Source organism: Sebastes umbrosus, chromosome 5, assembly GCF_015220745.1.
Source record: "Sebastes umbrosus isolate fSebUmb1 chromosome 5, fSebUmb1.pri, whole genome shotgun sequence".
In the NCBI taxonomy this organism is placed as follows: domain Eukaryota; kingdom Metazoa; phylum Chordata; class Actinopteri; order Perciformes; family Sebastidae; genus Sebastes; species Sebastes umbrosus.
Window position 1 is genome coordinate 30,320,408 of NC_051273.1, and position 144,179 is coordinate 30,464,586.

A 144,179-nucleotide genomic window follows, 5' to 3' on the forward strand; every position below is an offset into this window, starting at 1 on the left:
ATGACAGAGATGCAGAGAGTTCAGGTATGTTGTTCTTTCACTTTCCGAGTTATTCATCTCAATTTCATTTAAACATTTAAATATGTTGGCTCACATGAGTTGTTTCCCCCCCCCAGCAATACGACAGAGCAAACCGTCTTTCAACCCCGCCGACACTAACGCATTGGTTGGAGCCGTTGCATTTGGAAAGGGGCTTTCCAAATGTAGGCCTCCAGGTCCAGTGGCCCCTGGGCATCCAGGACAAGGGCCCATGATGAGTGGAGGTCCAACCTTACAGCAGGTCACCATTGGCGGTGGTTCAAGCCAGCAAGCAGGTATGGGAGGACCCGGGGCTCCACAGCAGCAAGGGCAGCCAGGTAGGAGACCTGGAGAGCTGGGTTAGTATTTCACCTCCACTACTTTGTGTTGCGTGTTTATTGTTGGTGTTAGATTCTTAAAATACATTTATACTGATGTTAAGCCCTTGCTGCTCTTCAATCTCCATGTGCATGTGTATATTTGATGGTATAATTGATGCTTTATATTTTTCTATTTTAGGATGTTAATGAGTATGAGGTGGACAGGGTATTTACATTACATTTCTATGTAAAATAATTTGATAAATACAGTGTGAAGGTTGAATGATACATTCTTTAAAGGTGCTAAATTCAATATCCAGAGCATTAATATAGCATCAAACAACTATTTGCTGTGTAAAGATATAGAGGAGTAATGTCTACCTGAGCAGAGTGTGTGTGTGTTGTAATCCGAGCTTCTCCGTGCTTTGTTGAGATAGCCGGCCGGCCATGCGTGCTTTAGTGCATGTGAGCGTGATAGGCTTGCCGCGGAAGTCGGTGTTACACGGTGTTTACACATACATAAGTAATTACATTACTTGCCCACCGCTCCAACCTTTTTTTAAAAATAGAAATAAAACCCATTTAGTTTATTTTTGCGCATCAGCGCCGTGTTGTCAATACATAGTCAGACAATGGATGCTACAAAGGGAAAGTGTCAGAAGTCAGATTTCACACACACACACACACACACATGGACCGAGAGAGAGTTAACAGACATGATGATGACGGAGGATTTGGTGTCAAAGCGAAAAGCAAAAACGCCCATTTGGCAATATTTCAGATTTAAACCCAATGCTTTAAGGGAACCTTAACGTTAGTGAGGCAATCGCCGTGCGGAGGACGGAGCGGTCACAGTCGGTGTGTGTGCGCGGCGCCGGGTGGAAACCTGCGGCCTCACAGCGAAAGCTCAACCAGAGACCAGACACAGCCATCCACGTTAAAGATCAAAGCAAGTGCTCTACATATATTGACCATTTCTTCTAAAATGTCCGGTGTATCGGCAACACCGTCACAAGTTTATTAACCGGTGGGAAAATTTCCTCACCGTGACATCCCCTGAGTGCACCCCACTGGCTAGCTCACGGCCGCCGTTCTGTACTGATCTCATACGGCGGTTACAGCTGATAACGCCGTCCCGACCGACAGCGTCGTAGCAGAAACGTAGCACCCAACCTCCAGTTCCTCCTCAGGTAAACACGCTTAGCTCTGTCAGCACCTTCGCCGTTGTTTGCACTGTTGTGGCTGTTATCACCATTAGCTGTCTCCATGTTGAGAGCTGTTGAGAGGCAATAGAAAATGCTCCCAATCCTGTATTTAGCACCTTTAATGATTACACCATATTTTGATACCCTTTCACACACATCAACAGTTATTGGAGAGTAAAAGCTGAATAGATTGTTCTAACAGATCATATGTTATTCAATCAGGGTTAATGTTTATGTGACTTCCTGTATAAAGTGGTGATGCTGCTGGACTACTGTCTGACTTGACCTCAGCTTTTTTGTCACTCTCGTCCACTTCCAAACGAGATAGAAACTCATCTCTAATAGTTCAGGAACTATTTACCAATTTAATCCAATTCACAAAGTATACAAAAATACCCTTGGATATGTGCTAAACTGTAGATTTCCGAGTACACATGTAGAACATTGTCACCAAGCATTAATCCTCTCCCTATTTTTTTTTCTTTCGCAGGAAAAATGCCAAGCAGCATCAAGACAAACATCAAATCTGCGTCTGGTTCAATGCATCCTTATAACCGATGAGCCCTCTCTTTCTTATTTGTTCACAATTATTTGTTACATTTCAGAGATTCACCTACAATGACAAGATTTGTAATACTCACCTTTGTAATATTATATATGCCCATTATTTTCGTGGAACGGACCAACTTCTACGAAGTTATTACTCTGTTCTCTCTAAAGCTGTTTCACTGACATTCTTAGTGTTCAATTATCTCAAACATAAAATGTTAATATTTGCGACCTTTTAGGGTATATTTTTCATTTTTGATACATCACCTGAGTCTCAGTGTGTGAGCCACTAGATGGCAGTATGTCACCATTTGTGGGAGTAGAATAGCTTGGATTTAGAACTGTACTATTGACTCTTTTTCAATAAAAGATGTGTTAAAAGAACTACTTGTTTGTGTTATGAATGCATATAAATCAGCACTTTATTTTTTATTCTCTTTGTGTACTTGAAGGAAATAATAATTCTGCAAATTTTTGAATTAATTCTGGCCTTTTTTAAAAAATCCAAAACAAGTGTTACAGTGCTTTGCCCGTAGTTTATTTTTTACAATCAGGTGGTGTTTACACAGCTCTGCATTGTCAAAAACTGTAACCTTGTTGTAATTGAACATCACTACTGTTTACGTGTCCTGACATGAACGGCACATCCACCCATCAAATGACCATCCCAACATTTCAGACATGCACCATGATCTGATTCAGTATTTCCGCCGGTTTCTTCTTCTTCTTCTCTTGCTCCTCTTTGCCCATTTTTGCTGCAGTTCCAAAGGTGAGAATAATGAGGGTGGACGTTGCTCTGTGTGGCCTGATAATGTCAAAGTGTTTAAGGGGGCAAATGAGGAAGTATCTGTGCTGACGTGCGAGGGGGGCCTCTCTCCACGCCGGCTCTCTCTGTCCACTCCAATCCCTGTCCTGCTGCACAGCACAGTGACCGCGCTGCTGTCACAGCATGCGGGCCCATGGCTGACCTACATACACCCTCTGTCCCCAAACAGGCAGACGTCTCGCTGTGTCAGCCCGCCGTGGTCGGACGCTCTGCTGAGACAGCTCAAAGCTGCACAAGGTCACACTTGCGTCCACAGATGAGGTCTAAATTATAAACAAAGAGCTAACGGGCAACATCCTGCGCAGCTCAGAAAACAGAAAGGTTGAACTGCCAAACTATCACCCAAAGTTAAAGGATTATGCAGTGTTTGCGTGTTTTTACCATTTGCTACCAACCACACACTATGGTTCACACTAAAGCTGGACATTTACAAAGCACACTAGAGTTAGATTCTTTGATTTCTGATGTGTTTTTCCTGCTTTACAGGCAGCCAATGGTTTCCATTCCAAAATGTATTTACAGAGACTCAAAACTAGGTAATCCATCAGAGCAATTATGCTGCATTCCCTTAGAATAATACAATAATAATGAGACTAAGCAGATATGATGCTCACTTTGTACAATTACCTATTTCCAGCTGGTTTCAAGTCCCTACAAGTTTCACAATGTATTAAAATGACTGGGGGAACTAGTTGTCAAATTAATATAAAGAAAAAACTATTGTATACACGATCAGCAGAAAATGGCCTAAAACATTGCAAAAGAATGCTATGTTGTTAGTGATTTTTCCCCTAATTAAGTGATAACCCTCTGAGGCTGTTAACCTAATTTTATTACACCTCTTTAACGATATTGGTCCATTGACATTTTTCAAATGAATTACAATGATCTGCGAGGGATTCATGATTTTTAATGAAAATGTATCCTCTCAAAACAATTAAGGCACAATGTTGTTCTTGCATTTTTGTTTATAAAAAGCAGAGCAGAGTTGAGTTGTTGCTGAGGCTGTAACCTATATAGGTGTTGCCTCATAGGCCCCAAAGTGCATCTTGGGAAAGGAATTACACTTATAGGCTCCTGGTGCCTTCAAATGAAACTTGTGAGCTAGTGTTTACAACATGGGAAGATATGTACACCATGTGCTTGTGAGAACTGCGCTGCTAAGCAACGGCAATATTAACGTTACTGTTACTGGTGACTAGAAGCCACAGAGGCTGACAATTTAGCAAGCTGGCAAGTGGGTAACATAATGCAGTAAGTAGACGGAGGAAAAAGATGTGGCCGTTGGGAATATCAACATTTTTCTCAGACATATGAAATTCCGAAGAAAAACAATATACGACTAAAATTACAATATATATATAAATGTATTATGTGCCAAAAAATGAACTTCCATGACCTCCGCCATTTCTGACAACGTCAACAAACACGTCACAACTCGCCATTTGAAGGCGCCATACGTTATAAATCGCATACTTTTTACTTTTAGTACATACTGCAGCTGCCCTTACAAAATACATACTAATGCATGCAGTATGCATACTACTTCATTATAAAACTGAGCCTTGAACTTTGACCTTCTTGCTCATATATCTGTTGTGCAGAGGATTGTGGGTCAGAATAGCCAGAAAAGCATGCTGGCTTGCATACTGCAAAATGGGACCGGAGGTAGTAGGACATCCTGGTATTTTTGGCATATTGCATTTGACATATATGTAAGGGGACATACTAGATATTTTTCTGGCATACTAAATAGTATGGTAGTATGGGTACTGGAACGCACAGTTGCTGCTACGAGGCTATAACTGATCATGGGATGGTACATTTTGTGAACAAAGCACTCTCAAAAATGAGTACAAAATAGGCTGCCATTATCAAACAACCTCTAAAATATTATAAGAAAATATCTAAGACTGATCTGAATGTCCACATGGGTTTAAAGCCATAATGACACAATGTTTGATATAAAGGTGTAAATGATCAAATGAATGAATGATGATGGTTGAATTCCATTTAGCTGCTTCAGTTTCAGGGTCCATGGCTCACTGTCACACTGTCATGACTCACTAGGGCACTTGAATAGAGCGAAGCCGTCATTAATGTTATTAGTAACACCTGTGCTTTTCTTGCTGTGACAAGTCAGAATGCCTGCTGAGGAACATTTGGTCGATCAGCGTTGAGTGAAAAATCTCAAGACAGGATGGAATTATACAAATTATACAGTGTGAGTAGTATATATATATATATTTTGTAGAGTTTATTATGTATGTTCGAGCATGTTGTTTGACAGTGATTATGTAAAAAATATTGAAGTAGGGGTGATGTGATGTCCAGTGGTGTGGTAGCTGTAGCATTTCACTGTAATTTATAAAAAGAAAAATGAACTCAAGGTGCACTCACTAGTTTTTCTTCAGCTTTCAACTGCAATTGCTGATGAAGAATTTACTATTTACAAGGACTAAAATGAACTTTCATGCTAAACAAATATTGTTAAATGAATATTATGTTATCATATTTGATACTGACTGTGTTAAATACATTGTCATCTTACACTTCTTAAGAGTTCCTACTTTACGGTCAATTTATGATTGAGAATTAAGAAGAAGAAATGAAATGTATTCTGTTTCCTACGTCTTAAAATAAATAAATATGAATGATGTCCAATAAAGAAAACATTAATTTTCTGATCATCTTTTAAGAGCTGTAAGAGCTATGGATGCAGGCGATGATTTAGATTGCACTCCCTGGAGAGTCACATAATGTTCCACTATCACCGCCCTGACATTGCTGTCACAGCCATACGTGAGCCTCATGACAGTTATGTCTCTTCTGTGTTATTCAATTAGAATATTAATTTACTCCCTGTCATAAAACTAGCATCTGGATCTGAATACCATCCATTCATGCTGCCCTACGAAGTCTAAATGCAGTTAATTGTTCAAAATTGAGTTAAACTCAGAATGTGACTTTTTAACCTCTTAGCTTATCATAGAAATGATTTTACCATAGAATGTAATATGTAGTAAAACCAAACCAGTGATTAGGCTACACTCCTGCTAGCTAAGGCTAGCTGGTGCGATAGCCTTAGCTTAAGCTAATTCACCCACTTTTTCCTGTTTTCCCTAAATTGAAAAAAATATTTGGATGCTTCAACATCTTAAAGGTCCCCTATCGTGCTCATTTTCAGGTTCATACTTGTATTTTGTGTTTCTACTGGAACATGTTTACATGCTGTAATGTTAAAAAAAAACTTTATTTTCCTCATACTGTCGGCCTGAATATACCTGTATTTACCCTCTATCTGAAACGCTCCGTTTTAGAGCATTGCGTCGGAATGCGACGGAATTGCAACAGAATTGCGTTGCTAGGGAACAGCTTCGGTCCACGTTTACTTCCTGTCAGCTGATGACATTCACATACACTGCAACCAGGAATAAACTGGGACACATTTAGAATGTTTTAGTTTAAATCTGTGTAAAAGGCCTAAATATTGTATATTTGTGACATCACAAATGGACAGAAATCCTGACAGCTTGTTTCAAATGCAGAGTTTCTGAATACGGGCTGTGTGTATTTCCCTGTGGATTGAGCATTTCGATACTTTCACAGTATTTATATAGAACTTAAGCCTGCTTTATAATAAAAAAACGTGAAAATCTAATTTTTTTATAATATGGGACCTTTAATGATTCAGTTTGTCATACCACATAAATAAAACCGTGGCTAAATCATAAATCATAATGTAGTAACACCACATAAACTAGGCCAGCTAAAAGCTAATGCATCTAGCTTAACAGTAGGCCCAACTGCTGTCTCTACAGCCTCTCTAGTGGAATTCCCATTTCACATGGTTAAGCTATACCTCTGAAGGACCAGTGTGTAGGAGTTAGTGACACCTAGTGGCTGTAGGAGAACTACGGTGGCCTTCAGGTAACGTAAAAACGTCAAAGTCTCTCTCTAGAGCCAGTGATTGGTTTGTCCGTTCTGGGCTACTGTAGAATGTGGTGGAGCAACATGGTGGACTCCGTGAAGACGACCCGCTCCCTATGTAGATATGAAGGGTTCATTCTAAGGTAACAAAAACACAACGATTCTTAGTTTCAGGTGATAATACACCAATGAAAACACAGTTATGAATATTATATTCCATTTCTGCCAATAGATCCCCCTAAATCCTGCACACTGGACCTTTAAATTACATAATTATATGTACTTAATTAAAGACTAATTAATTAAAGTAATTATTTCATGATTCATTTAATAATTTGTTTAGTAATGGGTCTTTTCTGCGCCCTTTAAATTGTTCATAGAGTGCAGTAAATGTTTTTTGTTTTGTTTTTATGTAAGGTTTGTGACAATGATTAATAAACTGCTCAACCCTCGTGCCTCACTTTAAAAGAAGTTGGTCTAATGTCCTTAGAGGACAAAAATGTCTGTGTCAAAAAACTGCCATAAAAATACTATATATAGCCTGTATTAATATTGCTTTCTACTTTCACTGAGTTAAATCCTTTAACCAATTTAAATTCTCATTTTGATACAATTTAATGTTTTGTGCAGTGTCAGATTAAAATAAACAACAAAAACAACAACAACAACACTCGTTTTATAGGACAGATATGTCCCCTTTCTAAAACTGCTATAAAAATACTAAACATTAATACAATTTTATACAATATTATCGTTTAATATATTTAATTATATTATTATTTATTTAATTAAACAATTAATTAATTTTCAGAATTGTAACCCTTTAAATGACAATTTGTTTACATAATGCCACTGTTGTTTTTTATTAAAAAAAAATCTGGGATATGTCACTGATTAGAAGCAACACTGATTTCGATGCCTTTTTTTCTCTGTGCTGGAAACCTGGAAAACAGCATGTGTTTGCCCCATAGCAACATGACAAAATGGCTCAATCTGGTGGAAAATACTAAAAACTACTATTGTGAAGCCAGGGCTCTTGATTGAAAGTCTGATATAATAGAATGCATGATTTTATGCTGTAATGGTCGTGGTGTCAAGCATTTCTAATGGTTTCAATGGAGACATTTTTGTCCATAAGTATCTGAGTGTCTGTATTTTGGCTACACGGTTTATTATAGACTTATTATAAGAGCTGAGGTTGAACTTCCAAATTTGCATCCTTGCCAAAATTTCTGAAAAAATAAATAAATATTCAAATGTATTTAAAAAGCCCAAATGTCCCTGGTGAGGCACAAGGGTCATAAAGGCTCAACATGAAGCTTCTATATCTGTTATACAGTTTGACTAAAAGCGTTTCCCTGTCCCTGTTCCTGTTCTCAGTTCTCTCTGCCTTTGAAAGACACCGTCACACAGACCATGAGGGGTCAGCAGTGTTTCACCGTTGGGAGACACCGACCCGCCACAGGCTCATTCTGTAAAAACAGATTTCTTAAACCGCCTTCTGTTTTGACTATTGATTTAAATATTAATTTGAATCCATAAATCAAGATTGTGTTTGTGTGAGATAGAGAGATATGGTATAGTCACACCCAACACATTCAGTCTGAGTCTGAGCCACGCTGTACATAACTGGATAATGGGAAAACTCAATATGACAGCTGCCTCCTGAATTACAATATACAGTATATAGCAGGGTGCACAGAGCAGGGGGGAACGGGGCAGTTTTTTTTTTCACCGGACATAAATCCATCCTGACAACATAATCAGCATTGCTATCTTACGAAAAGACAGGATTTCCCTCTAAAGCGACACACTGCGGTGACCAAATGTGTCAGATGACTTCATGTCCAGAAATGCAGGGAAAAACATTTAAGAAGATGAAAACACAGACGCAAACTCAAAACAAATTAGCTCTAACAGCGGCACGAGAAGCGACATGAATGGTCCTACTTTTTGTTGTCGGATGTGAGCGCCATAATTATTGCAACAGCAGTGTATCTGAATGTCCTTGATCATCAGCGCAAAAATATGTTTGTTTCATTTTTGATTCATGTTTCGGAGAGATAACTTTCTCATTTCTTTAATAAGAGCATCTCCTGGCACAGTTTTAAAGGTTTTTGTCCCCCCCCCCCGCCACCATATAATTGAAGAACACGATAAGGTCCACATCTTGCTCATTATGGAAGCTTTAGGCAAATATAAAGAACCAGTTAAACTCCCACACCCCAAAATGCTCAAATTTACTGCAGATTCTAATTCAAATGTTCCACGGTTGAAATAACTTGAAAGGCGACGATGACACACACTGATCTGTGAAATCTTTTTCAAATGTCTTCTTTATGAAAGTTGGGATCAGAGGAATTCATTAGAGATCTGTGGGTGGCATAGGCAATAAGAGACTGAGGCTTTCCACTGGCAAGTCTGTGCCAAACTGAACCGTTTCCAAATCTGAAATCTGCAACACACCCACAGTCACTAATTACTTGACCCTATTCCTGCAGAACCCATTTTCTTTGGAGTTATTTTTTGATTCATATGAGATCTATCAGTGGAAAAGAAGACTTGTTTCATCATATTAATGCAGGATTTCCTTGAGACAAAGCCTCGTGCCCTCAGACCTTGCATCGTCTGCTTCAGTAGCCCTTCCCTCAGGCACGTGTGTGTAGCCTCCTCGGTGGGTGAGTGTGTGTGTGTGTGTCATGCCGGCAGGCGTTGACATAACTGATGCGCATTATGCGTCGTGGATAAGGCCTCATGAGCCTTGTTATTGTCATTGATATAATGTGAGCCCGCCGTATGTGCCACATGCATTGTGGTCCGGTTGAGGATGATTGATATGAACCTCCAGTGATGAGAAGGCTCAGATCAGATGGACGAAACCAGCAAGGAGGAGGTCAAAGGAGACAGACAGGCTTTTTTTTTCTTTCTTACCAAAACAGTGTTGCAGTCCACTGTTTGGATTTCTTCCTTCGCATCAGAGTGAGACGTCTGATGTTTGCTTTTGCAAAGTTTTCCAAAACTGGATTTTTGTCTTTTTGCAAATTAGCAATAAAGTTTTAAAATTTAAAATCCAGACAAAACTCTACATTCTTTGTGCGTAGCCTATTTGAGGCAGTTTTTTTATTTTTAGTTTTGAAATAGAAATGATGAGGTTGCTCTCTCTCGGGATTTAACAGGTCAGAAAGAGCTATATTTCAGTTGATATAGATCCATCAGAAAGTACCAATACAGCCTCTTGTGTGGGTTCTGAGTGACAACCAAGGCCGGATTAGTCCACCAGAGGGGCCCTGTGAGCCACCATCACTCTCCTTTTAGCTCAGTTTTAGTCTCAACCAACTCCTCAGAAAGCCATCTGGCAAAGTTGTAAAACCAGAACAATTTAATGATTCTAAAACGCTCCGTAGAGCTGTGGGCAAATACAGATGATAATCATCTGTGGAGTCATCGCTACGAGCGACCCCTCTCACATTATTACATATCAGCCATTGTTAATATAAAAAATAGGGCTGTCAAAGTTAACACCATAATAACGCGTTAAGGCAAATTAGTTTTAACGCCACTAATTTCTTTAACGTATTAACGCGACTTGCGATTTTTAGGTTGTAGCGGACTCAGTTTTAAAGCTAGAGTGAAAATACTGGTAAAATATAAAACTAGATAAACCAGTTGGTACCAACCATGTCATGCTAGCTTGTCGCGAAGGAGACTAAATAACACTCTAAACTTATGCTAAATTTTGGCGAGAAAAAACTGGCATGGCCATTTTCAAAGGTGTCCCTTGACCTCTGACCTCCAGATATGTGAATAAAAATGGGTTCTATGTTTACCCACGAGTCTCTCCTTTACAGACATGCCCACTTTATGATAATCACATGCAGTTTGGGGCAAGTCATAGTCAAGTCAGCACACTGACACACTGACAGCTGTTGTTGTCTGTTGGACTTGAGGTTTTGAGCCATGTTATGATTTGAGCATATTTTTTATGCTGAATGCAGTACCTGTGAGGGTTTTTTCGACAATATTTGTCATTGTTTTGTGTTGTTAATTGATTTCCAATAATAAATATATACATACATTTACATAAAGCAGCATATTTGCTCACTTCAGCCAAATTCATCCCAGTTCAAGGAGAGATCAAGGCATCTTTTGACTTGCAAATCATCAAATCTGTCATTTCTGGGAACGGCTTGCACTTCTTGTAGTAGATCAAAAATAATAACACCTGCCATCAGATTCTTATTCCTTTTAAAATGGATATAAGCCATTTTAATTTTAGCGTGAGAGACCTTTAACAAAATGTCAGGAAAAGATAATATTGTGCTGTTTTTATAGGATACATCTCATTTATTACTCTTCACCTATATTCATATGGCAGCACATCACTGCCACACCAGAAAAAGAGGATTAGTATCATGTTATAACTTGAAATATTTATTATTATAACAAGATATTTTCGTGTTATTAAAACATATCAACTTTTCACGTAATAACAAGAAACTGTCCTTGTTATAACAATATACTATTTACCTTGTTATAACAATATACTATTTACCTTGTTATAACGTGAAACCTTTCACGTTATAACAATAAGTTATGTTTATAAGTTTATATGTCGTAATAACATGAAAATATCTTGTTATAACAATTACATTTTCACGTGATAACCTGATACCGTTTTTTTGTCTTTCTAATTACGTCAGCAATACGCTGACGTAATTTCAACCAATGTGTTTGTTAATAGACTCCAGATAGTCCTGATTCTGTTTTGCACCCTTTCACCGTGTAAAATGGATAATGATCGGTGTAGTCTTCTTAAAAACCTACGTAGCGTTTGTCACGGTGTTGCATGTTATTTGTTAAAGGAATCAGAAATTCAAAAGAACGTACAGTGATTTTACTCAGAATGGGATTTACACCTTTTCACCGTGTAATGACTGAATCAGCCTCACAATGCCTTTTGGTTTGTAGCAGCGCATGAATAAATTAAACACGTCCAGCACTTCTTGCCTTTCATGCCTCAAACAGTGGCCCTTTGATAGAAACAAGGAGGCTCCTCCATGTAATTACACTTGATCATGTTTGCATATGTCACTCCCACAGTCTCTGTCACGCTCTCTGATTTTGGATGCTCCTGGGAAACCTCTTTTCCTAATCCACAAGTTAATGTTTCAACCCCTTTTTTTTCCCAGAGAGGGATGAATCGGAAGAGCAGAATCAGACATCCTGTCTGGTTTATCTGGAGGAGAGAGATAAGTGTGGATTCCGCCTCTTTCAGGGAACGCACATTAACCATGCCTCGGAGGGAGAGCTGGGTGTGGGGACGAGAGGAGAGGGGGGGTGGCGTCTGTCTGCTGGGAGCACACAGCTTTCACTCACTTCGAAAACTGTGAAAACGTCCCCTTCACACCCTCGGCAGCTCGGCGGAGCTCCGGTGCTATGTTTGTGGTGATAAAATGCCTGCGTGCAGTAGCATAGTTGGAAGTGAGACGTGCAATGTTATCCAGAGGTGTTGGACTGACAAGTCTACAACGTGTAAACTTGTATCCTACAGTGACTCCTGACCCTGACCCTGTTAGAAAAAGTCTGGAGGAGAAGCAACAACACAAGTTTGAGAGGAAATTCAGCCGTGCATTTGTGGAAAAAGCACATAAAAAAAATGACAAAACTGCAATTTATGCAACAAAAGAAACTATTTATTTGGGATACGCATTGCCAGTACAAATTAAGAGACCATAAAACCTACACCTTTCAGCTTTTTTTTCTCCACAGAAAAAAAACAGGTTTTTGAATCGTAATTAAAAAGACAATAGTTTTTCCATTTGATAACCTTTTTACATACGCAGAGATCTTAAAAGTTAAAACCTGTCAAGAAAAAGGCGCCACGATTTCACTCTGAAATCCTTATAAAAAAGAAGTTAACATTCAAAAACACTGCAGTACGTTATTTTTTTTTTATTGAAGAACAAAAGGACATGCAACAAATAAAACATTTCATGTTTTACAAATTTTTCTTTTCATGTCTCTTTTCCTTTTATATTCAAAAACTAAAAAGCATCATTACATGAAGCTTCGATAATATTTGACAGGCAATGTGAAAAGTAGAGTTAAGCCTTTTTTTTTTTCTTTTCTTTTTTTTTTTCGAGGGGTGCAAAAAACAATCCTTGTGTGTTTTGCCTTGCATGGCCGGCCGGTGCTGTCAGTTCACTCCAATGACTTCAGAAGACACGACTGAGGCAGGTTCTGTGTATCACTTCAACGGTGCTCGGCCCCTCGACTGTAATACTGAGCAGGTGGGTCGAGGAGGAGCCGCTCCAAATGATCCGAATGAGTTTGGTTTGGTGCAATCGTGCCGTGGTTTGACCTCCGGACAGCAGCTCTGAAACGTCCGATGATTCCGTACATGTGTAATAAATACAAACACACTGACAACTGTTAAAAAATACTTGTGGTTTTCAGGCTGTGTGACTGGTTGGGATCTCGGGGTTGAATTCTGTTTTCCGCAAGGGGGTTCATTTAAGATAAAAACAATTCCAGAGGGCGATGTTAACGCTGACTTTTCACGTCACCTTCATTTGGACGGTAGCCATCTCGGAGACGGGCTTGTTTCGGTGGTCTGGGCACAAAATAATAATAAGGATTTCACCTTAAAGGGATAGTACGGATGTTTTGAAGTGGGGTTTAATGAGGTACTTATCCATAGTGGGTGCGTTACTTACAGTAGATGACGGTCGGCGTACCGCCAGCTTGGAGAAACAGACTGGAGCACGGACACCGGAGCAAAGCAATACAGTGATTTGGACGGGTACCAGTGTTCATTTTGGCAGCTATTTTAGATTTAGTCTTAGTCTAAAGACGAAAATGCTTATTAGGTTTAGTCACATTTTAGCCATTTTTATCCTTCACAGTTTTAGTCACCAAAAAGTCATTTGATTTTAGTCAAAATGTTTTCTCTCATAATTTTGTTTATTGAACATTTCTGTCATTTTAGTCAAACTTATTTCACATAAAATTCTATCTTATCATTATTTGATGAAAAACACAGGTTGAATGGTTAAGTAGTTAAGCTTTGTAGTTAGTTTGAGTCCTCCTGACTGCGTTCATTAATGATGCACGGTTTAGTCACACCCACCGGTCCGTTATGAGAGCCAATCCGCCCACCCAACATGTAAAAATGCGTTAAAGAGTAACCATCCCGACCCGACCCGCAAACCGCCAACTTTATGCATTATAGTAGCATTATATGTGTTTTTAAACTACATTTGAATCTTTTTTCATCAACAATACTGCATGTTTGATATCGACACCGTTAGTGTTTAATGACGTCGGTGCCGTCTCGTCATCGTCTCGTCTCAGTCATGGAAAAAAAGGTCGCTGACGAACATATTTTGTCAGAAGAAAACGTATTTTAGCCACCTAAAAAAACTGATATCCGTTTATGTGTACACTAGATTTAGAATACTTTTAGCACTTTATCTTGCCGTCAGACAGCTCTTTCCTTCTCCTTTCTGACAGGGAACTGAACTTAAAGTGAAACTTATCTATGCTCTCTCCAAATCCAGCAGGCTCAGAGGACATTATTGGAAAATATTCTAAATATAGCGTACAGTTAAACAGAGTTTTAGTCTTTCTTTTAGGGGGCTAAAATACTTTTTTTCTGTCCCAGTCTACAGCACTGTATTGCTTTGCTCCGGTGCCGGTGCTCCAGTCTGTTTCTCGATGCTGGAGGCACCGACTGTCATCTACTGTAGTTTATACACCTACCATGGATAAGTACCTCATACAACCGCACTTCAAAACACCCGAACTATCTCTTTAAATCCAACAGGAACTCCAACTAGGCTGCGTTAAAATGGCTACTGTCCAAATTCAAAGATGCAAAAAAAAAAAATTAAAGGTGCATATCTACATACTGTATATAGAGCATTCTTGGGCTAATTCACATATAATGGTAGCTTAAAAAAAGAAAACAGTCCTGTAGCAAAGCAAAAAATAACATCAAATGAAAAAAAGGGTTATTCACAAAATGGAGACATAAAAATATATCCAAACATTATCTGGATTTGTGTGCCATCAGGGTATTTGTTTCCGTTTTTAATTCATATAAACACTTCTGTATTCCAACTGCATTTTTTGGCTTTGAATACAGAGTACTGTAGAGCCCTATGAGACGCTCGCTAGTACCGTAGATAATAAAATCCTACGAAAAGAGGAAAAAGAAAACGTCAATAAAGCTGATCCCAATGTAGAGGATACAAATTCTGCCTTTTTTTTTTGGTATCAAAGTATGTAAATGCTGATATCTCGTATACATGTTAGACCACATACTATACTGTACATACAACAAAGGTCACAAATTTAATTTTCACATTTTGGATTGGTTTGATGGATGTGGTGGTTTTAGTGTCATTTTAAAACAAAGCAAAAAATGAAGGGACTCTGGAATATGGAAAATACAAACACTGCAGTTCGCTTTCAAATAATATTCTGCTCAATGTTATCAAAGAACAGGGGTTAAGCTCAAGTTTTTTTTACTGTGTATGGAGTTATATTAGTGCCACAATCCTGAGCGCTGTGCAATGGGATATTCGCACACAGTAACAAAATTCTTATCGTGTAAAGAATAATTTAATTTAACACAAAAATCTGCTCAAAATGTCTCATTGCGCACTCAGGATTATCACACAAATATAATAATTCCACAAATGAAAAGTGAATTCAGAAAAAAAGGACATGCGATGTGTTCAATCCCCACAACATTTGCACCTTAAAATCTGAATTACAATTTTTAGTTTTGGATTTGGTTCCCAGCAGTATTTGGCTATGTTGATCTCACTGACGATGTCTGACCGTGTACTGTATGTGCACTCTTTTTCTTCCATATATGACTCCTATAGTTAAATCTTAAAACTCCCTCTGTATTGTTTTCTCTTCGACATTTATAAATGTTACCCTTTGATTTGAACCATTAGGTGTTATTGTGCTTTGTTACATATCAACGTGCCGTAATTGCCGCTGATGTTGTCGTGGATTTAGTGTTTCGTCAATTCTTCTTTAGATATTGTGGCCGACAAGCAAGGCAGAACCTCAACTGCCTTTGTGAGCCGCGCTCCATTTGTTGATTACTTACGTTAAAAATGATTTGCATTATTGTACTGCATGTGAGCAGAAAACCTGCTTCTCTGGCGGTAAAATATAAAATGTCTTATACGTCCTTGTCTGCTGTAGAAGTTCTGAATAGAAATCGAGGCTTGATACTTGGATATTACCTGGCTAATATGACTGGACTAACATAATAACACTTCACAAAGTATGACGTGGAAAATGGAAGGACATAAAAACGTAATCAAAATTCACCTCCAGGGTTGAACTTTGGCACTATAGATAATGAACATGGTAATAAAGACAGATTTGTTATGACAGGGCATGGCGTGGCGTACAGTAAAACTCCAATAATTATAAAAATTTGTAAAACCGAAGCATTTTTGAAATTTTCTCTGTTGTTATTTTCGAATAGAGGTAGTGTGGAAGCATTTCAATTTACAAGACGCGGGGGCGTTATATGCTGCTAACGGTGTGAATATATAATGTAAGAGAAATACAAAGAGGCAACATGGACATCGAGTGGAAACTGTACAAACTGTGAAGTGTGGATATGAGTCCCCTACGCAGGCTGCTAACGGTGCTGCGGTAATCCAGATAGGAAAAGTGAAGTATTCGTCCGTTAATGTCGTCCCAGACTCCCAAATGTGTCCTGACTACATACAGTACGTCACGTCCAGTCCCGATGGGGTTTGAGCTTTGGGAGATGTGGCTGGGGGGGTTGCAGCGGTGGAGGATGTTGGGAAGCAGGAGGACAGAAGAGTGATGAGGGGGGGAGGATCAGTTGGAGGTGTCAGAGTGAACGCTTCCGGGTCCTTCTGTGGGTGAAGTCACTGATGAGGGGGTCGGAGCGTCTTGCCAGCCACCGTTTGCCTGAGAGGAAAAAAAAAGGAGAGAAACATTACTTTCATATTCATTACTCCAGTGATTCTCAAAGTGGGGTCCGAGGACCCCCAGGGGTCCATTGCACACTGCCAGGAGGTCCGTGAAAAGTTTTCAGATTCATTAATTTAAGTTATCATGATATAATTTTCTTTTACAAATGGCGTCATAGTTCAACAAATAATATTTTAATTTTTAAATCTGCACTATAATCAGTCATGTTGGCATTGTACGTTTGCAAACCACTGATACGTTGAATGTGGACATTTTTTGCATAAGGTCAGAGCACGTGATGCAGTATATCGATTACGCATATTATACAACATCACGTAAGAAAGTCCGCTAAGGGCTTTGTTGTTTATTTAAGGTAGTTACATCATTATAGTTGTTACTTTATGTTGGTATATTATTATTTTAACACAAACCATGATGCGTCGTCGCCTAATCCTAACAAATCGTTTCACAACGTTAACCACGTGGCATTGTGCGTTTCTGCAAACGGGATACAAGGCCAGGTTGGAAACATATGTACAAACTTTTTTTTGGTTCAGAAACATCAACGTATCCCGTGGTTTGCAGAAACATACAACGCCAACATTTTTTCTGACTGGGTTGGTATAATAGTTCATAGATTACACTTTAATCTAACAAATCTATAACTCTTGGAATCTGCAAATATGTTTATTTTATACATTTAATCTCTTCCTAATTCATTTCTCTTGTGTTGTTCTTTCACATAACTAAGACAATAGAGTTGTAAAAACAGGCTAGGTCAATTATTCCAAGGGACGTACATGAGGGGGGGGGCGGGGTATATTCTCTATCTCGTAAGGGATCCTTGGCTGAATTAAGATTGAGAACATCCGCATTACTCAATGCGGCTGGGTCAAACACAGCGAGGTACAATGAATGGAAGTCCTGAGGGCGAGGTAGTGGATGAGCGCTGGGATACTTTGAGCTATCCGCCACACAGTCGCACACAGCCTTAAGCCAAATTGCCTCCTGGATTGGAGGAAGCTAGCTCATATTACAGCTAATATTTCAGAATAAGACTGACATAAAAAATATATTTCATCCAAGCAGAAATGGAGTGAATTACAGTCTGTACCCCATCATACACTGCACACTCAAATTCATATAATGAAGAAAATACACAATCTCGTACAGCTTCTCTTCTGTCACTTTCATTTGAAATAATATGAATAATATATTTGAATTGTCTGAAAAGACTCCGAAACAAAACAAGTACAATCAACGTCACATGCGCTAATTATGACGCTGACAGCAGGAATTAACATACAATAAGAGAAACGGAGGGCCTTTCCTCTAGCAGAGACAGCACTGCTAAAGAGCATTTAGGATATTAATAGTAAGTTTAAAGCCATCAGAAAAACTGGAAATGGTCCTCGACAGCCTTTCATTTCCAAGCCTGTTATTTAAGACGGCAGGCAGCAGTGTGTAATCAAAAGTGGAGGGGTCAGATCGCAGAATGTCTGACTTTGGTGGCGCTCGGGCCTGTTTCAAAATCGTAATTACGGCTGTAATCATCCACAGCATGCATTATGTATCCGCTCAGTCATTATCCAGTTTTTTTTTTTATATTTCAGATAAGAAATTTCCTTTAACTCTCTCATCGTTTGTTCCACTCTTCACTCGTAAAATCTGTCTTCAGATGTCTGCAAATTTTCCTGGATACAGGGTGCACACAGGGCCGGCTCTAGCCCTTTTGGGGCCCTAGGCGAAATTCGGATTTGAAGCCCCCCCCCCCAGATTTTTATTTTCATAAATAACTGTATTTATTATCATATAAATAAACTAAATAAACAACTGGTCAGTTAGTTTCATTACAATTTACAATTAACAAATAAGTGTGGCCAGGCAGATGAAAAAGTGTCTGAAAGAGTTACAGGGGTGAAAAGTGTATTTATTTATTTATTTGATTATTTGTTACCTCAATACAGAAAATGAGGAAGGGTGTCCACTGGTATTTTTTTAAAAAATTATTATTGTTATTTTTTGTTTTTTAGAGGGTGACCAGCGCCCCGCAGAAGGTGGCACCCTAGGCGACCGCCTATATGGCCTATGCCTTAAGCCGGCCCTATATAAATGTAACTAATTAACAACATACATTAAACATAGGATTGAGAAAGTGTTGGGGGTTGTAGGAGACTTCTAAGGCTGATGTATTGGCTTATATATATATATATATATATACATATATATATATATATACATATATTGTTAATTTAATAAAAAAGTAGCATCTCTATAATATAATCCATTTGAAGCTCCTCTGTGCTCTGAATTTTAGGACCTAAACATTTCGCGTACACCTACAAGATTAACAACTTTGACAGAAAATACCACTACTTGGAAAAGTATCATTACCAAACAAAAGTGCAGAGCACATATTGTCCTAAAAGGGCGAGTGAAGAAGCCAAAATTCATAACTTACTAGCCTTAGCTCCATAAATCACAGGCAAACAGCCTGGCAGACAGATCTCCCGCTCTTACATTATGCATCGCAGGGCTTCTTTACAGGGTATAAAAGTGAATAACACAGCATATTGTGGCAGTGTAAGATGTGGTAGAGCAAGCAGGCGTCCAAGGAGAACCGTATCTGTGAGGTCAAAGGACTGAGAGAGAACAGGGCCTGAATACGTTAGCGGCCTCTCAGGGCTGCGGCACAGCTGGCTGTGGGGATGCGCTCGGAGCAGCCGGGAAGCCTATTTGAATACACATACATGTTTTTATGCGGGAGACATTTCATCTGATTATCATATGGCCACTGAGGCACGACGACGACGACAGCGGAGGAACCCAGCCGCGGCTGTGACCGTCCTCGTCCTCTCAGCGCGGCTCGCTGTCAGGGCCATTAGTGTGGCAGGAACATGATCTGAGCAATGCGCTTGGATTGCTGTCCCAAGTCCACACTCTGCTCTCCTTGTGTCTGTCTTATCGATTTTCCCCTTTACGACACGGCTTGTCGCTGTGAATTTCCCTACTGTTTGCAGCCGCCAGCGAGCAAACCCCCAACCCCCACCAACCCCTTCACAACCCCCACTTCTACCCCTGCTGCAAAATAAGACAAACACGAGGGGGAACACACCCCTATGGCACATGAGGAGTTGTTTCCGGTGGCGTGAGGTTTTATTTTTAGCGGGCGTTGTCTTGGGAGGCTTTAATGGGAGCTTCTGGTCCCCGGGGCGGCTAATCACGGGTCAGGTGGTCAGAGGGATTTGAAGTCCAGTGCAGGAGGTGTCACCTGTTTGTGCAGTTCGCTCACGGCTGACTGTACGTGGCTGCAGGTGCTACGCCGGACCTGATCCGACATGACAGGCTCAGGCGGCGGCTCTGCGTGTGTGTGGCCCGGCCACATGCCTGCGTACGCCGGGCAGCATGCTGCCCGTGGCGCGAGCTGTACAGAGGCAATCAACTAGGTGACCATGGAGCGGAGACAAGTCCTACTAAGTGGCATTCGGAGCCCTATGGCTTTGAAATAATTGGTAGGGAGAGAGAGAAGAAGAAAAAAAGAATCCTTACATTGATGCCCTGCGGACTGTACATCTGGTTGGCTGTGAGTCCTTCACTGTACCCGCCTGTCTGACTGATAACATGGCGAAGGGTATCCACCTGAAACATTCGGAAACAACAAACAAAGCAAGGTCAGAGTCAACACAAGAGCAAAGAGAGAGGGATGACGAGACGACAAGAGACAACAACAGCACACTGCTGCAAGTATATCCTTGGAGAAGTCCAATCAAACAAAAAAGGAAATTTAAGATAAAAACTTTTTCTGCTTGTTAAAATAAAAACTATTCACATGGTGAACACATGGTGAGAAATATTTGGCCCTTGAGACTGTGAAGAAGCGCTATAGTGGAGCCTTGTAAAAGCATGTATAGTCCTTTTTCCCCGACAGACATTTTAACTTGCCACAGCAGGAAAACCAACACATATGATTAATAACATTAATGATGGCTCTGTTCCATTTAGGTCCAAGTCAACTGTTGGACCTTAATGGAACTAGGATGGACCTAAGGGGACGTAGAAGTATCGCAATGGGGGCGTGCATGACTGGGGTAAAACATATGTAGTGGAAATGAAGTTCAATCTGTTTCATGTGGGAGCAATAAACAAACAAGAGTGCTTTCATGCCAGCAGGAATTGCAATAATTAGGTTAGCAAGATATTTTCAGACGGCAAAATGAAATGTTAAAAAGTAAAATGCACTCATCAAGCAAGTATATCAGTTAAAGACAAAATCAAGAAAACAGGATTGTTCTGCAATGTTGGAATGGGAAAAACAAAAAAAACCCTGCCGTTATTCCAACTTGGGAGCGTTCACACACTGTTCCAAGATGGTTACCACCATTTCTAGCCTTGCAGTCACACCATATTCAGCTAATAGGCTAAATTAGCTTGATTAAAGGGAAACTACGCCCATTTTCGAAATTCATACATGTTATTCCTATGGTCTAAGACAGTCCAAAAAATATTAGTAAGCATCAACAACTCTCTCCAAAATCCAAAAACTAGAGTGCTAAAACGCAAACTTGTGATATCATAAGGTATAACGTGTGGAACTGCCCCATAGACAATGAATGGGGAAAGATGTTATAGATGACACTGAGAGCACCCAGGGGAATGTTCTGAGTATATGGAAACATTTTCTGTTTCACAACTGACAACACTACAATAGAATAAAGCTCATTTGAGTATAAAAACAGAAAACAAACATTCTGTGGGTCCACAAAATCAGTCTATGGGGCAACTCCAGACTTGATACCCTATGACATCACAAGTTTGAGACATACTTCTCTGGTTTCCGGCTTTGAGAGAGAGGAGCTCATGTTCATAAATACTGATTGAACTTTCCTAGGCCATGGAAATAACATATTGGAATTTTTTAATTTAGGTGGTGTTCCCCTTTTAATATTTGTAGCAGTTTGTAAACAAGTAAAACCAAATGCTAACAAATGGTGTATAGTGCCTTTATAACCATCTAATTTGACTGAATTGGGGTTATGATATTACTTGAATACGACATTGGTCTAATAATTGATAATAGTTACACCTGTGCGTGACAAGTCAAAATGTCTACTGGGAAGTGAGGTGGGATCTGCCCCTGCTGTGCAGCTCGCGGCCCTACCTGTGACTGCACGTTGGCTCCCACCTGAGCCCCCTGGTACGAGTCCCCATTGAGAGACTGCACGTTCATGAACAAGTCCCCGGAGTTTGACATGTTAAAAGAGCCACCAGAACCTGAAAGGAGAGAGGGAGCAGTCGCATCACAGAGAGACAGAGAGCAAGCAGAGCTAAAGCAAGTCGGCCGGTCCAGGCAGCAGCCTGGAGGAGCACCATGCAGATGTTAGCTAGCTAGCAGCCAGACGGGCTTTGTTAGATGAGAGGAATGGAGCCGTATATAGAGGAAACCAATAGGCCTTTATTCACGGAAGACATTCTGACATGTCACAGTAGGAAAAGCACAGGTGTAAATAATGAAAATAATGATTGCTGAATTTGATTTAGCTGCTTTGATTTCATGATCCAGGTATTGTGATGATATGCTGATTTACTGTCCCTCTCACTGGGACACTTGAATATAGAGCAGAGCCATCGTTAGTGTTACAACAGTAACATCTGCACTTTTCCCACTATGACAAGTCAAAATGTCTGCTTTGAAACAGGCCTATGGACACATAAGGACAGAAGAGATAGCTGTAACCCGACACAAGAGGCGTTTGTGTCAAGTATACGTTTTTTTCCTCCAAACATAGAAATAAGCAAGTAATTTGTATATTAGTGCTGTTGGGAGGTTATTCATGGCTAAGCTACAACGAAGAAAAAATAATTAAAAAAGCCAAGTCCAAATGCCCTTTCTTGCTGTTTAACCCAAGGTCAAAGTATCAATAGAAATTCGTTTCAGAGTTAAATGTGCTAAATTTGAAATTCAGAGCATTAATATAGCAGCAAACAACAATTTGCTATATAAAAATATAAAGAAGTAATGTCATCCTGAGCAGAGGATGAAGTCACTCTCTCACTGGCTAGCTAATCGCTGCCGCTCTGCGCTCATATGACGCTCATACGGTGCTCATACGGTGCTCATACGGTGCTCATACGGCGCTAACAGCTGATAACACCGTCCCGATTCACGGCGTCATCGCGGAAGCATAGCGCCCGCCCTCCAGGTTAACACTGTTAGCTCGGTCAACGCTGTTCGTGCTGCTAGCACCGTTAGCTGCTTGCCGCCGGCTCAGCCGTTGCCATGTTGAGATCCGTGTGGAGGCAACCCCTCAATCATAGATTTGCTCTGAATTTTTAATTTAGCACCTTTAAGTACAGAAGTGTAAGCTCAGGATGTGTTTAGCCTAGCTTAGTACAACACTATAGGGAAACTGCTAGCCTAGCTCTGTCAAATGTGACAAGACGCACCTTCCAACAAAACTTTTGTGGGACTTTTGAATTGATTTGGTGACTACATGGTTCAACAGGATGCAACATGTAAACGAATCAGCTTTGGTGTGGTATAAGAGCATTTTTTTTTTCTCACTTTTTACAGATGTAAGCTAGTTTTTCGCATCTGCTTCCCATACTTGTTCCTTGCTAGGCTAAACATGTTTCCTGTTCTGACTCCTGGTGAGATGGCAAATACACAAATTTCTGAAATTCATGGATTATAGCTTTAAAAGATAAGGCTAGTAATATTCCATTTTCTTTGTCAACAATTCTTATAAAAAGACCTAAATTAATACGTTATTATATCTTTCAGTACTTTCCGACTTCGCTTCCCTATCAGCAGTAGGCTACTCAGTCCCAAGCTACGGAAGCCCTGAGATACAAGTGAGAAAAATAAATTCTTGTAATCCATTTCCTAAGTCTAATTTAAATTGTTTTTTTCCTCTTGTGTTTATGACTTAAGCACAAGTGAAAAAAAAGTTTTTTCCAGGATAATCTGTGAAATCTGTGAAACAAGTGAAAAGAAAGTTGTTGCAGCCACTGGCACCCTCTCTTATGTATAACCCTTTTAGTGTTTTTCTTTGCATATGCAAAGTAGGAAAACATTTTTTTGCCAGGATGATTTTTCAAAGTTACTTTTTTGTGTGAAGCAGGTGAAAAAAATGTCTCACAGGTTACATTTATTTTGTAAGGATCATTTTTGTAAGTGTTTGTTGTTGTAATACATATTTCGGCCACAAGAGGCTGAAGTGCGCCACTACCCCATGTTCTTAATATAATTAAAAGCATTTTAATTACAATACAATATTACAACAACAAACACAACAAATCTTTTCTCCTGCCAACGTTTTTTGGATAGTTTTGTGTTTTTCACAGATGAAAAAAAAAGTAACTTAGAAAAATGATCCTGGCAAAACCTATTTTTTTCACCTGTTTTTAAGTCATACACACAGGAGAGAAAACAGTTCAGTTCCAAGTTTAGAATAGAAAATGGATCACCAGAATCTTTTTTCCTCACTTGCATCTCAGGTCTTCCGTACCAATCCCATTTGTACTGAAGACAAAAATCTTGGGTCATGGATTAAGTAATTTCCTAGTGGGGGGCTGTAGTTAAGTTTTCAGTTACCCAAACCGAAGAAAATTGTGTCAATAAAAACTACTACAGTTTGGCTCAACTGATGTGTTTTCACTGGTTTGGAGTTCTAAAGCACAGAGGAATAAGATATATCAGGCAGTACTTGTTAGTAGAGTCAATTCATTGTTGGTTTTGTCTTTTTATGAGATTAGTTGACAGTAACAAAAGAAGTATAGAATATCACCAGACCTATCCTTTGCATGTCAGTACAGCAGAACATGATGAACACAGAGTTAAATAGTCATACATGAAGAATATGATTAATTGAGATGAAGACAAAAGGACAGTAAGCATAGGGAGACTTGGCATGGGGCTCAGGTTGGCTAACCTCTGACACAGCTTTGCTCTAGAGGGGTAGTTATTCTTGTTAAGGTCAGTATAATAATGGTGCATTACCAGGTGATAGGCATAGTTCCTTGTGCAAGAACTGCCTTTTTTGTTAGTCCTAATTCTTTCATTCCTTACAAATCACCAGCACCTGCATTGAAATAGCCTCAGACTGATATACTGCAATAGTTGTTTAGTCGTAGTGATGCACAGAGAGGAGGTACATGTCTAATAGCTGAGCGGAGCCAGGGACTTCCTGTCTCACCTGCAGAGTTTGGAGTTGAGGGTGAATTTGCTTGGCTTCCATGTGAGGATGCATTAGCCGCATTCACGGCAGTTCTCGCAGCGTACATGTTGGCTTCTTCTTGGAACTTACCAATGTTTTTCTTGTATCTGATTCTTTTATTCCCAAACCAGTTGGAAACCTGAGCAGACAAACAAGAGAATGTAGTTTAATGCTCACGAAATCTTATCACACAGAGCCTCTCCACATTTGGGGGGGGGGGGGGGGGGGGGGGGGGGGGGGGGAGCATTCAGACATATCAGGGTAGGTTTTAGCTTGCATGGCTTTAATGGCATGTGTAACACTGCAGAGAGCGGTTGTCAGAGGTAGGGGCTACATAGACTGGTGCTGTGAATCCGCATTAGTGCCAGAATGGAATGATTGCCAATAACAGTCTCATTATGTCACCATGACTGCAGCTATCATCAGAACTCACGCACGCACCAATCAGTCAACATCCGCTAACACCCATTACTGCTAATGGACTCCCAGATGAAGCCAGGGGGGTAATCCCAGCGCTAATGATAAACAACATTAAAATGAAAACCAAATCAATCCTGCAAAGTTTCCAATACACAGCGTAGGTAAACATTCTCCTTTATTATGGCCAAGAAACGGAAAGTCTACAAATCATTCAGCCGCTGAGCAGCTTCCACAATCAGGCCCAGATGCATCCTCAAATCATTTGGTATAAATTAATGAAACCAATTGAGAAAACAATCCATTCCCAAATGATGGATTCAAAACACAAACTGCTGTTTACCTTGGCGTTGCTTTCCTTATTATCAATTCTCACAGGATTGAAACAACTTGAGCGCTAGAATGCAAAGATGAAAAAACAAGGTGCCTAAATATTTTTACTCTTTTTGCTTGTCAGCAGCATTGGCACAAACATCTCAAGTGTCTTTAGATGAAGTTACTGTTAGATTTATAGTGAACCATCATCGCACTGCACATGCCTCAAATGGTTGCAGTGCTAATTTTCAGAGGCTAATGGTGTTGCTAATTACTTCCGTATACTGTAGGGCTGAAACTATTATTTTCACAATTGATTAAACCTATTGATCTTTTTTTTATTAGTCAATTAATAGTTTTGTCAAATGTTTTGATGAGTATCCAAAAAAATAAGAAATTATAATCATATGAAACAAAGAAAAGTAAAGAAACATTTTTTATTTATTTTTTTAAGGTGCAGTGTGTAGGATCTGGCGGCATCTAGCGGTGAGGTTGCAGATTGCAACCAACTGAGACCTTATTGAACTTCTCCCGCGTGCCAAGCGTGTAGGAGAACTACGGTGGCTGACACGAAAATGTGAAAACGCGAATGGCCCTCTCTAGAGCCAGTAGGGCTGGGACGATACACCCATCTCCCGATTCGATACTATCATGATACTTGGGTGCCGATTCGATATGTATTGCGATTTTTATGTATTATGATTCTACAAGTACTGAGATTTGATATTATGATTTATTGAGATTTTTGTTAACTTTTTTACCACTAGACCATGGGAAAAAATTGAAACATACACTTCTGGGGACTTTGACTTTGGAAAATATCTAAATTGATACAGTGAAAATTTTGATTTTCAGCATGTATGTAGTCAGAGATGTCCTGAAGTCAAATGAATCAGTCATTGTCATGGTCAGCTCCATCGGGGCTGTTTGAATGCATTTACCATAAATGTCAGTATATGGGTGCTCTACAGTCATAGGGTCGGACAATTTGACCACAGAGATGAGAGTGACGGCTGGCTTGACCGCACGTGACCACAATACGATAACGTTTCCTGTCCATGACAGAGTTAGCATGCAGCTTTGGCCGTGATGTCTAGCTCTGCTTTTCCTGTCAATGTGTGAAACCCAAAGTGTTTCCATAATTTACTGTATGTGTTTACAATTTTGGATTTAAAATATAAGGGTGCAGGTCATATCCCCGTAGAGCAGACTCTCCGATATTTCTGCATTGTTGTTTCGGCTCGTTGTGGTTTGTTTTGGTGACTGATACAGAACGGGTATGACAATAAACAATAAAAACTTCCTTCTACCTCCGCACAGACTCAAATGAAGCAAATATAATGATTCCGGCATTATAAGATCTATTTCAAAATTGTTAAAAAAAAAAAAATCGCAATATTTAGGGGATTCAATTTTTTTCCCGCCCCTAAGAGCCGGTGTTTGGTTTGTCTGTTCTGGGCTACTGTAGAAACATGGTGGCCGGCTTCGTGAAGAGGACTTGTTATGTAGATATAAACGGCTAAATCTAAATGATCAAAAACCCAACTATTCTTCGTTTCATGAGATTATACACTAAAGAAAACATTAATATTATATTCCATTTCTGCCAATAGATCCCCCTAAATGCTACACACTGTTCCTTTAAATATCAATTATCAAAAGAAGTGATTCAATCTATATCCATTGTGTCACAGCTCACAGAAGTACTTTTACCGACTTTGGATTTTGAATATTTTGTGTGTTATAAGAAAACTTGTTCCCCTGTATGATTAGATAAGAACTATGACAGCAGTGTTGTCTTTAGCTTGCGTTACATCAGTAGAAACAAAGAGTCATTGGTCAAAAATAGCTTTGTCTGGTTTGAATTACAAGACGACAAACTCATGACATGGCATATTTATACTTTGAGTCCTTTGTTGTCTCAATGAAAGGTACCGCTAAAAGATCAGAGGAGCTGTCTGTAGACATGACAGTCAGAAAACGTATTATTAGGTTACTTGCCAAGACGCTCGCAGCTGCTTCTGATTTGAAATTGCGTTTGTCTCGCTCTTCCGTGTACAGTACGGCAGTTTTCCTACAGGTGGTGTGGTGTGGGGTGCACTGATCTGTGGTGTACCTGGGCAACTGTGATGGCACACTTCTTTGCCAGCTCCTCTTTAGCCTCCTCGCTGGGGTAGGGGTTACTGAGGTGTGAGTAGAAATACTCGTTCAGGATCTCTGTCGCCTGCTTGTTGAAGTTTCGTCTTTTCCGTCTGCAAAAAGAGCATCGGAAGTTAAAACAGGAATAGAATACAGTTTAATCACAACAGCACAGAATGGATAGCAATGTTGTGCATTGCTGCACATTTTTGATCATACCCGCTAGGAGTCACTAAAGTCTCTAAACTTTAAAACCAGAAGTGATAAAAATGCCATTACATGATAAGAGTGTCATCTAAACTCGAGCCTGGCGTTCAAGATGTTAGCTTGATAGTATACCGGCCTTCAAATAATGTGGTGTCTTTGGGTCCCCCCGGTCTTGCTTTGGATGAACTTTACTTGCTTTGTGAAAACGTCTGCCACACTAGAAACTTTCAATTTAGCTGCAGTTTTGCTCTGAGACACTTTGTCAGGACTCAAGAGAACAATTTGGCCCAGAACTGCTTCATTACAGCTCTGTTTATGAGCAACTGCAAAAAGAATTGGCAGTAGAAATAACAGCACATAGAGGGCCATTATAATCTACTCAAAATCTACTAGTAGTAGCTGAAAAAGCAAAACAATTCATAGTCTCAACAACTTTAATAGCAATATGGGACAATTATATCATCAGATGTATAAAAACTAAGTTTGGGAATACAATGCAATGCAAAGAATGAACTGAGTAAAGATTTGATAAATGATGAAAACAGCCACTGGTGGGTATCAAACCATAATACTGAACCAAATGTATTCAGATCACAAAGTACTGAAAAGTCAAGTGCATTAGGTTGGTATCAAATGTCTGGTCAGATTTTTTTTTTAATCTTTTTGATTTACTCTTTTATCAGATAGTTCCTAATTTAATAATAATTAACAATTTTGCTAATTAGATAAGAGATTTTTGAGAGGTTTGGGCATTTTAAGTTCTTGTACCTTGTGGTTTGTGGTTACACAACAAAGACTGGCTTCTTTAGTTAAACAAAAAAAACGGGTTTGTATAAAATTAAGAATAGCAACTCTTTTTTGGTCACTTGGGGGCAGCGCAACAAGCTGTAAACACAACATTGACATATGAAGTTGTTGTGGTTGTTGTGGTTGTTCTCACACGGTTGTTTCTTTACACATCCGGCAGACATATCAGCTAAGTTGCTAACTGTGTCTAGTTGTTTGGTGCTGGGCAGGTAGTGTACAGTGGGTTTATCAGAGTTTTTTTGTTGCTGAAAACAGTTGCCTGCTGTGTCCGGAAACAAGGTTGATGAGAGCTGTGAGACTCAACCAAAACAGTAAAGTTACGGCCCGTACAACCAAAACAATGAGCTGAAAGATGCTAAAATGTCCCTTACAGCTGAGGGAGCTTCAGAGCTGGTTGATAAATCTCTGTGGGCTCATCACTTCAAGTGACCTCTTTCACATTATACAGAAGTAATTTCATCCATTGTTAATATAAACATATTAATTAGAGCAGCTTTAAAGCAAGTATCAAAACAGTATTGTTTTTCACTTCAAAGCTAAAGAAACGCCTCGTTTCCACATAGCTCTGTGTACGTATGCGGGTCAACCTCGAAGTTCATTCATTCCTATGGGAACCTTCGTGATCTCCGATGTGTTTGCCAAACTCCTCCCTCCGTTTTCTTTCGGTCCGTAATTTGCCTAAAGCACGTTAAAAAAATTAAACTTTTGCGGCAGATGACGGACAGACTGTATGCACAGTGTGCAACAGGAAGTTAGCATGTTATATAGATAAGTTATGCTAACTTCCTGTGGAATTAGTGAATTAATAAACAGATTGGTGAATGTAATACAGCTCTATTTATATATATTTTTCTAAGTAAAAACTTTGACGGCAAATTTAGCAGTTTTGTGAACTATTTTGTTAGAAGACGTATGAACACTTATGTACACAGCTAGCATGCTACCAATGTTTGCTAAATATGCCGTTTCAACTTTTCACTTAGAAAAAATGTAACGTTATAAATGTGACTCGTTAGACTGGATGTCAAAAAACAGACAGTAAATCATAGATATAAAAACATATTTATGCAGTAACTTCTCTCCCACATCCATCCGTAAAGAGATGCATGTCCTTGTGTTGAACACTAGGGGGCGTAATCGGTATACCATACGGATTTACGGACACAAAAAACCAAACCCTGTGGAACTGAGGCGAAAGAATAACTGTCTAATTGTAAACATACAGATAATCCATGTAATATCTTGCATGGCAGCACACAGTAACAAGGCTGCATTGATCAAACATGAAATACTATTAACACATTTTTTCAAAGCTTCCATATGAAAATGAACCCAGTGAAAGCCCCCCCCCCCCTCCGTACACACACACAACACCTTAAAGCAGACAGATATCATATGCTGATGCCCATGAGTTGACTGACCCTCTATCTCCTGCACCTATCAGGTCATGTCTGCATGTGCCACATCTAAAGAGGGCTTTACATAAGCTGCAGGGGAACCCTGTAAAATCTCTATGCATGCATCCACCGGTGAGGAGATTTGTGCTAAAATCTCTGTCCCGCACTCCAAAGCCTGCTCGAGAATATGTAAATGTGCACAGCGTGAGCTCCAGCAGCCAGTAGATTAATCAGCGGCGCCGAGCGTGGCAGTGCCTCTCAACCAGTGAAAGCTCTCCTCTTCCTCTCCCCTTCCCCTTCCCCTCTGCGCCGCCACAATCATTTGCAAGAGAATAGATAGGGAGCTTTGTGAGGCAGCGCATGCCTCATTTAAATGTTATGCCTCCAACTCAGACTTTGAGTGACATTTATCCTTGGAGAAATGTATGCAAATCCAAAGCGCGCATCAAAAGGAACAAGCGATTACATTAAAAAAGGGAAATAGTTAGCGTTATGGAGCATGCGGGGAACTCTTATTGGCCGGTGTCGCTGGGTATGCTGGTTCCAAATGGCATCCGTAGATGCAAACCACCCCAGTGTGTGTGTGCTGAGCAGCAAAACAGCATGTGTTACAGCATGTTTATGGCACGATAGGCCTCCTACATTAGCCATTCATATGGATATCAGGCTGAGAGGGGAGCACATGATGATTTGCGGTGTTGTTAAACTGGGAGGTTATTTGCAGCACGAAGCGTGGCGTGTATGGAAATGTGCACACAAAGAGACACACACCTGGCATCGAGGAAGCGGGAGCGCAGGATCATGACGGCCTCGCAGGTGCTCTGCTTGAGCTGCATCTGGATGGAGCTGAACTTGCGGTGGATGATGTTCACCATACGCTCGATCTCTTTGGGCGAAATTGGCCGCGTGCGCGACTGCTCCCGCAACAGGTTCATCACGTGGGTGGTGAACTCGTTACATGCCTGTAAAGAGGAAACACAGGAATAAATAAAAAAAAACATGCAAAAACTAGGGCTGTCAATCGATTCAAATATTTAGTCGCTGTTAATCGCATGATTGTCCATAGTTAATAGTGATTGATCACTGATCTGTGGTGTACCTGGGCAACTGTGATGGCACACTTCACAAAGTAATCGCACATTTTTTATCTGTTCAAAATGTACCTTAAAGGAAGATTTGTCAAGTATTTAATACTCTTATCAACATGGGAGTGGACAAATATGCTTTCTTTATGCAAATGTATGTATATATTTATTATTGGAAATCAATTACCAACACAAATAAATGACTAATATTGTCCAGAAACCCTCACAGGTACTGCATTTAGCATAAAAAAATATGCCCAAATCATAACATGGTAAACTGCAGCCCAACAGGCAACAACAGCTGTCAGTGTCAGTGTGCTGACTTGACTATGACTTGCCCCAAAACTGCATGTGATGATCATAAAATGGGCATGTCTGTAAAGGGGGAATCGTGGGTACCCATAGAACCCATTTTCATTTACATATCTTGAGGTCAGAGGTCAAGGGACCCCTTTGAATATGGCCATGCCAGTTTTTCCTCGCCAAAATTTAGTGCAAGTTTGCAGCGTTATTTAGCCTCCTTCGCAAAAAGCTAGTATGACATGGTTGGTACCAATGGATTCCTTAGATTTTCTAGTTTCATATGATGCCAGTGTTTCCACTCTGGCACAAGTTGTGTTAATGCATTAAAGAAATTAGTGGCGGTGGTGGTGGTTAAAATGAATTTGCGTTAACACGTTATTATTGTGTTAACTTTGACAGCCCTAACAAAAACACTTTCCCAGAGGTCAATAAAACTGTGAATAAGACTTTAATTTGTCAACTTGGCCATATCGAATTCACCACTGCAGAAACACACATCTGCACACACACACACACACACACACACACACACACACAATGCCATACAGTATTTAAAAGTCACAGATGAAAATGTAGTTCTGGGGCGAGCGTTCTCACAGAGCCAAGGGGGAATATAAGCGCTGATATATTTCATATTTAACACAAGTGGTGATGGCAGTGTGTTGAGAGGAACCAATGACAGCTGTTCCCTTCCCAGACGCACACTTTCACAGCGTAGCCACCCTGAGAGACGAACATGCCACGACGTTTCATTCATCCCCCCCCCGCCCCTCCCCTGTGTGACACCAGGCGTGAATCTGCCACGATATTACACTCCGACTCTGCGTCTCTTACTGTCTCCTCTTCTTTATTTCTTCTCTTCCTGTCGATCTCTCTCTGGATTTAGCCGTGTCAGGCTTTGTCTGTGTCTTGTCTATCTGCGTGTTCATCTGTCTTACTCGCGTTCATCTGAAAGGGACGCTATTGTCATGAATGCATCGGTTATCAAGGCAATGAGAGGAAATCATCCCCCCCCCCAACTCCAACAGACGTTACTTGGAATACACACAGCACAGAGACGCACAACGTACTGCATATGCAGGACTATTCTGGGCTGAGAATGCAATATAAAGTGAATTCTAACTGAGAGTGATATATATATATTGAGGAAACATTTGAATCTCCAAGGTTTTCCACCTGATGTTAGGCTTCAGTGAGGAATAAAGGCCTGTATTAAAAAGACCAGCTCAGCAATGATATAAACAGTCTGTGAAATGCATGTTAACACAGCCATTAACTGACTTGTTATCTTTTGGTTGTGCGTGTATAGAGCAGAAAGTATTAGTAGAACATTTGCCAAAATGTCAGTGAAAGTTGTGAAAAATGACCATCACAATTCCCAAAAGTGACATCATCAAATGTCTTGCTTTGTTCAGTTAGTAGGCTTTAAAATATTCACTTTACAATCAAATAAAACAAAGAACAGCAGCAAATCCTCGCTGGAACTTGGGAACTTTCTGTATTTCTACTTGGAAAGTTACTTAAACGATTTGATCAACGGATCGAAAACATTGTTTAATTGTATCAACTGTTAATGCATGGCTCTCATTGCCAAGAGAATGCACACTTGTGCCCTAATAGTTAACCATATACCCAAGAACCATTAAGTGATGCAGTAAAATCCACTGATGTATTAAAGTGGAAGTCCACAGATTTTAAACATCAAGATGAGTTTTTATTTAATTTTTTCTTCCTCACACTCGTATCAACTGATGTTTATAGGTGAAGAGCACCCCATGTTCACTTGTTTGTTGTTTTTAGGGCTTCAACCAATGATTATTTTCATTTTCGCTTAATCTGTAGATTATTTTCTCGATTAATTGATTAGTTGTTTGGTCAAGAATATGCCAGAAAGTGGTGAAAAATATCGATCAGTGTTTCCCAAAGTCCGAGATGACGTCCTCAAATGTCTTGTTTTGTCCACAACTCAAGGATATTCAAGTTACTGTCATAGAGGAGTAAAGAAACCAGAAAATATTCACATTTAAGAAGCTGCAATCAGGGAAATTTTGACTTTCTTTTCTTAAAAATTACTCAAACCGATTAATCGTTTCAGCTTTAGTTGTTTTATATTTTTCTCTATCTTAATATTGTATTCTATAAGACAAATGTCGTCTTCAACTGACAATAGAGTTACATTGTTTGTATTGTAATTAGGAGGAGAACTGTTGTAGTTTGCCTTTTGTGGCTCCGGCGGAGCTTTGTCGAGAATGAGAAAGTAACCCTAGTAGTGCTGAAACAATTAGTTGATTAATCAACAATTGAAGCAAAAATGTCAAACATTTGCTGCTTTTCTCTGTTTTATATCATTATACATCTAACATCTTTGGGTTGTGGATGGACGGACAAAAGGAGCAGTTTAAAGATGTCACCTGTCATCCTTAAGGAGGTTACGATGTCACACAGGGGTTATCTCAGTTTAAGCTTGGAGGGTGCACATTTTTCAGCTTGCATAAAAAACTAGGGTGTGGAGTTTGAACGGCATTTAATTAGCAAGGAGTGTCTAACAAAAAGTTTTGGAAGATGTAGGCTCCATCGTTGATGTTGTGACATAAAGAGTCAGGATGTCTTTGCTGCAACAATTCTGACCATTTCGTTTTTTAATGTAGTCCCTCAACTTCATTAAGTTCAAATTGTTGGAGTACTTTTGTTGTTGTTATTATACTGTATATTGTGAGGAGGGCAATTTTTTTTGTTTTAATTGCCGAAAAAAGTCTCAACTGGTGAATTAAAATATAGTGAGACAAACAAACAGCTTTCTCAAGCACTTTTAACTACTTGATATTAATCCAGTTGTAAGATCGGAGCCAGTCACAAGGAACCTGATGAAGAGTCTGCTGTTGATATGCTGTTTCTCACCTGTTCGTACTTCTCCAGCTCCGTGTGGTAGATCTGTCTGATCTGGGTCAGCTTGGCCCTGTAGTCGGAGTGCTCCGCCGAGTTATCTGGCCCCGCTCCTCCCGAGGCCGCCGCTGCAGCTGCCGCCGCCGCCGATCCTCCGCCTTTCTCCGGCCCGGACACGCCCTCTGCCAGCAGCATGTTGTCCAGGCGCATGAGCTGGGGATCCGGGGGCTCCTCCTCCTGGGCGCCGCGGATACTCAGCACTGCAGTGACAGGAGAAGGTCAGAGGTCAGTCATAAAGGTCACACCTACGGTGGCGTGATGCACCGTAACAAGCTGTCAGCTGGAAAGGCCTGACAGCGCCGCTGAGCTGCACCCACACACATCCACCAGCTCAGTATGAGTGATGCAGCGTGTTGTAGCAAAGAGAGACGCACAAGCAGAGACTGTTAGTGTAAATGTGTGGACAGTAAAAAAGGTGGCTAAACACGTAAACAACACTATAGAGACTAAAACGTATCCCTTGTTAGATGACAATATACTGACATTAAACGGGGATTAGGGAAAGAAATTCCAAACTTCCTCCAGCAGCTCGACAGCATCTTAGCAATGAATGTTAACAACAAAGGAACTCTGTGTGTGTTTTGTACCGCTGGACTCTCTTCCTCTCCAGTCTGATGATGATGATGACTGGGAAGAAGTTTTAGTCATTCAGTTTTTGCCCAGCTTTGTTTTCTTTATGGAAATATGTCTTTAAGTCCCTATCCATATAGCACTGGGCTCATTAATTAACCTTCGTCCACTCCACATAAAAACACAAAGCTCTCCAGTCTCCATGACGATGCTATGGCCTCCTCTACTTTATAAAGCCAGACGCTTGATTTTGTTAAGTTGGAAATTCAGTCATTCACCCTCCCATATTTACCAGATGGCTGATTTAATAAGAGCTGGAAACAATTAATCAATTATTTGATCCACAGCAAAATAATCGGCAGCTATTTTGACACTTGAAAAAGTCAGTTTGAAGTCATTTCAAACATTTCAAATTTCCCAATTGTGAAGATTTGCTGCTTTTCTCTTGTGTATATATCATTGTAAAATCAATATCTTTGTGTTTTGTACAAAAGAAGTCATTTAAAGATGTCATCTTGGGCTTAAGATAATTTTATAAACCAAGCGATTCATAAATTAACCACAAAAATAATTGGCAGATTCATGTATAATGAAAATAATCTTTAGTTGCAGCCTTGTATTTAGTTATTAGTCAGATAATGTATTATTATGTTCAGGAACCTCTTTCTCTCCTCCCCTCCTTCCTCAGTGCTGCTGGATGACTCCCATAATGCATTTTTCTTTGTCTTCTCATTTTCTCCTTATTTCCATTTCCTTTATTATTATTATTACTATTATCATTACGGTTATTATCTATTGTTTAAGGTGCTCCTCTAGCTGCCGGAGTTGTCCTTGTTTGTTTGGATATAGTATATATGTGATTCTTGTGCATCTTTTGTGGTCAATTTGAAAAGTAAATGTGAAAATAAAGTTCTCTAAAGTTTCATTTTATTAGTGAAGTGGACACAATGTACAATGTAGTATAGTTGTTACTTTGTGTATATTAAATATCAGGGGTGGAAGAAATGAATTACATGTGCTCTCGTTACTGTAACAAAGTCGTTTCTACTTTTCTTAGTATTCTTTAATTATTTTTTAAATTTTTTTCTTCCTACTATTTATCACAAGTGTCGTAATTTGCTACATTTCAAGTGGCATCCTGATAAACTGTGAGATAATGGAACAGAAGAAAGGAGATGAATCATCAGAGAAGGAGCTGCAGGTGTGTCTGGGGCCGCAAGAGGGCAGACACACCGGAAATGATACGTTACGTTATAGCTAGTTAAACGGCCGCGTTCACGGGCCGCCGCCTCGTTCACGGCCCGGGGCTAACTAGCACTTCAAGCACAGTGACATTAAGGATACATATTGGTAGTGGTCATAATTAGCATTCTTGTACCTTAGCATAATACAAAAAATGTTGTGTCTATCTTAATTAATGACTCATTTGATGTTTCAGCCGACACTAGCACGCTGAGTGACACACATGGCCGTTATGTTGGTGACCTGTAGCTCCAGCAGGCTGGGGGAGCTGGGGCTGGCTAACATGCTAACATGCTGGCTACATGCTAACATGCTCGTGGTGACCTCTGCGTCCACTGAGGAGCTCTGAACCTTCACTGAGGACTTTCTGCTGTTTGAGACTATTTATCTCAAACAAGTGAGGGAGAACGAACGAGTGGAAACATGTAACCAGGAGCAGACTGTGGAGGACTTCCGGTTCCGGTCAGACAGGTGAGGACAGCATGTTGTTCACATGATGTTTTATTCTACTGTTGATTCTACAGAAGGTTCAGGCGCAGTTGTGTCCATATAGCCTGATGTATTTATTGTTGATCATTTTTGTTTAATTGTCTGAAGTTTGTCTCTTTTTTTCCTTGTTAGTTATTGTGAGGCTACAATGAGGATTATATTTGTTATATAATTGTTATATAATATAACAGTTGCAGAGTGCCTGTCTGTTGGTTTGGACAGAAGGGGTCTTGTTGCTGAAGTTGTTCCACTTTGGTATAATTTAACATTCAATGCAATCTATTTTGTAGCCTAAAATGTTATTTAATTTAACAGTAGTATCATATATCATTACCCCCCCACCCCCAACCCCCTCCTATGATTGTAACTCAGTAACGTTTATTTAGTACATACATTTTAACTGACCTACTTTTTACTTATACATTTTTTTGCACAAGTACTTTTACTTGAGTAAAATGTATTTAAAGTAACAGTACTTTTACTTGAGTAAAATTACAATTTATTTAAAGTCACAGTACCTATACTTAAGTAAAATCTATTTAAAGTAATAGTACTCTTTCCAGATTTTATTGGCTGGCAAATCATGGAAAGAGACTATATGGACACCTAAAGCAGCGCAGTATGCAGTGTGATTACTATGAAGCGACCTGATGTGATCTGATGAAACAAAATGTTCCTCATCCTTACAACACAGCCCAATAATCCTGAGATTCATCAACAACAATAGTGTGGATGGGTACCTCTCCCTTCCACTAGAGGTCTCCCTTGCCATTCTTTAAAAGATTCAAGTCCCACCTTCCATTTTCTGAGGTGAAAACACTCCCAGCCTCTGACTCTTCCTCCTCCATCTGACAACCATCCATTTCAATATAAAACACCTCCTCCTTGCGTGGAGCGCGGTGCTGCTCGGATTCCAAATTGATCCCAGAGTGGACATCGAAAGCGTATCGCCGGCGTCAACGTTTACGGGGCCTCGGCACACGGTGCCAACGCGAGCTGTGACTTTACGCCCCGGCGTGTGTCGATAGCCATTTAAAACGCTCCCGTTTGTCATTTGTCTCGTTGTCATTGAATGAGAACGGACAGGCAGGGAGCACTTCATTAATTCAGAGACAATGGGAGTGCTTGGTGCATTAACCCCAGACTGCTGTCCGGGTTGGTAGGCCTGGGCAGGGGGTCACTGGGATGAGAATGGGGCCTGCTGTACTTGCAGAGGAAGAGGAGGGGGATCCCTCGGTCACCCCCCGTTTGGCTTTAAGTGGACTGGAAATGCAAATATGGCAACTGTTGGCGAGTGGAAGAGGTCAGGGGTTCAGGCCACAGGCTCAGCGGGAGGCAGATTGAGTGTGGGAGGAGTGCTGGAGGAGGAGGGTGGATATGAGGGGGGTCTCTCGGGATGGCAGGACTGTACAAACATCCTGTCTCATTACCCAGACTCCTTCATCACTCCTGTAATGTATGGACGGGCTCGGAGGGGAAAATCTCGGATGGCTTCACACCCGCCTTACCTACGCACCGCCGCGGTGGCAAGCCGCGCCGTGACCCGATCAAACCTGCTCCATCAGAAACTCTAAACCCGCCTGTCCGCTTTAGTTAGCGTACATCAGCGGAGGCCCCCGCCGCTCCCCCGGCTCCTGAACACTCACCAGGACGGAGAGGCAGTTTTTCTCTATAGTTACCACCTCATAAATACCAGACTAAAGTGGGTGTTAAAATGAGAGCGCACCACAATATCCCATGGAGGGAAATGAGCTGCACTTTCTGGAAGTCATTTTCAGAGGGAAAACAACTCATAGCAGTAAAGAAGAAGTAAAAAAAACTGTCAATTTTGACGAAAGCGCACAATAAGAAGCTGCATTTAGTATTCCAGGGTGGATTGAAGAGTTATGAGATTCAGAAGACTCACAGGATACTTCCTTCCAAATTGTGATCTCTAAATTTGGCCTTATTCTTTGGACAACTCACTTGCAACTTGAATATACGGGTAAAAAAAACATGTTACAAAGTAAAAGCACACATATGTAAGGGAGGAAGCTCTTGTCAGACGTTCCTACCGAAAAACCGAGGCCAGATTTCTCCCCCAACTCATAAAACGTCTAGACTGTCAAATGAAAATGGAACACAAAAATTCCCTGTGTCCAAAAAAAAAAAAATTCGATTCACGTCTGCCAAGTTCCAACTTAACATTCATGAAGTGTTTATTTTACTTGGCTGGAAGTACCTCCGACATCAGTCTTATAAGAGCGGCTGTTGCAGAAGAAGGTCGTTTCTTAGGAGATCTCTCGGAAGGCGAAGAGGAAAAAAAACACTGGTAGACTGACTTTTATTTGAGAAAGACGAAATAAGAAAGGTCACGGAAAGCAAACGACTACATTCAGCGAGGCTGGGGTATTCGACGCCAATAAATTAATAGGTATCTTAAACTGACAATTAACACAAACCCTCGACTCGATCCCCAGGCCTCGCTTGTTGACACGTGTATACTCTCGCTAATCAGCCGCATACCGCATCCCCTCTCCTCGTATGCAGCCCAGATCCCAGCTCCATTTCTTGCTGCTGCTGATCCAGCTGTCTTGGAGAGCATCTGTCAGGAGGGACCCGGGAAGGAACAATGCATTACGCCATGTTGGGCTGTGTACTGTCATCCCTCATTGACAGCACATTGTCACACTTACACAGTGTCCTCTGAGCTGGGAACAAGCTAAGTAGCTGCTGCCTATAATACCATACTCTTCCCGGCGTCCTCTTATCGTACGATCTGATGGGAACCGAGTGGGGTTAATGTGGATTCGGCGGGAAAGGATGCGACGGTATTCATTTTTAATTTAATCACTTTGATCCTTGGTGACAGATATAATGGTAACAATCTCTTGCCTTTGCGATGGGAAGTTCCCCTACATGGAGAAAACCTACAGTGATGGAAGCGAATGATTTATTTATCCCACCCTGAACCTAAAGCACATAATTAAAACCATGCAGGGATTATCTCAAACAAATAAAATTAATAAAGAAAAGAAAAGGGATAATGTGCTTCCATAAAATTGGCTTTTGCTGTGGGTCATAATTACACGACTCAGTGAGGGCCACTTTATTGGCTAATGGCAGCGTAATTGATTCATCCTAATGTTTTTCGAGCCTTGGGTCTGCTGGGCACTCCCTGTCCAATAGTGCTGGTGAACTTACTTAGCCACCCGCAGACAAACAGTGAAGGTTCTCCCAGGGATAAACAATTATCCGCGTGTGTCTGTGCGATTTGGAGCCCCCCCCCCCCCTCCCCCCCCCTCCCCCTCAGTGAACACACATTTTCTGTATGTCTCTAATGGATGCCATTTCCCTCTTGGAGGCGTTTCAAAGATGGCTTGTTGTCAGACGATGCCTTATTCCTCCCTCCCGTTGTTGACAAGCAATTCTCACAAGGAGGCATGCACCGGGCTTTATTGCTTCACTTTATTCTTTGCGCGAATAAAAACATTCCTGCATTGGCTCTGGTTGCTGATGAATTTACTAATAACATACAGGATTGCGGTGTAGTGTTGGAAGAAAACCAACATCTGTGCAAGAATGAATTGGCAGGATGGGTGTGCACTAGGGCTGTCAATCGATTAAAATACTTGATCGCGGTTAATCGCAAATTAATCACACATTTTTTATCTGTTTAAAATGTACCTTATAGGGAGATTTGTCAAGTATTTATTACTCTTATCAACATGGGAGTGGGCACTTGCTTTATGCAAATGTATGTATATACTGTATTTATTGGTAGAAATCAATTAACAACACAAAACAAGATAATGTACAGTGAGTCGGTCATTGTTATGAAATAAACCAGACAGTCTTGCATCGCCCTGAAGGGACACAACAATGACCCGCTAGCTGTACATTATCCCACTTATTACATGGCTACTTACTTAAGAAATCAATAATTTGACACAAAAATGGTCCGCCAGAGTCCGACATCAGATCAGCACCCATAGCAAGAAAGAACGCTTGACCAATCAGAATTGAGTATTCAACAAAGCCGTTTAATAATGACAAATATAGTCCAGAAACCCTCACAGGTACTGCATTTAGTATTAAAAAATATGCTCAAATCATAACATGGCAAACTGCAGCTCAACAGACAACAACAGCTGTCAGTGTGTCAGTGTGCTGACTTGACTATGACTTGCCCAGAACTGCATGTGATGTGGGCATGTCTGTAAAGGGGAGACTTGTGATACTCATAACCCATTTTCATTCACATATCTTGAGGTCAGAGGTCAAGGGAACCCTTTGAAAATGGCCATGCCGGTTTTTCCTCGCCAAAATTTAGCGTAAGTTTGGAGCGTTATTTAGTGACAAGCTAGTATGACATGGTTGGTACCAATGGATTCCTTAGGTTTTCTAGTTACATATGATAGCAGTATCAACCTCTGAAAGATCGATTGCGTTAAAGAAGTTAGTGGCGTTAAAACCAATTTGCGTTAACATGTTATTATCGCGTTAACTTTGACAGCCCTAGTTTACAGTGAAAATGCATCCATGCAAGGACGGATCGGGTCAGGATTGGTGTGCACCGGTCGGTGGTTTTTACTGCTCCGTGTACACACGGCAAGACAAAATGTCACCGACCGAGAAGACAAGAAAAGTAAACTAGAATGGCAGAACATGACATTTATTTTTTAACCCTACAACATCTGCCCTTTTGCAAATCAAATCGATATTAAATAGAAGCCCTGCAGGGCAATTGGCTTTTGGAGAGGTGGATGTCTGGTTGTTTATCTGGGAATATTTATTTCATTTCCACACTGAGGGGGGGCTCTTGGTCTTTGAGGATAAGCTCGGAATATCATGCTCGGAGATGATTTACGTCCCTATTTGGGGGGAAGCAGCTTGCCTAAACCCCCTTCTTCTCCCCCCTCGTTGCTTGTTGTCAGCACATGTGTAACATTCTGTGTTCCCCATATATTAGTCATTTGAGAAGATTGGCTCACGGCCTCATATGAGGACGGGTGTGGGTATTAAAATATTAATTGAGCTACTAGCAACAGAGATGCATCATTTCAGAGCAGCTCTTGAGTTTGGGGTGAGTCTTAATTGAACAAAGACCAGAGAATAAACTCTGTCTTCTCTCTGAAGGGGAATGAACCGTGGCAAAATAAAAGTGGGTTGGCAGCCTGGGGCTATAGCATCATAACTAGACTCTGTGGAAAAAATGTTACCACCGGGGAAGGACACAGGTCTGTTACAGATTGTCACATCACCTCGCCATACACCACTGAAGTTCGTAAATATGAGAAATATTAAAATTGACAGCAAATACAAGCAAGATCCAGGTCTAAAAATACACTTTTGAGTCAGTGACAATATTTGGGATCGTATCAAAAGCTTGTCAGGGGATTAAGATTTCTTCCAGGACACTGCTTGCATCTTCAAAACGATTCCGTTTTTTTCACGGCATAACAATATCAGACTCAAAGAGTTACAGCACACCATGCTCTGCAGTCCAGATATCTTATCCTATCAGATTAACGGAGGCAAATGGCAGGCTGTCAAAAACCATTACCATATGTAAGCCCTTTCTAGATTTCGAAGGCATGTCGACAGGGACTGTTGGCATGGCAGCCTGTCGTGGCGATCGGGCGATTGGGGGAAAGCCGGATGTTTAATTAATGATGTTGGGCTGTTCTGTCACAGTTAGCGAGACGGACGGTCAAACATAAAGGCCTCTGACAGAGATTGGGTGCCTCAGTTCAAACCAGCAGACACCTTTTGGAGGCCCTGCGTTCTGCACCCAGACGCTGAAATGTGATCCGCGGTGTTACATCACAGGTAGCAGCAAGGGGAGAGTCGGCCAAAAGTGACACGCGATGCCGGTCAAGTGACAGCGTGTCCAGGCAGATCAACAACGCCTGGCTTGACATTTCTAAGAGCACTTTGAGTAGAAAGGCAAAGGGCACGAGACTTTTAAAGTGACAACCTATGATGTTTTCATATCAGCTTTTCTGTTCTGTTGCTGAGCAATCAGCCAATAGTAACTCAGCTCATATAGCCTACATCTTATTAAAACTTTTGCTGTGTCAGGTCGGTCTTTCCAGATGAAAGAAAATCTTCCAGCGCACAGGAAGTGATGCTTCCTGTGTTTGTAGCAGCGGAATATGTGTTTTGTTTGAGGGGGGGAAAGGAGAAGTAACAGGTTGGTAGCATTAGCAGCAACCACCATCACGGCTAAACAAAACAGACTGTTTATAAGAAGTGGATGTAGTTACTGTGACGTTCACCCATTGGTTTTGTGGACTACGGTTTTGTAGCCACGAGTTCGACATTTTGGCTGCCGTCATCTTGGTTTTTGGCCGTCACCATCTTGTTTTTTTGGAACCAGAAGTGACATGAGAGGATGGAGCTAAATACAACCGAACACTGAATGAGACAGTTTAGCTGACAAAAATGAACTGTAAACACACTGCGAAAGGATTAAAGTTCTAAGATGAAAACACGGACAACTCCCAGACTGGACAACAACGTGGTAGCAACCTGTCAATTACAAGTTAGCCACGCCCTAAAGCATACCCTGCATATCATGCTGTATTGAAGAAGACTTGAAACTAGAGATTGAGACCATAAACTCATGTTTACAATGTTTACTGAGGTAATAAATCAAGTGAGAAGTAGGCTCATATTCTCATAGACTTCTATACAATCAGACTTCTTTTTGCAACCAGAGGAGTCGCCCCCTGCTGGCTGTTAGAAAGAATGCAAGTTTAAGGCACTTCTGCACTGGCTTCACTTTTCAGAACTGGAGGATGCCGCCTGCTAAAAACAAAGAAATTACTAGTACCCAACAGGACTGTCACACACAATTTATAACTCAAACTACTCTTCATGGGGAAATGTAATATTCCTGCCTGTTTGAGTGTTAGTTTACAGGCTAGGCTATTGTTGTTTTTGCTAACACACAATGGTGAACACTAGCGAGCCGTGTTGAACAGATAATCATGACACCACAAAAGTAATGTGACGAAGCATTACGGATTTTAAGCATAGATTTTAAAAAAGTGGCTAATGGCGAGGCTGTTTGCTGACTTTGTGAAGTGCAACTGCTAATAGTAATGTTAGCTTGTCACTCAGTGAGGCAAAGCAAATGAATGCAACCACACCAATGCTACAACATTGTTTAGGATGTGGGTTCATTGTTGTTGTTGTTAGTTGGAATTTGTGCAAACTTGATTTCTGTTTTAATTGAACACTCTTTTCCCACGAGACTCAATCTTCATTAAAGGAAAAGAGAAGAAAAATGTCAGGAAAGTGTAGTGCAAAAAGACATCAGCATTAATTGGGCAATAGCCTCGTTGGCTAATAATAGGGACAAGGATCTTTTTATTTTAATTCTATAGATATGTAACTAGCTTTACATAAGCTTTGGAATATGCAAAAATAAAATGGTAAAATATGCAGTGCTAACACTTAAAATTCAAGTGCACATAGCTGTGTTAAATCTTGTGTCAGCGGTTTTAAATAATTTTTGAATGCTTTTATGGCATCCTGTGTATTAAAAACATTGTATAAGATATTTAAATATTTGCGGCTTAATATATTTTGGCTTTATCAAATAAAATCAGGGTAGGATTAAATGAATATGTCTGATCTCAAATGTTTACAGTGATAGTCAGCATGTAGTCATACCCTTTACCAAACCAGAGTCATGATGTAATCTTGCCTCGAATAATCAGTCCATCCTTAAAAACAGCCCAGTGGGTCTGATGAAAGCCAAAATGCTTTTGCATAATTAACCCTTTCTGGTCCGGCCTGTCTGCTTGAATTTACAGTGACAGCCCTGGCCCTATTTGTTTGCATTGGTGCGTTCAGTGGGCACACTTCATTGTGGCTTCAACAGTTAATAAATCACAGTGGAAGCCCCCCTCTCTCGACGCCAGCCTGTGCTACGGTGGTCCTGTCACAAGGCAGGCACCAGCGCCGAAGCGACAGCTACATGCTAATTCAACATCGGCATAATTCATTATACAGTCGCAAGTGTACTGGAATGGAAAGAGAACCAACATACACCAGGAGGAAGACGACAGGCATCAAACTGTTAAATCCTGCTCCCCTTAAGTCCCCTCTGTTTGCCTTTGTAAAGACTCAAGTCTTTAAACTCCTGCCAGCAATATAAAAATTATACATTACTTATTAGATATGCACAAAAAGAGCTTTGGGATGTGTGAGGAATAAAATGATTTTTACTGCATTTACTTTCAAAGCGTAGACACAAAGTCATGTAATTCATTTTAAGGGAAAAAGGTTAACAGACAATATCAAAGAGGTTAATGGACAATGAAGACAATTAAGAAGCAACTGAGCTCCTTAACACTGTAAAAAGAAATCTGCCTTTTTTTTTTATGAAATATGGTAATCTATACAGCCACTTCCTGTAAGTCCTGCAAAAGCCAATGTAAAATGACATATCAAAAGGTAGAGCGGGAGCTATTGCACTAAAGGGGAAATTAACAAAAAGATAAAGAGTCAATTAAACCGATAAGGCCTTGTGCTCTTCAGAGGGTGAAAACCAAGGGGAGTGGAGCTGACAGCCTTCACATTAAAGCACTGCGTTGCTTTCTCATCCTCTACGTGGCCCCTCCGCTTTGGAACCACCAGCTCAGAAGAGAAGTCTTTGTTAAGAAAAACTAATCACACATACACTGTCATCTGCAGATACCACTAATGAAGGTAATTAGAATTAGGTCCACCAAGGCCTCAGGGCCACTAGTAACGACATAGACTTTGGTACAGTGGACGTACACTTCCTATTGAAACTTACATGAAAAATGCTTTTTATTTGTTTTCATTCACTTCTTTTTTTTCTTTTTTCTATAGAAGAATGGTATGGTTGACCTAATCTCACTGCGTTCAGGATGAAGTTAGACCGTGACACCATCAGCCTCAGGCTTTCATCTATGCCTTGTTCTGTTAATGTCGACAAAGCCAAACATTTTTTTTCAAAAAGAATGTTTCAATATTTTTGATTGCACTAGACTTAAAGCTGGAGTAGGCAGATTGGAGCAAATATGATTAAAAAAAGTTATTTTTATAAAACGCTATAACTATATCTTGACAGTAGTGCATGAGACAGGTCATCTGAAAAAAACTCATGTGCCTCTGTTTCCTCCGGTGCTCCTAATGGCATCTGCAAGATTTCACAGACCGGAGGAAAACAACCAATCAGAGCCGAGCTGGAGCCTTGTCGTCTCTGAGCAGCTGTCAATCACTCGCAAACTCCGATCAAACAGTCAAACTAGGCAGCGCTGATCAAATATGAATCAATATTCTGTTACTGTAATGCCTATTTATTGCATAAAATGTTTTCAGAATCATCTTGTAGTGTACTGTTTAGATGTAAAATGAGAAAGTTTGTGACCCGGCCGCCGTGTTGACATCAGTTGAGAGAATACCAAGCACCGCCCATCAGCCGGAGCAAACTCATTTTACAGCTAAACAGTACACTACAATATGTTTCTGAAAACATTTTACATGAGAAATAGGCATTACAGTAACAGAATATTAATTCATATTTGATCAGTACTGCACTGAGTTTGCGAGTGATTGTCAGCTGCCTCCGTTGAATGACAGCCAATAGGAACGCTCTCTCTCTGAAATGACCTGTGATTGGCCAAAGTCTCCTGTCACAGGCTAGATTTTTTAAAGCCTGAAAACAGAGCCATGAGAAGGGGCAGAAGTCTAGTTTTCTTCGGAACACTTGAATCACAATACACTGAAAGTTTATTATGGAATTTTTGCCCAATGACGCCAAAAATATTCTGCTTACTGCTGCTTTAACCAACATTTTTGGCAAGTGACCCTTTAAAATCACTACCTACTTTCCACTATGAAATTATCCACTATCTCACAAGAGAAACTAAGATTGTAAAAAAGTACCTAAAAATATGTAATTTTGTGTAGCATAAATATTTTTTCTTGAGCATGAAAGTTCATTCATGATCTGATCAAATAATGTTAGCTCAAGTTCTACTTACTAGCTTTTTCTAAAGCTTTAAACTGCATCTCTGGGTTATTCCCAGACTCCATCCACTGCAACTCTATCTCCTAAAAATGACATTCCCATACAACTAAACTGCATTCTCAGTTATGATTTATTTTCTCCCAGATTAGGGTTCAGTTGTAAACGCGTAGTTAACATTGTGAATTGAAACAAAACCAAAATGCAACAAAACTACTCGGTAATGTTTAAAACATAATTTGTTACGTAACTTAAGTTACCTACATAACATTAAACATTACGTTACAATTAGTCAATGTAGACTTTTGTTCCACTTGGGACACAAACAGCGGCCTCCTGGGTGAAGGTCCTGTCCCATCCACCCTAACCTCCTATCTATGCGGACTTCCACGGACTTAACATATTTGTGATACGTCAAAAACACTCACTCCAAATATAACTGACAATACAGTTTTGTTGTATGGGAACACATTTTTTGGAGTCCAGCCTGTCCACCGATAAAGCGCGTAAGATGTGGACAAAGCTATCCTGTTAATCATCTTGTGGCCCCTCAGATTTTTCTTTGGGTCCTGAAGCCAAGGTTGGGAACCACCATCAACAACATATACGACCCCTTCAAGCTGATTAAGGATATAAACAGTGTAAAACTTAAAATAATACAACTCAACATTGAATAAATGTCATGCAGTCAGACTGACATTTGGAATCCAACTAAATTATGGATGAATCTGCCATGTTGTGGAGTGGACATGTCTGTTGCCGGACCAAGTAGCATCTGTCAAATTGTCTTTCCGACTTTATTGGCTATCATGATACGATGCAGTACCGACAGCAAAAGTTTGACTGGTCTTAACTTTTTCTGGTAAACTGCTCTGCTATGTGACAGGCCGTCTGCTCTGGCTGCAGACAAGGCTCATTGGAATATAAAGGAGAAGGTCTGTTGTTTTCTGCATAGTTATTGTACATGTTATTGCCCTCCTACAATCTGTTTTACAGTATTCTAACATATTCTATCACAAATACTGTATATTCTTCTGTACCACTGGTGGTGGGGGTTTACTGGATCCAGCATAGTATCGCGGTATTTTGCGTGGCAATATTGTATCAATACACGGACGTCAAGTATCGAACATTTATTAAATCATCTATAAACCTCTTAACAATTCAACGGCATCATATGAACCTAGAAAATCTAAGGAATCCATTGGTACCAACCATGTCATGTTGGGTTGTAGGGAAGAACGCTAAATAACGCTCCAAAGTTACGCTAAATTCTGGCGAGGAAAAACTGGCAAGGCCATTTTAAAAGGGGTCCCTTGACCTCTGACCTCAAGATATGTGAATGAAAACTCTGGGATGAACAGAGTGAAAACTGTTTCTTATTAGATAAAACAGATGTTGACAAACTGTATAACTGGCAGTTGAAAAAAGGTAATAAATCGCAATATATCGCATCGCAATAATATCGTATCGTGATTTAAGTACCGTGATAATATCGTATCATGGGGCCTCTGGTGATTCTCACTCTTACAACCAACCCTCTATTCATGGAATCTTAAAGAATTTAGTTTATTGTTCATATAAAGCAGAAATTAGCTCTCTTTTGGAAACATATATTTCATACCTGTGGTCAGTCTCCACTCTTTGATTCTGAATTCTTGAACGCAATGTTGTCACCTTGTAGGTGTTGTTAACAAAATTAGCAATTTTGACAATGCCCAATATCAAAACCCAAACTCAAGGTTATTCAAAGAGATTTCTCTTATTCTGCTTGTGCAAAAATGGTATAATGAAGTAAAACCAGCTCATCGCTCAGAGAAGCCAGGTTGGGTTCCTTCCACTGTGCAACTCCTCAGCCCACATAAAGGATGGGTAGCAGTTAAAGAGCATCCACACGAGTGTCCTGTGTGTCCCACATGAGATAGCGAGCGTCCAGCAGCATGCACCAGACTGGGGCCATCCATGGCCTCGGGCACTGTGTTGACTGGGCCTGCCATGTCATTAACAGTCGCCTTGATCTGCTCTACCTTATTAAAGCCATTCCTTCAGGAGAGCAGACGAGCATGTCACAGTGTGAAACCAGGCCAAGGAGGGAAGGTGACCACACTGCCACCCTCAGCTTGTGCAAGGGGACAAGGGAGGGAGGGGTGGTGGGGGGGTGATGCGAGCACACAGTGCAGTGGCTTTGTTGTCAGCCTCATCCCGGACCCCCTGATGTCCCTGTGATTCCCTTGTCAGTCTGTGTTAATGGAACTCACAGTGGCTATGCTCCTTCACATTCTTATCTCCTGTAGCAGGACAGTCGCACAGCCCAGCAGTGTCTGTTTAGCCTCGGCTGACCAGGAGACAACTGCTGTGTTGAATATTGACAGTGTCTCTCCCGTCAGCAAGAAATATGTTCAGGACGACTCCTGTTTAGGAATGCTGAAACTCAACCAAACCTTCAGTACAAACTGGCCCCGTACTATCTGACCAATATTAAGTGATGCAGAGAATTATCAGAGGTTAACTTCATTTGACTGGTGTGCTCATGAGTAAAAAAACTACAGCATAAACCCAGAGAAACACCCGATCGGGAAGCCTGGCGGCTTCCAGCTCTGTCCCATTCCATCTATCTGACTACACACACTTGTGTGGCATTTTTCACAGAGCACAGCTCTCCTACTGCCAACCAGTTTATGTAAAAGTGATTAACAGTAATTAATCCTTAATCACCATGATTAGCCAAGTCGCAGTAAATTAAGCCACATCTGGAGCAGCTGAGGGCTCGAGAGTGGCAGCAGGCATGCTGAGTGTGAATGCCACTGTTGACTGAGGTCTACCTGAGACATCTGAAGGCAAACAGCACAAGGCTCGTCTCAACCGCTTTGTTTGGACTTTGTGCTGTTAAGTGGCGTGTTAATTCAGATGGGACCCGTCTGAAGAGCAGAAACCCTTTTATGGTTATGTAACAAATGTCCATAAATAGAAAATAAGATCATTCATAAATGTTTGTGCAGTTGTTCTTGATAGTTCTTTATGCAACTACTCATACTGTGCAAAGTTAAGCTGTGTTATTACACCTACTGGCCAATACAAAGAGTCCCTGCTAATAAACAGAGAGAACTCTCAACACAATGAAGTCCAAACAATACTGGATTTTCTCGGCTGATCACCCGCTTTGAATGATATCAGCAGACTAAATAGGCATTTATCAGCCTTATAGATATGGGTTAGAGGAGGGCTGCTACACCTACTAGAAGGCTCAGCAGGCCGTTATCATCTATTCACATGATTGATCACCATTACAAATAGTAGTAGTTATGACAGGAGTAAAGGAGGACGTCAGGTGACGTAGTATGAGGAGTGACAATGTCTGCATACAAACAAACGCAGGACTTTCACCCAGGAGTCCACTGTTCGTGTCCCAAAAGTCAACATATTTTATCGTACTTTTGTTACTTTCAACTTAAGTACTTACAGCTAATGCTATGTATGTAAGTTAGGTAACAAATGTACTTATTTTAACCCAAACCAGGATCTTTTCCTAAACCTAACCAAGTAGCGTTGTTGCCTAAAGCTAAAGTTGTTTTGTTTCACTTTCACAACGTGGTAGGTGCAGTTTGGCCAGTCTGAAGCATTAGAATGGTAGTGATAACCACAGATAATGCCCATTTAATCGGTTGATTGCATTCGAAATGGGTGGGCTGATACCAATATTTGACAGTTTGAAAAATCTGATAGGTCATTGATATTCATTTTATGAAACACGTAGCATTAACAAACATTTTTTATATGGATCCTTTCAATTAGAGTTTTTAAGATTTGACCCATATATGTCAAAAATAGTCACTCTGGTAGACAAACTACTGTTTCTAAATGACCTCAAACTTATCTTTAGTATTTCTGTACTGTATTTCTGTTTTGTCACTTATTGGACTGCGATACCAATATATCTTTGATAAGCTAATATCGGACAATATATCGTCCTCGACAATTTATCAGTCGGCTCTAAATGTTATTAGATATCAAAATGTGACCCCAAATAGGAGCAAATTTGACAACCTGAAAATAACATCTTTATATGATGATAAGCATAGTGGTTTCTTTCCTCTTATCTTTTATGCTGCAGCCAACAAAATGTCAACATGACCTTGTTTACCTGAAAAGTGTTTATTTTATACAAATTATAACCTCTTAAAACCTGCTGTGTGTCGTGGATCACTGAATATAAAACTAATGTAAACAACATATTTTATACAAGACATTCAGGATTTCTTTGCTGTTGTGTGTATATATACTGTAGATAGTGTGTGTATATATATATGTATATACTTTATATACAGTTTATATATATATATGTATGTATATACAGTGTATATATATATATATTGTTGATTTAAACCATGTCTATTCAATTCACTATTCACTATTCACTAGATATATCTTGGTAAAATAGGAAATCGTTGATGTATAACAATTTCACAATAGAAACAAATGTAGTTGTAATACCTTGAACAAGGCTGACAATATAATATATTAATAATGATCTCATCATTATATATTATATAGATATATGAATGAGTGATTTCTGAACACTTACATTTTCATATATACATTTTAAGGAAATCTGTGGTGACTAAAACAGCCTTGCCTTACAAGAAACCAAGAAACTGACCTTCAATATCTACAGTAAACAGACACCAGAGCGCATTCCTCACAAGGACACACACGCACACACACACACACACACGTACACACACACACACACACACGCACACACACTCAGTCCCAGCGCCCTGTGTGTACCCGCGCTGCATTGTTGATTGGCTGAGTTGCCTGAAGACGTCTCGTGTGTAGCAGCGGCGGTGGCGACGGCGCCTCTCTGTAGCTTTTTCGTGCCAGATAAATGATGCAGGAGAACTGGTTGTGTGCCGGGGAACTGGTTCCATCACAGCGGGTGTGCTGCTTCTCTTAGCCCAATGTTTCTCTTGCGCCCCCCTGGAGAGTTTTCTCCCTGCGCCCCAGTCTCTCCCTGTTACACAGCTCCAGATTAATTACACACTTTAATGAGCTGAATTATTAATGGGGCTCTTACTTGGCAGTTTAAGGAAATGCAGAAGAGAAGACAGCGTCGAGCATCGGGAATCGGGGGGCTCTCATTAAAACATCACACAACACCTTTGGGACCGGTGTTATTTAGCCGGAGAAATAATAGGATTTGGTATTTTATATATCATGAACAGTGGAGCTGCATGAGTACGAGACAGAGAGAAGAGCCCTGCAGAGGCTCGTGCACAACATTATGTCATTATGATTGCAGGCCCGAGGAAAATGAAAGGCCATCTAATGCAGCCGCTAGAAAAGCTTTCCTTTCTGATTGTTCAGCACAGATGGGAGCAATATTATCTGAAATGAGGTGGACTAAAGCAGGAGCGAAATGAATGAAAAGAAAGGCCATTTCTAGGTGAATATGTCTCATTCCCCTTCTCCCTCAAAAGGGGACGGTTTTTATCTCGCACAACTGTAACACTTACGGCGGCGAGGGTGTTCATCAAAATCAGGAATATGGGAAATTGTCATTATGAAAGCTGCAAAAAGCTGCAGGGAAATGAGATTATTCACATAATATCACACTTGCTGATAAGAGAAAATCGCACGGTGAAGAGACGGGAAATGAAACCAGGAAACAAGTTCCAGAGTTGTTCCTGCGAGTCTAAATTTATATTTCTGCCGGAGAGAAATTCAATCACCTCACCACGTATGATGTGTGTATATGCACGTGCGTGATGTATTCAATAAAAACGCAACATTGGGATCATGTCCAACACTGTGAAGCAGTGTGAAAGCTCACATATATGATATGACAGTGTTGTAAAAGAACAGAAAAAGGCCGTAAATGCACTTTAATGTGTCGGAGAACAGATCTCTATTTATTTTTTTTTGACAAAGCATCTTTATCAAGAAGCTGCTCCTCATATTTCCACCGTGATGATTGCGGTTATCAGACAGGTTTCGCTGTGATGGCTGCCGCGCTAACACAAGCTACATGTCTTGAGAGCACCAAACGGCTTTCACGCTCGCTTGTGGAATCCACAGTGGGATCCCTGGGGATCTCTCTCTCTCTCGCTCTCTCTCTATTTGTGTACAAGCTGCTGCCAGTGCCGACTGTTCCTAGTGTTTGGGAGGAAACAATAACAGCCTCATTGCACAGTCAGATTACATTATAGCCTGACGCTCTGCATGGCTATAGGACTCTGAATGAATTTTGGCTTTATTGGCCATAGAGAAACGAAGTCCCTCCCCTTCCGGTGGACCACCATGGGATCTTATTTCGAAAAAAATATGTACGGTAGTCATTAGGGCTGACCCGAACGCTTCGAAGCTTCGACGGTTGCCATGATATTCAACCTCCAAATCATTATAATTCTTTTTTAATTTGTTTTATTTTCTTGTATGTAAGTAGTTGTGGGGCAGCATCACTGTCCCTAGCCTGCCGCGCCACGCTGCTCCGCAAAGCTTCGAAGCTCCGAAGCCCAAAATTTGGTATTCGGGAGAGCCCTAGTTGTCAACAGCGAGAGACAAATATTTTTTGGAATCGTGCCATGAATCCCACCTTACACATCATATCACATCATATGATGTCTGTCAATTTAAATATATAATTTTGCACGTCTAGAAAGTCTCAGTTTGTCGTAGGTTTGTCGTAGTATCATTTAGTTTTGTGTGAAACCGCTCAGTGAACTACATCTCTCGTCTCGCACGATAGACGTCACCAACACTAGCTTGCTAGCTAACTTAGCTATGACCACCCACAAATGTAACGTTATTGTACCTGATGTGTTTTATCCAGAGATTCCTAGTCTTTTTATCAGCCGGGAAGAGAAAGAACGAGTGATACCTGTTGCTCAAGTGAGTACATCGCGGTGGGCTTGCCGCGGTAGTCGGTGTTACCGGTGTTACCGGTGTTACCGGTGTTAGACGGTGGTCGGGCATACACCGACTACATTACCTGCCCACCGCCCCCATCGTCGTTTTGCTTGTTTTATAGAAATAAAACCCATTCAGTTAATTTTCTCGTACCAGCACGGTGTTATACATAGTCGGACGACGGATGCTACAAACTGAAACTGAAAGTGTCTGCTCCGTACGGAGTCTCAGCACAGAGTAGCAGGAGTCAGATTTCACACACACGAGAGAGACACACACGATGGCGGAGGATTTGGTGTCAAAGCGAAAAGCAAAAGGGCGTATCTGGCAATATTTCAGATTTAAACCCAATGCTATAAATGGAACCATAACGTTAATGAGGTAATCGCCGTGAGGAGGACGGACATGGCGCAGCGGCGCAGGGTGGAAGCCTGCGGCCCCGCAGCGAAAGCTGGACCGGAGAGGCCAGACAAACAGTCATCAAACGATAAAAATCAAAGTAAGCGATCTATATATATTAAGCGCCGTCTTTTCTTGTAAAATGTCCACTGTAATCGGTAACACCGGTGTTGTCACGAGTTTATTAACCAGTGTTTAAATCTCCTCACCGTGACATTCCTTCATCCGAGTATGAAACACACAGGAATCATCGCTTCAGCGAGAGAGACGTCACTATGCGACTTTCGTGTGTGTAGTCTTTCTGATTACGTATTTTCACAGTCTGATACTTCAACAATTTGACCACAAACTGCGACTTTATTGACTTGCAAAATTATGTTTTAAATTGACAAACATCATATGTGTGATTCATGGCGCAATTCGAAGGGATAAAAAAAATATTCGTCTCTCGCCGTTGACGTACTATATTTTTTCAGAAATAATGTCCCATGGTGGTCCACCGGAAGGGGCGGGACTTAGCCTCTATATTTGGTAAGACACTTCAGGAGAACTGATGACATGGCACCTGACAAATAAGATTGAAATCTGGCTGATGATTTCGCCCTCTGTGCCTCGGTGATACAGCACATTAGCACAAGTCGCTGATTAGTAATCACCGTGAAGAGGAATCAGATGACCTAGAAGGGCCTGGGTGGCCGTGCAGGCAGCCATAGGCGTCTGGATGGGATGGTGTCTTTGTGCAGCCCCTGCAGCTCCAGACACAAAGCCCCGGGGACACTACACAGCTAAACACCCCCCCTGTAAGCCAGGATGATAACCACACTCAAGTTCCGGCTCAAAAAAAATAGCCAAGCGGTTCATTACGTGGGTCCTATATGGGTCAGGGAGCAGATGCAAATGTAGGTCAGAAGGAACCCCTGTTGTCAATCAAGAAAGAAGCGAGAAAGGGTGGCGTAATGGAGGAGGATGTGTGTCTCCCACGGTGCTGCTATCCACCAGCCCATCCCTTAGGACGGAGGGTATCAAATCATATGCAGAAGATGGGAGTGGAGCGGTGCTAAGCTTCAATGAGGAAACTTAATTAGACTCATGCTTAGTTGTGAGGGTTAATTTGAGCTAACCGACGCGAGTGAAAAAGCATTAAAATGTTCCTGTAGCAGATCCAACATCAAGCCCTGTTTTCAGTCTGGTGTCACCGGACCATATATCACCGGCGCACCAATAAAGCCGTTTCCCATCTCGCCTATCCTGCATGTCTAGCAGTCGGATGATGAGGTCGGTCTGACCTACATGCTGCGGACCTCCAGAGAGTCCAGGATCTAACTCCTCCACGAGCCTAAAAGGGAGTGCATGTTAAGGCAACTCGAAGCAGGATGCTACTGTCACATTTCCATGCTTGAATTCCTTTTTTTTTTTCTTTTCTCAAGTGCAGATATGTTGTCATCTTTTCTTACTCTTGCACTTTTGGCCAATTCCAGCTCCTCTCTTGAAAATCTCAGCAGTAGTAGCGACGGCGGCAGCGTCAGCTCCTCCAACTCTGTAGCACTTCATTTCACCTCACACTGAGCTCAGATGCAGCGCTAACTGCCGAGAGGTTGACACTTGTCTGAATAATGTTATGCTAATGCTCTAGTCTACCTGTATTTACCCCTAAGTGCGGCAAGCAATCTGTTGATTGCGAGAAAGCAATTTTCCCGAAAGAGAAGGGGGAGAGAGCGGGCGGCGAGAAGAGAAGACTGAATGAGAGGGTAACAAGAGATCTTCTTTAAGCTGCGGCAAAAGCAATTTACGGAGGACGACAATTTTCTCTGGCTGTGAAAGGAGCGCTCTCTCTAATTGTGCCTACGCAGAGCCATCAAGATGGGGATGCAGAAAATAGCAGAGCGGGCTGACGCGGATCCCAGAGCAACTTAGAGGTATAAGCAGGAAAAACAGCTTCCTTTTATTTAGTCAGGGATATTTTTTCTTTTTTGGGAAGATAAATTGAGATGCCCGTTCATTCCGAGTATAAAAAAAGACACAAACATGGGAACAGCTTGGGGTACATTGTGTTTTCCAGCTCAGGCTAATTACCTTTACATTATATGTTACAAACAACAAGCAAACATAATGACATGTATAAGAGAGAATGGCCTCCATCTCCCTGCTGTTGTTTCTTCTCTCGTGCACAGACACACTCCAAAATGCTCTAATGATGAATGAGGACATTGTCCTTTTTAATTTGTTTGTTGGTCCTCGTGTTGCCCGAGAAGGCAGATGTAGAAATTAATTGCTGTTTCTGACAAGGCTGGTGTTTGTGTAAATGTGTGTGTGTGTGTGTGATGGGGTGACAAGGCTTCTAAAAATAAAGCAGCAGAACCGTGTGTGTGGTGCCAGATTGGGCTCAGTGCTGTGCTCGTCTCGCTCTGGCTCGACTTCTATCTGCCCGTGTGATAAAGCTGCTAACAGGCCTTTATCGGGGAGCAAGGGGAAATATGCTCCTGCCAGATTAGGCCCCAGACTCTGCCAAGGTTATAAACAGCCTGTTATCTGTGTCCCAAACAGAGTAATCCACGCTCTATCAGCACCCAAACATATGGGCCACACAGAGCAGAGATAGCCTCTGATGGACACTTGGTTTTAATTGCAATGAGAGCCAGCGGAGCATCTCTGGGAAAAGGAAAAAGGGACATAAAAAAAAAGGGTCCGTTATTGTGGACAAGCCCCGGTGTAGCCGGCCAACATTCACAACCTCGACCTTTCTGCGGCGCTGCACCTGCTCCTTCCTGTGCGCTCAGGCGATAGCGTGAATGAGCCGGGCATCGTCACCGTTACATTTTCCAGGAATCTATTAAAGCCCTGCTGGATATTTGTTTCCCACTCAAATTAATATTTTCCCTTTTCATCCGATGTCATTTGGTGTCTTTGTGCATTCCGCCAGCATGCTTAATTAGATCTTGGCAGCAGTAAGTATGCATTAATTTGATTAGGCGCTGATGGGCTATTTTCAGTTCTCAACACAACGCGGCTATTCTTCAGCTTGATGCTTCACGAAACATCAGTTCTCAGATGCACTCTGTCTGCCTAATCAATAACAAACTTAAACTTCCCCAGACGTTCTTCTGAGTAAACAAGAGCCACTCTGTGAAAGTCTGAGTGAAGTGAGGACAGCAGACAGAGATGATGAAGGGTAAACTGGGTCGTTCAGCCCTTAGTGTGTAGTGCCTGTGTTGAAAAGACTACCGTGAATAGGAAACATTTAGGGCTGTCAATTGATTAAAATATTTAATCGTGATTAATTGCAAATTAATCCCACATTTTTATCTGTTCAAAATGTACCTTAAAGGGAGATTTGTCAATTATTTAATATTCTTATCAACATGGGAGTGGACAAATATGCTTGCTTTATGCAAATGTATGTATATATTTATTATTGGAAATCAATTAACAACACAAAACAAAGACAAATATTGTCCAGAATCCCTCACAGGTACTGCATTTAGCATAAAAAATATGCTCAAATCATAACATGACAAACTGCAGCCCAACAGGCAACAACAGCTGTCAGTGTGTCAGTGTGCTGACTTCATTATGACTTGCCCCAAAACTGCATGTGGTTATCATAAAGTGGGCATGTCTGTAAAGGGGAGACTCGTGGGTACCCATAGAACCCATTTTCACTCACACATCTGGAGGTCAGAGGTCAAGGGACCCCTTTGTAAATGGCAATGCCAGTTTTTAATCGCCAAAATGTAGCGTAACTTCGGAGCGTATATTTAACCTACTTTGCGAAAAGCTATAAACGAACTACACCACGGTTGCATGACTTCACGTCGCCACCACTAAGCTAAAGGCGGACTAGTGTTCAGCGTGATGATGTTTGGTAGTGTCATTTAGCTACTTGTTAGCAACCGCATTTTTAAAGACACATAAAAGCTTCAAATTTCAGTAGTGGGATATCTTCTGCCGTATTTTACATCGTAAAATAAAACGTTAAAATCTCTTCAGCTTGTGTTAACCACAGACCTTATTTCAGCCAAAAAAACATTCAAAAAACCCATTGACTTCCAGACGAGGGAACCGGAACTCATTTCTCGTTTTGGGACTCATTCCTGCAGCACTCTATGGTGCATTTTGTCAAATTTATGTGCAAGAATATTAAGTGCTCTCTTTATGAGTTTCAATCAATTTAATTCTAGTAAAAGATATTCCCGTTTTTTTTAATAATGTAGATATTCATTTCCATAGATCTGGCCATTATTCTCACCAGTAATAATAACCTTGTACTCACCAAGTTAGATGCTGTGATGTGGGAATGTGGTGACATTGCTAAAAAGGAGTCCGACTGGGCAGGAGGAACAAGTCAAGTTAGATAGTCAGACAACTTTTAAACAAAGCTCAAGGTTAGCCAAACTCATTTGGAAAAGAAAATGACATAGTGTTTTAACTTTGACCCGCTGTTACCATAGTTGTAGCAGTTTTTTGTGCAAGGAGAGATTACTGCAGATATATTGGGTGTGCTAACTCCCAGTTTTGCCTCAAAGTTAAGTGGTTTATATAATCTGGGTAAAGTGTTGGCTTGTTTATCACAAGTTAGACAAGACCCCTCTTGTTTTTGGCCCCATCTGACTTTGTTGTATTGATGTCACCGTGTTCCCACATCTCAGCAATTAATTGTGAGTACAGTGTTATCTGGAGCTGCAACGATTAGTTGATTGACAGAAAATTAATCGGCAAGTATTTTCATAATGGATTAATTCTTTGAGTCATTTTTCAAACAAAAATACCTAACACAAGTGTTATCATAACCAATAGAAATGTACATTAAATGCAAAATTACGTAAGTACGAACCAAGTTGTAATAAAACTAGGGCTGTCAATCGATCAAAACAATAAATCTCGATTAATCGCATGATTTTCTAGAGTTAACCGTGATTAATCTCAAATTCATCACATTATTTATCTGTTCAAAATGTACCTTAAAGGGAGATTTGTCAAGTATTTAATACTCTTATCAACATGGGAGTGGGCAAATATGCTTGCTTTATGCAAATGTATGTATATATTTATTATTGGAAATCAATTAACAACACAAAACAATGACAGATATTGTCCAGAAACCCTCACAGGTACTGCATTCAGCATAACAAAATATATGCTCAAATCATAACATGGCAAACTGCAACCCAACAGACAACAACAGCTGTCAGTGTGTCAGTGTGCTGACTTGACTATGACTTGCCCCCAAACTGCATGTGATTATCATAAAGTGGGCATGTATGTAAAGGGGAGACTCGTGGGTACCCATAGAACCCATTTTCATTGACATATCTTGAGGTCAGAGGTCAAGAGACCCCTTTGAAAATGGCCATGCCAGTTTTCCTTGCCAAAATTTAGCATAACTTTGGAGCGTCATTTAGCCTCCTTCGTGACAAGCTAGTATGACATGGTTGGTACCAATGGATTCCTTAGGTTTTCTAGTTTCATATGATAAAACTGAGCCCGCTACAACCAAAAAATTGCAAGTTGCGTTAAAGAAATTAGTGGCGTTAAAACAAATTTGCGTTATCATCGCGTTATACAGCCCTGAATAAAACATAATTATCCTTTAAATCGTGTTTGTTCATGACATCTAACTCGCCAAAATATACAAGAGAAAAATACACTCAGAGCTTATTATTATGACACTACTTCTTGTATTCCATCACAGTGTGCGACTGTACATTCACAACATTCCCCTCTTCCTCTGCGAGGCACGAGCCGTAACGAGCAGCCGCTCCTGCATTAATGAGGATTGAGGTAAATCAGGGAGAGATTTAGACCCTCTACTACTCTCTGTCTCCTCATATAAGCAGCAGGCTGCTCTTTCTGTCGACAGAGCTGTGATCTGAATACCTCTGCCTTCATAAAAGATTCAGGCCTTATTGACTTCCTACTTTGGTTTCCCCGCAGAGCCTACCTCCCCGGCTCCTTTTAAATTCTGCTCTCGTGGCTGAGGATGCGCACCTGCCTCGGGAAAAAAAAAAAAAAAGTCTCTGGCTTAACGCGGGGCTTTTATAGCCTTCCCTGAACCGCATCTCGAAACATATCACTCTCTGAGCAGGAAATGCACACCTCATCTCAGTGCATTATCAGGAGATGACCCTGGAAATAAAAATAAAACCCTTAGTATCCGACAAACTGGAATAATAAACATAAAAGAGCCCGTTGTGTTGTTACATTTACTAATCACTCAGCTGTTACTGACGTACAGGGTCAGTTGGGGATTATTGGCATTATAAAAAGCCACATCACATCTGTTATGCTAAATATTGATATATCATGTTCTTTTTACTTCGGCATCTGTTACCTGCTCTTTACTGCACATCATTACCAACTGGCTGCAGCATTAAAACCACACAGGCTGAGCTCATCTGTCATCTCTATACAATATTTCAAACACAACCTACACAAAAGGCCACAAAGTCTCATAAATTCCTCATTTTATATACTGCCCCCAGATTTCCGAGTCCTGTCCAATAAAGTTTTAAATGTCATGAAGGGCCCATAATATAGATAGTATAAACCAGAGCCAAGAAAACCATACAGAGCTCTGTCCCTTATCTTTTTTATCCGATAAAGTTTTATATCTTTGAATCAACTATAAAATGGTTTGGAAACTGTCAACAAGGGGATAATTGGCCAACTTTATTGTTATGGTGATATGTCCCAACAGGCTCATTTCTCTTTTCTGACAGTAAATGAGAAAACTGTACACTATACAGCACAATGTAGTCTTTCAGTAAGCCTGTGCAGTCTGGATGGATCGTATTAATATATATGTGGGATGTGTTTAAACAGAGAATTTAAAGGAGCATAGTGTAGGATTTAGTGGCATCGAGATGTGGTTGCAGATTGCAACCAACTGAGTACCCCTCCGCTCACTCCTCCCTTTCCAAGACTGCGGTAACGTGAGCCGCCGAGTTCAAAACCGGGGTAAGACTCTCACGACCTTTCAGGATCTTACTGTATATACTGCTCCTATTTTTATATTTCCTTCTATTTAAATGGTTCATATTTTTTTACACTTTTTTTTAGCTCTTTTTTTACTGTGTTAGCTGATGCTTCTTGTTTTTTGCACTATCCCCTTTGCTGCTGTACACTGCGGGACTAATAAAGGAATATCTAATCTTATCTTATCTAATCTTATCTTATCTTATCTTATCTTATCTTTCGTCGACTTTAGGAGCAACGAAATTCAGACGACGGCTGGTGGTACCATGGTTTTGCACTGGGTGGCTCACATTACTGCAGTTTCACAAATGTGTCGGAGAACCATGGTGGCCTTCAGGTGACGTAAAAATACAAAAGGCTCTCTCTAGAGTCAGTGTTTGGTTTGCCCAAAACTAGGGATGTCATGATACTAGAAATTTAGTAATTGATACCAATACCAGTGAAATTCCATGATTCTCAATACCAATTCAATACCACGGTAAAAAACAAAAGTAAAAAAATAAATCCCATGTACTTCAATATACACTCCTTTTGATACTGTTTGCATACTGGTTTTGTTAGGAAGTCAAACAGCTCATAATTCCCTCTCAATTATCTATTTTATATTGCTGTGAAAACATCTCCTTCAAACAACTGCATTTATTTTCTCGCCAAAAACTACATTTGACAAGATTACATTTGAACACATCGTGATAACGTTAGATTTACCTTCACCCAATACTATTTTTTTCTGAATAGTAATATGCGTTAATGAACGCATCATAATGTAAATCAATGTCACCTCCCGTGTTGAAATTGGCCGAACAAGAGCTAGTTAACGTTAGCTGTTAGCTCCATGCAGGACTGTGCTGCTAACCGGCTGCTAACAGCTAACATTAACAAGCTCTTGTCCTGCCGATTTGTTTTTCTATTGTCCCCGGGACAACGGGACGCCGTGAGTCTCGAGCTCTGACAGTACCTGTGGTACCTACGGTACTGTAGAAAAGCGATTACCATCACGTTTTCAGAATTTTGGCATTGACTTGGTACTGAAGTATCGTTTTTTTTTGTGACATCCTTAGTAGAAACATGGCGGAGCAACATGGCGGACTCCGTGAAGAGGACCTGTTCCCTATGTAGATATGAAGGGCTCATTCTAAGCTAACGAAAACACAACGATTCCTAGTTCCAGGCGATTTTACACATACATGCATATACTATATTCCTGCTAGTAGATCCCCCTTAATCCTAGACACTGGACCTTTTTGTGAAAATATGTGATATATGCATGATATATAATAAGGATTATACTCTCAGGTTGTCAGTCGTGCAAAAGAAGTAAAAAATAGCCAAAAGAAATCAAACAGCGCGGCTTGTTCTTGACCTCTAAAAGCAGCACTGACCTTCTGTCCAAGATTTGTGGCGACAAACCGGTCGAACAAACAAAAGGCAGACCAGCATCTCCAAGGCGCAGCATTTCACACTCGGGTAGAGGCAGAGGACGGGCCTTTAATGACACACAGTCCCCCCAGTCACCTAGAATGAACATGCAGCGCTGGAAATAGACCGGAAACTCAGCCTCCACGCAGGCCAGAAACCTGGTGATGCCTGCCCGCCTGCCTGCCAAACAAAGCCCTACCACTGCAGAGAGAGACAAACCCCCAACCATGTCTCAATCACACAAACCAAACATGACCCAAGCATGTTATTCACTGAGTTATAATGCTGACACCGTCGTTGAGTGAAGTGTGCAGATACTGCAGCACACTTCAGTCAGCTGATGTGCTGTCCAGTGATGTGTGATGATAACACTGGAGATGGCACAAAGCCCATCCTCGGATTTTCTGTCCGTGTTGTGTGCAGCTACCAACAAAACACTACACTCGCTGTACAACAGAGTCCTCATCAAAATCCAGTAATATTTATGTTGTGGGTGAATGGGATCTGAGGTTTACAGTTACAGTGAATCAAAGGACCCAGTAAACATCACAATTTTGCGATGCGAGTACCAATATGTACTTTTTTTATAAACCAAATGACATGAAAATATTTGTTAGTTGCAAACCTAAAAAAATATAGCACATACCACAGAATAATAGTGAAATCAGCTGATGGCACACAGCTGTGAATGAGCCAGTGATTATGAGGCATGAATGAAACAGCTGATACCAATCAGCTAATAAAAGTGCTCAGTGTTCAGTGCTCTTCCTGAAATGACACTATGGCTGCGGTCTAAAAGTCTTTTTTGCTTAGGAAGCTCCCTAACTGAGTGAAATGACCCGGAAGTATTACAGTAAGTGGCGTCCATGATAAGAGCTGGTTGAATTCTCTAAATGCGAAGGAATGGTGCTTCAATGCTTCCTTTATTATACACTGGACCATCCTTTACCAAAAGAAAAGTAATGCCATCCCACAACTCCTTGCGGCAGCAACATTTAAAGCAACGCACCATTCGGCCGTCAATAATAGTGATATCACGATACCAGGAATTTAGTAGTCGATACCAATACCAGTGAAATTACACGATTTTCGATAACAACAATAAATCCCATGTGCTTCAACATCCACTCCTTCGTTACTGTTTGTATTTTGATTTTTGTTAGGAAGTTAAACAGCTCGTAATTCCTTCTCTATTATCTATTTTATATTGCTGTGAAAATATTTCCTTCAAACAACAGGATTTATTCAAGTTTCTTGTCAAAAACTACATTTTAAAAGATTACATTTGAACACATCATGATAATTTCAGAATTTACCTTCAACCAATACTCATTTTTACTACATAATGTAAATCAATGGCACCTCCCGTTAATGTTAGCTGTTAGCTCCGTGCAGGACTGTGCTGCTTACCGGCTGCTATAGCTAACGTTAAATAAGAAAACGTGCTGATTTCAACACGGATTTGTTGTTCACAATGTAGCATTATCCAGAAAAAAATAGGGCGCGTTCCCTGGACTAATCGAAAGTGAGTTTACTGTGTCCCAAACACATTTTCTATCGTCGACGACGGGACGCTCTTAGTCTCAAGCCCTGACAGTACCTACGGTAACTGCGGTACTGTAGAAAAGCCAGCACTGTCATGTTTTCAGAATTTTGCCATCAACTTGGTACCGAAGTATCGGTTCTCGTGACATCCCGAGTCAATTACATCCGCCGTTGCTGTTTAATTGCACACTATGGATCAATTAAACTTCTTAAGATGTGTGATTTTGTTTTGGACATGGATCCTTACTTGAGCATTGAGTTTGTCACTGTACTCATTTTCTAGCCTATGTGTTAAGAATAAAATTGCTTTAAAATAAACATCCGTAGCCTAGTGTAAGTGCAGTCACAATCTCTCAGCAAAGTCCTCATGAATTCTCCTTCACATCTTGACCTCAAGACGTTTTCCATCAATGTCAAGGAAAAGTGTTTAGGAAAAGACGTAGGACGTAATTTTTTGGACTATTGGACCGCAGTTTCTCAAAGGTTTAACTTCTAAATACAAGCATTTGTATAATAACTATAGCAACAGCAAAAAATCTCTGGAACTATTTGTATTACAGGCCAGCTGTTGTTACCCGGCTCTATGGACATATTTGGGTTGGTACCAAGCACTCATAAGCACTTGTTTTTAGGATTTACTTTTGAATCACTCCTGCCTTTGACTTTTGTATATATTTAGCATGACATATAGGTCACTTACATAGTATTAATACTGAGTGCGCTCCTATTGATTGTGCTTCCTTGCCAGTTGGAAGCAACATGGCTGGTTTGCTGCTCGGAGACAGGCCATTTCATACATAAAGCAACTCACCTGTGCCTCCGTGCAAAGACTCCCAGTATTGAATTCCACCTCCCAAAATGGATCCCCACCCACCCCCCCTCCAGCACTAAATTCCCCGGCTTCCACCAGTCTGCTATGACAAAGGGAGTAAAGGCAAGCAGCGCTGGGGTTAAGGCTCCAGTCTCCTAACGAGCTTCTCTGTTCCAGTATGTTGCATAAACCCATTACCTCCCAGCACATTACCTCATTCATTTCTTATATGTGGATGGCTTCCCTCTCCCAAGAGCATGGCATTTCAGACACGGCTCGTGGTATACTGTACGCGCATACACACTTATGCAGTCTCACAGTACGAGTCTATAATGTTTCTATTTCACATAGCCATTGAGTTGACCCTGAGATATCAGGCAAACACTGAGGAGGGGGAAAAAAAGAAACTCCACTGGCAGGAGATCTATTATTCACAGGAAAAGACAAAGAGAGAAAAACAGATAGAGAGAAGGGAAGAAAATGTCTCCCCTCGCAGTAGTATTATCTCGGTATGTGGCAACTATTGCAGCGTAGGATGAAAGACGCAGGTGGTAGTGAGCTCCGCTGCGCCTCAAGCTAATCTGCGGATGCAATCCAGGATGATCGTGTCCCCAGATTCTCTCTCTCAATTTGCCTGATGGTTGAGTACAGTACATTCTCAAATCACTGTGGGGATTCAAATAATGACTGAAATTATAGCATGGTAAAAAATGGTAAAAAAAAAAAAATTTAAAAACATTGGGGTTTGTGGGGGATGGAATTACCACATGTTAAAAATTCGGAATAATGTCCCATTTCCACAGCACTCATTTCATCAGTATTCTTCGTCCACTAATTATTTCTACTTTGCGTTTCTCAGTGAAAGACTTCCTGCAGATGTTTCACATTAAACGCCACCAAGAAAAAAAGGGAAGGATTGTGCTCTTTGAGCTGCTGAAGGTCTTTTAATGTGAAGGGGTTGTTTCATTGACATTAGCTTAACTGTGATCGAAAAAACGGCAAAGTAGAAGCGACTTGATTTTCTCTTTTGAGCACAAAAGCTCATAACAATAAGTTCAAATTGCTTCTACTTTGCCATTTTCCCCCATCGCTATTACACTACTGTCAAAAGTAGTCGAGCCGCTGGAAGTCTTTTAATTGTGAAGCATCTGAGCAGGAAGAGTTGTGTTTCATTGGCGGTAGCTTAACAGCAATAACAAAAAACCCCAGTACATAAGTGGCGACTACAATTCCTCTTTTCAACAGAAGTACGGCTGTCAATCAGAAATTATTTTACAATTCTTTCTTTTCTTAAAGATTTCTTCAGTCTACTAGTCGTTTTTATGCTATTTTCATGCTGAATGACTTATTGCCAAGATATTTATGAGCACATCTCTGGTAAACACATGATTTAAAGTGCTGCTTTTGTGTTGTTCTTATACTGAATCGTAACCGCTGTATCATGATACGTATCGTATCGCCAGATTCTTGCTAACACACAACCCTTAATATATCTATATAAAGGTTAGGACACAATATACTTGTAAAACTGAAAAAATTGTGAATAATGCCTGCTACAGTATCTCTAATATAAGCATGTTAGTTCTCTCTGCACTTGATAATAATTGTAAATAATTGACTGTACTACTGCACACCAACAGAACACATATTTACCTTTGAGCTGCCTGTAAGTTAAAGGAACACAGATGAATGTACACACATCCTTCCATATCTCCCCCTCACAAGCATGTGCAGCACACTCCGGCCCGCACTTGTGCAAATCAAATAATCCGAGATACGACTGGCTTTCATGTAACAAACCACTTCACAGAGTGTTGCTGCTTTGATTGATTGCGGACGCTGAATAAATCTTGTCAATTATCAATTAGGCTGTACTAATCCTCTGCCTTTTCCCAAGCAGAGGATATTTATGCCCGTGGAAGACAATATTAAATTACTGCGACAGCCGCCGCTATTCGCAGCCGCTTCACGTGTGTCGCAAACCGAGGACATGCGTGTTGGCTCGGGCTTGCAGGAGGATTTATTCAAATTCACGACACCTTAGTCGGGAATTGGTCGGGCCTTAATTTCAGCTCGGTGTCAGAACACTTTACTTTGTCACTGTAAATCAACGGCGAGCCCAGAAACAATGGGCCTATTTCTCAAACGGAACAGCAGCTCGTTCCACGCGGCGGAGGGAGACTGTGACTCTGAATAAAGTACTCAATATGGCACGAGTGTTTACATGGGCATCAATATTTAATCAGACTTAAAGGCAGCTGCAATTCACACAGACAATGGATAGAGTTTATATGGAGCGCCGTTGCCATCAGCCAAGCAATTTATGGAGTTTGCATGACTTCCTTGGCGCTCGAATGAAAAAAAATAAACAATGACATCAAATCAAGTGGGATTCCGAGCCCGTACGCAATCACTAAATCTCCTTACATTACAAGCGACGACGAGAAAACAACGTGAGATCTTGTCTCGTGTTCGCTTGATTCATCACTCATTTCTTCCCACTTCTATGGCAACCGGCGCCGAGCACACCGACGTCTGTTGTTGATGTTATTGTTTGTCAGGCCGAGTCAATAAGTGACGTTTCAATCCTCGCCATTTGGACTTCGTTAGAGCTCCGACCGCAGCCCTCACACATCAATCAAAGGAAACATTGTGAGCAAATGTGTCCCCCGTTATAATTGGATGCAGCCCCCTTTTTTTTTCTTTTTCTATCACACAGTGACAGTGTGTATGCAGCGCTGGGAAAGCTGTAATGCAACCCGCAGTGAATCATTCTGTTTGAAGAGGGAATGTCTGCAATATGAAATCCATATGAATGTTTCAAAACCTCCAAGTTTCCATAAAAAAAAAAAGAGAATCTTCTAATAAATTGCCATAGAAAATTGTCACCATCCTTCTCTTCCTCCAGGGTAAGGATGTGAGGCTTGGCGAGGGCTACTGTCCTCTGCATGTGTCTCCCTCCTCTCCTCCTCTCCTCCTCTCCTCTGCTCTTCCTCCTCCAAGGCTAAGTTAAAACAGAGCATCAAAATCCCGGCTTTAATAATTGAGGGAGAGACTGCAGGGTACTCTGCTCAGGCCTTCTTGATGTGGAGAGTCCTTTAAAAGATGCATGGATGCCTCCCCAGAGGGAGATGGAAGGGCTTCATGGAGCCCAGGCTCTGTACACTTAAAGATTATGTGTGCATCCGCTAAAGCAAGATGACCAGAAAAATGCTCAGAGGACCATTATTCTCCGCCGAGCGGTTTGAGGGATGGGCACCGAGCTGATAAGATACTATCAATATTCATGCCTCTAAATCAATTATATCCCCATGTACTTCAAATGCAAATCGTTTGGCAAAGCGAGACGTTTTCCAGAGTGACTCTGCAGACTGCAATAATTGAATGCGGGATACACAAAGCTAGGTAAACAAGCACTTAGACACAGACTTAGCTTTAGAGGAAGAGCGATAAGGATTCCAGTAAACATAAATGTGTCAGCTGTTTACACATTCGGGGGTTTCTAGTTAACTCCGGCAGCCCGGCTGGAGCTGCGCCTTTAAAATGTAATCTCTGACTCAGATGTATCGCTTTCTCTCCTCGCTCCACCATTAAGGCTAGAGCCTAAATTATTGATCCCCCCATCCGCCCCCCCCCAGTCTTCATCAGCATAGCAGTCACGTCCGAGCGCAGGGGGGATCTAACTCCGGCTGTGTCCCCCCGCGCTCCAGCCACTGAAATAATTAGGAGGAGTTCTCATTAAGGGAGAATGAAAGGTTGAGAAAGAGAGGAGAGGGGGGAGAGCAGCCTGAGGGGCATTCTGGGTGTTTAATGTCTTCCCGTGGGCCTCGAGATCATTCCGATCAAATCCTGAGGCTGTGTCTAAAGACGACAGGCCGGCGCGCTGCAGGAAAATACGCACGCTGTGTGGACACACAAATAATACATCAAGACATCAGGACGGAGCATAAAACAAAGATGCTGCACTGCAAACAAATTAATAATAAATTGTTAGGATTGGGATCAATAGCGTAACCTCCACTGTATAAATAAGGCACAAAAAAAAGGAGGCTACCGCAGGAGCAGTATGTTTAGCAAGTGGAGCAATCCCTGCTCAGCTTGTTTTATTTTAGCTGCTGAGGGAATCCACAGGGCTTTGGTGCCCCAAGGTAGTTTCCCTCTTAACGCTTAGTGAATCATACAGACACAAACTCAGTGTGTGTGCGTGTGTGTGTGTGTGTTTGTGCTGTACATGGAATGCAAAATGTAGACTTTGAACAGAAAGGTTGAAAGTAGGGCTGTTAAAGTTAACACAATAATAACTGAATTCAATTTAACTCCACTAATTTCTTTCACACATTATCGTAATCGATCTTTCGGAGGTTGTAGCGAGCTCAGTTTTAAAGCTAGAGTGACGATACTGGTATCATGAAACTATAAAAAGCTAAGGAATCCATTGGTACCAACCATGTCATACTAGCTTGTCGCTAAGGAGGCTAAATAACGCTCCAATTACGCAAAATTTTGGTGAGGAAAAACTGGCATGACCATTTTCAAAGGGGTCTGTTGACCTCTGACCTCAAGATATGTGAATGTAAATGGGTTCTATGGGTACCCACGAGTCTCCCCTTTACAGACATGGCCACTTTATGATAATCACATGCAGTTTGGGGCAAGTCATAGTCAAGTCAGCACACTGACACACTGACAGCTGTTGTTGCCTGTTGGGCTGCAGTTTGCCATGTTATGATTTGAGCATATATTTTTATGCTAAATGCAGTACCTGTGAGGGTTTCTGGACAATAATTGTCATTGTTTTGTGTTTTTAATTGATTTCCAATAATAAATATATACATACATTTGCATAAAGCAAATATTAAGTATTAAATACTTGACAAATCTCCTTTAAGGTACATTTTGAACAGTGAATTATGGACAATCATGCGATTAATTGCAATTAACTATTTTAATCGATTGACAGCCCTAATCGCTATATATATCAATATATTGAATTGTTACCCAGTATCATGATACGTCTCGTCTCGCCAGATTCTTACCAATACACAGCCCTTATTAAAACATGTATAGACAGCATGCTTTTGTTAAACTACTTTATGATTATACAGGGTGCATATTGAGGTTGAGCAAAGCCAGTGCTGTTATACAGTATATGTCCATATGCTAAATGCAGTACCTGTGAGGGTTTCTGGACAATATTTATTATTGTTTTGTGTTGTTAATTGGTTTCCAATAATAAATATATACATAAAGCAGCATATTTGTCCACTCCCATGTTGATAAGAGTATCACATACTTGATAAATCTCCCTTTAAGGTACATTTTGAACAGATAAAAAATGTGCGATTCATTTGTGATTAATCATGATTAACTTTGAACAATCATGCGATTAATCAAGATCTTATCGAGATTTTATCGATTGACAGCCCTAGTTGAAAGTTCACAATGAATAAATTGACAACGACAGCATAATGAATATTTGATTTGTGACTAATTATGGAAGCCGAAGACATTTTAGAGTGTATCTGGCAGAAACGAAAAAGTGCTTTATGTGGCGCTGCACTACACAGGAGCAACAAAACACCTTTGATTTTACTCAGCCCAAGACCCGTCGTGACTAAATTAGTCCACAGAGCCAGCCAATATGGAGATCTCCTCATTCATTTTTCAAGATAAGAGCGCACTACAAAGAAATTGCATTGTCATGTCTCTCTGGTAGAAGGGAACGCCGAGCCGAGCCTGTAAACTGCAGTTTGCAAAAGACACCGACTGAGGAATTTGCATGCTACAGTTACACTCGTGCCAAAATGGCTTTTCGAAGTCCATGAATCTTCCCTGTCACATTGTGCTTTCAGTGTCGGCTTCGCCTCACGCTGCGACTCCTGAGCTCCCTAAGTAGCTCAGTGTCGAGGCCACACCCCTCGTTAGTGGGGAGGGTTCATTATGCAAATGATCCTGCTGGAGCGGTATCAACGAGGCGCACGCTCCGTTATCATTTTCTGCCGCCGGGGCTCTTCTTCTCCCCGATCGCTCATACGGAATCATGGCCTAATAGCATCCCATTAACATAATTGCCAGCACAACTAGTGTTCCGTGTCTCAGAGCCACTCTGCTGCTCTGCCAGCCGAAAAAGAGAGGAGAGGATGGGTGAGGGTGAAGATGAGAGAGAGGGGGGTGGAAAAAATTTAATTAAGCCAACGCGTTAGCCACTCCCTCCCACAGTAAATGTCTGTTTTCTTTCTTTTTTTTTTCTCTCAAAGAGGAGAGGGCAAAGCTTTTGTTTTCATGAGACCTTGAGAGTCTCCCTGCGCTCTGCTGAGAAGATGCTCAATATTCCACTGACGAGCTCACAGCAGACGCCAGAATCATGTCCAAATCCAGTCTGCCAGGCAAAATAAAACCCCCATTATTTTTTAATTAATCCTTAATTAAAATATATTACAGAGACGATTCCGCAAATGTGAGGATGCGGCCCATTCGAGCATATTTACACATCTTTAATTAACGCGTGAAGCACATTCTTTCAGTCTAACAAGCCGTGGACACTGAGTGCCAACGGTGGTCCAAAACAACTGCGGAGGAGCATATAGGGATGCTGGGAAAGGAGGCCCTTCAGACACCAAAACAACAGATTGCCATTGTGGTCGCTAAGGACGCTCCGCAGGAATCTTTTGTATAGCTGTGGACCGACTGGTTGTACAGTCCATTAAGGCACTGCAGCATCAGCTACAGCGGTGAGGGGAAATAGTTGCAGCAGGGAGCCATAATCATGTGCTGCGCTCCTCCTGCACGCTGCCATTACCACGCCCCCAGCTCTCCTCTCGCCGCACAGCCACCCGTGTTGCTCTGATGAATTGATTGACACCATTTTCCATCTTCCGGTGCTGTCAGAGAAAGAGAGAGAGAGGGAGAGAGAGAGAGAGCCACACAGGGAGGCCTGCTCCTCTGACAGCAGCAGCACTGTGGTCACTATACTGAAGGGTCTCCGCCGGCAAATGGACATATACTGTAGAACAGCAGTGGCCTCGCTTAACCTCAATATGCACCCTGTATAATCATAAAGTAGTTTAACAAAAGCATGCTTTCTATGCATGTTTTAATTAGGGCTGTGTATTGGCAAGAACCTGGCGATACAATATGTATCATGATACTGTGTAACGATTCAATATATTGCAATATGTTGCGATTAAGGCTGTCAATCGATTAAAATATTTAATCGTGATTAATCACAAATTAATTGCAAATTTTGTATCCATTCAGAATGTACCTGAAAAAGAGATTTGTCAAGTATTTAATACTCTTATCAACATGGGAGTGGGCAAATATGCTGCTTTATGCAAATGTATGTATATATTTATTATTTGAAATCAATCAACAACACAAAACAATGACAGATATTGTCCAGAAACCCTCACAGGTACTGCATTTAGCATAAAAAATATGCTCAAATCATAACATGATAAACTGCAGCCCAACAGGCAACAACAGCTGTCAGTGTGTCAGTGTGCTGACTTGACTATGACTTGCCCCAAACTGCATGTGATTATCATAAAGTGTTCATGTCTGTAAAGGGGAGACTCGTGGGTACCCATAGAACCCATTTTCATTCACATATCTTGAGGTCAGAGGTCAAGGAACCCCTTTGAAAATGGCCTTGCCAGTTTTTCCTCGCCAAAATTAAGCGTAACTTTGGAGCCTTATTTAAGCTCCTTCTCGACAAGCTAGTAGGATAGTATGTATGTTAGCTAGCTAGTATGCTAGTATGTGTGTATGAGTATACTCCCGCTCATGCAACCGTGGTATAGTTCTTTTATAGCCTAACGTTAGCTTTTTTCTCCTGGTGATTGCGTTCACACTTTGAAAGTCATAAAAGTGGTGTTCATTTGTGAAGATTATCTTGCCAAACAAAACGTGCACGTCTCATAAACGTATGTTTTTGCCACAGAGTTTATTTTCTGCAATAATCTAAAACCCAATGGAAAAATTCCATTTGGCTTTTTGTCGAGGGAACCAGGGCGATGCTAACTTCCTGGTTTGCCTAAAAAAAATATGTCATGCCTGTAGCACTCTATATCGCGATACTCATCATGTGTATCGACATTTTCTCACACCCCTCATTTTATTGTCAAAAATGATCTGATTCAGATCGATGAGAATGTTATTCACACTGCACGTTTCCCAGAAAGACATCACAAAGGCTCCATCAACGTGGGGTAAATGTAAGAAATCTGCTTCCTCCGCTGCAGCCTCACAGCTCAATAACACGTCTGGCCTCGTTACGCCTATCACAATGACGACTAAATAAGCACAATTAGCAGTCACCCAGGCGTCCTCCACCGCCGTTGATTTCATTCCCCAAATTATCGCAGAGATCCCAAATGTTAAAAGCTGCAATTCTTCATCAAGTAGCGCGTGATAATGATCAACCAAAAGGAAGGTTAAAGCGGCATGTTGACATCAGAGACGGCTCTGGATCAAACTCATTTCTGCAGCTTCTGTCTGCTGTTGTTGTTGTTGACTTATTTTTCTAATTGAAAGATTTGATTTTGATCATTTGTTCTGGGGCAAAAAAAAGCTCTCTCAATCCTAACCGCTTACAACAAATTGCCGCCCTAAACAAACTAAATAATGCAACAGAGGGACATACATGCAGCGAGACAAACACACACAACAAGAGCGGGCTCCTCTCTCTCTCTCTCTCTCTCTCTCTCTCTCTCTCTCTTTCTCTCTCTCTCTCTTTTCCCAGGCTGTTTTAATTTGACACCTTGAGCTGGGGTAACTAGGTGGGGAGTGAGGAGCCGCAGAGGAATTCATTAGGCGCGCCACTGCAGGGTCCTGGCTCCGAGCGTTAATGACATTGGAGGGTAGGGAAACGAGACAGCCCAGACGCAAAATGAAATAAACATGAGGACTGTCAGTTCTGACAGCACCAGCAAAGGGGACAGAGTCATTCGGGCCGGAGACCTTCAGCCCGGAAGATCAGACCAGACGGCTTATGGACCAAAACAATATTAGTGTGGGAGCATCCTCGCTAGGCCCATATATTCACATTGACAGACACCGTGTGTGTGTGGTTGTGTGTGTGGCTGTGTGTGTGGTTGTGTTAGTGTGTGTGTGTGTGTGAGCCGGCATTGATCTTTCTGGGCTTCACTCTTCATATCATTAAAAATATCCATCACTTGGCGCTCCTGCAGCATTCAGATACACGACTGCAATTAAATTATTAATGTCACAGCACACACACCCCCCCCCCCCCCCAACCCCTCCAACCCCCCCCCCCCTCCCCTACAAACTGCACTCTTAATGTGGCTGCTGAAAGACATTAAATATACAGCAATCTTTGTCTGGCTTCACCGTGGATCAATTTAGATGACTACAAAAATAACACGCAGGGAGGAAATGGGGATGCAAGTAGCCACAGAGTATGAACACACAGGGACGAGAGAGGGAGAGAGAGAGAGAGAGAGGAAAGGGTACATTAGTCATTTAGCTTTCACTATTTCGTGTTATTTCTTTGAATAAAAAATGTCATGCACTTGGCAGGTAGAGCAGCGGCGAAATATGGACAAATTTGCTTCTAAAATGACGGCACTTTAGCATCCGTCTCTAAGCTGTAAAGCGAAGTTGTAGAAAAAAAAGAAGGGAATTAGTAACATGAATTTGAACACAGCATAAATATGGTGTTACACATGTGCTGGCTACTAGGGATGGGAATCACCAGAGGCCCCACGATACAATATTATCATGATACGACGATATTATCACGATATTTAAGTTGCAATATAATCTTATTGCAAATTTAAACATTTTCTGATATGCTGTATGAGTATTGCGATAAGATATATTGCGTTTATTTGTTTTACCTTTATTCAACTGTACATTATGCAGTTTGTCAACATCTGTTTTATCTAATAGGATACCGTTTTCACTCCGTTCATTTCAGAGTTTTCATTCACATATCTTGAGGTCAGAGGTCAAGGGACCCCTTTGAAAATGGCCATGCTAGTTTTTCCTCACCAAAATTTAGCGTAATTTTGGAGCGCTATTTAGTGTTCTTTCCGGCAAGCTAACGTGACACTTCAGACAGAATAGTGGATTGTTAATAGTTGAGGTTAATAGTTTATACAATAAAAGATCGATACTTGACGTCTGTGTATCTATCATGGATGTATAAAGAGAACTGAATACAGCGTTGGAGGCGGGGCCCCGTTCATTCCTATGAAAGTTGCTCAGTGGCGCATGAAGCCTAAATGGCTCGACTTCCGTCTGGAAAAGTACCCGGATCTTGGGCACATGGAACATGCGCGGTAGCGTCCGCTCGGTCACATGACTCGGTCACCGGGTCCCAATGTCACGCAGTCGTCACGTCTTGCGTTCCAGCCTCGGTCTGGGTCTCATTCACATGAACGGAGGAAGGGAAATAACTCTGGATTCGGCTTTTAGTTCATTTTACAACTTTAAAAACTTAATTTTTTAAATAAGATCTATTTAGGTGTTCGTACTGGGAAGTTGATTAACCTCAAAAAAAAAAAATTACCCACTGAGTTACAGACGTCTCTTTCCCAATGTAAATCTATGGGAAAAAGTCTTTTTGGACCCAATATCATCACGTGACAGACACGGAAGTTGCAGTAGCGCCGTTTGGCTGCTACGAAACCCGTCAAAATCTCAAGATGGCAGCTCATGCATCAGGGATATTTTGCCTTCACTTTTGTACAGTGGGGGGAAGTGGAGATGCGTCGTCCATCTTTATGTACAGCCTATGGCCTGATATGACCAGTAGCTTACGGATGCTAATGTTGGTTGTATATGCTTTGTAACTGGCATTACTGCTCGGGTTACTTATAACTTATGGACTCTTTTTCTACCTGTGTTAATGTTACACTACCTGTGTGTTTACACATTGATCCTGTAGTTGCCACTTGTGGCCGATGTTCAACAAAAGTTACAAAGGCTCGTTTTCTAATGTTTCCATGAAACAGCTTTAGGAAATGCAGTGTATTTGACACTGAGATTAGCAGTACAATTACTCAAAAAAATAGGTCGACACAACAAGATACATTTGGTGCTATTTTCTCAGTGGATCTGTTTTACATGTGGTTGCAAGAACCGCAGCTTGGCTCGGCGCTAGTGTCCCCACACATGGGGAAAAAAAATCAACTGTACTATCATTACGCTGCTTTTATCTGGAATAAGATAAGCTAATAAAAATTCCTCGTGAAATTCCTGATTCTCCGAGTCCTTGGGGCTGAAGCTTTGTAGTCAGAATATAACATGTCAGATTCCTCCGTGGCTGCTTTTGTACAATTAGAAAAAGAGTGTTGTCAGCTAAAAGACGTGGACTCTATACAAAGAAACAACAATGCATACAAAGGAACAAGTAATTCTCCCCGAGCACGGCTGAGTATGGTCTGTGTTTGTAAGGCCTCTTCGTGAGAGCCTTTCATCCCCGTTCCTCAAAGGACACAATAAAGCTGTCAGTCAGTGTGTCAGTCAGTCAGGAGGCAGCCCCAGTCTGTAATGCTCTCGGACTGGGGACAGTCTCCTCTGGTGGATGCTCCATATCTGACATGAGCGCTCTCACACGCTGATGGAGCTCGGGTCTCCTGCGATACGGCGACTGTGAATGGGTGGCGGAGATGACCCTTCTTTCTAAGTTGCTCAGCTTCAAATATGTGGCTCCGTCGCAGCAGGCATCTGCCCGGACGAGCGCGAGGAGGAGGAGGAGGAGGAGGAGGAGGAGGAGAGGGGGGGGGAGGGAGGTTGGGAGGCGGGTTGCTGACACCTGTCTCTCCCAGGACGAGCCCGCCTTTGTGACGCGGGAGTCCGGGTTGGCTGTCGGGACGGGCCCGAGACAGATATGACAGGGCCGCTGACAAGGGCCAGGCTGCACGCTGGGAGCAACACTGCAGTCCAACACAAACACGACTTCTGCTCTCTCTCTTCACTGGGCCTGCAGCGAGACCCACAGCTGGCAGCTGAGAAGCCTCAGGCAGTGTGCGCTGAAAGCAGCGCCGTGAGCCGCTGGCTTCTCAACAATGCTAATCACTGTTGCATGGTTGGACCGCCAAACACAGAAACAAAAAAATCAAATGCAGCTTTAACTGTAGGTTAGTGGCAAAAAGATCCGCACTTCTCTGCGACTTGAAACTCAGCAGACACCAGAGCGCTGTATCTGTTCATTATGTCAACCTCGCTCGGCACGCTCATATTTTCTGAGCCCCATTCCAAAGCAGACGGCGCCTAATTGTTATCAGGTCTGTGTTGAGGCAGCAGAGGGACGCAGATAAAAACTCCCCCGGAGCTGATGAGACTTCTCACAAATAGCTGCAGAACCCAACGCGTTATGGATGTCTAGGTACGGTGGAGGCGTCGGCGGTGCAACTCGCCTTGCTCGCTGACCACCGTTAGAACAATATGACTAATTGGCCTAGTTTCCCTTTTAATTAATCATGCCTCGCTGACAGCTACCTGTGCCACACATCATCATTAGTCAAGAGGAGAGCAAGTCCCGGCTACGTATGATAAGAGAGGAGGATACACCTCATCAACTCATTTTCCTCCATTTATGTTTTTCACCGCTATACAAAACAATCAGAGGAGAGATTTTACACCTGCATCTTTGCCTAGTCTTACAGAACTGAGATCACAATATATACTGGGAGACAATATCATTTTGTCACATATTTTGCGATGTACCCTTTATGCCGATGTAGACATACCTTATTATCTCTGGATTTGACCACTGCTTCTCCACCTGTTTTGGTTTGTGGCCCTTTACAGCCTAGCCATGCCTACTGGTGACCCCTCGTCAAAGGTTGTCAAAGATTGATGTTCCCGTCTCAGAACCAGTATGATTGTCTGACTGGTTGTGTTTCTTGCCCCGTCAGCATATAGACTGAGGAAGTGGGTTGGCCAGGGGGGCCAAGGTAGGGCTGGGCGATATGGAGAAAATCAAGAATCACAATAAATTTTGACCAAGTACGTCAATATTGATATTGCGAGGATATTGTAGTGTTGACTATTGGTGCTTTCGCAAAATATTTAGACAATCAGATTTTTGATAAATAATCACCAATAATGTGGACCTAATGAAGTGGGTAAAGGCAAATAATAGAAAAATGACAGAAAATGACTTTACTTTAATGCAGCCTTTAAAACCAGGAAAAGACAACACTTATGCCATATTACGATATCCTAACATCTAAGACAATATCTAGTCTCATATCGCGATATACTGTAAATATAATATCGATATATTGCCCATCTCTAGGTTCTCCCCCCCCAGGGTAACTTTTGGAGTGTAGAGCTGGAGTGAAGATACTGGCATCATATGACACTAGAAAACCTAAAGAATCCATTGGAACCAACCATGTCATACTAGCTCGTCGCAAAGGAGGTTAAATAATGCTCCAAACTTACACTACATTTTGGCGAGTATATGTATATACTGTATGTATGTATGTATGTATATATATATATATAGAGAGAGAGAGAGAGAGAGAGAGAGAGTGAGAGATGCAAGCTGCAAACTGGTTTCTACGCCCCCCGCCTGCTGATTTTGACAGAGAATCGTTCATACGTTAAAAAAATATTTAACGCTCTGCTAATGTTACGTTCTTATGTGTGTGTATTCTTGATTTTGAAACAGTAGCCTGATGTTGTTTTGTTGTTATTGAGCCTATCTGAGGCTATTACATGGTTAAATCAATGAATTCTATTTTATGAAAAACATTGCCCACCAGCCCCCTCAGTCACTTCATCCTGGTGCCTGGTCTGGGTGTCGGACTAAAAAACTATAACTAGTCAATACTCATACATCAATATAGGCCCACTATGTCTGTTTCAATGCATATGCCCCCCCATCACCCCCCCCCCCCACCCCCTCCCCCCCATATCCCCCACCCCCCTTGTTCAGATGCCCGTCAGACTTTGTGGTAGCAATGCAGCCGTGTGCCCAGATCTCAGCAGTTACTTTAGTAAGTATAATATTACCATAACAGACAGTAAATTAACTGCAGAAGCATGGAAATGGAACCCAAGTTGTAATAAACGGAAATTATCCTTTTTAAATAAGCATTCAACCCAAATCATAGGATCTAAATGCCCTCTCTCTGCATCGCTATATTCAATCATTTCAGTTATTTGGACAACCATCTGCGCGCCTCCCTTCAGCTTCATTCAGAACGAAGGGATGGATTTAATTAAAGGGTAACACACTGTCCACAGAACGCTCAACAGAAATGCACATGTGTCACAACAAAAGTCATTGTTCCAGTCCCTCGCTGAGAACCGATGCCGCCTGCAGATGATTGACAGCTCCGTCTTTTAAAGGGGCCATCCGAGAAAAAGGCAGAATGAGAGAGAGGCCATCCCCGCCCACGGAGCTGAATGTGTTCGGAGACCAGCGGTTAAAAGAGATTTAAAAAAAAAAAAAGAAGCAAAACAAACCATCTTAAAGACAAATGAGAAAAACAATGATGCCTCTCAGACACACATTTATGTTGAGGATTACTGATCCTAGACAACTTCTAATTGTTTATCACAGCCAGTTCAGGTTTCGCCTTCCATGCAAGGCATTTTAACAACCATCCATATGTTGTTTAATGGAACATATTTGGTCTTAACTTAACTCATAAAGGGATAACTACCACTTTCATAAGGCAGTAAACACCTTGTTACATTCGGCATCCAGAGATCATGTATACCAGGATGTGGTAGGTACAAACAAACACACTGGAATATTGTCTCGCTTCCATTTGCAGAGGCAGGATATTTGAGGTGAGACATGCATGTGGAAAGAGGGGTTGATGGATATCATCTGAAACATGAAAAAAAAAAAAAAAAAGAAGCGGGTAGGGTAATAGCCTGCCTGAACTCACACAAATAAATGTTCCACAGCCTGTGCTGACATAGTTAAAAATGAAGAGAAATGTAGCAATGTAAAATTCTCTACAAGCTGTTAATATTTTATGAGTAGCCACTCTGACACTGTCAGTATGCCTAATTTGTATAGCATGCAAGGAGAGGGGAGGGGGAGTAAAAAAAAAAGGGGAAGAGAAGTGGAATAAATGGAAGAAGATGCGGGATAAAGGTGGAAGAGCGTCTCCAGAAAGACCTCAGCGTGAGCCGAGCCGGCTGACAGTGAATTTTTTGGAAGTCAGCATAGTACAAAGAACATTTGAAATGGCCCATTTAACAGCACTGTACTCCACTCCCAGCCGATGCCACCATTTGCATACTTCATATCAGACGAAGATGGATGGTGAGAATCAATGTCACTGAGATGAGCGTTTTATCAAGGTTACGCTATCCTCCAAACTCCTAAAACCTCTTTATCTCATCTCTGTTGTCGGAATATTAACTTATCAACACAATCTCTTTACAGCGGAGGCAGGAGCAGTGTGCATTCATCAGCAGGGAGAGCGGTGACAGGGCGGCCAGCTGGCTCTCAGAACGGCAACTAATGACTATCAATTAATCTCCCAATTATTATTTGTTGATTGATTCATAATCGTTTAGTGTGTAAAATGGCAGAAAATGGTAGAAAGTGCCCGTCACAATGGAGATGCTTTTGAAATTGCTTGTCTTGTGCGACCAAAAACACAAACACGTTCAATTTATAATTATATAAAACAGAGAAAAGTCCTCACATTTGAGAAGTTGGAACCAGTGAGTGAGTATTTTTTCCTGACAATGCCAAACAATAAATCTTAAGGGTTTGATGCGGAGCGCACCATTGGGACAATGACCCCCTTAAAACATGAAATGTCCCATCACTACAACCTCCCTGTGTCCGATTTCCCCCATAAAATCAATGGCAGGACCAATGCTGTTAGCAGATCTCCATTTTTTGATGATATAAACTGTATAAAGGTTTTTTTTGTGAGTTATGTTGCATTCACGCAATTACAGCAGAATGGGAAAAACAGGAAAAACATTTTGACTTGAGTGTCCACACATTATTCCAGCCTCGCCGCTAACATTGTAGCCACACCATATCAGCAGCTTCTTTTGTTGTGTTAGGCATTAGTAGCGGTTCATTGCGGTTCACTAAAAGTGAAACAAGTTACAAATAAACAGTGTACAGCTTCTTTAAATTAGCCGAATCTATTGTTTTAGTGTTAATATTGGATTTAATTTTAATTGAACGGCCACTGGTGATGCATTTGTCGTCATTCTGCCAACAGTTTGTCGACACACCTGTAGTTCTTTTCACCGAGTGGGAGATATTGCCAGAGTACGTAGACTGTATGTAAGAAGTGGACGTAGTTACCATGATGTCACCCATTGGTTTATGGACTGCCGTTTTGAAGCCACGAGTTCGTGTTTTTGGCCGTCGCCATCTTGGTTTCTTTAGCTTTTGAGCTATGTACAACCGAACGCTGAATACGATTTTTAGGCGACCAACTTGTTACGATTAACTTCCATTTCCTCATAGACTTCTATACAATCAGACTTCTGTTTGCAACCAGAGGAGTCGCCCCCTGCTGGCTGTTAGAAAGAATGCAAGTTTAAGGCACTTCCACATCGGCTTCACTTTTCAGAACCGGAGGTTGCCGTCTGACTGTGTCAGATATTCCCAATATCTTTGACTACAGGCTGTAGTTATGGTTGAAGCGATATGATGTGAACACAGAATTAGCCAAACTGCAAAATGTTGGCCATTATCTAGTCAGCATGCATTGCATTGGTTTTGTTAGAGAGAGAAACGTCACTATTAGCATGTTGTCTGTTTGCCTTTCTCATTTGTTTAGTGAAATCAAAAAAGGAAACTAGTTGTATATGTAATATATTATGTTTAATGTCAGTTCTCGTGGCATTTTAGTATGATTTCGAAACAGTCAGTGGGTTTTAACAGTATTGCTTATTTTCCCGCTCGGATGGAGCCGTGACCCCGTAGAAAATGGGCCCATTCCACCCCCTCCCAGACAATCCAGGCTCAAACGCTGTTCAAATCACAACCTACCCAGCTCTGCACAGCCCGTGTTTAGTGAAACATCATTATACCTCTCTCGCTGTCAGGCTACAGAATCCTTCCCTGTCTGCATGATTACCTACTGGTTCCTCATTATGGAGGTGAGGACTGAACTTCCATTTCAAGCCTTCGTGACTCCCACCTTTACTTCAGTCCACTAGTCATAAAAATGTCATGGCAGCTCTAGAGCACACAGGCCACGCTGAGATCTAACAGGAATCACACGCTCAGGGCCAAATCCAACGGGGCAGATACGGCCAGTGGTTACAGTTTGGAGGTCGCTGCGGCGTCTCGGCATGTGACTTTCCACATGCCCGCCCTCTCCAACCTCCTGACATCAGCCTGAAAGTGACTTCAACCAAGTGCACATCCTCCGTTACCTCTCCTGGTGTAATGTTGCACCGCAGAGAGAAAATGACAGACCATTTATAAAACAGGAAGGGGAGCTAACTACAGTGAGCATAAGCTATTTCTGGAGGAGGATGTCTGCGAATAACAAAGAGCTGTCAAAATGTAACAGGTCCACAGTGAAATAAAGTCACTTAAAAAATAAATAAAAGGCCTCGTCAATGCAGAGAAACTCCAAGTTTTGTGATCCCGCCCGCTGTGACCCCCGCTGATGCCGCAGACGATCACGCTCCACGCTTTAAGTTCCCCACCATGTCGCTGGTGTCGGCGCCGGGAAGGCGTCCAAAACCACAATGCATTTCTGCTATGGAACATTTGTTTCCTTTCAGGGGGGTGCAGGGCCCCAACATGCTCCTACATTTCTCTGTCCTGCCACATTGCATGACAGTTTATTTTGGGAAGCGCAGGTTGGCACCTGAGACACAAAGCTGACAAAGCACTCGGTGTCACTTCAATGAGGCCAGTTGGTGCCATGACAACGCCTCTGGCCATGCAACGCTACAAGATGGACAACACTGCGCTGGGATATCTTGGCAAAGTAGGAGAAGAGGCATCAGCTGTTTGTACAATTTCATCTTCGGAGGGGAGTAACACACAATCTCTAAATCTGAGACTGCTGCAGGAGGGGATCCACCTCAGATTACTGAACGTTAATAAAATCTGAACTGCTGCGATGGACCCGGTTCAGGGTGTTTCCTTGGCTTCAGCCCAATGCGGGCTAGGAATAGATCCAGCACGTCTAGCTCCCGGAATAAGAACAAGTGGATGAATGAAAATCGGAATTCACGATGCTCACTCAGAAAAGAAGGGATGAATATCAAATCGTGCTTTTTCAAAAATATGATTTTGAACAAATACAAATTCAACACATTATTCATTTAAATTCATTTGAATAATATAGAATTAACTTCATCCGTGGTGCCTCCACTGCGTCACTTCAGTGACAAGCTAGTGTTACTGTAAGGATGTTGCATTTTACAAAGTCTGCAAACAGCCTCACGTTTGTGTACAGTATTTCTTCTACGGTGTAGAGATGCAACGATTAATCGATTAGGTTGAAAACTATTAAATTAATCGCCAACAAAAAGTGAAAATTCTCTGATTCCAGCTTCTTAAATGTGAATATTTTCTGGTTTCTTTACTCCTCTATGACAGTAAACTGAATATCTTTGGAGTTGTGGACAAAACAAGACATTTGAGGACAGCGTCTTGGGCTTTGGGAAACACTGATCGACATTTTTCACCATTTTCTGACATTTTATACCAAACAACTAATCGATTAATCAAGAAAAATAATCAACTGATTAATAGACAATGAAAATAATTGTTAGTTGCAGCCCCATTGTGGTGTTCAATCCAAAATGCGTCCTGGCATTACTTGTCAGATGGTTTAGTGTTATAATTATCAAGCACGGCTCTCTGATTTCTTCCTTTTTTTGCATCAGCATTTGAAGAACACCCCATCATTGGATCACCAGGCATCACCTGTTGCATTCATACACTGTGAATTTTTCACAAATTATTACAGATTGAATATTACATTTTCCCCCACATCTGGACAGTAGTTAAAATTTCAAATAAAAGTGACGGGATCAGATGAATTATTATTATCATATTATATGCAGGATATGATGAGCTACTGTGCTTAACATGATAAAACATTAGTTATTTCTCCATTTAATGAACTCTTTGTATGTCAGCTAGGGGTGTAAGAAAATATTGAAAATATCGAATATTGGATATTATGTTTTGGGATACTGTATCAATTCTCAAAAACACTGTAGTGATTTTTTAATTAATTGTTTACACCGAAAGATGAACCCCGTCAATATGTTATTTCATTACAGTTACAGGGACTGTGATAAATGTAAACACAGATCCCACTGTTCTGATTGCATAGAAAATTTTACTTTTTTTACTCATATTTGATGCATATGGTGGTGTGTTCTGTATATCATGACAATTTTCCTAAAATAAGATTAAAAAAATCGCAATATACCACCTTGTTTACAGTATCGCAATATATCGCGATATATTAAATCGTAGCTCCTGTATCATGATACGTATCGTATCGCCAGATTCTTGCAAATACACAATACGCCCTAATGTCAGCACTAAAATGTAAATTAGGAGATATGACAAACTCCTGTTTGTGCTTTGGGAAACCAACTAGAGTTTAAAGCTCAATAATACAGTTGTTCTTTAGCTATAGGTATAGTGTAGACTGTTTATTTACAGTTAGGATATAGACACTTAAATGTGTCTTAATAATGGTCGCTCTGAGTGTGTTTTTATCGCAGTCGGAGGAATGACCTCGAGATGAGTAGCAGCAGTTGCTTTAACACGGCCAATTATGAGCCTTGGCGGGATGCTTAATGTTGCTCTGTGAGGAGCAGATCTGTGGATGCCTCTACTGCCAGAAATCACAGAAATCAAAATAATATTTATGACACACAGCACTGATTTAGACTGGGAGTGAACATTGTAAACTTTTAGGATAAAAACATGTGATAACTTTGTCTTGTAGCATGACCTTCAGTTTCCCAGTAGTGGGTATTTTAAAATGCTACTTTCCAGAAAATGAAGTGTTGTATAAATACACTACCTGACACACAAGTGAAGAGTGAATGCATATCCTGTTTCTCATAATGCAGTGGCGACTGAGTGCAGATAAGATTACTGGCTGAAATGACAAAAAGCTTGCGTGCACACACTCATACAAACCCACACACACACACTCATACACACACACACACACACGTACTTGTACTGTAAAGTGACAGAGCAACTGCTTTGCTGTGTTAAATATCAGATGCAAATGAAAAGAGAAAATCTATCATGACTCTAATGTGGCCTGATAGGAGGGGGCGCGCTCTCCTCTGAGGAGCCGAGCGGTGTGAGGAGGGTGATGTATGGAGGAGCTGGATGAGAGGTGAAAAGCGTAGCGAGACGGACGAAGGGAGGGGTGGATTGCTGGGAGGGAAGGGGGGGGGAGGCACGCAGTCCTGCCAGACTCCTGAGAGCCCAGGGCAAAAGTGGAATAAATGTTGATTAGTGTTGATTTTGTCCAACGAGCACCCGGCAACTGACAGTGGGACTAAGCTGCAGCGAAAGGGAACCATTAATCTTGGTCTGGTTTAAGTAGTGTATATTAATTTGTGTCATTTCCACTACGTGGAGAGAGGCCTCTCTCTTTTCTTTCCTCCCTCCCCTCCGGTGTTTGAACGCCGTGGCAGCCGAGCCTTCTATCGTATAGTATAGTGAACATTCAGTGGGAGCCTGGAGGTGGCGTCTGCAAGCGGCGACGGCGGCGGCGGTGGCGGTGGCGGGGGGGAAAGTGTAGGAAATGAGATTCCGAACACTACATTATGGAAAATGAACTCCTGGGGGGGTTGGTATGGCAACCACATCCAAATGTGCCATTGCATGTTCAATTTAACGTGCATAACAAATTTGCAGACTTGATTAAATTCGTAACATATTAAGAAGGCCTGTTTAAAAAGAAAAAAAAACAAACCTGCAGGGACTGAGATTGCAAAGGGAGCCTTGAACAAACGGCAGAACGGCGATATTTAAGCAACGCGTTGAGCACAGGAGTCGACATCCAGGTAAAAGATTGAGGCTCTTTTTACGAGTCCACTTGGATCACGCCTTCGTTCTGTAATCTCCGCACTGGCAGGGCTGCTCGGAGCTAAATGTAATTTTTCTACAAACTGCATTCCAGTGGCCTTCAGCCAAGAGGGAAAAAAACATTCATCAGTTCAGGAAATCTATCAGTTAAAAATATAAAAACAATACAGTGCTGGAGCGTGAGAGGAGTCTATATCACCGTGGAGAGAAACTTCTCCTGGAAAGAAATAGACCCGCTTTCTTTGTGCATGTGATGTCAGTGTTAATTAACAAATGGCAGCACAGTAAGATTCCTATAATTAAGCTCCTTAATATGATTAACATGTATCAATTAGGCGACTGACAATTTGCATAATGTATAATGTAAGCACATTGTTCTATACTGTAATGGTATTAACACGCCATTTACGACGCTGTCACTCACTGATGATTCTGTGATTAGGATTCTGCATCAAATACGGTAAAAAAAGTCCGTACGCCGGTTAATCAGAACACATTTCTCCCCCAGTTGTCTACATCCTCGGAGCAGAATTAGACTCCTCTCTCTCGGTGGATGATTAAGCAGAGAGATTGGGGAAACAGCTGTGGCGGCGAGCTTGATGTTTCTCTCTCTCTCTCTCTCTCTCTCTCTCTCTCCCCCCCTGAATGCTGCTGTATCAGCATCGGAGGAGGAAGGATGAGAGGGAGACAAAAAGCTGCACGCGTCAGAGTCGTCTCTGTGTCCGCCGAGAGACGGGAGGCACAGCCCCGTGACACAATGCACGCCATCGGAGCAGACATCTACATACAGTACAAGCTAACATACACTTTTACTATGATGAGTCGCAACAAGCCCAGAAAACCTCAATACAGACCGATTTTTGACTGTAACGTCAGTTCGAGACGCTCAAAATAAATTCCCTTTGTCATCACATTAAACAGTAATTGACAGATTAATGGGTAATGACAATAATGTGTAATTGCCTGAATCTGGCGATATGATTCGTATCATGATACAGGGGTCACCATTCAATATATCGCAATGTATTGCGGTACTGTAGCGAGGCAATATTTTGTGTTATTTTAGGAAACTTTCATAGTATACAGAACACACCACCATATGCAACAAATCTGAGTTAAAAAAAGTTGACTTTTTTTATGCAAGCAGAACAGTGAGATCTGCATCTGCATTTATCACAGTCCCTGTAACATCCAACATCACAGCACTACTTTGAGAGGACACACACACTGAGAGGACGCATCGCTCTGCAAATGTGATAAAGTATTGACTGAGTCCATCTTTGCATGTGAAGTATTAGTTAAAAATCAAAACAGTGTTTTTTAGGAATCAATATAGTATCACCAAACATAATATCACGATATTCGATATTTTCGATATTTTCGATATTTTCTTACACCCCTTATTTTATGCTTATTAATTAAGTTGTTATTTTTTTGGTTGATCGATCACTTGGCCTATAAAACGTCCTTCAAATGTCTTGTCTTGTCTAGAGCTGCAACGATTAGTTAATTCATTCATTAATCGATAGACAGAAAATTAATCTGCATCTATTTTGAACACTAACTAATCCTTTATGTAATCTTAAAAGCAAAAATGGCAAAACATTATGATGGTTCCCGGTTCTCAAATGTGAGAATGTGATGTTTTTCTTTGTCTTACCAATGTAATGGGCATACATTGGATTATTATTATTGGCTTTTTAGACTGTTGGTTGAACAAACAATTCACATATTTGATGAAGTTACCTTGGTAATGTGCTTTTCACAGTTCTCTAATGTTTTATAGACCAACCTATGAATTGGATAATAACTGGCAGATTCATCAAAAATCATTTTTAGTCGCAGCCCTGCTTTTGTCTGACTAACAGTCCAAACCAAGCAAAATATCAAGCAAAGAAAAGTGAGAGAATGTTTGGCATGTTCATTTAATCATGACTTAGATGATTAATTACTTATCAAAATAAATTTTCCATCAATAGATTAATCAATTAATGGACTAATTGTTTCAGTGCGACGCCAGATTGTACTACTTTTGAAGTCGTACCTGATCCCCATGAAGGCTGCCTGGCAGTGTTTACCCAGTGACGTGCAGGGCTGAGCTGCGTTCAGCCTCTGTAATACAAATAGGCAGATGCCAAGCATGTGAACGGACTGACAAGTCAATGTAGTGTAGGCTTCCATGCACCTTCCATAATCAGACCTCTGGCTCATTTCATCCTGTCAAACACCGCTCGGCTCGCCCTGCGTAAAACACCCCATTCTCACCCTTCAAGAAATAACATTACATCACTCGGCTAGTCATTTTTATAAATGGAGGATCCCCTAGGCTTGAAACCTTACACTACACAAACACGAGCCACGAGAAAGCCGGCCTTTTGTTGAGGTCGAGGGGGAAAAAATTAAACAGCGAGTCAGAGCGGCCACATTTACTGAGCAGCTCAGTCAAGGAGTGGTTTTGTTTGACACCGCCAGAGATTTATGATGTTGGTGAAGTGTTTACAGAGGTCAAGGCGGCTCATTTTCCAAATCAGTTTGTCAAGCATTTGCTTATCTAGAGAGGCCTTTTCATCAATCATAAAAAACTGATGGTGAAGAGAAAACAGTCCACCTTAAAGATTTCTGTATACCTACGTAGATTACATGTATAGAAAGTGAAAACTTAGATGAAGTTGTTTTTAGAGCTATCAAAGTTAACGCGATAATAACGGGTTAACGCAAATTAGTTTTAACGCTAGTAATTTCTTTAACGTTTTAACGCAACTTGCGATATTTAATTAATCTCTTAAAAATCCGACGGGGCCGCAGATGTTTCAGAGGGCTCAGTTTTAAAGAGTAGATAAAGTGAAGATACTGGCATCAAATGAAAACTAGAAAACTTAATCCATTGGTACCAACCATGTCACTAGCTTGCCGTGAAGCAGGCTAAATAACGCTCCAAACTCACGCTAAATTTTTTCGAGGAAAAACACGATAACGCAAATACGTTTTAACGCCTCTAATTTCTTTAACGAAATTAACGCAACTTGCGATTTTTAGGCAGCAGCGGGCTCAGTTTTAAAGCTAGATTGAAGATACTATAAGGTATCATATGAAACTAGAAAACCTAAGGAATCCATCAGTACCAACGATGTTATACTGGCTTGTCGTGAAGGAGAATAAATAACGCTCCAAACTTAGGCTAAATTTTCAAAAAGGGGTCCCTTGACCTCTGACCTCAAGGTATGTGAATGAAAATGGGTTCTATGGGTACCCACGAGTCTCCCCTTTACAGACATGCCCACTTTATGATAATCACATGCAGTTTGGGGCAAGTCATAGTCAAGTCAGCACACTGACACACTGACAGCTGTTGTTGCCTGTTGGGCTGCAGTTTGCCATGTTATGATTTGAGCATATTTTTTTATGCTAAATGCAGTACCTGTGAGGGTTTCTGGACAATATCTGTCATTGTTTTGTGTTGTTAATTAATTTCCAATAATAAATATATACATACATTTGCATAAAGCAAGCATATTTGCCCACTCCCATGTTGATAAGAGTATTAAATATTTGACAAATCTCCCTTTAAGGTACATTTTGAACAGTTAAAAAAATGTGCGATTAATTTAGAACGTGAAAACTTGGATTAAGTTGTGTCATATAATTTACCAGCCTGTTAGCTTACTTATTGAGTTAGTGGAAGGATAAGGTTTCATGGGCTAATAGCAGTGGAGTCAAATTTGTTATGATATATTTTTGGAAAGTCTCTCCTAACAGAGCACACCGGCGTCACTGGGACCGACTGTTTTTACCTTTGCTCCACATTTTGGACACATCGAGTACAATAATTAATATGCTTTATACTGTATATTGTATGCTTCATCTCTTCTTAGGAATGTACTATGCCACACACACACACACACACACAAAATCATGCACGGCGTCATGCACGCCGTCTGTACTCCTTTGAAGTTAAAAAGACAACCCAAATACGCCTGGAATGAAACAGGGTAAAGACGATGCCGATGTCTGTCAAAAAAAAAAGACAAAACAAGAGAAGCACCGGTTTAAATAAAGTGTTCCTTCCTCGTCCCTTCCTCTCGGGTGACGCTGCACCATTGTGCTTGTTTATACTGCACAATATTTCTGTTGGCCATCCCTCACTTCAGCCCAGTAAAAATACACAGAGTAGGTCAGGAGTTCAGGCCCTAGATCAACACTGGCATTGTGTCCTGCAGGTGCTGTCAGCCGCCCCGGGGACGGCCAGCGATGGAAAATATACACACAAGCAAACAGCAACTCTGTGGATACACACACCGTCTCTACGCTCGCATGGTGCTCGGGACCAAGACGTTACAGCGGCTCAACTGCCGGTCTACATGCACTCTGGAATAATATTTTTGAAGGTGAGACTAAGAGGTAAGTTTGGCTGCTGGTACAAAAGGAGGAGACGGAGAGGTTTGTTTCCTGTCAGTTTCATCACTGAAATACTGAAATAATGACAATAACACAAAAACAAACAAAGTTGCGTCATTTATTCTTTCATTCTCAGCCTTCCGTCGTATAGTGAAAGAGAACCTGAACGCCAAATAACTTCTTTCACTAATACTGCGTCAACTTCAAAACTTTAAAAATCCCGGGGAGCCCCCGGTAGCTCACCTGGCGTCCCATGTACCAAGGCGAGTTTGAATCTGACCCATGGCCCTTTGTTGCATGTAATCCCCCCTCTTTCTCCCACTTTCATAACTATAACTGTCACTATCAATAAAGGCAACAAGCCCCAAAATAATCTTTAAAATAAAAAAAAAAACAACTACAAATATTTTGATACTACCAACTTCCCCATGTGACCATCACAACTATAATTTAATTTCTATAAATTCAGAAAAACGTAAACCACGTAAGCTAAAGCGAAAAGTACTATACCATGAGAAATAAAATGGGTCACCAACTTTTTTTTAACCCTCGTCAGCCACTTTAATAGACGTTTAAATTCAATTACCAAAGGAGACCAAACCACTAGAGGGAGCAACAAGCTGCGACTTCTTCTTAAACATTTTAGAGAATTCAATTCATATTGAACTGACGTGTTTTTAAAAGAGACACGAACAAACTAAAACTGAGCATGTTTCGCCAGTAGAAGTAGAAACTTCACAAACATTCCGAGTTCCCCTCGAGAGTCAAATATTATTCAACGTATTAATTATTAATTACCAAGCCCATGTTCTATATTTGATGAGTGGACCTAATGAAGCAAGAGTAAAAACTCAACATTCATATCATGACTTTTTTTCACCAGTGTGTGTGTGTGACTAAAATTATGGTTTTTCGACAGACTTGGTGGAAAAAGGATCATGTTTTATTTACACTGAATCTGACGGCACTGCCGAGGTGTTGAGACTGACGAAGGTTAAATCGTGTTTGAAGCACAATTACCGTTGATTTTATTACCGTGGTAACAAGACACCACAATAGCAAATTAACCTATATTAACAGCAGGCTTATTCAGGCAAGATTTTTTGTTGTAGTGTAAATTTAAAGTGATATAAAAACAATCTTAAAATTATACCCGAATTTGAGGAACAGTTTGAACTTTAGTAAAAATGTGTCTCAGTAAAACTTAGAACAAAGCTAAGTGGATGAAATGGAAGTGTACACAAACAAGACAAGCAGCAGATCTCCTGTGTAAAGCTCTGTGAGCTGCACCTTGTATTTATAGGTTGCCAGCTGAAAGAGAAAAGAATGGATGTGCAGTGCAGGAAGAGGTCCAAGTTACTTTGTACTGTCTCGGCAGAGCCGAACTTTGGATGAACTCCGAGAAGCGCCAGGGAGTAAAACACTATGCATAACTGTGTCACTCCCCCCCCTCCAAAAAAAAAAAACCCTACTAAGACAACAAAAAAGAAGGAGGGAGCCAGCAGGCTTCAAAAGGCCCCCCTGCTCTCTCCTGAGGCAGTGGCCGACTCCAGATAAACTGCCGGGGCTTGTGGGGTAGGCGGCGAGGTGAACTTCAATAGAAAAGCTCAATGAAAGCACCAGGCGAGGGTGGGTTCACACACGAGAAACAATTTAAACAGCACCAGCCAACGCCGCCGCAAAGGTCAAGTATGAGCAAGTGCAACTTTTGGAGACAATGAAAACAATATCTTCTTCCTCCATCCAACCATTCCACTTGATTTCACGCACTAATGAGTGTGAAACACACACACGGAGTAAACCGGCATGCCCAAGTCAATATCTCAGCAGTGTAAGAGTCCTACAGTATAACACATCAGTCTAAAGCCTGATGGGAAGTAAAAGATGAGATGCCATCAGTCTGTGAAGTGCACTGAATTCTATCTGTGCCAATTTCAAAAATGTCACGTGGGGGGGGGGAGAATGATTTGGAAACATGACTTACGCCTCCTATGTTACCGTTATTTTCTCTCCCAGCAATTATTCTGCTGACACGCTCCCTCACAAGCGCTTTAATAGAGAGACACAATACCGAATAGAAAGAGACGTATTCACCAGACTTGACAGTTAACTCACAAGGGGAGACATCAACTGTGCTCGTGACAATTTTTTTTTTTTGCTCAATACTCTCTATTATTCCACAATAGCATCAAAAAAAAGCCCTCATTCATATTTTGACACCATAATTGATAAGGACTGCTCGGAGGTAATTGTCCACAGTTCCTATTGTGAAATAGTTGCAGCTACAGGAGGAAACACATGTCTTGCATGTCAGTGAAATTTATATGGTGAATTGTGTTGTGACTGAATATCCAACATCAGGTTTCTCTCCTGTGTGAATTTGAGGCTGAATAGCAAATTACCCTTTTGGTGATAAAATAGCCCACACAGAGCTGCTGCCTCTTTGGGTCGTTTTTTTCACTAGCTACAGTAGTGAAAAACACTGTGTGCAGAAGCTGGTTAAGAGTCTTGTAGACAGCATGTGGACAACAACAGTTCTCTTCTTATAGTGCAGAATGAAGGTGAACGTACCTGTTTTCTCTTTGATTTCACACAAGACATTGAAAAGAGCTGGCTTCATTCTGTGACAGTTCAGAGCGTGTTTCCTGCAACAGAGAAGCCACAGAAAGATATATTAAATCTAAAACCTATTCAACCTTTATATTATTGGACAACAAGGCTGCCTATACTACCATTTCTAATTTTTTTTTATTATTATTATTTTATTTTTTTTTACCTTTTTAGAGAACTGCTACAGTACAATTACAGGCACAAATAAAATAACTATTTTCAAATAAATTAATAAAAATTATATATGTACACGTGTGACCTGTTTTCTTTCTTTGATTTCACACAAGACATTGAAAAGAGCTGGCTTCATTCTGAGACAGTTCAGAGCGTGTGTCCTGCAACAGAGAAGCCACAGAAACATAGATTATATCTAAAAACCTGTTCAACCTCTAAATTATTGGACAACAAGGCTGCCTATATTACCTTTTCTATTTTTTTTTTTTTACATTTTAGATAAATGCTGCAGCACAATTACAGGTACAAAAAATACATTCTAATAAATGAATACAAAATATATAGGTACACGTGCTGCAGCTATATCCATTTATATAAACTGCTAAAACTCAAAATTCAGCTTCATCTGTCAAAAATAAAATAATAAAAAGAAAATTCTGACCAACTTTATCAATAATTTGAAGTGTATAACTTCTGTTAGCTTAACTTAATTTAAAGTGGATTACACAACATGATGTATCAGAAGTAAGAAAGTTGCATTATTACTACTACATAATTACATTTCACATTTAGAAAATATTTTTTTTTCTTTTGGTCTCATGAATGCAACCTTGACTCTATTTATTGGTGTAAATAAGTGCTTTAAAATCTCCTCTCCGTGGGCGACACGTTGGCATGACACACTCACATTCATGCACTTTTTATTTCCTTTCTGAGGAGCGACTTATTTTAAATGTGAAGCAAAACTAGTGATCTGAACATGCCATCGTTGTTTTCCACTGCTTTTTGTCGGCTTTTTTGCGCAAAGCTGTGCAACACAGTCCCATCTCCACCTCCACCGCGCTGTGTTGCAAAAAAATAGAAATTTCAATATATATTTTCTTATTTTTCTTTCCCTTTCTTTTTCAAAAAAAAAAAAAAAAAAAAAAAATGTATCTCTAGTTTTTGCCTCCTCCTCCTCCTCCTCCTGACGAGGCTGGCTCTTTACCTGGCTTGAGCTTCGTCCAGACTCTGATCCGTGATGGTCATAATTTGCTGTAAAATGTCTCCAATGTCCTGTTTCCTGCCGTCTCCGTCGGTTCCTCCGGTGCTGTCCTGCATGTGCTGCGGCAGGCCGGGGTGTCCTGCCATGCCTCCGACCACCCCTACCCCCGAGTGAGAGTGCATCAACCGGGTCTGCTCGTCCATCTCTTCTCCTTCCTCTTCTGCTTCTTCTGCTTCTTCTTCTTATCTAAGTCTCTGTGGCGCTCTCGCTGCTGAAATCCTGCAAAAATACATAAAAAAAAGAAGAAAAAAATCCCGGTGGTGTTTTTGTTTTTATATATATATATATTTGCGCCGCGCCACCCGGTTGTTTCCTCGCAGGGTTTTTTTTATTCTGGCGGAGGTATCGGAGAAGGAAAGCGGAGATACGAGCCCTCCTCTGCTCTGCTCTGCTCTGCTCTCTCTGGTTGTCTCTCTCTCTCTCTCAGCTGGTCGGAGCTGAATGTGAAATCTGATCTGAACTGCCTCCACTGGAGAAGGGCTGTGCGTAAAAGCAGCGAGAGAGAGATAGGCTGCTGATTTCTACTACTGAACATGAACACGTTTTTCTCGCACTGATCCAAACCCCCTCCTCCTGCCAGATTACACCCCAAAAAAAAAAAAGTGGCTGCGAGGAATAAAGAAGTGTGGATTTATTTCACTCACTCCATCCCCCTTTTTGCTTTTGTCATATACAGTATAGAGGCTGGTGGGCAGGCAGCAGCAGCAGCAGCATAGCAAAAGCAAAAGAGCACCCAGACTCCGCCCACGCGTCATGATTGGGAATATAAGACCATTTAGCCCCACCTTGAGGTGCCTCTCGTGAAACGTCGATCATTGGACTGTAAAGGTGGGGATGCAGAGAGAGAGGGAGAAGCTGGGAGATGCTGCCTTCCTTCCCAAGCAGGCAGGGAGGATGGTGGTGTATGGAGAGTGGCAACAGGGTGATGAATCGAGCCTGAACTCCAAATAAATAACAGTGGCTGACACATAAGGTCTGCTTTTAGTCTCCCCTTTCTGACCTCAGCCAGAGCACCCACGGGCTCCACAGGAGGCCATCTCATTCCTGTGCCAAGATAGTAAGGTACACTAATCAAAACTACTGGCCTTCATTTGTTATAATTATTAGAAAGATAATGGAGATTGGAGATTTATGGCAGGGGAAAATCCATTCACTGATGAGACACCTTATGTTTTGTGATACTAATATTTCATTTTGACATCACACGTGGCATTCTAGACAGAAATCAAACACGCTTGTTTTTGTTGCAGTAGTAGGCAGTAGGAACATCGACTTTTGTTCATTCATTTCCAGGTATGTTGCAGGGCTCCGCTTGGCTGACTTTGGCAGGGTCCTCCTAATGTAAGGCGGTGACCCATGTTGCGCAGCCAAGCAGCAAGGCCCGAGTGTGTCTGGCCAGGCTGAAAAGTGCCCTTCAGGCCCAGCGCTGCCTCACTGCCGCTGCTCCCCTCCGCCACTGAGAGCCATTCAGAGGGAGATGGAGGAGGAGGTGGAGGAGGAGGAGGGGCAAACAAAAAAAATAAAGCTCCAGTGTGGAACTAAAAGTATGAACGTTGCTGTGCAAATCATCAGCCTGGATGTATACATGTGTGACACACATAATAAGGAGCGTATGTAAACGCTCGAGAGTGGCACAGTGTTTCATTGTGAGCAGCTTAATATCAAACCAGTTAAATGTGTCGATGGCTGCTACCTGCGACCTCATTTTCCTTGCGATGAATTCATTTTGGCATTAATAAAATTCCCTCTGTAAGCAATGCCCGTCTGAATCAGTGCATTGGTCAGAAATACAATGAAATGACAAACACATTTCATGTTCAAAAGATTTAAAGCACATAAAAACTAGGTTTCACATTTTACACATTTTTTTTAAACATTAAAGGTGCCCCATTTTTTTTTTTTTTTTTTTTTTTACCATTTTCAAAACTTTATTGTTGACATCCATGTTTACTTCAGAGCTGTCTTCATTTCTTGGCAAGTTACCGCCACCTTTAGATCGGTGACAGAACATTAAACCATTGGCAGAAAACAGGAAAGTGAAGCCAAAGATGAAGAGCCTTAAACTTGCATTCTTTCTAATAGCCAATAGGGGGCGACTCCTCTGGTTGCGAAAAGAAATCTGATTGTATAGAAGTCTATGAAAAGATGAGCCTACTTCTCACTTGATTTATTACCTCAGTAAACATTGTAAACATGAGTTTATGGTCTCAATCGCTAGTTTCAAGTCTTCTTCAACACAGCATGATGTTCATTTAGGAAATTATGATCCCATTTAGAGTCAAATAGACCATAACGCAGGGTATGCTTTAGGGCGGGGCCATCTTTTGATTGACAGGTTGCTACCACGCCGTTGTCCGGTCTGTTTTCATCTTACAACTTTAACCCTTTCACAGTGTGTTTTCAGTTTGTGAAAGTTAATCATAAAATTTTGGTCGCCTAAAAATGTCTTATTCAGCGTTCGGTTTTACTTAGCTCCACCGTCTCGTGTCACTTGTGGTTGCAAAAAAACAAGATGCCGAACTTGAGGCTTCAAAACAGCAGTCCACAAACCAATGGGTGACGTCACAGTGACTACGTCCACTTCTTATATACAGTCTTTGGCAGGGATATGTATCCTGGGGTATTATTTATTAAAGGAACAGCGTGTAACATTTCAAGGGATCTATTTGCAGAAAGTGAATACAATATTAATAACTATGTTTTCATTAATGTTTAATCACCTGAAACTAAGAATCATGGTGTTTTCATTAGCTTAGAATGAGTGCTTCATATCTACATAGGGAGCGGGTCCTCTTCACACAGTCAACCATGTAGCTCCACCATGTTTCTACAGTAGCCCAGAAGGGACAAACCAAACACTGGCTCTAGAGAGAGACTTTCACGTTTTTATGTTACCTGAAGGCCACCGTAGTTCTGCAACACGCTTGTGAAACTGCGGTAACGTTCCGTTTTGCACTCAATGGCTCATGTTGCCGCAGTCTTGGAAAGGGGTGAGTGAGTGGAGGGGTACTCAGTTGGTTGCAATCTGCAACCACAACATTAGATGCCACCAAGTCCTACACACTGTACCTTTAAGAGAGAAAAAATTCTTGCAAGAGTTTGATTCAGACGTCGCTCAGTCCATGACATCATGACATCATCTTGTTCCATCGTGGGCTCACCCACTTCTACAGGAGCACAGACAAAAACACAAATACAGAAAAGTCTCATTTAAAATAACCCAAACTGTTCCAACTCTGGTAGAGAAGTGTGAGCTTATGGCTCATAGTAAGAAGCTGGTTGAGAAAATAGGTTTTCAGGGTCTTTAAATAACAAAATGATCTTTCCTAATTTGAGTTTGAAAGGCTCATGTAAATGCATCAATTCTGAAACTTGAGGTCCTGATAAGTGACAGTCTGTATATGCAAACACCCCAAAATACAATAAAAGCCACTAGTTTACCATCTTATTAAGGCTGTTTCATAGTAAAACATGTCCTGATTGATATTAAACTATTTAAAAATCATCACGCTGCAGATTGTTCTTCCTCGCAATTCAAAACATACAACCGGGACGCACCCATTGGAATTCTTCTGTACAACTATTAGCATATTTGAGTTTGAGGTGCAGTGGCAGTGACATCTCAGACTGTCTTCCTAAGCCTCAGGTGGAGCTGCAGTACAATCCTGGAGCTAGGTACCCTCCCTGTAGGAGCTCCTGTGAAGCACCAGCTATGTAAATTGGGAGCAGAATATGTATGATGGATAATGGTAAGTGTGGTAAGTTTCCCTGCCATCTGCTCTGTAGTAGAATAATGAGAATACCTGAGGGGGTCTCTGTTACACCAACATCCATATGACTCCCCAACATCTGCTAAGTTACGTTAGCAGGGCATTTAGAAATCTAAATATATGCTGATACTTTCAGGACTACATGGCAAGGCAAACAAATCACAGAGCTGGCAGTGATCTTGGTCCATTCATTGCCAGGCTGATGTATGATCAGCCACTCACTAGTGATAAAACAGGAAATGCTTATAGAGGTCCTGTAAAATGCTTAATTTGCAGCAGAGACATAAGCGATATATTATGTGGCGCAGTGCTGAATACACTAATTTCCCAGGCCGGAGTACCATCCACATTAGTGAGATTCTGTGATGCAGTCACAGTTATTAAAAGTAACAAAGGGCCGACTCGAGCAGCAGTGGCAAATGTGACGCCCAGGTGTAGCACAGAACAGCAGCTTTGTCCCTCACACCTCTGCACTGTAGATCCTCCAGGGCACTAGTGCTGCTCAGTGGACAAAACCTAACTGGAAACTGACTTACTACAGAAAATCTACAAAGGAAAAGAGAAATAAATGAATTCTGTAATTAATTAATTCAACAGGATATTATTTATTGCCTCCATTTCACAATTTCTTTAGGGGCCTAATCTGTTTACCTTAAATATGCAGCAGCCACACCTTTATGTCCCAACTCTATTATCAGCTGATCTTAGTCACAGCTTAGTAAACATGAGGAAAATGCCAGGGGCCTGGAGCCTGTGTGGTCAGGTACACTGTAGACTTGGTGCCAGTCTATCACAGGACACTTAGGCCCCATTTACACTTGTCATTTTAAGTGTTTTCTATCTGGCCAAAATCCAGACGCAGTTTAATAAACTTTTGTTTACACTCAGCCACATAAATGCGTCTCTCTGTTAGCCACATCATAAATCTGATTGGGTTTGTCTTGGTTTTCTCGGACTGCATGCAAATCGGGCTCAGCCCCACTCCGGTCCAGAGGGGGGTGATAATGCACCTGAAGCTGTCTATAAACAGCTAAAAACACCAGAAGAATAACTTTTGCAGTTTAGTTTATGTAACAGTTTAGCTAGGTAGCTAATAACTTTATATCAACTATCACAAACACTTTGTTTGCACGATATGCTTTAGGGCCTGGCTATATTATGATTGACAGGTCGCTACCACGGCGTTTTCTGGTCTGGGAGTTGTTTGTGTTTTTGTCTTACAACTAGGACTGTCAATCGATTGAATTTAAATTGATTTAAAATATTTAATCGCAATTAATCACATGATTGTCCATAGTTAATCGCGATTAACTGCAAATTACTACATGTGATTATCATAAAGTGGCATATCTGTAAAGGGGAGAATCGAGGGTACCTATAGAACCCATTTTCATTCACATATCTTCAGGTCAGAGGTCAAGGGATCCCTTTAAAAATGGCCATGCCAGTTTTTCCTTGCCAAAATTTAGCGCAAGTTTGGAGCATTATTTAACCTCCTTTGAGACAAGCTAGTGTGACATAGTTGGAATCAATGGATTCCTTAGGTTTATAGTTTCATATGACGCCAGTATCTTCACTCTGGCTTTAAAACTGAGCCCGGTACAACCTAAAACTCGCAAGTAGCTTTATAGAAATTAGTTGCGTTAAAGCAAATTTGCGTTAACTTTGACAGCTCTACTTAGAACTTTAACCCTTTCACAGTGTGTTTTCAGTTCATGAAAGTTAATTGTAACATTTTGGTCGCCTAAAAATGTCTTATTCAGCGTTCAGTTGTACTTAGCTCCACCCTCTTGTGTCACTTCTGGTTAGAAAAACCAAGATGGCGACGGCCAAGAAAACAAACTCTAGGCTTCAAAACGGTAGTCCACAAACCAATGGGTGACGTCATGGTGACTATGTTGACTTCTGCCCAGACTCACGCTGCTCCCTCACATTCAGACCATTCAATGGTTGCACTGATCAGGGATCAGGTGGGGTATTATATACACAGATGAACATATTCACACATACAGGCTATTTAGCGTTGCCAATTTACCTAACCTGCGCCTCTTCCGTTATGTATTTCTCAATTTATTTGTATTTTATTTACTCAGTTAACAAATAAGTCATGTTTGGCCTTCCATACATGGATTGTGGTTTTACAGAAAAAGTAAACATTCTTTGGACTCACTGACTGAAATTCTCTCTTTGCGAGAGAGGAGACTGAGAGAGCTATCACAAGAAATGTGTTAGTCACTTAGCACACTACCACAGTGTGCTGGTAGTTTCTCAAGGTACATTATACCTGAGATTTCAGTTCTGTAGCACATCAGTAGAAGTAGAAATGTCTTTGGAAACCAACTCAGACATTCAACAGGCCTGAGAATCCTCCACAGAGCATTTGCCAGATATCTATACAGGAAAAAGCACAGAGGGCGACTGGAGGACGACGGGACAAGCAGCCAGTGGTGGGCTGGTTTCCATGGCACCTGAGAGAAAGACCTTTCTGCTCCAGGCCTCGGGTCACACCATGTGATGAGGCTGTGCAGATAAATCCTCCCTTTCATCCTGCACGGCTTCTGGCCTGTGTGGAGGCAGCGCTAATGGAAACGGATTCATACACATAACCCTCTCTTTGATTCTAATACGTTTGGACCGAGAAACAAATGCATAGGCGCTCCGTGTCCACTCTGTTTTCAAACATACTACACAGCATATATGTACAGCAGTGACAGCAGAAGCCTACTATTATGAACAAAAGCAGGAGGTGACTCTTCAGCGTCAGTATTACCTATGTTTTTGATATAAATTAAAAAATCTTTTACACTCTGAGGGACCTGACAACCTGACAGTGGCTGCTTTACTTGATGCATCCATTTTATGTCAGAATATAGAGTGAAGACTTTGAGACCCAAAAATTAGCCCTTGCGTAAACGTCCCTTAAGGTTTTTTTTATGTTACATTCCCGTGGAGACACGGAAGAGACAATCAATTGATCTGCCTGTACAGTCATTTATTCTTCCGTACAAACCATTAAGTCTTTTAAGGATGCAGATGATATAAGGGACGGCAAAAAGTTTGAAGGCTTAAAGAAATACAATGTACAGGATTTTAATTGCTCGCTAAGTCATTACAGCGGAGTAGAAAATAGTCTCTGAAGGCTGGGTTTTTGTGGAGGCTCTGTTTCTCGCTGCCGTGTGTGAGCGAGCGTTACACGAAGATCCATCGCACAAGCTGGTTTGAGCAGAGCGAGCACCGGTGGAGTACATTCGGGAGGAGGTCTGAATGGATCAATACATCACAGAACAAAGAGGAACTGTGCTTCAGCAGGGGCCCCAGAACAAGACAGGCCCATTGCTCAACCACTGTCACAGCAGTGTATCCCAGGCATCTCACATGCTTCTCGCACAACGAGGATAAAGACAGATGTGAGGACGGGTGGATAAACTGAGGAAACTTGGGACACAACAACCAGCCGATAGACAGATAAAGTACTCCTGTGACAAACAGAGCTACTTTGGCTAACACAGTTACTTTGTTATATAACATCGTTTTTTTATTATATTGAAATTAACATTTTGATTGTATTCAAATTAAAGTCTGTTTTATCCAAGTAACACCTTACTTTGTATCATGTTACAGTACTATGATTACTTTTATTTAGTGACAAGTAGTAGGGTGACCAGATGAGAATACGTGAAATTCGGGTCAGGGGAGTTAAGGGGTGGGTGTGGTCACGTGGCCATGGTGGGCGTGGCCTCCAATACATTGCAATCAGTATCAATGAACAGTAGTAATAATTATAGTAGTATTCTTTCCTGAAGACTTTGTAAAACGCTTTGTTTGGATCTAGTGAGGCAGCAATTATCCCCACTTTTCCCAGTACCTACAGTACCATTGATGTTTTTTTGTTGCATTTTCACCAGGTCCCGGGACACCGGGCTCCATGTCAGCCATGGATGGTTTAATTTCCGTCAGTAAATGTTTTAATTCAACAACATTATGCTGTGCGTCGCCGCTATACATAGTTGTTTATCAATTCGCAGCACTAAGCTACTGTACCAGGCGAAAAAAAAAACTGCCTTAAATGATGTGGGCTATGGACATTCAGTTCCTGCCTGTGGGCAACACCAAAATAATGCTTGACAATGATCAGTATTTAATGTTTTATTAGGCTATAATTAATGTAAACTCAGGTTTAGTCTAATTTCCGGGACAAACAGGACAGCATTCGGGATTCGGGACAACTGCTCCTAATTTGGGACTGTACCAAATTTTTCAGAACCAAAAACCAAAAACAAGTACAGTAAAGGATTACAATTTCAAATTTGGTGATTACATTAAAGTTACTAGTCCAATAGTGGAGGTTTCCACACTCCAAGTCGATCTGACAAGCACTTCCTATGAAGCATACGAAGGCCTTAAAGGGATATTTTGGGTGTTTTGAAGTGGGGTTGTATGAGGTACTTATCCATAGTCAGTGTTAAAAAATCTATATCAGTTTAAGTGTACATTTATACAATCTTACAGTCTATACATGTTTCCGACGGGGAATTGAAGTCATTATCTATGCTCTTGCCTAAGCAACCAGACTCCATTGAAAAAAAACTGTAATTTTACCTCGCAGAATGCAGGAGTTGCTGGTCTACCGCTGCCTCGATCAGTTAGTTTGTTTGTGTTATTGTGTGACTTTGGTTAGTTTGGATTCACTAGAGTCACACAATAACACAAACAAACTAACCGAGCGAGGCAGCGGTAGACCAGCAACCCCTGTGTCCTGCAAGGTAAAATTACTGTTTTTTCAGTGGAGTCTTGTGGCTTTGGCGAGAGTATAGATGAATACAACGGCCTCAGTTCCCTGCTGGAAAGGGCTGTCTGACGGCAAGATAAAGCGGTGAAAATATTGTAAATATAGCGTACACTTAAATTTATATTGATTTTTTAGGGGGCTAAAATACATTTTGCTGCTGCCCCCGTCCACAGCAGTACATCGCTTTGCTCCCGTTATTGTATTCCTGTCTGTTTCTCCAAACTGGGGGCATGCCGACCGTCATCTACTGTAGGTAATACACTGACTATGGATAAGCACCTCATACAACCCCACTTCAAAACACCTGAACTATCCCTTTAAACTGTCTCAAACGGGATAATTAGACGTACAGTGCAGTGACTCACACATTTGCCTGATCAGTGCTTTTCCACTTGACCAATCCTTAATATGATAGATACAATGTCAGCCCATCACATAAAGGTTACTGACAGTCTAGTTACCCTTCACACTCCAGTGGCTGCATGCCCTTTCTCTCATTCACTTTTTTTTAAGCCACCTGTCATATTTCTTACAATATTGTTTACCTCTCATGTCAGTGCAGGGCTGGCTTGTTCTCACAATATCTTATACTCTAACCAGGGAGGTATTATAAAAAGAAAACCATCTCTTAACTGAACTCTGAAGAGACCCCTGCTTTCTTTTAAATCCAACCTGTTTAATGTTTTCTGCTGGTGGGCTGCTGGAGACTTAAATGAAGCTATAATCAAACCCCAAGATAAATTAAGAGGCAAGCGTTGACTCAGCGTTTTGTTGCCCTAGCGATCCATTGACCCTGAGGGCCGGCAGCGAGAAAATTGAGAAATGCTCGTTTTAATGCCTATCCAATATATACGGCATCTACCTCGAGATGGGGCTGTGCAATCAACCACTAATCCATTAGACAGAGATGTTTTTCAAAGATTGACGCGTTATTGTGCTGCTGTCTGCACTGGCTCACGTTCAAGGTTAACCTTTTAGAGACGCCTGATTGTTGCTAGAAGGTTAAACAACACATTAACATGCATTAAAATATTAAATTATGGCTCCATTTACTATATGAGAGAAAAACAACAACATAAAAAAGGCTTTTAAAATTATGAAGGCAATTGATAAAGTGGGTGGCGAGCGCCGGCGTTTACTCTGGGGGGAAAACGGGGCTGTGGAAGTGAGATGGTTTTCAAATGGGCAGACCGGGTGCAGTTCTGGCAGAATGAGGGCTTCTTTTATTGCTGGGTTAATGAACTGATGGTGAGGTCAAGTATTGAAGCCAATTGCAATTAAGGTGACTTTTCCCATAAGAGCTGGCCAGTGCACAGGATAAAAACAAATTGAAACAGCCACCTCTTTTAGCTGACATTTTATTCTGATTTTTTGCAGCAGTGTGCGCCACAATGGAGCCTCTCAGAAGTAGTCTGTGGTGGTTACATATGGGCTACATCTATCTTCCAGCAAGAGTAAACCCACACTGCAGGAGGCCGGAGAGAAGCCTTTCTCTGTTACAGTGTATTGACAGTGGGAGGACTTGGAATAAGCGATGCCTCCTGTCTGCTTGGGTGAAATACAGCCTCTACCTTGTTCCAGAGGATAAGCAATTAACTAATGCCGGGCACACACTACACGAGAATCGAGCCGATTTTGTGCCTGATTCCCTCCTCCTGACAATTGTTTGGACTATTTTTTTGATGGTTCTAAAGATTATCTTGCCAGATATTCCTGAGGTATGAGGTAAAGGGTTTTTTCATACTGGTCAACCTTGAGACATCAAAAATGGGGAGGATTTCAAAACCAAAGCAGGGAGTCTTGGGGTTCCACCCCAGAAAAATTTGAGTTTCACAGACTTTGTTTCCTGCATTTTGGTGATTTTTAACGAATGAAAATAGCAAAATATTAAGTACACGGCAACAGCACTTTTATGTTAAAAAGGCCTACTTTTAATTTTACTTTTAATTCTCAGGAAAGAAAACTGAATAATTTGCCCCTCTGGCATGAGCTTGTGTGAATCTCTGGTATAAACGAGGCTAATATTCATCAGTTTTCATTCATTCATTAATTGTTTGCCCCTGCTTGAGTATTTCTTTCTCTTAGTGCTCTCCATTTCTCTCTCCGTCTCTCACTCACTGAAGGTCCTTTCAGACACAATGCGAAAACAGCACCACTGTGCTCTGAAACCCGTTATTTCCAATAGCTTGCGCTACGCCACAACGGCTTTTCGCTGCATAGAGCAAAGCTCATCTTTGGGTGCTACGCGCTGTGATGTGCGGCAAGCATAGCTCAAACAGTGTTGTGTCACAAGCATCTCTTCCACCGGGAAACCACATTTGGTGTAAGTCTATTGTCGTCCGGGTGCTTACACAGGCCGAACAGCAGCAGAAACAGGTGGAGATGAGGAAAAGGAAAAAAAGGTGTGAACATTTGCCATAAATCGGGAGAAATACGGGAGAATTGTGACCCTGGGAGGAAACCGGGAGACAGCAACTAAAAACGGGAGTCTCCTGGGAAAATTGGGAGGGTTGGCAAGTATGTGTTTTTTTCATCCCCCGATCTGCTCCATCAGGGTCCATCCTGGCCGCACCAATTTCAAATCGCAAATATTAAACATGTTCAATATTTACGATCGGATATCTTGTTGTGTGTGGGGAAACCGGAGGACAGACGATGATGCAGTGACGTGGTAAAGAACAATAGCCTATTTGGTACCAAGCTGTTTGAAGAAGGTCATTGCATGAGCTAATGCAAAATGCAAAGCATAAAGTAGTAGTAAGATGGACTTCAGAAATGTAGGACCAACTTGTTGATTTGTGGCAACAACACAAGTGTTTATGTCTCCATGACTTCATTCATCCATCCTTCATGAATTTTCAGAACAAAGTAGTGCAAAAACTAAAATAGCTTATTCTTCCTGCCTGTCGTCCGCCATGTTTTTGAGTTTTTGTGAGACTGTTTTTGACAGTTGGGACTTTTGTTGTTCATGAATGGAATCTGTTAGTGCGTGGTGTGCTATTTTGGCCAAATCATTGCTCACCAAGCACTATAGGAACAAAACTGTTAAATCTAACCAGTGCTGTCAAAGTTAACACAATAACGTGTTAACGCAAATTCATTTTAATGCCACTAATTTCTTTAACGCATTAACGCAACTTGCGATTTTTAGGTTGTAGCGGGCTCAGTTTCAAGGCTAGAGTAAAGATACTGGCATCATATGAAACTACAGAACCTAAGGAATCTATTGGTACCATGTCATACTAGCTTGTCGACAAAGAAGTTAAATAATGCTGCAAACTATACGTTAAATTTTGGCGAGGACAAACTGGCATAGCCATTTTAAAAGGGATCTCTTGACCTCTGACCTCAAGGTATGTGAATGAAAATGGGTTCTATGGGTACCCACGAGTCTCCCCTTTACAGACATGCCCACTTTATGATAATCACATGCAGTTTGGAGCAACTCATAGTCAAGTCAGCACACTGACACACTGACAGCTGTTGTTGCCTGTTGGGCTGCAGTTTGCCATGTTATGATTTGAGCATATTTTTTATGCTAAATGCAGTACCTGTGAGGGTTTCTGGATAATATTTGTCATTGTTTAAATACATACATTTACATAAAACAAGCATATTTTCCCACTTTCATGTTGATAAGAATATGAAATACTTTACAAATGTCCCTTTAAGGTACATTTTGAACAATTTAAAAAAAAATATTTGTAATCACGATTACATATTTTAATTGATTGACAGCTCTAAATTTAACACAACATGCCGTTATATGTGGGGTCTCTCATATTTTCAACATCTGTTAAGATTTGAAAAATCTTTTAGTGTGGGCCAGCCTTAATCTGAGCATTACAGTAGAGCTCCAGTGGCAGCACACGCTCCTTTCCCATCTCGTTCATTTAACTAATTTGAGGATTGGAAAGGCCATCCTGTTCTAAACATTATAAGGGAGCAATCCCATCATGCATGTCTTCACCCTCGCCGTCCCATTTTGTGCTGTCTCCCGTCAAATGTCTCTGACTGACAGCGCTTCCCTTTTAAGGGTCCCACAGCACACCAGCTTCAATTTGCTATGTGCGGTGCCAATAGTGGCCAGGGTTAGGAGGATGCACATATCTGAAGGTTCAGCGAGGTCTGGAGGAGAGAAAGAATGAGCTTAGAGGGGGATGGAGCAATAGGAAGAGAGATGGAGGAAGGACAGACAGAAAGACAGAGAAGGAAGAGAGAGAAGAGACCCTGTCACTTGGAATCACCATCACGGAGCAGGTGAAGAGAGATAAATGTCAAAGGACTCTCGGCGAAATAAAACAACAACTCGCCTGCACTCATCCAGGCAAGCACAAGTCAGCCACAGTTCGTGGGTCTCCTGGCCTCTGGTCTAAATAGACACACAGAGACGAAAAATAAATAAATCCATAAATCCAAATGCAAAGAAGAATCGAAAATAGAGGGCAGTGGGTTTGACTAATATGGACTCCTTTGACATAGCAATTCAATAGGTTAACCCTAATCAACGGCTCGTAGCTAATGGCAAAGAACGTATATTGCCAAGAAGTGAAAGTCAATTGTTTGTTCGTAAAAAGTGCTATACAAAAGTAAAACAAAATTATTTCTATTTTATTCTCTATATTCTACCAAAATGGCCTGTGTTGAAAAATAAAATATTAAAAATATGATAAGTGCTGTCAAAAAAACACCAGAGTTTTGTCTCTTTGCTTCTATACTCTTTGTTAACGGTGCTAACAGCGCTAACACTGCAAACAACGGCAAAAGTGCTGACAGAGCTAACAGTGTTAACCTGAGGTGGGAACTGGAGGGTGGACGCTACGCTTCCGTGACCAGTGGTGTTGTCAGCGGTAACCGCCATATGAGAGCGGTGCAGCGGCCGTGAGCTAGCCTGTGAGGCACGCTGTACGAACACGCACCAAAAGCACTCGCGCAGCCGGCCCATCAATGTCAATAAAGCATGGAGAAGCTTGGATTACAACACACAGAGGGAGAGTGACTTCATTCTCTGCTCAGGTAGACATTACTCCTCTATATCTTTACATAGCAAATAGTTGTTTTCTGCTATTTTAATGCTACGGAGAACACATTTTAGAGTTTTCGCTTGTCATTTGTTCGCTTCTTTTCACAAACAATCGCAGTTAGGTTTAGGCAAAAAAAACACTTAGTTAGGGTAAGGGAAAACATCATGGTTGGGCTTAAAATAATTAAGTAAACTAAGTAAAAGTCGTGCGGAAACGACAACGGAAAACAATTCACAAACGTCAACAAAAAACACGTGACAATCGTCGTGTGACAAACATTACTCACGTAACTTACAAAACAAAACACCAGCCAACAAAGGTCTCGAACACGGGTCTCCTGCTTAAAAGTACGGTGTTTGTTTGGCCCATCCACCTCACTATACCCGCCCGCCATAAGTGGTCTTTCTCGCTTTTTATACTACGTCATTAACTCTTTTCGTAGCAATTTATACGCAGATGCGTTTGCATTGCAGTCAGTACAGAATATGTGGCGTACAAAAGACACGTGGAAATCAAAAAAGGCGTACTTATTGTACGCTAAACGCCTCGCGCATTATTGAATGCGAACGGGCTGCGTATAGAGCACCTGTAATCTTCTGGTTCTGGTATTCTTTTTTTATTTATTTTATTTTTTTCAAACCAAGCATAGTTTGAATGTTACAGATACTCATCGTGATGTGAGATATTATACCTGGAGAGGACACCTAAAACTGCAGGAAAGGCTCCAAAATTTGGTCTAGGTCCCATGTGTGTGGAGAGTGTCACAGCTGCGGTGTGACAGGTCCTCCTGAAGGCCCTATCCTCACAAACACTCCGAGGCTGCTTTTATTAACACTACCACCACCGCCACCACCATCACCGCCACCCCCCCTCCAAAAATAACAGAGAATGGAGCCAGGGCTCTGGAGCCAAGTAGCTGTTGCTGGAATTTTTCTGGCCTAATTTGCATTAATAAAGAGGCTGTTCCTTGTCGGAATGTGTTTTATCCAGCTCAAAAAATCCCTGGGCGATCCCTCTCCGTAGAGCACTGGGAGAATCCGACTGTCAGAGCCGACAAGACAAATGAATCCTGGTGTCAGCGCCGAGTGGCTCCGCGTTGACAGATTGAGAAGAACTGTCCCTCTGTCGACAGGCATGCTTCATTTTCAAATTAATAAATCTGAATAAAATATTTTACCCTTCATTATGAGTGCTGCCGCTGTGACAGCTTTGCTGAACAGGGCTGGGATGGGGATGTGGGGGGGGGACTGCGGAGGGGGAGGTTGCTGCCAGTGAAAACAGCTTGCACCAAATCCACCTGGGCTTATGCCGTGTATTTATAATGTTTGCATGCGTGTGTGTGTGTGCGCTTGTGATGTGTAGGTGTGTGTGTGTGTGTTTTTTTTGTTTGCGGTTTGTCTTCCTTTATGCACATGCACATTTTATGCGTTTCTCCATTGATCCTCCAGCTCGCATATTTTCCGCTCAGCGCGCTCCCCGAGCCCCCCGTGTTCCACCAAAGAGGACGGGACAAACAAAAATAACTAGCGCCGCTGCGGTACAGTAGTGATAGATTCCTCACACATTCTCCCTTCACACCTGTACAGCCATATGGAGGCACGTCAACATGGCAAAAAATAACTCTTCAATGAGTCTGTTGAGCATGATGTAAATGCTGAATGTAGCTTTTGGCTAATAGCGACAAAAAGGGAATGTTACTCTTTCAGCAGTGACTTTAAAAACACAGCCTCTGTGGTGTTGTTTCATAAATATAGGCCGCAACGCACACAACGGGATTGGTTAATGCCTTTATTAGCGACGTGAAAGCTCAGAAAATCTGAAAAATAAAATAACGGCGCTTTTTCGAAGCGTAATATTTATGTGCGTGCGTGCGTGTCTATTCGTCAGGTCTTTTCCTTTTCAAAAATGTGTCCATTTTTTGTGAGTTAGCACTATCTAACTTGATGCTAGGATCTAAGCTAGCTAGTTGAATTTCAGGAGTAGCTTCGTGGCAGGCGCAGACCGTTTAAGGTCAACACCGACAGCTTATGATCTGATGAATGATGTTTTAGAAGGATGGGCATGGCAAATAAGATTCTGATATGTTATATTGTTATAAATTATATTTTATAACAATAATACGATTTTTATTTTTTATATTTTTCAACAAAATAAAAAATAAATATATATATATATAATATATATATATATAATATATATATATATAATAAATATATATATATATAAAATATATATATATAATATATATATATATAATAAATATATATATATATAAATATATATATATATGTAGCATTTCCCCTCTTCTTCCCTCCAATTTACTGAGGCCCCTCAGGCCCCCACTTTGAAAGCCACTGAGCTAGCTAATTGCAAAAGGTTACATAGAGACGAGTTGTGATGGGACAACTGACAGAATTAATTGCGTAATTTTCATAATAAATGTCCGAGCATAACCTTGCACAATTCAAACCCAATATCAGGAAAGTTTACAAAAACGTAAACGACATTATTTCAAATTTGAATTGAAACTAATTTCTAATACTTTTTAGATGCTTACTATTACTTACATAAGACCCTAAATTACATAGTTGGAAGGTTATAGTGGATTTGGGTTCTCCAGTGGCGTCAACAGTTCTCTCTCCGCTCTTCAATCCACAGCTGATCATGAACAGGAAAAGCAAATGAGGATTGATCAAAAAGAGTCAAGTGTTTAGCAGCGAAGGAACAGACGAGTCTCCCGGCAAAACAGAGTGGTGGGTATAAGTAGATGTTGAGTGACAGATTGATCGGGTGAAAGACATAATTGCTTGAGATAAAAAGGAGTAGAAGGGGGATGTATAAATATAACACGCAGGACTCGTAATCCTGCAATATTACCCCTCCAGGGCGAGAGAAGAAGGCATAAAGGAGCACGGTGGGTTGTATCCAGTCAGTCATTCTGGATGCTAAATTAATATGCAACAGCAAACACTAATATGCCCTTTGAGGAGGCCCGGCATATTGTGCAAGACTTTAGGATCGTGAAGTTGCCTGAGGGCAAATTCCTATGAATAACATAAAATACAATATCATGCTCTGTAAATTGAGGAATTTTTATGGTGCTTGTGTATCCTGTCAATTGCCTTCTGCTCTCTTCTGCTGCACATTTTTGTGACATTTAATACAAATTCCATAAAATGATGGTGCCATGTAATAGCAGTAGTCAATATTTCATGGTATGAAATATTAAATGCTCATAATTTAGCCAAAAACACTGACAACAACAACAAGTATTATTTTTTTTTACAACTGATGCACATATAGAAGATTCATAAGTTTTATAGTAGGGCTGTCAAAGTTAACGCAGTAATAAAGTGTTAATGCAAATTTAACGCCATTCATTTCTTTAACAAATTAACAAAACTTTTTTAGGTTGTAGCGGGCTCAGTTTCAAAGTTACTGGTATCATGTGAAACTAAAAAACCTAATGCATCCATTGGTACCAGCCATGTCATACTAGCTTGTTGTGAAGGAGGCTAAAAAATGCTCCAAACTTACGCTACATTTTGGCGAGAAAAAACTGTCATGGCCATTTTCAAAGGGGTCCCTTGACCTCTGACCTCAAGATATGTGAATGAAAATGGGTTCTCTGGGTACCGACGAGTCTCCCCTTTACAGACATGCCCACTTTATGATAATCACATGCAGTTTTGGGGCAAGTCACAGTCAAGTCAGCACACTGACACACTGACAGCTGTTGTTGCCTGTTGGGCTTGAGTTTGCTATGTTATGATTTGAGCATATTGTTTATGCTAAATGCAGTACCTGTGAGGGTTTCTGGACAATATTTGTCATTGTTTAGTGTCATTAATTGATTTCCAATAATAAATATATATATAGATTTGCATAAAGCAGCATATTTTCCTACTCCCATGTTGATAAGAGTATTAATTACTTGACACATCTCCCTTTAAGGTACATGTTGAACAGATAAAAAAATGGGTGATTAATTGTGATTAATACTTTAATCTATTGACAGTCCTAATTTATTGACCTGGATTTAAATACATTGATATGCAGCTATACTGCATATGCAACTTTATAGTAGTGCAAATAATGTACACTACATAAAACCAGTGCAATATAAAGCGGAGCACATGAGGACAATAGTGATGTTTTTAATATCAGCGTGTTTCTGGGAAACGGTGTATGCAAAAACTACACAGGAAAGGTAACCCATTTCCTTTAATCAGCAAACAAAAAAGAGTGCATATCCATCCAATTAATTTACAGCAGTCGACATGTGTATAATAATGACAGGCAGCACAAAGGACTCCATGTTCCTCCTTATGTAGGCCTTCAATATTTAAAGAAGAGTACATGTTTTTTGGCAAGGCTACGCCGATGCGTGTCAGTTAAACTTCTTAGACGTCAGCCTTCCCTGTGAACATCACATCATCAAAGATGACATTTCATCAACTAACTCAATAAATAATAGAACACAGTGCCTGCCATTTGAACCTTGGGTGACAGCGTCTGAGGAAATTGTCACCCGGTAATTTGTTTTCTTATGTCTTCTGTCGTCTTTTATTAGAGTTATCACCTGTATTTGTAATGTCCCTATTACCGTTTGTGTTACTGTAAAACTCAGAGTGTATATACATTTAATCCAGTTACTCGTGACAATTAAAGTACATGGAACTGGAAAGGAAGCAGCCCTCCTTAGATATGTCCAATAAAGTAGGAACTATGATCATATTTAAAAGACATCCATAGAGGCTGACGTAATCTGACATCCTTGCTTTGACCGCAGATAGATAGAAATCAAGTAAACAGAGCGGACAGAGAGTGACAGCACTGTATTTGTGATCTCTTTCCACTGGATGGGGATCGTTAGGGAGGGGAGCCGGAGAAATGTGCCAGCCCTAATGCCTTATGGCAAGTCATGCCCAGCTGATAAGACAATATTTCATGTGGGGTCAGGGCCAATAAGGAGCCTTTTCAACACCACAGAGATGAAAAGGGTCTGACTGCCATGATCAAAATGCCAGCTCCACACACACACACACAGTCCTGAGAATGTAAAACACAGTGTGTGTGTATAGTACACAGTGATGGAAGTTGACTGAGAAGACTACCTGTCTATTGGCACTGTGCCTCAGATACATTTAATTATGCTGTTTTATGGGATTGTTTGAGTAATTAACCTTTTATTTAAGCCTACTGTTGATTCAGATTAAGATAAATATGCGTCATGGTTGAGGTAATAAGTCTTTATATATTATCCTCTATATTGGGCCGCTAGCCCATTCAGTGATTCAATTGTCTATAAAGTTATACTTGAAGAGTAACTTAACACCATACTGAAAATAATTGTTACAATGACCTCATATTGATGAAAATTTAACCCCTAACCACACCCAACAGTGATGTCACAATGTACTGATACACCTTATACACTTCCACATCACTGCAGGAGGGTGAGAACATCAACCACTGGAGATCACAGATGTTAAGCTAGTGTTAACTTGGTTTTTCAACAGTGCATGTAGGGCATTATGTAAAAGGACTTCATTAGTAGTGCAACTAAGTTCTCTGCAGCAAGTAATAACCATGAGAACAAATAGTCATAAATGTGTAATTTTACAAAATACATATTTAAACGACTTTTTGACACGCCTACAAATCTACCCACATTGTTTTTTTTAAAGCATGATGCATTGAAAGGGGGGGTACGTATCCATAAGTCTATCAGTCTGACAATATTTATAGCCTACTATTAAAAAATTATATTACAAGACAGGAGGGAGAGAGAGCGACAGCTGTGCTCATGAGTCATGTTCATCAACATCAGAGCCCACACTAAGCATGATTGGCTGGAAAGAGGCCACATGAGAGGAGAGCCGTGAACATAGATGTAGAATCCATATTTTGCTATCTGTAAATTAATTAAAATATGACAGCATCATTGTAAGCATCACAAAATGGTCAAATTATCGTTCATTATGGCACTTTTGGCATTATTGATCATGCAGAGGGTAAACTTATCGTACATCTGGCAAAGCTACACAGAGCAGAAATGCTCATATTATCACCTTAAAAAGTTGATACGGTGAATGTGTTGGCAAACAATTGCTTCTTCATCCAGCAGATGCAGAGCAAAATTAACATTCATTTGGAGTGATATTTCTGGAAACATACAACGGTTCATATGATATCTTACGAAAGGTTATTCCTCGTTTTTTGTGCGTTTCCCTACGAATGTCCAGCAACATGTGACGCACAAGTCACTTTTGCTCCAGTCTTTTCAAAATAAACGTCCATCTTCACAGGAAACAACTTGGTTAGGTTTAGGCAACAAAACAACTTAGTAAGGTTTTGGAAAAGGTCATGATTTGGGTTAAAATAACACCAAAAGTGCCGTAACTTAAGTACGAAAGTTACATGACAAATAAATCAACGTTGATCTGTTTCACACGGGGAATGAACACCAGTCTCCTCTAAATTACGTGGATTACATACACATTGATTTTGTGGGATATATATTTACATTGTATTACTTTTCATAGGTATAGCTATGAACAGTGTATGAGACTAGTCTGTGTAAATGCTTAATGACGCCAGAGCAGAGAGGAACTGATATCTGGTGGTAATTCTCTGTGGGTTTGTCACTATAACTGAGCCCTTTCACATTATATATAATCATTTGAGCCGTTTGATAAAAATGATTAGTGCAGCTAAAATGCCAACATGTATTATTAAATTTTTTTTAGTTTTGCCTGTGTATAATGTACATTTTTCAATTCACAGCTGCAAAATGTAAGATGTGATGGTGATGCAACAGCACTGTGTTGCATAGAATATAACACTGAAAATCATTGGAAACCAGCACTGTAGGTAACCACACGGTCCATTAAGAGTTAATCGACATTGGAGTCGCTTGATATGCTGACAAGTTACAAAGTTCTATGATTGATACTTAGTTTGGCCTTTTTCAGCACAAAGTATATTATTCCCATTTTAAGCTCCCTCCAAGCTCCTATAAATAGATCTCAAATTCACATGACAACTATCATTACTGGTGTCATGAGAATTTTAGGAACTAAAATTGCTCTCACAAAAGGTTGATTAGGATATTGGATTACCGTTTTTAGATTAGATCATATTTGCAATGTGACATACATGGCTGCCATATTCATTAGCGATGATAACATGTAGATAATAATAATTGCGGTCAAGATTCTTGGCCCTACGCTGTTTCTGTGTACTGATAATTGGATTACAGGCCGAGGAAGGGTTAAACCTATAAAGAGATATACGTACCTCAGCTGTGACCCCTTGCTCTCCAAGGTATCTCCCCTGTGCAGGATTCTTATTCAACTTCAAACTGACAGTGTTTTTAATCTTTTCTTTGCTTCTCTCCTGGAGATTGGGGAAACAAAAATCAATACACTGTGGCAGGCGATCTAGAAGCCTGTGAATTACAAGGCCTGGATCCGGCCGCGCCGCCCGCTCGGCAGCCTTGAGCAGGGGACCATGGGAGTATCATCAGAGACCAAGGGCAGGTCACAGGTTCAGGTCAGGAGCACAGCACAGGCGGAAAAGCAAGGTATTTACTGTCTGTGCACGAAAATGAGAAATAAGTTCCACGCTGCACCAGGGGAGCATCGAATCTTCTCTCTTCATTTTTTTTTTTTCCTTCCTGAGAACAGTTGTGGCCTCCGTACCGCTCTCCCACCACACTTCTCTCCTGACTCCCTTTGGATGATATACTGGGCCTGAGCCTGTGATAATGCCCACACTACAAATCTGAGCGCAGAACATATCGACACCTGGGTCTGTCATTATCCGTTAATCACGCTGCTGACGTACGTTTCAATCCAGGCGTCTTGGCAGCCCACCAAGCTACATAAATGACTTCAGATAAATCCACGGGGCCCCACAGAGCACACACTTTCATCTTAACTCCAGACACTAACCAAACTTGCACACTAAAACTCATCATTCTGCTTATCAGGACAGATGCACAAAGCCCACAAATTATAACACTGACCATAAACTAAACATGGGAAATGTGAGTAAATTTGATTTAACAGCCCCCTAAAGAGGAATGAAGATCTGTTTTCAGCTGTTAAAGGTTGACTCCATCTGCGTTCTTTTCCGTGTTTTTCAAATGGAAACGCCCACACAGCCATTAGCAAAAAGACGTGATGTACTAAAGTAAGCTAATCAATAAGGTTATTATGAATAATATGAACGATCGCACTTTTTTGAAGAAATTTTTTTGAAGAGGTTGTATGAGGTACTTATGACGTAGTCAGTGTAGCCTATTACCTACAGTAGATGGCGGTTGGCATGTCCCCAGTTTGGAGAAGCAAAGTAAAGCAATGTACTGCTGCGGCAGCAAAACATATTTTAGCCCCTAAAAAAGGGCCACCTAAAAAAATCAATATCAGTTTAAGTGTACACTATCTTTAGAATATTTTCACTGCTTTACCTTGCGGTCAGACAGCCCTTTCCAATGGGGAACTGAAGCAGTTATATCGCTCACTTCAAAGCCACCAGACTCCTTTGACAAAAACAGTCATTTTACCTCGCAGAACACGGGAGTTGCTGGTGTACCACTGCCTCGATCGGTTAGTTTGTTTGTGTTATTGTGTGACTTTTGGAACCAAATTAATGTGGCGTCCACAGCAGTATATTGCTTACATACATGTATATATATGTAGTAGCGTCATCATCCAGAATCCTACGTCAGGTCACGTGTGAAAACGTTTTTAGAACGGCTTAAGAAAATAGCATTTTGTCTCTAAAACATACATACTTTGACCAAAATTTTAATGTTGGACTTGAATACATAAGGGACACCCCTGGGAAACTTCAGAATGATATAAAAACCTTAAAATAATACAGTAGTATTAATAATGGACCCGCCCTTTAAACAAAGTGTACTGTACTTCTGGTGTAGTGTTGCATGAGTGTAATTTAAAATAATGAAAATGGAGGACATTGCACTATATAGCTTTGCTTTTAACTTTGCATTTGCATATGCATGACGGGTACACCGTGTACTTTTCTTCAGAATGTTAGCTGTGATGCAGTAAAAGCACACTATTTCAGTTAATTTGCTTGTACATTACATTATGTATTTTTGTGAAATAAGATAATAAAAAATGAAATAAAACTGTCATGATTAGATAGATGTATCATGACAGTTTATGTATTTTCTGTGAATTCTGCACAGGATGAGGAGAAATAACGTGGCAGTATAAATATATATAAAATTAGTTGCCAGTTAATCCGGTACACCTACACCCAGTACAATCCCATACAAAAGCACTGCAATAAATCCCATGTCTATTGTTCAGTTCAGTTACATTGCGTCCATCCAGAACAAAAGCATCACCCCGTATTTTGGGTCTGAGGAGGTTTAATCAGGTTTGAAGAGATCTCACATCCAAAGACTGTATATAAGTATTGGATGTAGTCACTGTGATGTCACCCATTGGTTTGTCGAGTACAGTTTTGAAGCCTTGAGTTCGGCATTTTGGCCGTCGCCATCTTGTTTTTTTGCAACCGGAAGTGACACGAGAGGGTGGAGCTAAGTACAACCGAACGCTGAATAAGACATTTTCAGACAACCAAAAATGTTATAATTAACTTTCATGAACTGAAAACACACTGTGACTCTAAATTGGACCATTATTTACTAAATGAACATCATGCTGTATTGAAGAAGACTTGAAACTAGCGATTGAGACCATAAAGTCATATTTACGATGTTTACTGAGGTAATAAATCAAGTGAGAAGTAGGCTCATTTTCTCATAAACTTCTATACAATCAGACTTCTTTTGGACCCAGCTGTTAGACATATCCAGAAATCTGTGACTTTTTGACTTGCTGACCGGACTGCGATTAGAGCGACTCCTTTACCTTGTGTGTCTCTGCGTCATTGCGCAGCAATTCATATTCCCTGATGTCATTTTACGCTCGAGGCATTAGTCCAGTAAGAAATATTGCTTTGTAAACACCACATCATCCACCATCGCATCAAACATGGAACGGTTGGAGAGTTAATATCTTTTCCTCAGCAAAAAATAATGCCTGATTAATTTCTGCTTGAGAGTCCAGCCTTAAGCACTTTGATCAATAAGTGTGCAACTACCTGCCAATGCTGGACTGACTGAGTAATTAGCCAATGTGCTTGGCGGGCCTGACGGGGGTAATGAAGTCACACAGGCTAAGAGCTGCCAGGAAGAAAATCAGCCCCTCGTTCCAATCCAAATAAAGACGGTTTCCCTTCAAAGCCTTGTACTGTACGTATAGATGGATAAACTGAGAGAACGCCATAAGATACATCACAACAACACAAATCATCCGACAGAAGTAGAGAGCCCGTTCATTTGCACGAATATTAATTCCGTCCAAGATCGAGGAAGGAGCGCTATAAATATCTGTGACCGCCTGATTGCTCTGGGAAGATCAAACGGAGACAAACAATGTACTTTCTAAACAGTTTGTTCTGAGAGAATTATGACAGGAATAACTGACAGCTCTTGATGAACAGGAACATCCGAAGATCAGACACGTTTTTATTGCATCAGAAATTAATTCTAAAAATGATACATCACTCAACGGCATATTAAAAGCATTCAGCTCCCGCTTGAAGAATTTTTGATTTCCCTGACAACGGAGTCTAATTAGACCAAACACGTCTCTGTTTGTCTGACTGAAATAACTCAATTATAGAAACTCCAAACATCTGGCTGCACACTCGCACAATTGATTAGAACAAATTTTTCCTGAAATGATTAAATGAGACAGTAATCACTTTAAAGCCAGCTCCATCTCCATTAGAAGTATGTAGAAGTCAAAAGACGCGGAACCTCAACTAATCCAATCACCGTGGAACCCACACTCTTCATTATGTGGCGCTACATGAGAGGGTGACAAATAATCAAATGTGCACAAGAATCGAAGCCCAAGCATATCTTAAATAGCTATTTTTTTACTTGCTTGTTCTTTCATAAGCCATTGCTTTTATTTTTAGGCTGTTTTGTTTGTGACAGCTTACACAGAGCTGGTCTCTAATTGTATGATTATGTGCAAATTACTGTTGGCTACATGCTTCACCGATGAATGCCATGATTGCTCTGAACATTTCTGAGCACCAGAGCTATTCTGGCATGTCTTTCAAAAAGGCTTTGGCCTGTGGGCTTGTTACCTCTTCCTCCTCCTGTGTAGCCCATCAGCCTATCAGCCATGACAGGACGGAGCAGAGGAGGACAGAGCAGAATCCGCTGTAGCCTTTAATTTCAGGAGAAGAAAGGAAAGAAAAAACCCAATTGAAACTTTCTCTCAATGATTTGCTACTTGATTTGACGCTGGACTTTCCCCATTGTCACAAAATCGATAGAGGCAAGACAGGCAGGGCCTAACTGGAGAGGGCTTTTGGCTTTTCATGCCGAGGCAAAAGGCGAGCGAGAGCGCCGGGGTTAAGTGATGTGTTTCTGACGCTGAGTGGGTCTGGGACACCCCATTCGCTCAGCCGCCCTCTGGAACTCGCGGGCCTAATGGCAGGGCAAATCGCTGGGGGGGAAGGGGACCGCCTCGCTGTGATGTGTGTGTAAGTGCGCATGAATGTGTGTGTGCTTATCTATTGTCCATGTGTGGCTGTTTGTTTGTGTGTGTGTGTGTGTGTAGAGGAGAGACTCTCCAGGGTATTGGATTGTTCATAAAACCAAGCGAGGGCTGCAACATAATGACTTCACTCACCTCCCAAAATCAAAATTAAAAAGCGGGACATCACAATGGACATAGCCATTATCATTGTAATGGGGGAGCCACAATCTGCCAGCTGCTGTGTGTGCGAGTGCATGTTCTGTGTGTATGTGTGTGTGTGTGTTAGGGTCATCTTTCTCTCTTCTCTCTTGTCACCTTTTATCTAATGAATAAATACAAATACAAGACAAATATCACTGCTGTCAGGCCAAAATCTCCAAAATGTCAGCTTGACAGGAGTAATAATCCTTAAGATTTTCATTACATCAAATCCAATTTTTGATTCTATTTATGTCTGGCATTTTTTCCAGCAATAGCCATTCAATGTATTTGCATTCTGTAGTTACCTCTGCGACTGTACTGCCAAGAAACAAACGACAGCACGGCAACAGACCGCCTGCACGGAGTGGCTGAATGGGTCGATCGAGTGTCGGGCTTTGACGTGAGAGGCCGCTGTTCCTTCCCGTTTGTTACTGTGAGTCTATGCTAAAAGCCAAACCATGAACCCTAACCAAGTCATTGTTGTGCCTATATAACTATAGCTGCGTCATATTAGTAAACGTTCATAGGAATCCTTTTGTAAAAGTGTTTTGAAGGCACTGACGAACAACGTTGACAATGATACAGGTGTCAGATCAAATCAGAAAACACCTAAATGAGTCAATGTACAAAAAAGTATTTCATCAGTTTGGAGGTTGTTACCTCTCTATTTAGTAGTTATAAGGGCTTTGCACACTATTTATCATATGCATTTTTTCAATCTGTCATTCGATAAAAAATGGTTGCGAAAATTCACAATACGAGACAAAACTGAATTAGTTACGTGGTTGCAATGGTTAGCACCAGTCTAAGCTGTATTATTTTATTTCTTTATTGTAAAGTGCTTTGTCAACAACAATGAACCCACATCCTAAACAATGTAGTAGCATTGGTGTGGTTCCATTCATTTGCGGTGCCTCACTGAGTGACAAGCTAACGTTACTATTAGCAGTTGCACTTCACAAAGTCAGCACACAGCCTCACCATTAGCCACTTTTTTACATCTATGTTGTGGAATCCGTAAATCTTTCTCACATTACTTTTGTGGTGTCATGATTATATGTTAAGCACGGCTCGCTAGTGTTCACCATTGTGCGTTAGCAAAAACAATAATAACCTAGCTGTAAGCTAGCACTGTGAATTTTAAAGTCAAACAGAGCAGGGATATTACATTTCCCCATGAAGAGTAGTTCGAGTGACAGTGACAGTCCTGTTGGGTACTAGTCATTTCTTTGTTTTCAGCAGGCACAACCTCCTGTTCTGAAAAGTGAAGCCAATGAGGAAGTGCCTTAAACCTGCATTCTTTCTAGTAACCAGCAGGGGGCGACTCCTCTGATCTGATTGTATAGAAGTCTATGAGAAAATGAGCCTACTTCTCACTTGATTTATTACCTCAGTAAACATGGTAAACATGAGTTTGTGGACTAAATCGCTAGTTTCAAGTCTTCGATACAGCATGATGTTCATTTAGTAAATTATGGTACCATTTAGAGTCAAATAGACCATAAAGCAGGGTATGCTTTAGGGCGTGGCTACCTTGTGATTGACAGGTCGCTACAACTGCGTTGTCCGGTCTGGGAGTTGTCCGTGTTTTCGTCTTAGAACTTTAACCCTTTCACAGTGAGTTTTCAGTTCATGAAAGTTACTTGTTAAATTTTGGTCGCCTAAAAAATTTCTTATTCAGCGTTCGGTTGTTCTTAGCTCCACCCTCTCGTCTCATCTCTGGTTGCAAAAAAACAAGATGGCAACGGACAAAATGCCAAACTCGAGGCTTCAAAACAGCGGTCCACAAATCAATGGGTGACGTCACAGTCACTACGTCCACTTCTTATATACAGTACCATCTATGTTTAAAACACATTTACCAGTAACCACAGGTGTCAAATAATCTACCAGGACTGAAACCATAGAGGAAAACTACAATACAGCCAACTTTTACCATCGATTGTATAACATTGTACTCGACAAAGTAATTGCAGAGATCTTGGAATGTGGAGGCATCGCTAAAAATAGGTCTAGCAGGGCAACAAACATGAGCAGTCAGACAATCTTACAGGTTGGAAACAAATATCCAGGTTTGTCAAATGTATTGGGAAGAATAAACAACGGAAAATAAAAAACATACAAACTCTCCATTGTAAACATCCACTACAGTTTACAGCCCGACTTCCTGGTTCAGCATTGTACTTTTAGCTGTATGTAACTCATGGTTTTCGTGTGCAATAAGGCATTATTAGTGACATTATGGCCCATGCTTGTTGCCATGCTGAACCGATTTTTAGTGACATTGCTACGTTCCAGAAGTGATGGCTGCAGCTACAAAAATAAAACCAACAGTTGTAATAAACCCTAGTTTTCCCTAAGGGATTATAATTTTAATAAACATAGTGGTATAGAAATATCTTAACCCATAGAGGACCTTGTAATCCATCAAGGTAAAACATGACAATTTCAAGGTTCCCCCTCAACAGTCACATAATGCAAAACAACACATTTAGGTTGGCATTACAATGAATGATAGTAATGAAGCCACTGACACTGAGTTCGGCATAAAGGACTAGTCAAAGAGCACTGAACCAGGAGCATGAATTCCTGAGAAGCCTGAGTAAATGCTCTTAGGCAGATAGAGAAGGCCATAGCCATTTGGGTAAGTAGGGAGCAATTACACATGAGGATGATTTAGGGGGATGCTGTCACTGTGGTGAGGAGCCAGGACCTCTGCAGATGAAATGAAAATGGCCCATATAATGGCAGGAGCGACAACGCAGCCACTTTGGATGGACTGACTATTACGGCACGTCAACACGGGCAAGAAAAAGAGCAAAACTATGAGGACGGCAATTAGAGAACATGAAAGAAAATGGACCGCTGAGGGGAACGTTACGGCAGAGGACTTCTGAGCAGGAGTTAATGCAGTGATTTATAGAATTTGTCATCGCAGACATGTATGTTATAAATTTCCCGGCTGCAGTAATAGCGATAATGAGGTCACCAACTGTACAGTGTCATCTCAGCACTTTGGGGTTCAGACACGGTGTTGAGAGAGGTTACCTGACCCGCCATTCGGAATCATTAGAAGGCGGCATCAGTCACCAAACATTACCTTAATGCAAATGTCAGTCTGACTTTGGGCACGTCTCTGTCTTCGGCTCTCTGAGATGCTATAGTGATCAGTTAGGGAAGGTCATCACTCAAAATCTACAGTAAATACAGCCCAGATATGAACGCTCATCTGCATCATCATCGCCATCATCATCATTACCCGCACGACCATCATCATCATAATCATTATGTAAATACGCTCTCAACATTTTGCAGTTTGGATCCTGGACCGCACAGCAGGCCCCGTCTTGCATTTGCATGTGCATATTTCAGTGTTTTCCCGAGAACGCGCCACAGCAATTAACACAGGATTAATTGGCATCTTTATCTCATTAGGGCCAATCTGATCAGAGTATGATGAGGTTTCGGCGCGCTCCCATTTGTTTAAGCCGATTGTGGTAATTGCTGTCATTATTATGGGGCTCTTTAGCGTCATCCGCGGGCCTCCTCTCCCTGCCCGGACCCCATAAAGCCCAGCCATGTGTCACGGCTCAGTTTAGTTAACCCCTGGAACGAGCCCAGTGGTGCCGGCGTGTGGTTAACGGCCGAGCGGTGATTAGCGCTCCACACATCGACCCATTAACACGTTGCCCCCCCCTTTCAAACTGCCTTTGTGTTCACTAATTACAGCCCTACCTTGCCCAAATAAAAACTTTACAAGCCCCTCATGGGTGAGGGGGGGGGGGGGACATGTACACACAGCGTGGAACCGAACCCAGGTTGAGTGGTGTGTTTTACAAAGCCCCAGGGCTTCATTTATCAATCCTGCAATGATGTACTTCACGACTGTGGCACGTACAAGCCATAAAATACGATAGATATCACTTTATAGACAATGAGAGGGAATTATGGTTATTTCACACACTGATATTAAGGCTCTGAGTGGGGGCTGATATTAGAAACAAGGAAGAGGTCCTCCCTACTCCCACGATATATGTTTTACAGCATCCTCGCCGTAATAAATATACTGTGGATCTAAAGCACGGAGCATCAAAAGACAGTATTTCTGAGAGAGGGAGCTATTACTTCAACATGAACTCAGATCTACAACCCACCAGAGAGAGGTAACAGACGGATATTGAGATATAGTGTACAATAGGAAAAGGGAGCCATTGATCCCGCGGAGTGCAAACTTTACACTTGCTGCTAAGTTCTCTAAAGGGGGCAATCAAATTTTATACGCTCGTAACTATTTCACCCCCTCTAAATGTTAACAACTGCGCACTCGTGCTATATGGCCCGTCCCCTTTGTTGATCCGCCACAGTGATGAGCCCCGTCGTCATGGATTTGCAATATAATAACAATCTGAGCCTGTACGAGTGTTTCACCTTGACAACCGGCAGCTCAAAGTGAATTCATAGGGCCAATATACTGCCCTCACAAGTCAATTAAGTCCTTTGGGTGCTCTAAAAACATACGGGAGAGGTTCTATCTGTCAAACTCTTTGAACAAGGGCAGTGTTGAGACACCCAAGAGGCGCTCTGATGTATGCTGCTCTTCAGCAACTTTGCATCTTGGGAAGGCTGACAATTTGCTGAAAGAAGAAGTAGTAGGAAGCGTGACTATTCCCGCACACAACCTGACTTTTGATGCAACCGGAAAATATTCAAAAGAACATTGTTCAGTCAATGCTCCAGCCATGAAATTACTTGAAAATAACGGATAATTCTATAAAATCAAACTGTGTCCTTCTTTAGAAACTCTCCCCCCCAAAAAACACCAAGTGTGCCAAATACAGATACTTTGAACACTCATATATATATATATGAATTAAACATTTTGGAAAGTTAATTGCTTATGACACCCTTACTTACATTGTGACTTTCCTGGTTTGCGGACCCCGTTGACTCACGAGTTGATTCCGAGACAAAAAAATTTACGCCGAGCTTTGAGACGGGGAGACACAAATACTTCTTGAGTGTGTCGCGAAGGAGAACCAGTCAAAATTAGACAACCATGAGCTCCATCAGAGCCTTGACAGCCTATCCTTATGTGACAGCAGCAGGCACCAGTTGTACCCACTCACCTATGCCTCTGAGCACAAACAAAGCTTTGATTTCCTCAAATTCCCCAAAAAGTACCTACCCCCTCTCTCTTTCTATGCATACCACAACGACGACAACGCACTCCACCCCGTCGCCCCTCATCTCCCCTAACACAATCTAAGAAGGCGCGTAGCCATCTGTACCTCCGGGGAAGCTGCTTCTTCTTCAAAGAGCAACATGATCAGCATTATGGCATCTGAAAGACTCTCTCCACGACTGGGGAAAGTAAATCAGTCACATAGTTGAAGACTGACACACTCGAAAAAAAGGCACGTCAACACCCACAGCAAGGCTGTAAGCCCCTAAAAACTTTAAACGCATTCTGTCCTGTTGTTTAGGCTCGGCTGTCACCTGTTCTAGCCTTTTTGTTTGGATCCTCCTTGTACTGTATGAACACAGAAATGTAATATTCTCTACACTTCCGATGAGCATTTGTTTGGTTGAAAATGAAAACGACAGAACATTCTTTGAATTAAATATGTAAGAATTACTACATGTCCAATGTTTGAGCTAGGATTGTCTGGGAGGGGGTCGCGATAATAACGCGTCAACGTAAATTCGATTTAACGCAACTAATTTCTTTAACGCATTATCACGATCGATCTTTTGGAGGTTGTAGTGGACCATGTCATGCTTGCTTGTCGCCAAGAAGGCTAAATAACGCTCCAAACTTACTGTCATGGCCATTTTCAAAGGGGTCCGTTGACCTCTGACCTCCAGATATGTGAATGAAAATGGGTTCTATGGGTACACACGAGTCTCCCCTTTACAGATATGCCCACTTTATGATAATCACATGCAGTTTTGGGGCAAGTCATAGTCAAGTCAGCACACTGACACACTGACAGCTGTTGTTGCCTGTTGGGCTGCAGTTTGCCATGTTATGATTTGAGCATATTTTTTTTATGCTAAATGCAGTACCTGTGAGGGTTTAATAATAAATATATATAAACATTTGCATAAAGCAGCATATTTGCCCACTCCCATGTTAATAAGAGTATTAAATACTTGACAAATCTCCCTTTAAGGTACATTTTGAACATATAAAAATGTGTGATTAATTTGAGATTAATCACGATTAACTATGGACAATCATGTGATTAATTACGATTAAATATTTTAATCGATTGACAGCCCTATTAGACACATTATATTAGACATATACTGTAACTGATAACTTATTTAGTTTCCAATTACAGTAAAAGAATGAGGATCAAATGGATGGAAAGGGGATGAGGAAGCACTCCCATTGACAAATATTTAATCTGTATTTTACGTAAAGTCAACTTAAAAATCCATCTGTATCTTGAAAACCAATCATTTTTAGGAGACAGGGTTGGAATGTTAATATGGAGTTAAATGCAGCCAAACACACTCTTTACATGTCTTAAAGGGGACCTATTATCCTTATTTTCAGGTGTATACTTGTATTTTGGGTTTCTACTAGAACATGCTTACATGCTTTAATGTTCAAAAAACACTTTACTTTTCTCATACCGGCTGTGCTGCCGCACCTCTTTTCACCCTCTGTCTGAAACGCTCTGTTTGGTCAGCTGGCCCACTGTTGTGATTGGTCAACCAAACCAAACTCTTCACACTCCGCTTCAGCTCCGCTCTAACTAGCTTTGTTTGAGGGCGTGCCAAACTAGCCGCTAGGCAAAGTGTGTTACTTGGTGACATCACCACGTTACGGAAGAGAAGGCGGGACTTCAAGCAAGGCGTTTCAGGCAGTTCAGGAGCAGTGTTTCTGTGGGGGACAGTAACTCCCTTTGACATGGACTTTGGGATTTGTAACTTTGCAGACCTTTTACATGCACAACAAAAACTATATAACACACTAAAGGAGAGGAAAAAGCACAAAAGTATAATAGGTCTTCTTTAAAAAAACAAAAAACAGGACAGTTTATTTGCCCCCTAGTGATTTTACAACTCATTGGTCAACAAACCTCAGCATCCGCTGCACACTATTCGTTTGCATTACAGTAACCAGATATTGTATTCATTAATAATAGCCTAAATGCTTCATTTGTGTTTCTAAAAGTCAGCTTTTATTATATACAAGCCTATATTTAATGCATTTATTTCTACCACTACAACCTTCCTTGTGGCTCTCATAAATCCCATCTGCTCTGTGTTTATGCCTCCCTTTCAGCGATGGAGAATTTTCCCTGCAAAACTGACATTCACACAAATACAATACTTCCAATGAAATGAAAAAAAAAGCATCTTTAGCACAGAGGCTCCACATTTACTAGCTACACTAGACATCAGCATTGCAGTCTATAATGCAGCCAATATTGCAGTCAATAAACTTTGTGGGATCATGCGCTCAATTACTGTTGAAGCACTGTGAGGCAACGACAGCAAACGCCTCTGATGCAGCAGAAATATTCATGTCAGTGGTGCCCTACAGAATCCAATGGGCCTGGCTGCCTTTGAGGAGAGACAGATGAATAACCAGAAAGGGAAGGAGGGGGGGATCCAACGGGAGAGGAGCTTTGGTGGAAAAAAAGAAGGAAAAAAAAGTGAAAAAGCGAAGCAGCCTTTGCTCTGCTGGGTCTTTGAAGTCCTTCCTCCAGCAGACACTGGTATACAGACACACACAAAGGCACACAGGCTCTCTCTCCCTCTCCTCCTCTGTTTTCTCGCTGCCTCTCTCTCTCTTCTCCCTCTTTCATCTCCTCCGTATCCCTTCATCTTTACCCTCGGTTTGCTCCAGGGATCCCCCCTGTCCCCCAGTACTTACCACTCGTTTGCTGTCCAGGCTTTGATATCTGCTCGCAGAAAGATCAACAGCATACTTTGGATCTATTTCTCCAGCTACCACTGCTTTAATAACGGCAACAAAGCCAAGGCTTTTCAACCGCACTGACTCACATCTATTTGTTATTCATAGCCACTATCATTTCCCCAAAGCACTGAAACATATGCATGCGGAGTCGACTTCATGATTTCTCTAAAACATGAAAAGAGAGCATACGCTGTGTGGGTTTCTCAAAAGTACCACTCTGAACACAAGTTCTGTAAAGAAAAAGGGGGAAAAAAAAAGTTCACCATGAACTGGAAGTGCAACTATAACAGTGACACCACGCCAGAATAAAGCTATAAATTAAAGTAAATAATATGGCTTACACAACGGATCAAAACAGATCCTACAAAATTGGGTTTTAAGCATTGATAAGCATCAAAAGCCAGAATATGAACCCCAGTATGCTGTGGTTTGATGAAGCTCTCTGGCCATGCACACAAATGCAGCCTGGTTCTGTCTCAGTAAAGGTTCTGTGAGCCTCCAGGCCAGCCATCACACCAGGCATGAATCATGGAAATGTCAAGTACAAAGTCTGCCACAGAACACAGTGAAGAGCCTGCATACTGGGAGGCACCAACCACAACTCACTAAAGCACAATACCAGAACACAGTAACAACATTAGTAGAGCTATTGCAATAATTATCCATTTTTTCTCTTCTTGATGACAAATATAATCAGTTTGATGTTTTTGAGATGTTGTTTTTTTTGGAGAAACAGAATTAAAGTGCCGTCAGTTGGAACCCCCAAACAGCCGATCAAATTATTGGAATAAAGTTAATCTATACACACTAAAGAGCAGAAGAGGGCAGGAAAACTGCAAAACAAGTGTGTGATAATGACTAATTAAGAGAGTGTTTGGACGTGCAACAATGGTTGCTGGCTGGAATCAAATCAGGGACACTGTAGTTATGTGGTATGCACCTTTTAACCATTTGGCTACACAGTTATTGTTTTATCTATTGTGTTTTATACTGTATATCATGGGACAATCGTGTCTCCTAGTTCTAACATTTATATGCTACTAATTTGTTTAACCAATTATGTTTGATGGAAAATGTGATTGCTACCTGGACTATGTTTTCTGGCACATGCTGGTCTCATATACTGTTCATACTGTATATACATACTAGGGCTGTCAATTGATTAAAATATTTAATCAGGATTAATTGCAAATTAATCACACTTTTTTATCTGTTCAAAATGTACCTTATAAGGAGATTTGTCAAGTATTTAATATTCTTATCAACATGGGAGTGGGCAAATATGCTGCTTTATGTAAATGTGTGTATATATATATACATATATATATATACAGTATTTATTATTGGAAATCAATTAACAACACAAAACAAAGACAAATATTGTCCAGAAACCCTCACAGGTACTGCCTTTAAAATAAAAAAATATGCTCAAACCATAACTGCAGCCCAACAGGCAACAACAGCTGTCAGTGTGTCAGTGTGCTGACTTGACTGTGACTTGCCCCAAACTGCATGTGATTATCATAAAGTGGGACATAAAATGTCTGTAAAGGGAAGACACGTGGGTACCCATAGAACCCATTTTCATTCACATACCTTGAGCTCAGAGGTCAAGGGACCCCTTTGAAAATGGCCATGCCAGTTTTTCCTCACCAAAAAATTTAGCAAACCGTAAGTTTGGAGCGTTATTTACAATCTAGTATGACATGGTTGGTACCTATGGATTCTTTAGGTTTTGTAGTTTCATATGATGCCAGTATCTTCACTCTAGCTTTAAAACTGAGCCTGCTACAACCTAAAAATCGCAAGTTGCTTTAATCCGTTAAAGAAATTAGTGGCGTTAAAATTAATTTTGCGTTAGCGTGTTATTATCGTGTTAACTATGACCGCACTAATACCTACGAAAAGTTATAGGCTATTATTCATATATAAGCCCATGTAATCTAGTCGTATGTAATTCACGTAATCGTGAGCCAGGACAGGTGCCGTAGTATAAAGCGTAATAAAGTCTGCGTAGGGAGGAGGCTGGGGTGGATAGGAAAATACACAGGACTTTTACCCGGGAGACCACTGTTCGTATCCTGTGTGAAACCAGAAGTCAGCTTTGACTTATTTGTCACGTAAGTTCCGTACTTAAGTAACGCCACTTCCATAGTTATTTGAACCCAAACCACTATCTTTTCCTAAACCTAACCATGTAGTTTTGTTGCCTAAATGCCACAGGGGCACTGATCACTTGTGTTGCTGGACATTCGTATAGGAAAACGCAAAAAAAATAACTTTTCATAAAAAATTATACAAACCGTTGTATGAGGATACGTTGACTGGCAACATTTTGCAGTGAAGGAAATGCCACTTTTTTCTACTGCAACCAAGTCGTAGGAACGTGGTCATGGTGGATGGTGGCAAACTGAGGTTCTTATCCTGAGCTCCATGTTTGGTTAGGCTTATAGGCAACAAAAGTACTATGGTTTAGGTTAGGGAGGATCAGTTGAATGCTTCAACTTACTATTCGCAATAACATTTTGCAGATACAGCCTGGGGGGTGAAAATGTTTCCTCATTATGTTGATAGAAAATGTCATTTGCATTACGTTTCTTTCAAAATGTAATTAGTGGTATATACACAGGGGTGGAACCAGATGATCCTTCAATAAGTCTAGTAAATGTGTGATAAAAATAATATCAACTCAAGGTCCACTGACTACTGTAGCTTTAGTAAGTAGACCTTGAGTTGCAATCACTTTGTCACATACGTATACTGATCCCAAGGTCAAGAAAGGACTTCAGCATTCAGTCCAGGAAATGTTTTTTGAGGACAAATAAAGTGATCCAGAGGAGAACTCAGCCATTCAAAGGTGCAGAAAAAATGTCCCCTGGCACTTATTATTTTATACGTGGTGTTTTATACTGTAAATCATGCTGTACTGTTAGAACTTGTTTACTTTACAGACATTCCTCAAGTCCATTTTTTGGCAGCTCTATCAGAAACCTTTTCAGGTCTAAGACAGAAAGCGTGACTGATAACGTCCTCAAACAGCCAGTTCTTTTTTTCAATTTAATTTATAGCAAATGCTTTTACAAGAACACAAATTGCTTTTTGTATTACAGTTGTTGTTCCATTGACCTAATTGTCTCAATTGTTTCAATTTGATTGACTGTGTTATCTGAAAAAAAAGTATTTAACAGAAGTAGCACACTGTATCATGATGAATATTTCATGATATGAGGTATTTTTCATGATAACAGGCAGGCAGTCTGATGTACTATATGCTATACTGTACTATATATAAAATAGATGCAGGTCAGAAGATGACATTAAGACAACGGAGACCCCACAGCTCTAGTCCTACAAAAGCTGTTCATTTAATAAAAAAACTGTTGAATAAAGCTGCAGTTATTAAACCTGAGGTGATATGTCCCCTTGCTCTCGGTGAGGATATGCAGCACTAACCTTTATACCATATCACCTTGAGGAAATGGGCCAGATGATTGGGAAGGTGTTAGTGGGCTGCTATTTTTACACCTCTCTCTCTTTCTCTCTGTCCGTCTTATTATCTCTTTCTCCTTGTTTCAGGAAACAAATTTTTAAATAGTGCTGGCAGAGGTGGCATAATTGTCTTTCAGTTCACTTTAAAATATTCAGAGTTGGAGGATTTTACCTACAACGGCATCATGGAACACTGACAATGGGAGCAAAGCTAGCTGCGAGTCAAACACCATGAGAGCCAAACTTCTCTATGGTGACAACAAATGTATGAAGCATCAAATTTTGATCCGCGACAGATTGCCAGCAAATGCAGCAGGTACACTTTGCCATATATGAATGCTCCTCCAACAGATGGATCAAAGATGTGCAGTGCACAGCAAATCTGGAACTCTTAATAATTCAGCAACTTCTTGTGTGACATTGACTGCAGTTTAGCTCACTCTCAAACTGGGCACAGATGGAAAGGCAGACGCGTCTCTCGCAGCAAACACTACACTAACAGGAGAAGTCCCCAAAGAGAGCAGAGAAGAAGTGAAATAGGTAAGGACAGACAGACTGCTGCACGAGCCCCCTGAGACCCAGGGAGACTGCTCCTCAGCTGCGCCTGTTCAGCTGCTAACAGCTTGAGCTGCTGTGCCACATGCTGCCGGAGACACATCCTCCTGTTCACCAGTTTAATTTGTGCTGAAATTAGAGCACAGCCAAAATCTACCAGGTTCAAAATGAGTGACCGGACCCAAAACAACCACCCGATTCGACTGTTATCAGGCCACTAAATAGACATTATCAGTCGCTATAAGCACCGTAGGTGTGGGTCATTAGGGGCCTACTATGCCTCGTTCTACGTTCTAACAAGTTGTAAAACTGAATCAATCGTCATGTTTTGAACACAAACAAAAAGGGCGGCTTTAGGTTTAGGCAACAAAACTACAACTTCTTTAGGTTTACCTACAACTTCTTTAGGTTCAGACAATAAAACTACAATTGCTTCAGGTTTAGGCAACAAAACAACAACTTCTTTAGGTTTAGGCAACAAAACTACAACTTCTTTAGGTTTAGGCAAAAAATCACTTGTTAAGTTTAAGGAACAACATTTGTTTTGGGTTAAAATAACTACAAACACAAGGACAACTACACATTATTGCTACACGGAATGCAAACTCTGGTCTCCTGGGTGAATGTCTTATGTTTTGTGTCTCATTCATCGTCCCCAACCTCCAACCCATATGGACTTTCACCTTGACACCTGATTTTCCGCTTCTGTCATAACAACTACGGTCACTAGAGGTCGCTGTCGTGTTCTTTTATATCTTCTTTCGGTGATCTACCACATGAATAGATGATAAAACTAGTATTAAATTAGTGGGTGTAGTAGGCCCCTGTTGACCCACATCTATGGGGCTTATAGTGACTGATAATGCCTATTTAATAGCCTGATAACAATCTAATCGTCTGAAACAACAGTAGTTAACCCAACCGGGTTCAAAAACTGCATGTGACATTATTTGTGTAAGCCTCATACAATACACTAAAACTGATATGAATTAGCTGCACAGAAGCAAATACTGATAGAGGTCAAGTCATTTATTATTATGATTATTATTTATTATTATTATTATTATTATTATTATTGAGTCTTATTAAAAAGATATTGATTATTTCTTTATTTTGGCAGGTTCCGTCCTCCATAGTTCATATCTGGTGTGAAACCATAAGAAGTGTACTTATGATCTTTTGCTAAACCTCACCAAGCATTTGTTGCCTGAACCTAAAATAATATTAATGCATTTTTGAAATGGCAAAAGCGCCACGAGCAGTTAAAACGCTATAACACTAATATACACGCATGTAGAAAAGTTGATACGAAACATGTTTTTGGTTCAGAAACGTCATTCATTGTATCCGTTGTTTACAGAAACGTACAATGCCAACATTTTTTTCTGGCGACTGGTTTGGTTTTGTGATACATCTAGTAGGCTACTACTACGAATATGTGAACATGACAGCAATTTGTCATATTTTGATCAGCATGTAATAAGCAGTTATTTGGCAGGAGTCATCTCCACAACAGTTATTTGAATTGTGGATGAAAAACATATTTTGACTGGTTGACTTGTGCCTGTAAATCCCGCCTTAAAGCTGATCGGTGCATCAAACTTTGTCGCTAAGGCCGTGGTTTTATTCCACTTGAGCATTGAGACTCACTGGTGTCAACAATGATGTTCGATTTTGACTTTATTTAGAGACTACACGTTGATTGGTCACATTTATTCTACATACAGAAGTTTCAGTTGTTGAGTGATCCCTGTCCCCCGCTGCTCATGGCAGGAAGGCAATGATGAAACTGCCATTATGCAAACTGAACAATGGACCAGGAATAAACTTCTGAAGAATGCAGGTTATTGTTATCAGAAGCCACATTCAGGTCAGTCAAACCGCACTGCCTCACATCAGACACTCACTTCTGTAAGGATGTTTTACACTACAATTTAACATTTGAAAGTTTATTATTATTGATACAATATTTCATTAGCAAACTTATGTCAGTCAGATATTAGCAACTTATCCCATGACAGCGGTCAAGCTAGCACTTCTAAAAATGATCAGAATATGTGCTGTTCTGTTAGCGCTAGGGAAACGTCAGTAGACATAAATTTCAAACTAGGTTAGGGCTTGGTTAGGCTTAGGCTTGGTTTGGTTAAGGCTCCAGCTTGGTTCAGTCTTTCTTGCATATCTTGCACCAAATGATATCCATGAGGGCAATTACCTGCTATCAAAATTATGCCATATTCTGGTATATTGTAACCAGTGGGCAAACCCCGGGTCCGAAAAGTGAAGCCAATGCTGAAGTGCCTTCAACTTGCATTCTTTCTAATAGCCAGTAGGAGGCGACTCCTCTGGTTGCAAAAAGAAGTCTGATTGTATAGAGGTCTATTAGAAAATGAGCCTACTTCTCACTTGATTTATTACCTCAGTAAACATTGTAAACATGAGTTTATGGCATCAATCACTAGTTTCAAGTCTAGTTTAGTAAATTATGGTCTCAATTAGAGTCAAATAGACCATAAAGCAGGGTATGCTTTAGGGTGTGGCTACCTTGTGATTGACAGGTCACTATCACAGCGTTGTATATAACTTACTCTGTGATTTCATCCATCATAGTCATAACATAGCATGATGTCTGATCCATCTTGGTGCATGCAGAGAATCATATGACCATAATGAATACACTGTAATGCTATACAGCCTGAACACTGCTGTATAAAAGCCATTGCATGAGACTGTATGTCTAATGACTTGTCAGATGAGCAGAGGCGCACCCTAGGAAAACACATCACATACCATGTGTGGGAAGATTTTTCAAAAGATGGCTTTCTGTGCCATCGCTGCCTCTCAGACACTTGCCCACTAATTATGACATAAACAAAAGCACCGGTTGTACAGTATACCGAGACTTAGTCACCCTGGGAAAGATCGGCTTTTGCTCTCTGAAAAGAGCAACAGTAAGAAGAAGAAAAAAAAGATAAATCAAGCTTTATGACCTTCACAGATAAGAATTTAACTACAGTAATGTCCTGATTAGGCAGGAAGTAACTCTGTTAACACGGAGATCTTTGCATTATCCGAAGTAACTGAGACACTGTTTCTAGAAAAAAGGCATGTTGCATTTAAATTTGTCAGTGCTTTTAGCACCAGATTAAAAAAATTCCCTCTCTTTAATTGTATTGTGTTTTAAGCAGAATTTGGATGAGGGATGGATATCTCAAAACTTGAGCAAAAATACTCAATATAACTAACTGCATGGTGCAGTGAGAAAATATGTTTTTTTGTAACTTGGGTGAACCAACCTTTTAATTATGGGAATGCCAGCGTTGCATTCACTTCATGTGGGATGGCAGTTAGCAATATAAAGAAGATTCCCATGGTTATTATTATACTCATGTTATTGAGCAACTTATGAGAAAATGTATATTGTGTAATTTCTACTCAAATGTTAACAATAATATCTACAAAATTGTAATCATGGTGACTTCCATGTGAATAGAGTGCTGTAGGAATGACGTGTTTTTGTAGGCCAACCAGGAAGTTCCCACGATCAAATTCCAATGGGATTTTTCCATTGGGTTTTGGATTATTGCAGAAAATAAGCTCTATGTCAATTTTACACGTTTTGTTCAGCAGGATAATCTTCACAAATGAACACCTCTTTTATGATTTTTTGAAGCGTGAATGCAATCGCTACAAGTAAAAAGCCAACGTCAGACTATAAAGAACGGAAATTCTCTGAATCAGATCATGAGATGCTCTAGTAGGCTGATTGGTGAGTCACAGCTCAACCTGGGGGGTCCCTGTACACCAGACAGTTACAGCAGATAACCAGCTCTATTTTAAATGATGACTCCCACCGTTTGCACAGTGAATTTCAGCTTCTTCCTTCTGGACCTTCTGGTTTAGTGACGCAAGGTGTAGAACAAAGCGGTACACGAACAACTTTGTTCCAGCAGCCATCACTCAGATGAACAAGTTGTAGCAACACTGTACAGATGCTATAGAAGCAACACTTGCTTATCTATTTATTTATTAATTGTATTTTAGTGCTTTTAGTGATCAATTCATCATGTTTGTCTATTGTATGTGTTTGTAAAATGTGTGGACACGATGAATACCTTGTCTTTTTACCGCAATACAAATGTACCTATGGGTACAAATAAAGTAACCTGAACCTGTACGAACTACATCACGGTCACATGAGCGCGAGTATACACACAGACGAGTCTGCATGATGACGTTTAGTAGTGTTATTTAGCCACTTGTTAGCAACCACCTGTTTTAAGACAGGTAAAAGCTTCAAAATTCACGAGTGGGATATTTATTGACATATTTTATATCGTAGAACAAAAGGTTAAAATCTCTTCAGCTTGTGTTAACCACAGACCTTATTTCAGGCATCTAACTAAACACGCATTCAAAAAATCCATTGACTTGCAGACGAGGGAACCGGAAGTGCTAAATGCTAACTCATTTACGGGTTTTAGGACTCATTCCTGCAGGACCCTACACAGTAGGTAGTCTACAGTACAGACCAATTCTGATGTCCTCAGTTCTTCTGACTTGCTGCTCCAGAGACCTTAAACCCCGTTTCTCCATACTCTAGGTCTTCATCCTGCATAAATACACAAAATGTCTTAAAAAAATGTATTGGCACTACAGTCCACCAACTGACCTAAAAACCACAAAAAAAAAAACAGAATAATCATATTTATTCCAAAACGTACGAGAAACCAATGAAGATAATTTGTAACAGGAGTAACACAGTGTGTGTTGTCTTTCTGGTCTTGGTTGGCAAACAAGCCGCTGATTTTTGACTGATTATGATCTGCAGGTTATCCGAGGCTTTCTGGGGTAGACCAGAGAGAAGAACCGTCAAGTAATCAAGCCTGCTACTGGCACAAACATGCATCATCTGTGTCTGAGAAAGACCAGCTCGGGGCTTGGTGTTTTCTGAGATTTGTGTGCTGATTATCTTTCTGGGTTTGTCTGTACTCCAATAAAGTAAAACCTCTTTTCTTTGTCCAATTGCGGGACATTTTGTGACATCCGTGAAGTGAGACTGTCAGTGCTCTCTACCGTAGATCAAAACAAAAATAGTCAATGATTATATGTGCACATGAATTAATAATTAAGAAAGATTGGTAAATGCTTTCTGTGTGACCGTAGGGAGGAGGCTTGACTGCTCAGCGCCTGTTGGCAACCAGAGAAACTTCCACACAACTTGGCACAGCTCCTTCCAGACCTCTGAAAACCCCTGGCAGTGCATGAGTCACACACACGCACACACACTTCATAAGGATAACTTCCACTTCAGCTGGTTAGGTGGACTGCCTGGTCTCTCTCTTTCTTTCTCACACTCTTTTTTTTCCCCCCATTTCACTCTTTCTTTTTCTCGCTGCCTATCTCACGGACATCCCCGGGGCACCAGTAGTTGTTAGTGTCTCGTATAGTGGAGGTGGCGGTGGGGGCCGAGCAGCGCCATGGTCTCATTACCTCCACACACTCACCCTGCAGCCCGCAGTGGGGGCCCGAGATGAGGGGTGGCGGACGGAGCCTGATTCGTTTTGATGTTGCGCACATAACGAGGCTCCCTAGTGTTACTCCCCGTCCCCGAGCAGAGCCCCGAGGAGGCTGACACGCGTACGACGTCGCGGCTGCATGAGCGCCTTGCCGCGGCGTCCCCAGCAAACCTCACAAAGGTCAGGGAGTAATGTCTGCTGAATTTCTGTGTCCTCGGGGCTTTTCTCATTAGCAACCCGGAGTGGGTGGATCTCCGGCGTCAATCAAGAAACAGTCTAAGGATCTCCCAGTAGGATAAAGAGAACAAAACCATGCTGCACTGTCTCCGTAACAAAGCAGACATAATACAGTTGGGACTCTTCTGCAACCAAACCTCAGGAAGTTGCAACTAACCCCACATTCACGATACACTTCCTCCCAACCTCAATTCCCGACCACATGCATCGCACCGTCACACATATCCCGCACTTAATCTCCACGGCTCGGCCTCAAGCCTGACAGTTGAGCTTGATAAGGTATCTGGTTTTCCATTATTGTGTCTGGGATGATGGCTGAGAGTATGTACACATGTACGGCTAACACCGAGCTGTGTCTGCCTCACTGATGCTTCTAACTGGTGGAGCCTAATACCACCTGATTGCCAGCGCTCAGAGAGGCTTTGCTCCCAGTCTGCCACCCTCTTCGCTGCCTTCTCTCCCAGCTCTGTTGTTTGGTCTCCGGAATAATCTAATAGGCACATCACGCCTGAGATGCTTCGGCCTAATATTTCCTCTCAGAGGCAGCGCGGATGCGGCAGGGAGCGAGCGCCGGCCGACTGTCTGTCGAAGTATTCAGTCACGACAGTGTGCTGGAATTGCACATGTATTTTTTTATATGTTTGAATTATAATCTGAAGGTGTCACAAAAAAGCACCACCCGTTCTACAGTGCATATAGTAATCTGCCATTATCACTACTACCACCATAGTTTTATTTATCCGGGTTTTGATACATCAATTATGACATTTCTGCCTCCATCTCAATACAATGGTGGTGAATGGGATTGCATTTGTGGTGCTCACAGTACTGAAAATAAATATTCATAAAATCCAACAGTATGTATTTCCAGACACAATGTCACCCTTACTATGAATAATCACTGCCAACCATTTCTATGGAGACTATTTCTGCATGGCTAAATACCATTAGGGGTAATTTAGGTGAAGTGACCCTTTAATGTTACATGACCTTTAATTATATAAAATATACTGTACAATAAAATTACAAAGAGCAGCATAATAGTCCTGTTTAATACCAACTGCATTTCATGAGGGAAGACTTTTTCAGCTGGTTGCATTAAAGAGTAAGTCTGGTGATACCCTATATTTGGCATTTCGGCTGTCGCCATCTTGGTACTTTGCAACCAGAAGTGACAAAAGAGGGTGGAGCTAAGTACAACAAAACACTGAATAAGAGATCTTTAGGCGATCAAAAATCTTTAAAAATCCTAAAAATGATGCTGCCATACAACAAAACTGCATTATCAATTACGTTTCGAGAGAAACATATTTTCTCCCAGATTACGGTCGCAGTTTTAAACTTGGTTAATGTTGTGAATCAAAACAAAACTACTTGGCAAGGTTTAGTTAAAGATCATGGTTTGGGTTAAAAATAAGTATGTTTGCTACCTAACTTAAGTTACGTGTGCAAGTTATGTAAGTTACATACTAAGTGGTTTCATACAGGACACGAACAGCAGTCTCTTGGGTCCTGTGTTTGCTTCAACCATCCATTCACCCCGACCTCCCCCTTCCATGAACTTTTATTAGAAACGTATGTGATACGTCAAAAACAAATGTATTCCGGGAGAAAATATATTTCCCTTGAAATGTAATTTTTTTGAAACAATTGGTTTTAAATTTAATTTTAAAAGAGTGCATATATAATGGTCTGAATGACACCATGTTTCACTTAATAAAAGTTAATTTGTGATATAGAGGAGAGGGATATTTAAATGAATATTGTCTAATATAACAGTTGATTCACCTGTATGCCAGATACTCCTACAGTATTCCCTATGAGCCACTAGAGGTAAATGTCCGTAACATGTAACAGACAAGGTCAGACATTAACTAACAGTAACAGTATTGCAAAAAGAAACTGTGAGACCGTGAATGAAGATGTCAGGACGTTTTCATCAGGGCAAAGAGACTCCAAGTTGTTTTTTGCTGTCACTGCCTCATCAAGAGCAGAAGCTGCGAGTAAGAAAATAATCAAATTTTAACTGCCCATCAGTTTGAGTTTACAGAAACTCTGCAGAAGCGAAATCACCAGAAAGGGTTACAAAATAGCCTGTCTAATTTCTCTGTTTCTCACCTTTACTTTCTTGCGCCCGGTAACCCTGTAATGTATGTGTCTCCAATATACCGACTTCAGCAGAACCGTGATTGGCTCCTTTGTGCCTGTCCTATCAGATGGGAGTTTAAAAAGAGAGGTCTCCCTCAGCCTTCAAGACATCTATTCAGTCCCGCTCCTCTCCTCTGTGCTCCGCCTGGCCAACAGAATGAGAAGCTGCAGACAGATAGACGGACAGCAGCGGGCAGGTGGAGACGGGATGAAGCTCACTAAAGAGTTTCTTGCTGACCACTATCTGACACGCAGAGAGGGGAAAGCAATCAGCACAGCACCAATTCTTACTTTTCTCCTGCAGCAGCGTTTTATCACAGCAAATTTTTTATCTGCAACTGATACAGAGATATCCAAGGAGCTGGGGACATGGGAAGAGATTACCAAAAATATACTCCCGGGATCAAATCAGATTCTACTTGCACATTACGAACCGTATGAATAACAACTGTATGCTATACTGTATACTGTTTATTCCTCAGAGTCCAATTCCAACACTGCAGCTCATTTAAAGTCAAACTGAAATTAGTTTTATATGTTTTGCTACCGTGCAGCTCCCGCTACATTAGTGTTATCTGATTTCACCAATCTGTGTGTGTTTAATGCACACAGATTCGGTGTTCTGATCCTAATCGCCGGGTAGCTTAGGCCTATGGTTATAGGACTCTCTGTTGCTGGGAATTTTGTCTGTTCAGTTGCCCAAAGTTGGCTTGTATAATAATAATAATAATTAAGACAATTATAATATTAATTACTGTTTATTTTTTTTGCATTTCTGTGAAGTAAAAACGCTCTCTAAATATGTAGGATCGCTATTTAATTATTTTTCATAATTTGACGGCATGACAGGAAGTTAGTTTGGAGCGAATGAGTTAAGAAAAAAATGGACAAAAGGCATTTCAATGGGAACTTGGGATCCTAGAACAATTTTGCCTCTTCACAATACAACAGTTTGCCTGGTCTAGTTGGAACCAGTGCTAACTAAGCTAGGTTCACTAGCTTCCACGTTCCGAGTGGAAACTAGTTAGCCCGGCTTTCTAGCTTCCATTTTCCATGTGGAATACCAATTTAACCGTGGAGAGAGTCCTTCAACATGTTTAATGTTGTAAAGGGACGATCGACCTAAATAGCCAATGATAACCAACGCTATGTGGGCGTGTTTGAAAAAGTTGAAAATGTCTTGAAGGCCATTTCAGTATTGTAGGCTGTACAGGGCTATGACGTTTGCGTTTTCCACTCAGTGGCACACCACAGCAGTTGACCCCATAGTGATGCCAAAATGTCAGTCAATAACAAACATTTAAATTTCAGTTTATACTAAAATAGTTTTGCCTTATTTCAAAAGATAGAAGAAAATGCACAATAGCTGCAGTAGTGATATAGTGTATATTTCCTTTCACAAAAAATGAGGAGAATTAAACTTTTTTTCTATTTCAATTCCGCATAGAGAACCTTTAAAACAAGAATCCAATAATGCACAGATAAGCTTATTTAAAATGACAGTTCACCCCAAAATCAAAAATACAGTAGACCTACATACATATTTCCCCCTCATACCTGTTGTGCTATTTATCAATCTAGATTGTTTAAATAGTTCCTACATGAAACCAATCACAACAAGGTCTGTGGATTATCTTCATGGTCATGATTTCTGGAAAGAGACATTGCCGTTGTATTTTTTTGGCGCTTTGAGCACCACAAGCCGAGTGACATCTAATTCCATTATATTGGAGAGAAGGCATATTATCTCCAACACTCTGCAACCGACACCAAAACAATCTAGATTGATAAATAGCACTACAGGTAAGAGGGACAATATGTATTTCTGATTTCAGGGTTAACTGTCCCTTTAACATTTCTGTTTTCTTTTATCTGCTTGTGAATGAGAATATGTCTCTGTGTTTCCCAGACCAGGTTGGGCCGGCATTTCAAGGCATTTCAGCAGCATTCTTTTAAACTGGCTTGCAATGTGCTCGGGGAGTGCTGGTCTGTTTTCTCTTACTCCAAAGCAGGAGATGGGGATCAGAGGGTGAAAAGTCAGAGGGAGGACAACTTGACAGATAGAGCCGGGGTGGTGGAAGGGTCAGCGCTGGGAGGGCCATTTCCTCGCTGATTTTTATCCGTCTATTAACACAATACACCACCTGGCAGCTATAAACACACATGAATAAGAACATATCGCATGTTGTGCAAAATGTGCTTTAGGAAAAAGAAAACGTATAGAAAAAGCCACAAACTGCCATGCCTGTAAAAAATAATATGTTCCAGTAGGTTCCTCTCATAGCTCCAGTCGAGGAATCGAGTTCCACATTAATCAAAATAACTTTGATGACAAACTTTGAAGGTAACTCTTTGTCCCAAGCAACCGTCTCTTTGATTGCATTTTCCTTTTATTCTTCAGTTTAATCAGAGGAGCCTTTTCAATAGAGAATGCAATTACTCCACACACCTGAACACACAATGCTTTGGACCTCATTCAGCGCGGGTCATTGTTGGTTTAAGCATCAGCGTCTCTAATAGGAAATATTGATTCAAACTTCCTCGCCTTCTTTCCGTCCAGGCACCGGCGTGTATTCTGTTCTGAGGCTGAACGGATTCAAATCAAAAGTGAACGGGTGTTTATTTCATTTGGGCGTATTTCCCCGTAGACAAGCCAACGCCTCTTTGCAGTTTATTGCTTGGATTATCATCCTGAAAAAGCAATTAGTATGAAATGATCCCTTTAATTCATTAGTATTGGGAGAGCGATGAGGAATCAGGGCCGAACACGCCAACCTTTCTATGTGGCCTTAATACCAAGAACCGAAAGCACTGAGCGCTGCTTAATGTTACACAGTTAATATTCTTGACAAAAGATAACCATGTTGAAGCAGCAGAGACTGTAAAAGAATCATAATGGCAAGAAATACTTAAAGGAATGAATGCCCTTTTGCAGGAGTGGTGGCATATTTTTGTTAAAGGTCAACGCGGTAGAGTCAGAGAATAAACAGGAGCGCTCCATCCAGCTCTGGAAACAAGCAGCGTTCTCTGGACAGCACCAATTTCAGATTCAGCAGTCCAGCCAGAGCCAAGTGGAGTATATTCATCATGTCCAGGTCTAAAGCGAACAGCGTCTACAAACGACTTCTGCACAGATCACTTCATAAATCTACTAAAGCGCACTTAATGAAGGTCTCCGATCCCGGCCACAGAGATTTACATACAAGTTATGACACTGCAGAAGGCTCCGAGTCGATGCCGTTATCTACTTTCATTTGGTTTTAGCTGGTGCAGAGGGCACTTTTTATCCAAGTCTCTACATGCCAAGTATATCAATTTCATATTACAGGCAGGAGACACTCGCTGCAAGGCCACACCATAAAAACATTTCAATAGCTACTTACCTTCTTCGTTAGATTAACTCCTATTTTACTTGTACTGTACTTGATAAATTTATACATTATTATATTATATTATACTATACATCATGTTCTCTGCTTTAGGTTTTCTTCTGTTCCTATTTGTGTAAGAGCTGTTAGACTTTAGACTTTCTTAAAATATAAAACTATTGATAATTACTTGGTTAATTAAATGGTCAAATTTTTTATGTAGACTAGTTATTTAGGATGAACTCAAAAATCGTTACAGATCTAAATTATTTATATACTACACTTGCAAGCAAGTATACTGGGGTCCAAGGGCCTTCACAATTCAGAACCGCATCCCTGAATAAGGCTTAAAAAAGTGGTTAAACATGCATTTGTGTGCATTCTTCTGCAGGCAGCCGTCATGGCAATTATAGATTATAATTATAGATGTTAAAACTTCATGTTCTTTGGCACATTTTAACAGGTCAAACATCTGTTGATGAAGATCATGTTATATGGTCAAAAGCTCCAGAACAGCTACTCAATGGAAGTTGAGTTTATTACAGCAGGAAAAAATTATGGCATTGTAAGTTTCTGCAAACCATGGATACATCGAATGTCAACGGGTTTTTTTTGGTTTTGTTTTTTTGCATTCGGTCAGAGCAAGTAACGTTATACAGCGATCTACGTGTAGAGCAAGTGGCGTAGTATATCGATCGAGCATTATTGAAAAAGTTACGTGGTATAGTAAGGAGTAAAGACTAAGAGTTGACTTCACGCTACGTAACGTTACGCTAAGTCCGCTAAGGACAGTTGTTATTTATTTATGGTTGTTATTAATTAACGATAGTTACGTTGTTTCAGTTGTTACATTACGCTGTTATGTTGTTATGTTGTTATGTTGTTACATTGTTACGTTATTTGAACACAAACCATGATCTTTTTTTTAAACCATAACCAAGTAGTTTTGTTGCCTAAACCTAACCAATCGTTTCACAATGTTAACCCGTGACATTGTACAATTCTTCAAGTGTAATGCGAGGCTGATGTGAAACATATTTATTACGAAACTTATTTAACTGGGTTGGTTTATTGAGTGATGTTTTGAAGGTGATGAATTAATTTAGAAGGTCAATCTGTATTCAGTCCAATGATATGTGCTAGTATGTTCGTTATAGTGCGTCATACATGATGCACACCTGTGTTAACAAAGGTTACAGACGTTTAGGACAAAAACATTTCGGCAAAGACCTAATAAAATTCCCACAATTATTACTGATTTCGATGTCTAGAGGGGTCGAGATTAGTTGACAATGGTCGCCCAAACT

General features: G+C 41.0%; 2 protein-coding genes and 2 long non-coding RNA genes across 10 annotated transcripts in view; 3 read left to right on the top strand and 1 right to left on the bottom strand.

The window, feature by feature from the left end:
* Nucleotides 1-2,479, top strand: part of med8 (mediator complex subunit 8) — a 7,853-nt gene extending 5,374 nt beyond the window's left edge. Inside the window, exons 5-7 of one of the 3 annotated variants that reach the window (XM_037770854.1) lie at nucleotides 1-24; nucleotides 117-377; nucleotides 2,034-2,479. The exon at nucleotides 1-24 is cut by the window's left edge and continues 64 nt beyond it. In XM_037770854.1, coding sequence (XP_037626782.1) covers nucleotides 1-24; nucleotides 117-377; nucleotides 2,034-2,104 — 356 coding nt within the window. In that variant the 3' untranslated portion in view covers nucleotides 2,105-2,479. The remainder of the gene's footprint in view (nucleotides 25-116; nucleotides 378-2,033) is intronic. The other 2 variants (XM_037770855.1, XM_037770856.1) reach the window with 2 other exon arrangements.
* Nucleotides 2,480-13,949: 11,470 nt separating this feature from the next.
* On the top strand, nucleotides 13,950-30,272 carry LOC119488446. The gene is made up of 3 exons (XR_005206976.1): nucleotides 13,950-14,031; nucleotides 22,584-22,588; nucleotides 30,261-30,272. It is a non-coding gene; the product is annotated as an uncharacterized LOC119488446 (long non-coding RNA).
* pbx1b (pre-B-cell leukemia homeobox 1b) lies at nucleotides 15,235-94,868 on the bottom strand. Of its 5 annotated transcripts, none has more exons than XM_037770119.1 (9): nucleotides 94,180-94,868; nucleotides 92,979-93,052; nucleotides 34,608-34,852; nucleotides 31,093-31,283; nucleotides 27,888-28,023; nucleotides 25,130-25,178; nucleotides 21,982-22,094; nucleotides 20,373-20,462; nucleotides 15,235-16,820 (listed from the first exon to the last, which is right to left on the bottom strand). In XM_037770119.1, the coding sequence occupies exons 1-9, from the start codon at nucleotides 94,377-94,379 to the stop codon at nucleotides 16,728-16,730; spliced, it is 1,191 nt and encodes a 396-aa protein (XP_037626047.1). In that variant the 5' UTR covers nucleotides 94,380-94,868; the 3' UTR covers nucleotides 15,235-16,727. The 5 variants fall into 5 exon arrangements, with proteins under 5 accessions (XP_037626047.1, XP_037626046.1, XP_037626050.1 ...); XM_037770118.1 differs by having other exon boundaries at nucleotides 25,019-25,178; nucleotides 94,180-94,867; XM_037770122.1 differs by lacking the exon at nucleotides 21,982-22,094 and having other exon boundaries at nucleotides 94,180-94,867.
* LOC119488445 lies at nucleotides 50,500-58,251 on the top strand. The gene is made up of 3 exons (XR_005206975.1): nucleotides 50,500-50,511; nucleotides 55,998-56,000; nucleotides 58,028-58,251. It is a non-coding gene; the product is annotated as an uncharacterized LOC119488445 (long non-coding RNA).
* Nucleotides 94,869-144,179: the final 49,311 nt, after the last annotated feature.

Coding starts and splice junctions, on each gene's coding strand:
- pbx1b (XM_037770118.1), bottom strand. CDS start 94,379: ATGGACGAGCAGACCCGGTTGATGCACTCTCACTCGGGGGTAGGGGTG. Junction 31,284..34,607: donor AGCTGGAGAAGTACGAACAG/GTGAGAAACAGC, acceptor TCCTCTTTACAG/GCATGTAACGAGTTCACCAC. Junction 16,821..20,372: donor ACAGTCCGCAGGGCATCAAT/GTAAGGATTCTT, acceptor TTTTCCTCTCAG/GCAAACGGTGGCTGGCAAGA.